Source organism: Lygodium microphyllum, chromosome 28 (genome assembly GCF_053477565.2).
Source record: "Lygodium microphyllum isolate KBCC chromosome 28, Lygodium_microphyllum_v1.1.10, whole genome shotgun sequence".
Lineage (NCBI taxonomy): Eukaryota > Viridiplantae > Streptophyta > Polypodiopsida > Schizaeales > Lygodiaceae > Lygodium > Lygodium microphyllum.
In genome coordinates, this window is record NC_141162.1 from 40,289,885 (window position 1) to 40,434,063 (window position 144,179).

Genomic DNA, 144,179 nt, shown 5'->3' on the forward strand with positions numbered 1-144,179 from the left:
GACACTTCTTTTTTTGTCTTTTGCATTTTAGGTTCCATAAGCTCTTTTGTATACTTTCATCCTCCCTTGGTCCTTTTCCTGAATTATTTGTCTAATTGCAACTTCATGATTCCTCAAAAAGATGGTAAACCTCTCATATTTGCAATCAATTTCTAATCTAGAACTTTCATCTTCATCTTCTAAAGTTGTGATCTCATATTCTTCCTTGTCATCTTTGATTGGTCTCATAATGGTTAAATCATGATAGACATGTCATATCTAGTTCCAATTGCTACATATATAATTGAGTGATTGCACTTACTTGGACCCCTCCATCAATGTAAGTTTCACATGTCTGCCGTCATCTCATGTCATGCTTCAAAAATCGGCCAAATATTTAGGAGATCTTCATTAACACACACATGCATGTTCCCCTTATTAGTTCTACCTTTGCAGTGCACGACAAGCTATTCCAAGAAGCCCAAAGTTTTCAATAGAATTCCATGAGTTGCCCATAGGTCACATCTACCCTTATATATGATAAACCCTTATTGAGATCATAAGATAGAGATAGAGAGACAAAAGAGAGAGAAGAGAGAAAAGAAGATAGAGAAGAAAGTAGGAAAGAAAAGGAAAAAGGAGAGTAGAGAGTAGGGGAGAGAAAAGGCGAGTAGGTGTTGCTTTCCTTCACTATAAGATAGACAATAATTGAGAATAAAAGAGGAGTGAACAAATAACATAGAAAGCATGCACTATACAAGATTGGGTACAATTTTTTCCCATGCATGGATGAGCACCTCCCCCTATGCATGTATTTATAATCTTAGAATAAGCTTTTGTGCCCAAAATATATTAAAAGCATTATTTTTGTGTTCTTTTTCTTTTCTTAACTTTCCACAACTTACTTTTGTGCAAATAAATCAAAGCATGCTCTATTATAATAGCTTTATAAAAATAGTATTTTTTCTTCTCTAATAAATACATAAAAATAAATCTATTGTGCATGTACTCATGCTTTTCCTTGCACTAATAGGTGGATACAAATGCTTTTGATAATATTTTTTCACGCTCTAGAGCACATAAATTCCATATATTAAATTACACACTCTAAAAATGATAATGCTGCTTAACTCCATCTAATTATCTACTCACCACAACATGACACACATTAGTAGCCTTCCATCTATGTACCAAGCATTATGTGACCAGTATCACACATGCACTTGCTACAATAAGTCACAAATCAACAGCAATTAAATAAAATTTACAATAATAAATTTTAATAAAATACTATGATAAACATAATTCCCTCACTTTGCAGAACTTACTTTTGTGCAAATAAATCAAAACACAATCTATTATAATAGCTTTACAAAAGTAGTATTTTATCTTCTCTAACAAATACATCAAAATAGATTTATTACACATATGTGTAGAGGCAAAGTCCTTGTGCTAATAGACATATACAAAATATAATATTTTTGATAATATTTTTTCATGTTATAGAGCGCATAAATTTCATGCATTAAATTACACACTTCAAAAATAATAGTTCTAGTTAACTCCATCTAATTATCTGCTCACCACAACACAAGAGACATTAATATTCTTCTATTTATCTCCATGCATAATGTGAATAGTATCACATGTGTGCCTTGTACGATAAGTCACAAATCATGCAGCAAATAAATAAAATCCACAATAATAGATTCTTGTAAAATATTGCGATAAACATAGTTCCATAACATTTTTTAGGGGTTAAAAAGCAATTATCCCCAACTAATAAATAACTGGAAAAAAATGCAAGGGTGACCAACCACCACAAGTAGGTGCTACCTATTGTAATGAATCTACTCCATATACTAGTGCTCCCTCTTGTGACAAATCTCCGATGTTAAATTCCATGGATTTTACATGAAACACTACCTACCACAGCGAATCTGTACCGGTGGGATATTGAATGTGATTGTGGTAGGCATTAAATTAGATTTTCATATTGCAAAGTTAGTGCTGATTTCTAAATCCATTGTGATTCTTTCATGCAATAATTTCTATACTTGACTAAATATCTATGGTATTGATTATCTATTCTCATAGTTGTGTGGGCATAGTCTATGATTATTTTAGAAACTAAAATTTCAATATGGGTCTCTAACGAATGTAGGTCCTCAACTATAGAAGTAACTCGAGGTATTCCCTTAAATGGTTTCAAAAAAGTGATATGAAAAGAAGTATATCGTTGCCAATGAGGAGGAATGCCCAATCTAAATGCGTTCTCATTAATCTTGTGAATAATTATGAAGGGGCCATAATATCTAGGTACTAACTTAATTTTTGGATGCTTTTCAATGGATTGAAGCCTCCTCTTTTCGGTTCTTAACCAAACTAGATCATTTTCTTGAAATTTAATAGCCTTGCATCCTTTGTTAGCTTGGGAGTGTGTACCTAAATTAAGCTTGTTTAATCTTTTCACTCATTTCCTCTTTAAAAAAATTCTATGGTTAGTAGCTAAAGAATCAGCAACAACTAGGATATCACTAGCAAATGGTTATCATAGGGATGTGGAATTTCTTCCCATAGACTACTCTAAAAGAAGCTCTATGAGTTGTACAATGTGGGATATTGTTGTAGACAAATTGAAGAAAAGGCAGATGTTGGACCCAATTACTAGGTCAAGTAATTTTGTAGGATCTAAGAAGGTCAATAATCAGTTCCTTTAGTCTATCCCTTACTCTCAAGATGAAAAGCTAAATCCATCTTAGAACTTAAATTCTTAAAAGAGCTACCTAAAAATGATTGTAGAATTGGCCATCATAGAGCAAACAAAATAACTTAAGAAAACACACGATGAGAAAATATGGTGTTAATAAATAACTTACAGCTTGTGGAGTGGGCAAAGTCTTTTTACAAGGAATGAAATAGGCATGTTTACTAAATCTATCAACAATGATCTAGATCATATCATGATTAGAAAATGTACTAGGAAGGCCAGTGATGAAGTTCATAGAAATTTGTTCCCATGGGCCATTAGGGATTGACAACTGCATAAGCAGACCATACATTTTCCCATGTTGACCTTAATTTATTGTTGGTAGACAATGCGTTTAGACAAACTTTGCTATGTCATGCTTCATAGCATGCTAATAAAAATACTATTTGCATGCAACTATTGTATATTGAATACCTTTATGTCCCATATATGTAAATTGATGCATTTTAGTCACAACAACTTATCTAAAAGGTACGATAACACATAATTTTTGTTGGTAATATAAAAATCCATTTACACATGAATAATTATGAAAGACAATGGTTTTAATATTCTGAAATTTTTGCCAAATAAAATAGAAATTTGAATCAGTAATACACATATGAATCATTATATCAAAGGTTTGAATTTCAATACTAGAAATATGATTGAGATATACACTTTTCATTTTATCAAATCCCAACAAATGATGTGATGCGATACTTTAATGTGGCCTATGACTAAATGCATTTGCAACAACATTAACATGAACTAGCTAATATTGGATTGTAGGGTGAAAATTTTAAATGAAGGTAGTTCATTTAATTTGACAATTAGAAATTAGGGATTGAGTAAGTAAATGTTTTATAGCCTATTGATCAATCTTTATAAGAACTTCAAATCCCATTAAATAATGTTTCCAAATATCCAAAGCATGAACTACATCTAATAACTCTTTATCGTATGTTCTTTAGTGTCATTCAAAAAGTTTTAGTTTTCATCTTTCATAGACAATGGGATGATCATTCTACATTAAAACAATGCCTCTATTGCATGAACCACTAGCATTAATAACAACTAGAAAGAAAGGCCATGAGAAATTAGACAACTAAACAATGGGTGCATGGGTCAAAATGTATTTTAAAGTATCAAAAGATTTTTACTGTGACTAGGACCCCAATGAAAAACAATATTTTTGTGCACAAACATGGTCAAAGGCAAAGCAATCAAGGAAATTTTTCTAACAAATTTTCCATAAAACCCAGCTAATCCTAGGAAAGATCTAACTACATGCACACTCTTGGAATTAGGGCAATCTTTAATGGTCTGAATTTTCTTAGGATCAACAGTGATACCCTTAGCATAAACTATTGACCCAAATATTCAATTTGATATGAAAGAACATGCTTTTATCAGGGTTAACATACAAATGATTTTTGTATAGTATATCAAATACATGCCAAGATGTTTGTTATGTTTCTCTTTTGATTTACTGAAGACAAGTATATCATTTAAAAAAAAAGGCCAAAAGAATTCTATTCATCCTATGAGAAAATGTGGTTTGTGCATTAGTAAGACCAAAAGCCATAACAATAAATTCATAGTATCTAAATTGTGTTCTAAATACAGTCTTAAATACGTCAACTGAATCCATGTGAATTTGATGATATCCTAATTCAAGATCTATTTTGCTAAAAATTTTAGCTTCTTTAACTTTATCAAGTAGTCACCAACTCTAGGAATCTGATATCGATATTTAACAATGACTTCATTTAAAGATTAATAATCAATGCACATTCTATATGTTTTATACTTCTTTTCAGCTATTAAAACACATGCACCAAAAGGAGAAGAACTAGGATAATTTAAAAATTATCAATAATTCAGTCATTTTTCTTTGAATTTCTTTTTTATACAAAGGATTTTATCTATGTGGAGCTTTGTGTGGTGGAGTAACAGCAAGTAACAATTCAATTTTGTGGTCTAATTCTCCTTATGGTAGTGGCAACTCAGGTGGATAATCATCTACAAAACAATGTTTATATAAATCTAAAAACTTTTTTGTGTAGGTGTCAATGCAGAAGTTTCAAAATTTTCAACTTCAGTCATAAAAAACATGAAAGCCTTGTGTTGTTTCCTAGGAGCTTGCTTAGCCTATGTATGACTAATCTATGAAAACCATTTAATCTCAAGATCATGTCAATTTTCCCTTGAAATTTAAATGTTATTGTGTAAGTATGATAATCAATATCAAGATTAAATTGGTGTCTAGAAGGCATACCAATCATGAGTGTAGTCGGATTCCCCTTTGATGTGGTGCAATTGAATAGTGTTTTGGTGGTTGTTGCAGAGTAATGAAACTCAATAGTTCACTTCATAGTATCCAAATTTTCCACAACAATGACAAATAAATTTGCCCTTTTTATTTTGGACATTAGGAGGCTTTACCTTCTTGTTCAAATTGTTGTTTGGGTATCTTTGCTTATTCCCAATTCATAGTTGGAATTTAGAAGACATGTTAGACAAAAAAGAGTTAAGGCAATAAGGAACCAAATGTCCTTTTGGAATGCAATTGTTGTTGAAGGAATGAGGTGCATTGGATTGTTGAGTGCAAAGCATGTGGGAAATAGATTGGAATTCTTTCTCTAGCATCATATGCGTAAGAGAGCTTCGTAAAGAAAAGTGGATTTAATAGAATTCAATTTAGCTTTGATACCAGATTGAATACCATCTTTGTATTTGTGTGGTAGTGCACTCTCAGAAACTTCCTTAAGCATGCACAATAGCAAAAGTCTTTGCCAAAATCTTTCAATGTAAAGTAGAAACATTATCACCTTCTTGACAAGATAATTTGGACCAATCGCATCTCGATTGAAGATGAAACTGGGGTGGAAGAAAAGATTCTTTAACTTTATCCTAAAAATTAGCCCATGTCCTCTGACGATGGATGCTATAGTATAGGATGTTCCACCAAAGAGAAGCTTTCTCAGTCAAATAACTGGTTGCATACTTTATTTTATCCTTCATAGGAAAAGCTTATTTGTCAAAGTAATCATCAAACTAGCTCAACCAAAACAAAACAAGTTTTCTATCTACTCATCACAATACAACACACATTAGTATCATTTTGTTTATCATCTGCTAGGCATAATGCGACTAGTATCACACATGCGGCTTGTGTGATAAGTCATGGATTATGCATCAAAATAAATAAAATCCACAATAATAAATTTTAATTTAAAAATATCATGATAAACATAATTCTGTAACAATAAGAGTAGAGAAAGGAGAGGGGAGAGAGGAGAGAGAAAAGAGAAAAGAGGAGAGGAGAGAAAAAAGAAGAGGTAGTGGGAGTAGAGAGAGGAGAGAGAAAATTAGGAAAATGAGAGAGAAGAGAGAGGAAAGAGGAGTGGAGAAAACAATAGAGAATAGGAGAGGGGAGAGAGAAAAGAGAAAAGAAGAGAGAGAGTGGAAGTAGAAAAAGAAGAGAGAAATAGAAGATAGAGAGAGAGTAGAAAATAAAAGGAGAGATAAAAGAGAACATAGAGAGAGATACTAGAGAGAGAAGAGAGGAGTAAAGAGATAACGATAGTAGATACTAGAAGGAGAGAGAAGAGAAGAGAGAAAAGAGAGAGAGAGAGAGGGGGGGAGAAGAGAGAGAAAACAAGAGAGTAGAAGGGGAGGGGAGAGAGAGAGAGAGAGAGAGAGAGAGAGAAGAGAAGAGAAGAGAGGAAGTAAAAAGAGTGGAGAGAGAAGAAAGAGGAGAGAGAGGAGAAAAGATAAGAGAGGAGAGAGGAAAGACAAGATAGAGAGGGAGAAAATGAGAGTAGAAAGAGAGAGAAGAGAGATTGTAGAGAGAGAGAGAGAGAGGAAAAGAATAGAGAGAAGATAGAAAAAGAGAATGGAGAAAAAGAGAGGATAGAAGAGAGAAGAGGAGAGTAGAAGGAGAGAGAAGAGAGGGTAGAAAGAAGAGAGAGGAAAGAGAAGAAAATACAATTATCCTTTTTTAATTTTATTTTACGTCTCTTTAAAGAAAGCATTATAATTTTACTTGTTGATTTTCTTATATTAGTAGGACACTTACATATATGGTTTTTGAAAGCTACGGTAGCATAAGATCGATTGTCTCAATACTGTAGCTCTATTTCAATATTGCATTACAAGTTAGATGCATGCAATTTTTTTAAAAGCTTTGTTGTGCACTTATACACAATTTGCTTTATGAAAGCATGATTGTGATGCATTCATAGCACGTATTCTTCTCTTCCTAGAATACAAAATAGAGTAGAGAGAATATGATAGTAATTCTTGCTATGAAGTGTCATAGATTTCTTCTCTTATAAGAGTTTTGCCACTTAGTTGAACTACATTAAGAAAGGGAGAGTTTGTCATATTGAGTTTGAGGAAGAGAGGGAGAGTAGTATAGAGATAGATAGATAGAGTACAGATCCAACTAACCTTAATTATATATCTCTTGCTTGTTTTAAGATTGCTATAATCAGCCATTGTTGCAAGAGAACAAGATCTTTGATTAGAGATCTCCTCATGTTGTATTTTTCTCTATGCATGGATATACACACTTTGTAGCATCCTCTCTTTTAAATACATTTAGTTGGGACTTAATATCTTGTTTTTGGAATTAATCAATTACTATCATTTTTATTTATGTGCATCTATTGGGTTTTATATAGGTATACATTAATGCTCTAGTTTATATTTGACCATCTAACAAACATAGATAGCAAGGCCATATCCCTACTATTTCTTTTCCCCCCTTTTAATCATCAATATATGCATCCGTAAGCTCTTTCTACAATTCTCGAAATAAGTGATGATATAATTTTCTATATTTCAATTGTTTTGTCTAACATTCTAACTGACACTTGTTTCATCACTCATTTTGACTAGTGTACTCGCACTAAAGCTTTTACCAACACTTATTCTGATGGCAATTCTTAACATTTGAAAATAATTTCACACATACTTTTGTTTTAAATTTCATTGATATACTCACTATTTGTCGTCGTCGGCAGTGGCGTTGTTGTTGTTGTTGGTGGTGCATGCACATGTGTGTGCATATATGTATATACATATGTATGTATGTATGTATGTATATATTCACTTTCTTCTGATACTCCCATAAAGATACATTGGCCTTTAAGTAGGAGGTTATTGTTGCCATAAAGACCATGATCACTTCAGTGGGCACTCCTTATATAAATACACACTATACAATCATATATAAGTGAAGATAACAAAGAATAAAGGTACCATTCAAGTTATGTATTTATCTCCACCACATTCCTCATTGCATCTACATTTGGCAAATTCGATTAAATATAAATTTAAAAAAAGATAAAGTGTTTCCATTTATGTATACTCACCATCTTATCCTTGCATTGAGCTTGCCTTTGATTTAAAAGACTCTAAAGGTAAGCTCAACATTTATGTATACTCACCGTCATATCCTTGCGTTGAGCTTGCCTTTGTCTCAAAAGAATCTAAAGGTAAGCTCAACATGCTTTGTTCACAAGTTGAACTTGTTCTTGAGGGGAGGGTAGGATAAAATAAAAAAAATATGATTCACGATAACCTTATTTTTTGTTATTTTCACTTATATATAATTGTACAATGTGTACCTATACAAGGGGTGCCCACTCATATTAGCAATTAGCATTTATCCCAATAACCTCCCACTTGAAGGACAATGTGTCTCTATGGCATTTTGCAATATTACTTATATTTAAACATCAAGAATCTTTATTTTTAAATGATTCTTTTCAATTTATCACAAATATATTTTAACATTTGCAAATATAAAATTAGAGGACACACACACACACACACACACACACACACACACACACACACACACACACACACACACACACACACACACACACACACACACACACACACACACGTGAACCCCTATTACTTATATTTAAACATCAAGCACATTTGTGTTAGATTCTTTCCAACCTATCATTACCATGTTTGAAAAATTGTGAATATAGAATTGAAAGAGAGAGACTAATAACAATCCCCTACTGTTATTCCTAATCAAGTGAAGCATATTTATATATACATTATTAACATTATTCTACCAATCAACAAACAATTCAAAATATAAAACTCAGTTTCTAACTTTACAATTATGTGATTACATGCAAATATAAAGATTCATTGGAATCGAGAGCATCCCTAGAGAAAAGGAGATACAAAAAATGATGAAGATCAAGATGGTTGAAGCCATAAAGCTCGAGAAGCTATATGAAACCGTGAAGATCAAGAATACCACATTTTCACTAGAGCAAATAAAGTATTTATCACAATCTCTCTCTCTCTCTCTCTCTCTCTCTCTCTCTCTCTCTCAAATTGAGAATATGTAGGGGGTTTTAAAACCCTTCGACACCCCCCTCCCCTCCACTCTAAAGAAAATATTAAAAGATATTTCTTTTTCCAATATTTGGGAAGGTGGAGGTGGGCCTTCAAATCTTCTCCCAAAAATGGCAAAGGGTTTTCTTTGGAGAAACTTTTGTGGGGGGTTTCTCAATGGGAAGAAGGCTTTTTCACATGACCTTGGAGGGTTTCTAGTGTTTTGGAAAAACTTTCAAATAACCCCCCTAGAAACCCACAAGAACTACATTGTTTATGTAGACATGTGGTTGTTTTATGTGTCACCTTGCATTCCAACCATGCTCTAGTTTTTAAAGACAATATATGATGATGACAAATAATATTAAAAGCATTTTTTTGTCTGATTGAATATGTAGTATTACTATTAAAACATTGTAATCGAAATCAAGCCTTGCAATCTATTGTACATGTAAGCCTAAGCAAATCAAATTTGGTGATGTTGTATGTGTTACCTAGCATTCTAACCATGCTCTATAATTTGAAGAAGCAAATACTTTGTTGTCAAATTGGTAAATAAAATAAGACAAGGAGGAATAGACAAGTCGAGCTTAATGCTCAATGAGAAAGTCACTATAAAAAAATTACCGCAACAATTATATACAAAGCTAAGCTTAAGGACTATATTAGTAGGTTGAAGTAAATCAATCTTGTTTTCAATGAACCATGTCATTACATTTAGCAACAAACCATTGAAACATGTCCCATGGACAAGTAAAGATATTTAAAATTCTTTTCTTCATATATCTTCATATCTTTTGATGTTTTCATACCAATTGCTTTCCACTATCACTTGCCAATATCTTACTTGGATCTTGTCAATAGAATTTAGTCAAGAATAACTTTGAAGTACATTTTCCTCTATATCCAATGGATGATGGGTAGCACGTTGGAGACCACTATGCTAAACAGACACTATTTATCATATGGATGACTGCATTAAACAAAGCATTCAAATTGCTGTTTACAAACATTCATCTTGTTTGAAGCATGCAATCTAAAGTAGCCTTTCATTAGCTCAAAATGATTGACTTTAACTAATTTACATTTTGTTTATGCTAGGTTACATACGTGATAAATACCTAATTAGGATGGAATCTTGTCTCTCTTGTTGTATTACACTCATTTGGAGTTTACATCATAATCTAATGCTCATATTCAATATCAATAGGCAAACATTGCTCATCTCCATGTGGTTTGTCATCAAATGTCCAAAGGAAGAATAACAAAAGAAGCAAGGTTTGTCTTACTATTCTCAAGACCAAGTCTTAAACTACATCCCATATCTCCCTTCAGCACGAGTCCTGATCACTATGCAAACCTACACATGTAGCTAACATACTCATGCCTCTCAAAAAACCCAAAGAGCAATCCTAATAGCCAAGTGAAATGGGGTCAAACTATCTAAGCAATGCTACACTTGTTTCATTAATATTTACCACCTTGCTAAGAATGTTTTTCTGATCCTTTGAGAACCCTACTCTTTCACAAGACTTACACTCATTTGATGTCGTGCACCCTATATACCAAAAAGAATACATTGGCATGTAACACAAATGACCCAAAGTAGTATGTGCATTCTTAGTGCCATAAACATATCCTTACATGTATTCACATTCATCCAAAAAGTTTAATACTCAATATTGTACATGAGCATCCCTACAAAACTATATAACAATATAATGACTTGTATACTGATCATAGTTGGTCCCAAAAGAGAAACTATCAAGAAACAATATATTTAATAGACATCAAGAAGCCTAAAGATAAAGCTACAACTTTTCAATAGCATAAGTTGTACTTGCATGTATGTCCTACTTTCCCGTGTTAACATGATCTTCTATTGAGCCTACACTATGCGATGTGTGTGACTTGTTAAGAACAAATGATTCCTCATCACTTGCATCCTATAGTGACATCTTGTTTAAATTTCCATATGCTCACAATTTTTCATTGATTACAAAACTTCAAAAAATGTGTGCTTACCACGAGACAACCATAAATTCACCTCCTTAAAGGATATGATAGTCATGAAATGTATGGAATGAAATAATCATGAAATTCTTTGTTGAAATCTAATTAGGGAACCTTATGTTTGCACCTAAGAAAATTGCATGTCACCTCCTTAAAGAAAATGTCTCAACAACAAAACTCATGAATTTGAAAACAATCTACAAGGTAATAAACAAAAAACTCATGCATGAAATAAATCAATAAATATACAAAGTACTGGATGAACAAGAGAGTTAAAATGCTCTTACAAAGTAGACTATGGATGATAGACTCCATAGGTTGCAACCTTTTACAATATTTATTTATCATTATTTAAAACTTATACAAAATCACAAACGAACTCCTATTACAAACCACCTCTCTCTCAATGCACTAGTCGCTCTCAGATCGACCTTGGCTCATTTCAACTAGCTAGTCCTTAGTTGCTTTCTTGCACTAACCTTAGCTAAATGCACAAAAAATATGTTATTTCTTACTACCTATAATGCATATGAACACATGTTGCCCTTAGTCCAATCAACTTGTAAAAGGCAACATAGGAGATGTAAACTTTATCCCTTACTACCATGCACTACAAACATATGCTCCATGGAAATTTCAATTCCAATTTAATTGATTTGCTACACAAAGCCTAAGCCATGTTCATGCATCAATACCAATGCTTTGCCCTAATATTTGCTTATCCAATTCATTATCAAATTAAGTAAACTCTTACATGCACTTAACACTTACACTATTGCCACAACAAATGAGCATTCCATTCATGCTTGAGATAGAGTAATTACTTTGCTCTAGGTTGCTATATGACTATCTTTTCCACATTGGTAAAAGTTTTCAATATTTTGCTAACATTCTAATATTTTATTGAAGCAGACTTATTGATTGTCGACTTTGAATAATAATAATATATCAATATTATGACTTGAATTATGTATCTCTTAGAGAGACCTAGGTCCTAAGTTGGCATTGTAATTTACATGTCCTTCAATTAATTTAAATGTTGAATTGCATTTATAATTAGGCTAAAAACCTCATTTGTGGAAGAATGAATAGTATCTTAAGGGCATAGTTTATTTTGTCATTGGAAAACTTGTGGCATTCAAATGTTGTTTCACATTCATGTTAGCAAAGATTAGGATATTTGTGTTCTGACTTCAAGTATGATTGACTAGTCGAAGAGCCATCATCACACTAGGCCTAATATAGTCTTGTGATGACCTTACCCTATTGCTTTTACATTAAGAAGTAGCATATAAAAGCTATCCATGTTCAATGCATTTTTCAAAACAAAACAACTTTAATCTCACTTTCATATACTCCAAATTATTTACAAATAATTGTATTTGCAATAGTTTCATACTACATGATTCACAAGTGCTCAATGTCCTAGTCACTTTCCATATTATCCTCCAACCAACTTTAATGTCTTAAAGAATACATGTATATTTTAACACATCAAATCCAACAAATGACAATGACACTCAAATCCGAATTTATGAGTATTTACTTTGACAATTATCTTGCATATCCCAAACAATCCTAGATTGTTCCTACCACAAAGAAAGGGATTTCTAGTAATGAAACTATTAGAAAATTCTCTTTCTTTGGAACCAAATTGTCTAGAAAGTATACAAGGTTTGAGATCTTGCAAAAGAGAGGTTCTCAGTCTATTATGTTGTAATAACTTATGTAAATCATGTTTTGATCAAAATCAACACTAATACCATGATGAATTTTCCATGCAAAGAAAGAATTGATTGCTATTCTAATTCCATGTATATCACATATCTACTTGTAATGGAGTGTACGAACAAAGACTATATGTTACTAAAGGTATTTGCAACCCATCATCCCCTACTCAAGAACTATCCCTCCCGTATTAATCTCAATAGCTTACGAATTTGATTCTTTACGTATTTGGACAATACACCTAGAAGTCTCAACGCATAGTGTCCTTTCTAATATGAGAAGGTAGCTTGAGTGTGGACAGAGAACTCAGTTCTCTTATTCTATAGGCATGTTAAGGTAACTCGCCACATAACTCCTGTGTCTTAAGAGTATACCCTTTGATAGTCATCCAGCAACCTTTAGATGCCCAATCACATTGTAAAGCCCTCCCCTTTTGCCAACACAACTACCTCATACAAAGAGTCTCTTGGCAAATCCTACTCCAATCTCCTAGGGTTTATGCCACCTCGGTAATCCCTCCATTATGTGTACAATATTTAGCCCAAGTTACCGAATCAGTTTGAATACATCCTCCTACTCATAGGTCATTCTATGATTCAAAATAAACACAAGTCAGGGTTGAGATGTGTGTGTCCAATGATAAAAGGGCTATGGCATGATCTGATAACATGGTCCCTAATAGGTGCCACATCTACCTCCTTGGTGTTGAGATTCAGCAATCACACTCATTGACAGCCTCTTTGTATGGAGCTTTAGGGCCAAGGACATGCAGGCTTACCTATCCCATATGCACAGTGGTGCCTGCTACAGGTTCCTACTTTCCTATAAAGCATTGTACTTACTTCCTTTTCTTAATGCAATGATAGTACTCTTTTCTTTTCAGTGAAGTGACAGTGTCATTGTCCACATACACAAGATTGTGTTTATGAGTCCAAGTCTCAATCTTGAAACCTAATTCACTTGTGTAACAAACAGTGTCTGTCTTCTCAATCACGAGTCCACACTTCTCCTTCCATCCACCATAACTCACTGCCATGTCCTAGATCCCGCATCTTTCACATGGTATCAGAGCACAGACGAGCATGGCACTACTCCTTCAGCTCCATTTCACTTTCATCTAGCTCAGCTTGAGCTTAGTCCAACTCAAGACTTCATCTTCTACTCTTTTTTCTCACTACCCTATTTGGCAGCCATAGCCAAACCTGCACCTACCTGCCTTTGAGCTCTTAGATCTCTTGAACCAGGCAATATCTCCTCAAGCTCTCTTCTGGAGGATTGTTCCTAAACTCCTTGAGCTTCCCTCTGTTGCATAACAATTCAACATTGGGCTCCTATAGCTCTAGCATTGTCATTCTTCTGTGTTTTTGTCCTGTGGCCACCATAGCCAGCCTTGACATACCTCTGATAGAGGGCTGAGATCTCCCTCTACAGGTCAAATCAGCCTATGACCTCTTCTTGGAAGATGTTCCCCAACACTATGCGCAACTCCCTATCACAATAACTGATGACATTGTTGCTCTCTGGCCCCGGCATTATAGAAATCGACTGCGCTTGTCCTGAACTGTGCTGATTCTGATCGAGTGCTTTGCGTGCGCCGTACAGCCCGCAATTTGGACGATCTCCATGGGGCTTTGATAGCCCATGACATAAGCTTCCTAGACATGTAAATTTTTTTGAAAATGATCAAGCATTGAGGTCACAACAGCTGAAAAACTAGGCCCTTGTCTCAGAAACCCTAATTTCACCATAGCCAAAATCTTCCAAGCTCATTTTTTCTCTCATTTTCTCACTCCTGCCACTAAACCAAGCTAAAGCCCACTCTGACCCACTGTCCCAGCACCAAATCAAGGAGGGGAAGGACCTGAGAAGATTGAAGAACGATCAAACGACCCCAAACAAGAAGATTCAAACTCAACATCAGCACAGACATAGTGTGTTTTCACACTGTCATTACCTGTGTCTCTTGACACATTGTATAATCTGCTCTTCCACTGATAAAATCTCAAAATTCTGGAGTTGATTTACTGCTGATCTTGCAATCTCAACATGGGAAAAGACTCTCCAAATGCTCGATTCAAAGGAGTCGGGTTTCACACTTGGCAAACCCGCATCAAGCTCATCTTGATGAAGAAGGGTCTTTGGGCCATCACGAATGGCAAAGAGAAGAAACCTTGAGATGCTGACCTTGCAGTTACTTGGCAGAAGAATGATGACAAGGCATAAGCCATCATTAAACTGGAATTGGACGACAGCTACATCCATCATGTGGATGCCTGTGACACGTTCCATGACACTTGGGATAAATTGGATACCTTATTTGGTGCACAATCAAAGTCGTCTAAGTATAGTCTATTAATTGAATTTTTCCGACTTCATATGAAGCCTCATACATCCCTGGCATCCCATCCGAACTACATGGAAAGCCTGCTTACTCAACTTGCAGGGATAAAGCTAAAAATGGATGAAGATGTTTGTATTGGTGTCTTGTTAAAAAGTTTGACTCCTGCTTATGATAATGTATCAACCACTCTAACCAATATGCCTGATCCTCAACTTGTTGACATTAAAGCCTCTCTGCTAGAGGAAGAAAAGAAACTTAAAAGCAAAGAAGAGCCTAGCACTTCAAAGGATGAACAAATGTTATATGTAAACAACATATACAAAGGTAAAAAGGAACGGCTCTTCTGTGACTTCTGCAAAAGTACCAGACACACTGAGAAGTTCTGTCATGCTAAAAAGAGGTCCCAAAAGGCCTATCTTGTAGCTGTGAAAGAAGAAGAAGACCATGGACCAAAAGATGAAGACCACCAGGATCGGAAGGACAAGACTCATCAGTCCTTCTACTCTCATTACTCTGATAGACCATTTTAAAAGCCTTGTATTTTCTTGCCCTAATGCTTCCTGCCATAAGCTTTGTAAACTCCTCATGCAACTTGGCATTACAATCCATGTACACTTTGTGAGGCCCCTGTTATAGCCTCTGGATGTCCATCATGTTTTGGTGCCCACACTTAGCCTTTTTTTGCGACAGCCTTTGGTGTCTACCATGTTTGTGATGTGCCCACACTTTGCAGGTGGTTCTCATTACAGCCTCTACACACTTTGTGCCTTTCTAGTTGTGATTGAGGAGGGGTGTTGAGATTCAGCAATCACACTCATTGACAGCCTCTTTGTATGGAGCTTTAGGGCCAAGGACATGCAGGCTTACCTATCCCATATGCACAGTGGTGCCTACTGCAGGTTCCTACTTTCCTATAAAGCATTGTACTTCCTTCCTTTTCTTAATGCAATGATAGTACTCTTTTCTTTTCAGTGAAGTGTCAGTGTCATTGTCCACATACACAAGATTGTGTTTATGAGTCCAAGTCTCAATCTTGGAACCTAATTCACTTGTGTAACAAACAATGTCTTTGTCTTCTCCATCATGAGTCCACACTTCTCCTTCCATCCACCATAACTCACTGCCATGTCCTAGATCTCGCATCTTTCACACTTGGGTCACTCCCCCAATCACCCATACAACTTGTTTAGCCACTCCAATAGGATACCTCCCATACCTCTCTAACCCTAGGAAAGTCCAATGCTCACTCACATACGTAAAAGATTGGGTCCCTCCAAATATCTCTAGCCCCACTACAAAGAAGAGACTTCTAAGCCTCCCACTCATCATCTGCAAAACCTAAAAGTCTGCATCTCTTACTCTACTAATCCTCTAGGGTCTTAGATTATTGAAGCCTCCTCCAATAATCCAAATCCACCATGAGTTGACTAGCCACCAACTTTTCAAAAAACTAGTCTATGCTTCACCTCTACTACATATATAGATTAAAAACACTAATGCATGAGCCAAAATATCTAACATGACACACACTGCTCACCTTGGGATAATGGTCCAATGGTCTTACACACTAGATTGTAGACACCAAGTCAACAAAAGTGCAAACCCCATTTTGACCATAGGTGCTACTAGAGTAGTCCTAGTCTTTTTGGCTTTGTTGCTTGCGAGCAAGAAAGCTTGTCCTCTTGAAGTAATAGAATGTCCATGCCTCCAACAAAGACTAACTACAACTCCTGCTAGACAATTAGCTTCTTGGGATACCATGCTCCACTAAAGTGAGGAATACTCAAGTTCCAAAACAATACATATATATTCATGAGGAAACTCCAAGATATCCCTAACACTTTCTTGTTCAACGTGGTCAAATAGAAGAAAGAGAGGGAATTGGGTGCCACATGGTGGAGCTTGGTGGCTAGTTTAGAAAGAAGCTCCATTTTCCCATGCTAGCTCGTGGGCAAAGCAAGGAATGTACCACTTTTAGCTCCCCAAAACATGGAATGTGCCTCCATCGACCAAATTGTTTAACAAGTCTTTGTGAACATGTAGTATAGAGCTACTTAGCCAAGTAGTCGCTCAATCAAGGGAGGCACATGTGGTGGACAAAAGAATGTCGAGGTAAGGAAACCCTGCACCTAACCTCTAGTTGATGTTCATTATGCACTTAGGCCATTGCTTTAAGAGCAGCTCCAATCATGCACCACCCAACCATTGGGATCCATGCTCTGTTACCTGGTCATGAATAACCCCCACTACCTTGGTCTCCAACCACTACCTAGAGCGAGCAATCCACAAGTTGTTTAATCCATCTCCATGAGCTACAATTTGCATTCCTTCAAAATTTGTGAATCACGAGGATTTTGCTTCCAATGAAAGTGAGCTTCCCATGACCTATAATTCAAGATTTGTGACTCATCTCAGGTCTTAACAAATATTTCTAACAAGCTGGCCAGTGTCTTGCTGTCTAGAACTTGATACATGAGCAAGGTCTTAATGCAACCGTTTCTATCAAACTTGTCAATGTCCACCACACTAGGACTTGGGGGTCTTAACATAGCTTTTCCTATCAAGTTGGTTAATGTCTGCCCATCTAGACTATTAGGGTGCCTTGGTTTATTCTGGCTACCATGCAAGTCCACCCTCAACTCAATTACATATGAGTGGAGGCATTACTGGCCTATGATGAGTTCCGTGGATGACTAAAGGGACATTTGAAGAATTGGTGGGATTCTCCTTGAGCCAGATGGCGAAGGCATCTTTGCCACATTCACACGCCTCCACTTCTGAAATCGAAGTGGCTTCCTTGAGAGGGCATCCTTTCCACTTGGTGAGGTACTCAAGATACCCTTTATTTTACCGACACCGAAGGAATACTTCTATTTCAAAGGGGTCATTGGAGTGAAGTAGTGGTACATGCCACCCCCATTGGTTGTCGGGATAGAACCTACGGACAAGTCGAGTACGAAGGTATTATGAACACATACTTTCTGGCATGTTGAGTTTGTATGTGACTTCATTCAACACTTGAGTGATACGGCAAGGTCCATATTAGTGGTGATTGAATTTGGGGCTCATATTCTTTGGGAGTGACATATGCTTGAAGCTTACTAGAACCATATCGCCCTTGGAAAAGAGTACTCCCTTTTGCTTCTTGTTGGCTTGTTCTGTCATGGTGATTTTGCTCTACTTTAGGCTCTGCTTAGCTGTGGCATTGCAGTCTCTCCATTTCTTCAAGACTTCTTCCAGCTCCTAATCTTCAGCTTTGGCCGCTCCTGATGCTAAGGCAAGGGATGTGATGACTTCTTTTCATGTAGCTAAATGAAAGGGCATGTAGCCTGTGGCAGATTGGATTGAGCTATTAGAGTGAAACTCGAGCATATCAAGGTACAAGGCCCAATCCTTTTGGTTGACCCGAGTGTAGCTTTTGAGATAGTCTTCAATGCCTTGGTTGACTCACTCTATTTGCCCATCTCTCTTTGGATGGAAGGAGGGATGAGAATCTCAACTGTGTTTCCAAGGTCTTGAAGAGGCGTGTAGCCTGTGGTAGAGTGGATTGAGCTTTTAGAGTGAAACTCGAGCATATCGAGGTACAAGGCCCAATCCTTTTGGTTGACCCGAGTGTAGCTTTTGAGATAGTCTTCAATGCCTTGGTTGACTCGCTCTATTTGCCCATTTGTCTTTGGAAGGAAGGAGGATGAGAATCTCAAGTGTGTTTCCAAGGTCTTGAAGAGTTCCTTCCACATGTCACTCATGAATCTCCCATCTCTATCTAATACTATGGCTAAGGGTAAACCATATAGCTTGAAAACATGCATGAAGAAGAAAAATAAAGATTGGAAAGGAAGTGTTATGATCTTAGACAGCAAGGCTCTATGATTAGGGAGTATTCCGTCCAATTCCTAAACCATTTCATGTATGTTAAGGGCATTTTTGATTCAGCAAAGTTGAATAAGTATATTTTTTTATTAGATCCAAATCTTTCAACAAAGGTAGAGGCAACAAAGCCTACAAATGTACATTTAGTCATATAGTTTACTAACACTACAGTCAAAATATAAAAGAGAAGTGAGCTCTTTTCAATCCAAGATAAGATCCACTTATCATTCAAATCATCCAACAAGGATTGAGAGTAGTTCAGCTAGTGAAAAGAGGCTTATAGACATGAGAACAGAGCTTCAAAACACTTTCAACAAGATTACTACATACCCTATAGCATATACTTCTAAATAAGGGCGAGCTACCTCCTTGGCGTTCAATGGTCCACCACTACAAAAATGATGGTGTAACCATGGGATTTGGGGAGCTCCATGATGAAATCCATGCTAATTACATCCCATGGTCGGCTAGGTACTGGTGTTGGTTGAAGTAAGCTTGCTAGCTTGGAGCGTTGTGCCTTCACAAGTTGGCCAGTAAGACACGTCTTGATATAGTCAATGACTTCTTCCTTGATGTTGGGCCAAAAGAATTGCTTTCTAAGGACTTCAAGTGTTTTACTTTGTCCCTTATGCCCACCTAATTTTCCATCATGCACTTCATGTAAAATGACTTTCTTCAGTTCCACGTCGTTGGGAATGTACAATCTTTTTCCTACAAACAAAATTCCCTCTAGGGTATACATGCCATGCGGTGCTTTGTCGGCTTTCACCTCTTCTATAATCTTGTGCATGTCTTGGTCATGTTCCAAAGCCTCCTTCATTAACTCGAGGAAGTTACTGCTGACCACACTGACGACTTTCAAATCAACTTTGCGACTTAGAGCATCTGCTATCTTGTTGGTGGAACTTGGCTTGTGTTTGATCTCCAAGTCCAATTCTACTAGGAAGTCAAGCCATCAAGCTTCCTTGGTAGACAACTTCGATTGGGACTGGAAATATTTGTGGAAGATGTTATCTGTGAAGACTACTGTGTGTTTGTCTTGGACATAATGCTTCCATTTTCTAAGACAGTGAATGCTTGCGAGCATCTCCTCATGTGTGCTCCATCTAGTTTCGCCATCTGTGAACTTCTTGGATTCATAAGCTATGGGGTGGCCATCTTGCAGTAACATGCCCCCAATGCCATAATCAGATGCATCTATTGAGATCTCGAAGGTCTTGGTGAAGTTTGGTACTTTAAGGACAAGGGTCTGACTCATACATTTCTTCATTAGCTCAAAAGCAATTTGCTACTCGCTTCCCCATGCAAATGTGTTATCTTCTTTGGTGAGGTGGGATAGTGGTGCGACAATGAGGCTATAATCCTTGATGAATCTTCTACAAAACACAATAAAGCCTAGGAACTATTGCACTTTCCTCACATTCTTCAACACAAGCCAATTCTTTATGGCTTCTACTTTCTTGGGGTCCACTTTGATACCAGTCTCTCCTACAATGAACCCTAAGAACTCTAACTCCTTTACTACAAACTCGCATTTTTTCAACTAGGCATATAGTTTGTGTTGTCTCAACTTCTCAAAAACTATGTGTATCTTTTGTGTTTCTCTAGTGTTTTACTATAGACTAGGAGATCATTGATGCAGATAATGATGAAGACATCTATTTCTGGCCAAAAGAATCCATCCATGAGGCCACAAAGGTGACCGGTCCATTACTCAATCCATAACCTGAGACTAGTCATTCAAAACTACCATATCGGGTATGAAAAGTTATTTTGGGGATTATTCTGCTAGGCAAATCTGATGGTACCCTAACCTAAGGTCTATACAGCTAAAGTATTTGGCTCTATGTAGCCATCTAAGAGGTCCTCAACTAGGGGTATGGGTTAGTTATTCTTTATAGTGATCTTATAAAGGCCCTATAGTCTACACATAGGTAGAGTTCCCTACCCTTCTTGACAAACAACATTGGGGCACCTAAGGGGGGTTTGCTGGGGCAGATGAAACCTTGCTTTTCCAATTCATATTACTACTTCAACTACATGAGTTCTGTGTGATTCATACGATAAGGGACTCTAGTTGATGGGGCAGCCCCTGGAATGAGCTCCATCTTATGATCCATATCTCTTTTGGGTGGTAGGCCCTTGGGTAGTTCTATTAGCATTACATCCTTAAACTCCTCAAGTATTTCTGTCACTTCTATATTACCAACTTGGAGTTTGGGTTTCTTGGTGACCTCATGCTCAATGGGTCGAATCATGCATAGATACACCATGTCTCCTTGCTTTACTGACTTCTCCACTTGCTTGGCACTGCAGGTCATGATGCGAGGCCAAATATGATTAATCTGGCAAGGCAATGCTTGGGTTGGTACTTCTGGTTGGCTTGTACTTGGTTTTTCCATTTGGCATGACACTCCATGCTTGTTCTCCTTCATTTGCACTTTGATGTTCTATCTGGTAATAACATTCTTTCACAGGGTAGTCTAACACCTTCTCCTTACATATCTAGCATCATCTCATTAACTCCTTTCCCAAACATTGCGATGGCATACTTGTAATAGAATTCCAGACCTAAGATGACTTCAAAATCGTCCATGGGAATGACTAAGAAGTTGAGTTTGGCTTTCCATTTCCCTTGCTTCTACTTGCACTCCAAATACTTGTTTCACCTCCTTGGCTTCTCCTTGTGCAAAAGTTACAGTTAATCCTTCTGGGATCTTAAACAGTTAAAGCCCATGTTTGGTTCCACAGTTTGGTGTGATGAGGTTGTGGGTGGCCCATGTGTCCACCATGATGGCTTGATCCCCTTCACTCACTCTTCCCTTGATGTATAAGTTTTGGATTGCTGCTACACGGGCTACCATGCATTGGGAACGAGCAATGACTGTCCCCACCCTTGGAGGTCAAGGCTTTCATCACTTTCGTTGGGGATTTCTTGGATACGCGGGGGTTGTGGCTCCTCTCCTCCATATGCACTAGTGACTGCCACTCTAGACCCGCTTGATGAGGCTGTGTCGTCCATGGGGCATCGATCTTGCTAGTGGGGTCCCTCGCACTTGAAACATCTAATCCCTCTGGTTGGGCCTTAGGGTCTCCACCATGATGTATTTGATCTTGTGGACCCATATGATGCAATCAGGGTTGGTCTATAGTGGTTAGTCCCCCATTGGCCAACTGCTCCTCTTGGTACTAAGGCAGATTGTGATGCAACTGGGGTTATGCATGAGGTCTAACTCTGCGTCTCCGAAAATGGGCCTCTAGGGGTATTGGGTCTTCGGGTCCAAGAGTTGTTGTTGAGGTTGGTGTTAAATTTGGTTTGATGTCCTTGGATTGTCCTCCTCCCTTCTAGGTCCACTAATCTTCCAACCATCCTCATGGCCTCAGCTAAACTAGTTGGCTCTTGTCTCTCTACATCTCGTCTGGCCCATTCTTGTGTGCCAAACATGAATCCATGTGGCTTAGTGTTAGTGTCCATGTTGGGCAGCTGCAACATGAGCTGCCTATATTTGCTGACATACTCCATCTTCCCTTGTGTTTGTTTGATGTTTCTCTATTCATCTCTAAGTTTGAATTTTTCCAACTTTAGAATGAAATAGTCTTTGAGTTCCTCTTGGAGTTCTTCCCACGAAAAGATGGTACGTCCTCACTCGTGTTCCAGCAAATACCAACTAGCAGCGTCTTTCTCTAAGTAGATGGTTGCCACTCCTTCCTTCCCGTCTTCTGTGATCCTAGCATACTTCAAGTATCTGTCTACCTTGGTGATCCATTTCTTCAAAACCAACCCCTCTCTCTCTCCTTTGTACTTGGTGGGTTGGGGCATTTTGAACTTGTAGTAATCTTCTGAACTATCGCTCTCCTCCTCTTCTTTATGGTTGCGCCTTTTGTCCTTACTTCTTGCTTCCACTGCCTTTTCCTTGTCTTTTCTTGTATCTTGCGCCCTCCTAGAAGTCTCCTCTCTCCCTAATCTATCCCTCTCCTCTTGCAATGTCTGCTCTCCTCGTCTTATTGCTGTAGCGTCCACTCTTTGTAACCCTGCTCCACTTCTAGTTTTCTTCTCCTTTCCTCTTCTCCCTCTTTCATCTGCATGTTTCTCCAAATTGAGTCCAATAGGCCTGACACGCCCTCCAACTGTCTCTCTAATCTCTAGCTACCTTCTCTTGAGCTATTCTCCATTCTTGCCCTCTACTTTTTTTTCTCTCTTCCATAGTTGGGATGGGTGCATTCTCTCTGTCGTCCTCCATGTGGTTGTGGAAAGCTGTGCCTCGGCTTTCAAGATAGTCGACACGAGGAAGCCCTGTTTTGCCTTCAGATGGTGATTGTGCCGCGGGAAAGCCGCATCACGTCTTCAGATGTTGGCTAGTGTCGAGGTCGTCGCAAAAGGGGTTGACGTGTTGGGGGGAGTGATGACGTGGGTCGTTTCGGCACAATTTCTCTGGGGCACCGGATCTCCTCTCCTGCTTCTGTGAGCACTCCTTCACTCCGAGCATGAGTTGCTTTATTCCAAGTGTGATGCACCTGCAGTCATTCACTTACTCAACACGGCACAGAAAGGTAACACGATATGTGAGAGCAAGGTATACTCTTGTATTAATCAATCAAAGAAACGATACAACATAGGCACATCCCAAGACTACAACCTCATGACGCCACACATATAAGAGTTCACCACTGGGTATAGGGAATCACAGGTAGAGTGGAAACCAAGCAAGGCTCAGAGTCACTACTAATCCCTATATAGGTGATACTGGTAGCAACGCCATGATATAGCTACAAAGCCCTTACAGGGGGAGGGGGGGGGGTTGGTTGTTTTGGCAAAGGGGTGGTGATAGAGAAAGGAGGATGGCAATGAGAATCTAGGGGATGAGAAGGTGATCCAACCTGTTCTGGAGTTGGTTCTGAGGAATAGAAGGTGGTGGGGTGGAGGTGGTGGTGAAGGGGTTGGGAGGGAGAGAAAGGGTGCAGGCTAAGGGTCAAGAGGAGCATGACAATGCTTTGCTAAAGAGAGAGGGAGGGTGAGCAGAATTGCCATTATGCGGGATCCACATTGGAGTACGTGGCCTCTAGAGGTATCCAACTATAGCTAGGATTATTGAGGGCTTACCTAGCAGATGAAACTCTACCACAAGGCCTGGGAAGAGGAGAGTGACACAATACCAAGGGAGAATGTGATGAGATCCAAAGGTGGACACTAAAGCTCTTGTACCATGGAACCATATTGGGCCCATCCATGGATACTACAAGAGCATTATCAACGAGCTCTTGAGCCACATACAAGAGCATTATCAACGAGCTCTTGAGCCACATACCTTGCCCATAAGCACCAACTCCACTATCCCCGTGAGATGTCGATTTCCAAAGTAGAATGAAACCAAACTTGGAGCTATATCCAAGAAAGGGAGTGGTCCACAACCTGTCCAAAGACCACAATCTCTTCCAACTTCTCCATGGTGCACACAGTTTAGACTCTAGAGCTGTCCCATGGAGAGACACACTCGCAAGAAGTATGATTGAGGTGCACTTGAAGGTTGCATTGGCATAGGACCAGAGGTTACCATTGTGTATGCTACTCCTTGGACCACCTGTACGAGGTGCTTGCCAACAAACAATTTGGGGGGAAGGCTGCTATAGAGGAAGGGAGCAGCTGGCCAAAAGCAGAGGAGGGCATGGGAGTGGTGGGGTGGGGTGGGGTTGGGGGGGGGGAGGGAATCAGGCATTGGCAATCTTGCAGGTTGGCAAGCAGGTAGAAATACATGCAAAACTATGACCCACCAGCTTTAGGCAAAGCCCTGGCTACAGGAGCAGGTGGCAGCAGATTGAAGGCACAGTAGATGCAAGGCAGCAAACAAGAGGTGCAACAAGCAGAAGTTAGGCAACAACAGGGGTGACAAAGAAGTGGGGCAGTAGGCAGGCAACAGGTAAGGCTGCAGATGGAGAGGTAAGGCTGCAGAAGGAGAGGCGAAGGATGGCACAGTAGGCCCTGGGCAACCAGGAGGGGCAGGGGGGAGGCTTGTCATGTCATATATAGCTGAGCATGTGTCTAGTAAGCAGCAAATTGCAGATATCTTCACACAGTCATTGCCCTGAGAGAAGTTAGAGTACTACCAATAGTTATAGGACCATACAACTGATGGCAAGCTCAAGCAGTTATCCTCCTTAGGGAGTGTTGACATGTATGTTGCACATGACACCAGACTTTATCTGAGAGCTCATACAGGATGGGTGGAGTCAATGCACAGTGAGAAGCAGGAAGCGTAGCACATCGCTACTCCCCACAATTAGTTGTACTGTATGTTTGTAGTGCTCACATATATGAGGCAGACTTGCTCGTTTTCAGATATGGTGCACTAACTAGTGATAGAAGAGCTTCTCACAAGGTAAGCACAAGACCATTAATAACAGCATCTCTACATCCTGGACAGTCAGCATCAGGCCTTTGGACCAAGCAAGCTTTACACTTGCCACGTTTTTTTGTAACCTCAGCAATTGCTTTAGTCCAATGCAGCTACCCCCTACCCTTCTACCCTTAGTCCAAGACACTCAATTCATCAACAAACTGCTGGTCTCTGAAGAAAGGCATTGAACCTAAAAGAAGGGGGGCCATCATGATGATTACCTCCCATAATCAGCCTAAAAGTGCAGGGAACTGGGTTACAATCAGCCTAAAAGTGTAGAGAAGACTTGCAAGAGCAGCCAAAACCTGCAATCAAGACTCTACCATCATCCTTCAGGATTAGCATATATTTTGTCAAGCTTGCTTCTCTCCAAAGGGTACCAGTTTGCTTTTTACGCCAAGTGAAGGGGGGAAGATTTGTCAACGTGAAGAATAGGCATAGATCTATTAGCCACTTGCCGCATACCAAAACAAAGCTCTCTCTCTCTTTTTTTATCAGATGTCTTTGAAGAGACAAGCTCTCTCTCTCTCTCTCTCGCTCCTTTTTTTTTTCCGTAAATCTCTCTCTCTCTCTCTCTCTCTCTCTCTCTCTCTCTCTCTCTCTCTCTCTCTCCAAGCAATCTATTGCCCTGCCAACACGATATTGCTATATCACCCAGAGTAATATTCCAATTGCCAAGGAGTAATGCATTGCCTTGGCTCAATCTGGACCTCAACGCAGGAAGCATGCCAGTTTTTGTAGCGAGATCTTGTGTTTACCCTCGTCGGGCCTTCAACCCAGAGCCCTCCTTTGCATATTCGGCATTCTCTTCTTCCCTTTGCTGACCTGCCAACTGCTTGCCTAGGTCTTAGACTTATTTCTATCAATCTCTTGCAATGGCTTCCCCTTCCTCTTCACTTTGGGTTTCTCCTTCTGATCAGCATTCTTGCCATCATTTGCAACTGTAGGAGACAAAGGTTCTCAACTTGCTCCTTTTGTTTTCTCCTCAATTGAAGGAGTACCCTCCCCTTTGCTGTAGGGTCTTTTTTCTGGGGCAATCTTTTGCAAAGTGTCTGCCCTCCTTGCAAAGGTAGCAGGAATCCACAAATGGGGCAAACTTGACACCAACAATGAGCTCCATGCCATTCCCATGATATACCTCAAGCACTTCCCAGGGCAGGGGCAGCAGAACACACGTGTTAGAGAACTCCTTTGGGCACAGAGCTTGAGAACCAGGGGAGGGCATAGACAAGGTTGCCTCAGAAACCAAGACCACAGCTGATAAGCCAATATAAGAGCCAAGAAACACCAAACAGAAGCCTTTCCCAACAAAATGAACTCCCTGTAATGTGACTTGTGAGCCACAGGTGTTCCAAAACCATTGGGTGAAATCCTCTTCATTTGGAGTGACGCCCCAAGAAATAACGAAGTAGACCAATGACAGAAATCTGCATATTGTTGTTTAATGTGAGGCAGAGATGGAGAAACAGGAGGTCCAAATACTTTCTTGCCCTTCACCAAAGATGCATGCTTCCATCCATTGTGCTTTGTCGATCTGTGTAGGTTTTTCTCAACTTCGACCATGTCTACATCAGTGGATCAGACTGCTGTGACAAAGTCAAGTCCATCTCTTCTCCATGTTTCTGCTGCTTGGGGCTAGCACTGCTGGTGTCTGCATGCCGATCAGAGGGTTCTTGAGAGACCATGACCCCTCTGTGCATGCAGCAGCAGGGGTTTGCTGGTGTTCAGGTAGCAAAGCACAGATCATAAATATATGCTTTCTAACATGGACACAAGAAGCTATTTGAAGAAAACCACTTCCAACTCTCGATAAATCCCTTTTCCAATTTAAGTAGTCCTATACATGATCCAGCAGTCTGTATCCATTAGTTGTGTAGATCATCTCTACTAAAAAGCTTGAGACCATGTCTCTCTGCGCCTCATTGTTTGTTGAAAGTCTTTGCCTTCAAATGCATGCAATTTCACATGCAAACATTAGCAATTTGTAACCTTCAACATAGATTATAACAATGACACATAGCTTTGTTCAAGATACTTTCCACAAAAAGACACTAATTTCAAATTAAAGGACCGACAGTTCAACAGGACTTGCTTTGGCCGATCAATCCTAGCAACACAGAACTCGCATTTCTCTGAGACGCACTGTACTTCAATTTAGCTCATTTCACTTATTGTCTTTGTTACTTCAAAATATTTTAAGGAAATATTTTAAGAAAAAGAAGTCTTTCCGAAGCCAAGGGTGACAATGTTTGCAGATTTTACAACTATGCTTTCCATGATTTAAAAATGTTTCACCCATCTAGCAAAGCACATACAAAACACCATTTGTAGCAAGATTGGCTTAGACAAAATACTGTTGAGTTAACCTGCTACCACTTGATGACAACCAAGGACCAGTCCTTGAATACTGAAATCAGAAAGAACAAGAAAAATAAACAAGACTTAAACTCTCTTCACTGAGATTTTGCTTGCACCTAGTTTAACCACTTGTCTAACCGTACAAGATTGGCTTCAAAACCAAGCACAAGGGTTATCTACCTTCTTGATGCATCCTTATGGCTGACTTTCTATGGCCATTTACCTTTCCAGTAAGGTAAACTAGTGAACATCAACTGGCCTTCACAACCGATTGTTGAAAAAGCTTATGCGTATGCACATGCTCCAAATTTCCAAGGCATGTGTTTGCCAATTGTGTGTTGGGACTGGGTAAGGATGTGCTGTCAGTAGATCTTGATAGAGTAACTTTTGACTAAACTGACTTCAACTTTGAATAACCGCCTGTGCTACAACACCAGCAACAAGGACAGAATAGGATCATATATAGATAAGGACATTCCATTCAAATAATTAGACCTTCAAATGGAATGACATGGGCAAATCAAAGACCCACCTCATCAAAACACAACTTAATGGCTTTTAGAACCATTTAGAAGTTCCTTGAAATAGTCCGTAGCTGCAATCAGCTCAGCTGTAATACCTGGCTCATTGGCTGAATGCCCTGCATCTAGTACAATCTGCATGGAATAAATAGAACCAGAGCGATATCATTGACATATCATGAGAACATTTCTAAAAATACAGTAGAAAGAAAATCACATTTAATAAGTAACATAAATCAAGCAATAGCATTTTAAAGTCCCTTGAAAACTCTATCCAACAGCAGAGAATTTACAAAATAAAGAGAGCTCAAATGTCATGGAACTGCTAGGTATAAACTACACACTTTTTCAGATGGTCAACCAAGTGCAGCTAAATAAATTCCTGTGTATTCTTAAAACCGGTGGATAGAGATCATCCACACTCTCCACAGGAGATGGGAGATGTTGCAGGGCAGCTCTAAGAGGATGAGGAAGAGAAGAGGCATTATTGCAGAGGGGGATGCAGGCACTTTCTTCCATACTGCCCCTCAGATGGTTTAGCATTATAGCCCACCACATTGGTTGTTCACACAACCATCTGTATTTGTGATGTACTTGGTTAGTCTTCACAAAGTTCCTTGTATTTTGTTCTTTGCATCAGATTTCTCTGTGCTATTAATAGAATTTTCTTTTCTTGGGGGAAAAAAAGCTTAAAACTGGTGGTTAAAGGAAATATACAAGTAAAATCCAATGCACTTTACTCTTCCCCAGCTACCTGTGCTCTTGGCATTAACGACACCACAATACCCACATTACCATGCACTTTGACTATAAAAGTATTACCTTGCTTAACATGACCAGCCTAGCCATAAAACCTTATCCACCCACCTGGCAACAACTCATCAGCTGTCTTTAGAGTTGTGTAAGAAGAAAGATGGTAAGCACAAGGTCACTCGTAGTCAGGATCACTCCAAGGGTCATGGCTTTGCGTCAGGCCACTTTGGCAACAATCGAGAGTGCCCTAGAATAAGAAGGTGAAATCTACTTCTAAGACTTCAGTAAATACTATTGAAGCTCCAAGTATTTCTTTTGAATATTATCGAAAGATTTGCTTTCTTAATGCGAGTAGTTGCAATGGTTGTTCCATCAATAAAATTGTACCCACATGATCTCTTAGAGGTCATTGAGCATATAGATGACCAAGAGGGTACAATTTTATTTGATAATGGCTCTACTCCCAATTTCCTTTTTCCTCGGTTGGTGCAAAAATTGCAGCTCCACACGGTACCTGTTGGCCGAGCTTATCGTGTCCGTTATATAGAGGGCCCTACCGTGGATCGTTGGAATCAAATGGTACCAAGTTTGGATCTTTTGATCCAGCACTATCATGAACTTATAGACTTCCAACTCATAAGCCTCGACCATGTCGATGTCATTCTTGGTATGCCATGGTTTTTTAATAAATATTTGTGTTTGTACATTGATGGTAAAACTCATGTACTTGCCAATCCCCAAAAGAAAACCAATGGGAAATTTGGTTTGAAGGCTTGCTAGTCAATTTGACAACAATAGGCACTTGGAATAGCTAAGGAAATCAGAGAATCTCCGTTGGTACTACATCCATTTGCAATAAAAGCTAAAGAAATACCATAAGGGGTGTTGGTTTTAGGGCCGACAAGGAGTATATTTTCCAAGATTAAAGTGGTAAAGTGTGCATTTTCAATTTATGTAAATTTTATGCTTGCTATTATTGTTGACTAATCAAGTCATTACCATCCTATCCAAGGAGGAAGGCTGGTTTCAACTAGCCATTGCCGGGACATCACCATCTCCCTTGAATTGGTGGGCCTGTGCCACTTGATTGGAGGTCAAAAGCTTTGCTCTAGTGCTGAAATTGTGTTCAGCTAAGCATTTACAGCAAGAATATCTTCTGATAGTGAGATGGAATCAAGCAAGGATGATGCCTCTGAATCTGAAAATTTTACAAAGAGTTTAGGGAAACTGCAATGCATGCAACATGTACAGCAAGCTAATAATATTGGTTTAGACCAAAATGTGGGTCTTTCTAGGTGTCTTGAAGCTGATGACAAGCAAGAGAAAGAGAAATTTGATGACCAATTTCAAGATCAGCTGAGGCATAACTTGAATTGTTTGTGCAATTGGCAAATGATCATCAGTTTGTGCACTTTTGAACCCCTTAAGGGAGCGCAGCAAAGGCAAAAAGAGGAAATCATCTTCAAGAGTATCGAAACAGCAAGATGCATCGAAGGAAGAGCCAATACAATAGCATGGTGTTCCAATGTGGGAAGTGAGCATAAGCAAATGATGTTGGCAGGGCAATTGATGCATATGCAAGGCCAACTTGAAAGTGTTAATCCAATGCTTTTTGGACAAAAGAGGATGCATGCAATGATGGGGCAGACATGGTACTTTCGTGGTGGTACTAGTTTCCATGCTATGATGGGTCAAGCACCACATACAAAGATGTATAGCACAACTCCTTATGGTATGCAGCAACCAATGCGTAGTGTGCAAAACCCAATATATCTGGGTATGGTTGGTGATATACATAACCTCATATAGAGCAATGTTGGCATGATGCCAACACTCAAAGTCACAAGTATGGCAATGCGTATACGCAGCCCACTCTATTTAGAACTCATGGTATTAATGTTGGTCATGCAAATGCTCCATATAGTGCTCGTCATGAGGAAAAATGTAGCTAGTAATGCATGCAATGCATGGGAAAATATATATTGGTATGGATGGTAGTATACAAATTCCCATGCACAATCACATTGCAATAGTCTTAAGTATGCAAACAAGAATGTTTCCTATGCATTTTGTGCTCCTAGCATGTCAAGTATACATGAGAGGCTAGTTAACTAGATGCGAGATTTCACGTTGGTTAACATAGAATTGCAACAATGTGAAAGTACAAAGCATTCTAATAATCGATTGTGTCACAAAGTAGTTGAGGCCTAGAGTCATCACTAAAAGTTCCTCGCTAACTAAGGGTCCTGCATAGGTTGGTACCAATGACGAGGTCTCAAAGACCCTAAGGTTCAAGCACTTATTGCATGAAGTTCGACCAAGTGGCGAAATTCGACCCGATAGTGCTAGCAAATGGAGATGTGTAATGGGGATAGGATGGATAGGGGGGATAGGGTGGGGGAGTAGAGTACAATAGAAAGTAATCCCAGAGTACACGCCATGCATGCTAGAATTGTGCAAAGTGGATCCATATGTGGGCATGAGTGGACTAGATATAGGCATGGTAGCCGCATGAGGGGCATAAGGTGAAGGGATACGGACACGAGAAGCAGAGGATGGAAATCCCTACATAGGAGTGACCCAAGGGATGTGTGACGGCAAGCAAAGAATGGATACCCCTACGTTTGAGAGATCATGTAGGGGTGTTGTGAGTATCCGGAGGTAGTGAGGGCAATGCCCATCACAACCATCCCAGAGTGCAAGGATGTGGTGAAGTCGGGCTATCTAGAAGGTATAGTATTAAAGGGTGGCATTCCCCCTAACAATGCACCAAGAGGTGTAGTAAATGGAGATAGGTAGACGGTGGGTTGGAGAATGAGAAAGTACTAGGAGCACAGATGGAAGATCCAACCCCTAGTGTGCTTTGAGCACAAGTGGAGTATAATCTAAGGTTTTGGAATGAAAATGTGAGTAGATCAAAATGTGAAGAAGATAGTGGTGGAATGGGAGGGAGTTGAGAAGTGTGATTTGCTTACTTAAATGAAACAGATAGTAGAGATATACTTGATGAAGGGTATCTACTTCGAGAGCCTCCTCTATTAAAGTTAGCATATTGAAAATCATCCGGATCCTGCACAACAAAAGAAGAAACAGGAGAGGGTTTTATTTAGCTCATACGACTCAAAAGGGTTATATGAACTTGACATAAGCCCTAGTTTTAATGAAGAAAATGGATCACTAGACATGCTGAATGTCAAGGTCCCTCCAAGATCAAAGAGATGGCCACTCTCACCAATCGGTCCAAACCAAGTAGTAGCACTCGTTGGAGAGGTATAAACTAAACTGTATATGATACGCAAGTACTCCTCAAACTCTTCATCTGTAAGATGACCAAAACGAGAAGAAGAAGATAGTGAAGGTGAAGGTGTATCTATCTCCTCCTCAATGCCTTCTCAAAGTCTCCAATGATGGAGAAGCCTGATAAGGCATCATAGAATCCCTAGAAGAAGGTACGTAAGATGTTATGAGTCAGAACCAAGTTGCGTGTGAGTCTCGCACAAAGACTAGCCTCCACAATCACTATAGGATACTATTAAAAGAGCAACGGTTTTGATACCATGTGAAGATATGCTAGGGGTTAAAACCAAGGAAACACAACATGTATGACCAAGACTAAAACACAAAGACTCAAACAGTGACAATCAAAACTCAAACCCTAAACGCAAAACTCAAAACTTAAACACAAAGACAAACACAAAGAGAAGAAACTCTGAAGTGAATGAATGTTGTAAACAAATATAAGAGTGTACAAAATGCAGCAATGAACCACCAAAGAAGGCTGAAAATTGGTCACCCAAGGTTAGAGGTAAAGTTTCCAAAAGATATTTGGTGAAGTTTCACAACTATTCACCAATGGATGCAAAATGGATGGAAGAGAATGACTTAGCAAACCATCCTCAATTGTTACAACTTTACCTAGATGCCTTTCAATTAGAGCCAACTCCGTTCGAGCTCAATCAAGTTCAGCAGAGCAAGGGTCCAAAGCATTGCCTAATGCTCAAGGGGGAGGTAGCACTTCCACTCCTCTAATTGTGGATAGCTCTCGTATGTAGTAGATCTCCAAGGTACTATACTGATAGTATGTCTGCCATGGGGTCACTACTCAATGTGCTAGTCATTATGAGATGTATGCAGATGAGTATGGTTGTTACCACGGCTCTGAGACTATACTTTTACATCAATTTGGGATCAATTCACGATCAATTGAGCATGAGCTTTTACCTCAATTTTGAATGTCAAATTCTGATCAATTTCAGCTCAGTTTCTGATCAGTTTGAGGACCATTTATGATCACTTTTCGGATTAGTTTTGCATCAATTAACTTATCAGTTTTTGCACCACTTTGTGATCAATTCTCAGATCAGCAAATGATCAATTTATACTCAGTTTTCAATGGTTTACAGCTGGTTCCATAGACAACAGCATGTTAGTAAATGCCATTGACAGTTCAGCCATGGTTTATGTTTAGAATATTCTTAACTATAGTTGGGGTCAGGACAATTGAGAAACATGAGTTACACATGCATCCAATGGGTTTCTAGCAATAGTTCTAGACTGTTTTTCAGATTTATGTAATGTATATGCTAGCTCGAACTTTTGAGCAGATTTGGGGCATATGGCATGGTTAACAACAATGGCCAATTTTGTAAATGTGATGCCTTATAGAAATTCCAGAGCAATATGCTTTTCCTTTAGCACAACACAGTGCAATCAAGGACGATTGCATGGTTTTCAAGGGGGAGGTCACGGGAACATGAAATTTTGAGATGCTTTAATCTTGCTTATAACATTTGATTAAGTTATTAATCAAATGTGCAAGCTTGTTTAGCACATGTGATGCACAAGGCAATTATTTCATGGTAGCAAGCCAAGGACCCCAAGGATGCAATGGGTGTCAAAGGCAAAAGTTGTGATAAGTTATATCAAATGGATTTTCATGGTTAGTTGGTGTCAGTTTTGACCCTAGGATAGTTGTTTGTCCAATAAGTGTCAGTGGTAACACGAGACCAGTATTAATTAATTAATTAACGCAAGTCTAAAGATCAACAAAGGTTGGTACCGCTCCGAGTTACAAATGGCCTAGCCAATTTAATTATGAATGGAAACATTTAATTTTGGGCAAGGTCAGAAAGGTTGAAATTAATTTTCAGAATTATTTGATTTTGAAAATTAATTTAATGGCTGGATAATGCTGAAAAAAAGGGTTTAGAATGCTACCAATTGGCAAAAATATCCAAGCAATCTCAGAAAACGTTTTTGGGGCCTAGGTCTTAGCCATTCGTGCAATTTTCAACTGCTCGGTGAGAGAGAGAAGACTACTCATCATTTTCTGAACAAAAAAACAGCAATTCATTAAAGGCGATAGCCATCTGAGACCTTCCACAGGTGACAGCAAGGAGACATCTTCCAAGGTCTGGTGACAATATTGTTGATCAGGTGATAGCATTTCGGAAGTGCGTGGTAGTAGGTGATTGCATTAAATGTAGACTGAAGCAAGCAACAAGTAGATTTTAGGTGTTTCTTACAAAGAAAATCAAATTTCTCTCTCATATTGGCTTCCTTTCACCTTCTCCAATCAATTCTGAAGAGATCTCTGCTTATCTCAACCATTTGGAGCAGATCTCAGTTGAATTTGATGGGACAACAGAGGAAATTCTATTGTGAGCCCTAATTTCTGTAGAAATTAGGGTTTGACGACCACCTCAGAACCCGCGCTATCAGTAGAATGTGTCATACACTGAAATCAGCACCTAGAATTTGTGGTATTGAGAAAGATTTCAGATGCTTGGCCATCCATTGTAAATTTGGGGCAACATTTGGCCAATTGGGATCCAATTAGAGCAAGCCCTCGGTGAAATTCAAGGGGCAAATTGCCCAATTTGTTTGCTGATAGTTGGACCAGCAAGGGGCTTTTGGATCAACCAAGGAGATTGTGGAATCTCCGCTTATAATAAATTCATTGGCAATTGAAGATAAAGAAATACCAAAAAGGGCGTCAATTTTGGGGCCAACAAGGTGTCCATTGTCCAAGAATTTTGAAGGTGAAGTGTGCATTTCAAATTATGTTTATTTGCTGATTACTATAATTAAGTGCTTAATCAGGGAATCACCACTCTCTCCGAGAAGGAAGGTTGGTTTCAGATACACTAATTATACAACATGGAAATACCTAGAGAGCTCACTTGGGATATTCTAGCATTATGTGAGCATGTGGTTGGTAAACTATGGACACCTAAGGATCTCTTAGCCCTATTTACTCCACCATTGGAGTGAAGTAGAGATATCCCTACCAGAAATCGCATGGTGGCGAAACTTGCTTGAGTTGTTGCGTCAAACATATAATACACACAACAGGAAGCTCACTCAAGAACACAAGAAGAGAGATGGAGGCCAAAACGTTTTCTTGTTGGTTTTTTCTTCTTCTTCCACACACAACACAATGTACACAAAGTATAGATAATATACAACATAAAGGAAAGTGGTCTACTAAGTCAAACAATGCATAGCTGACTATACTAATCGACTAGCACTATAACTATGTCAACTGTAGGTAAGTGCAACAACTAAATATAATAAGTGATAAGTCAGTGGCCATGTCAGGACCATAATGACCACCAACGTGCTAAGTGTAGACATGTGGATCCATCTAGCCAGGTAGTCCATCATCAATGTACGCACGTGTTAAGCTTGTCATCTCAACACACCCCCTCAAGCTCAACTATATCTTTGCAACTCCAAGTAAGCTTCAAAAATTTCGAAGCTTCTCTACATTTTTTTCAACCTGGCTACTCCCCTATCACTTGGCATCACTCATTTGTCACAGAGGCTGCTGGGACCTACGTTTTTGCAGCCCCACTCATCCTCCATCATCTGACGTCATCATTATCCACCTCGCATCAACGTCTAGGCTGCACTCCCTGCATTTGACAGCTCCGACACTCTGGGATTTGCATTTTTCTGCCCAAGTCACTCCCTGACATCAAAGGACTATGGTTCACTCCCTCAACAGCGGGTAATCATCTTCCACATCTCCGATGGTATCAAAGGACTGCGGTTCACTCCCTCAACAGCTATCCTTCACCTTCCAATGATTACTTCAATAGCCTATTGCCTGGAGGCTTCAATATCCTTCACTCCCTTCACTGTGCAAATTTCCCACGAGTGCTGCCATCTAAATCAGATTGGATAGTGCAATTATCTTCTGAGCTTCGGTTTCGCTATATCACCTTTTGCTTCTCATTTCATGATTCAATGCATCATCACTGTGTTCTTCTTGTGTTTCTGAGTTCCTCTTCTCTCTCAATGTTTGCAATACACACTCTGTGTTACTCCCCGCAAACCATACAACATTGCACTGTCACCTATTTTGGCATGGTATCAAAGCATACCTGTTATTTTTTAGAGAGTACAAAGCCTATGTCAAGCAGACATGAGAGCCTCATTACCCCCTTATAGTCTACCTCACAAAAGGGGCTTACAACACAAAGAGAATCTGACATCAGGGCCACAAAGAGATGGAGACTATCAAGATATAAACCACCATCATCATGTCAAATGCAAATTGCTAAAGTTTAAGCACTACATCACACAATTGTGGAGGAGGGAGCTAGGACTTTATGAGGGCATACCGCACATGAGAGCCATCCTCACCATCTTCTTGCCACCGGTAACCTCTTAGCACATCTATACTATTGCATATTCTCACACACTAGATGGACTTAACTAGTTCATCATTCATCATAGTAATACTCTTCTAGCATGCTACATATACCTTGATCATTGACTAATTAGTTTCTTATCACGTTTCCAATATACTCAAAACATCGACTTTTATATAGTAACTTGTTTCATATGTAATTTAACCTCTACTAGACATTAATATATCTATCTTTCATTCCCTATCTCATAGCAATTGTTGTATTATGTGAAATATGACACTCTCAAAAATATGGAAAATTAGTTATCCCAAGATGTAGCATTATACGGTCTCACTGTATTGCTCCTTGGCATAAGGTCGAAGTACTTACATTGAATTTTGCCTCCGGCCATGCTTTATGCAAGTCCCATGCAGACATCATGGGGCATACCACATCATATCTTCCCTAAAATTGTCATGAACTGTGAGAACAGATAAGACAAAGCATACAAAAAAGGAAACAATTGTTTGGTGATAACAAAACTCAAGCTAAACATGTGTTACTACTTTCAAAATAAGGCATGAAATAGAACCTGGATAATGATTGCAGGAATATGCCTTATTTTGTCCACATTATCAAGAAGGAAGGAATCAGTAGGAAAAAAGCCTTTATTGCTGAAATAGTGATTTTCTATGCGAGCAAATGCCTATTTTTTACAGCAGAAATTTGCCAATGTTAGAAGTCATTCCTAATAACTTCCTCACACATCTCTCTCTCTCTCTCTCTCTCTACACACACACACACACACATTGGCAATATTTTGATACACATAAGACCTGTCCATAATTGATCATTCACATGACATGCAAGCGATTTACTCTAACCTATCTTTGAAAACCAAATTTCTCCTTTTCCCCCCTTCTCTCTATCCCTTGTTGAACAAGGACAATTAAAGGCCTCAATTTAGAGAGAATTATCATGCACTTCAGCCTAATTTAACTCCACAAAAACAGCCCCAAAAAGAATATTTTATGAAAAATGTATTTTATTTCTGAAATAATAGGAAAAATGCCCAAAAATCTCCTATAAAAGAACATGTTGTGGGCATCCACTCTCCATCCGTCATCCCACACTGTGCCAGTTCTCCATCTTCATCATCATCCCTCTCCACTAGTCGATGTTTGCTGCCAGCCTCTTGGTTGTACCACCCAGCTGTCCAGATCCTCCATGCAGCTATGTTTTTCTGTGCAGGCAGCTGCCAAGCTTCTCCTACACCTTCTGCTGCTGTTGCCTGCTTCTCCCCCCCTTTGATGGCTGAGTTTTTGTCTCCAGCTCTCTTCCATGGCTGCATTTTGGTGAATAGCTGCTGCTCCAACTGTTAGAGGCTTGCAATAAACAGTAGGTTATTGTGTTTCGTCACTCTCAGACTTAAAACTGCTGCATTTCAACATCAAGTCTGCTCCCCTGCCATCTTCAGCCATCTGCATCAGTTTTCTTTGCCAACATTGGTGGTTTGCTACACTAAGGATCCATCTGCAGAGGTCCGTGGACAACATGCTTCCTTAGCCCACTCGCATGAGAGACAACAATTGTTTGGATAGTCTCTACTCCTTGAGCTCCCTCAATTGTATCTCATCCCTTCATCATTCATTTATTCTTCAGTTTCTTTTAGTTCTTTCACATTCTTAACTAAGTTTCATTGTGTGTTAGTGATGTTTGTACACTCTCAGTGTTTTCCTTGCAAACCCTAGTGTATCTTCACATGGTTCCAGCAACAATGCTCTTCTAAAGTGTATCCTACAGAGACCTTATGAAAAGTTTGGTTTGCATGAGCGACATGCAACTACCTCATAATGTGAATGTTTCCTACACCGTCTTGTGAGACCATCATGTCTACTCAAGCTGCTCCTACTTTAGAGGCTCTGAGGCAGCACTTCTCTTGATATCAACATCTCCTTCTCTTCCTCCAGTTAGAATGGATTTCGGTGAATCATGGACAAGGACTATATTGAAATCTTGCAAAGACGGTATCCTGAGTTCTATCCTCCACATATCCTCCATCTTCCTTCTATTTTCATGAAGACACGTTATCAAGAGGTGCACATCAATCGTAGCATTCAATAGGTGAGAATAGACACTTCTTGGCTGGGCATAGCAGCCAGAAACATCATAAACATTTAGAAACGAAACGTCAAATTCGTGTTTCGTAAGTTTCTTTCAAGAGGGGATAAAATAAGAAACGCAGGTTTTTTGATATAGGGATTTTTAATAGTTTTGACTAGAGAAAGAGATTCTAAACCTCTATGGAACTCTCTCTTAAACAAAGAATGGCCAATTGAGCTTGAGTGGTAATAGAGTCAATTGAGAATAATACATTATACGTTACATATCCATGATCCATTATTGACTTGTCACTCATGTCAAAGTTAGTCTTTGGACGAGCTATACTATGGTTTAGAACTCAAACATTATGATTCATATATATCATACAAAGAAAATTGAAATTAACATGTAAATAGCCTATCTATAATATGGATTGAGTCAAGTTGCAACATCATGATTCTCATTTCAAAACAAACTGACAAAATGTCAAAATCGAGAATGAATTGTAATATGTCATAAAGAACTCATAAATGAGACTAAAGTCTTATAATATTCAACTCTCAAGACAAGAATAGATACTAGATTGACAAAGTCCAATAACCAAACAAAATCACAAAAAAATCAGTCTCTTGTCCAAAATCTTGAGCCATCATAAGACATTACACATCATCATCGTCATGTTTAACATTGCCCAATAGTTTTTGTCAAAAAAACCGTGTTTTGGGTTCCAACTCACTAAAAAAAAAACGCCCATGTTTTTTACTCTCAGAAACGTTTCGTACTTTAAGAAACATTTCGTAAGTTTCAATTTCAACGAAACGCGTTTCTTGGCTGCTATGTGGCTAGGGGAGGACAAACCGCTTTCAAGATGACTGACGATCCATCATCTTCATCACACCCAAGCCCAATGTTAGGTTTGTATAATTCATTTGATTTGTATGAACTAAATCCCCTCTTTGTTGTGCAAGAATGAGCTGTCAATCATCCTAGAAACGTACACCAATATAGTATATGTGAAGAAATGCTCTAAACGCAAAAAGCATAAAACCAATCATATGACAAAGCACAGATTGATAAACTCAAAACACAGTTAGGATAATAAAGAGAGAGTGAACACAATGAATAATAAAGTGAATGAATAATGAATATACAGTGCTCATGCAACAAACACACTTTGCAGTGAATACTGAACCTCCAACTCTCATATATTTAGGATCAAGGCAAAGGTTATGAGACGTAGAGTGTGACACACTCTGAACAGATCCCAAATTGCAGCAAAGGCAGCCTCCAAGTATCAAACACCAGCAAATGCAGTCAACAAAAGATCGATCTGATGCACACAATAATGCGAGAGAGAGAAATACTAAAAATGCAAGTACCTAAGAAGAGAGAAAGATTGGGTGACAGCTATTAGGTGCAAACGTAGCAAACAAAGATAAGAGAATATCGAGGTGTGTTGGGTGTAAAGGCCCTTACACTACTCCTGTGTATATATAAATTTACATATATGAACATACCCTTGTGTAAGTGTACCGTACCCTAAGTATAAATACGTTCTTTTATTCTTTATGCATACCACACTGGTACACACCCATCTCTCGACTCTTCACTCTCTCACTACATTGAACAGTTGCACACATCTTGACTAACGCACACATTTCCTAAGTGCTTCCTCTTGTACTCTTAAAACTAGTATTAGAGCATTGGAAAATCTATCTGTGTTCTCGAGGACCGGAATAGACAATCATTGTCACTATGACCAACAGTCATGACCAACAGGCATAGGTAGCATGCAGGCGTGACAATTCGCATCCAGGCAACAACGTTTGCAACAGGCGCAATCGTGACCAAGCTTGCAACAACTGTCGACATCAAGTGCACGTGACAAACAGGCCTGCAAGCGAGAGACCATAGCAGGTGACCAGTTGGCGTGGCCAGCTGATGATGGTAAGAACATCAAGCGAAAGACACGTAGCAGGCGACCAGCTGGCGTGGTCAACCGACTGTAAGATTGTCAGACAGACACACAATCAACAAGTGACAGCTGTGCTAGTCAATGACAGCACATGTGTCAGTTTTTTTCTTCGTCCATTTTTTTATTTTATTATTTTCTGCAATATGTCTCCTGCTCATTGGCAAGAGTTTAAGCGTGCAAACACAGGGCTCAAATCTCTGCGAATTTACGTTTGAAAATTTCGGACTTTTCCCAAATTTGATTCTTGTCATGCAAAACAAAGACATTCGACCCAAAATTTGTAAACATTGTGCGCATTTGACTCCAAAATTTTGGGGCTTTTCATGTACCAAGTGACTTTTTTCTCAGGTGAGCCAAATTCACTATAATTTGTGCACATTTAGGCCCCAAAATTTGGGGCTTTTGCAGAATTTGTGAAATTTATGCAACATTTGCCCATATTTGACACTCGAGATGATCTATTGATGCAACTGGGGCAGATTTACTGCAAAAATTTTAGGCCTTTTTACATCAATGATGCATTTTGAGCCGATTTGTGCTTTGATAATGAAATTACAGCAAATTTATTGCTGAATGGGAGAAATTTGGACTTGGGATGTTTCAAACGTTATAAAAGGGCAGCTTCTCTTGGTACATGTATTGCTGAATGCTCATTATGCAGTGAAACAGTCGTATCTACAGCACTTGGTTTATTGCATTTGGGCATTACGGTGATGTATTTTTGAAGTGGGAGTTGTCATTTATGCAAATGTATCGAATTTGATTCATGTACATGCTGTAATCAATACTTGGGACTGAAATTGCAACAAAACTTCTGCTTCTTGGACACCTTTGGAAGTACAAGTGTGTGTACTTGCTGTTATATTCAGCAACCTTGCTACTGGCTGAAAGTATTCAGCATTTTATTGCAGTCTACATCTGACACAAAGAATCTCTTTGAGATTCGTAAATTAAATGGCAATGGCTTTGATCTTTGGAAAGATTGTATGCAAGGTATACTTTTTCTGAAGGGTGATGATGCTTTGCTATTGCTTTGTCAGATGAGGATTGGGCTAAAATGAACAAAAAAGCCATTACTTACATTAAAATGGCTAACACAGATGATAACTTGGTTGATATCAAGGGACTTACAACTGCTTATGCAATTTGGGAGAAACTCAAGCACCGTATGAGAATACAACTCCTATCAATCGGGTATATCTCATGCGAAAGTTGGTTAACTTGAAGCTTGATGAGTCTAAGCCTACCTCAGAGCATTTAAATGCTTTCACTCGTAATTTGAGTCAATTACAGGATGCAAGCTTGCCAGCTTTTGATCCTAAACTAAGGGCTATCTTCTTGCTCATGCCTTTGCCCGATTCATGGAAAGCATTGGTTGTGTCATTGGGCAACAACCCCAACTTGACATTTGATGGTATGCATGGTTCTATTCTCAATGAAGAGATTAGACACAAGGCAAGTGGGCAAAACACTGGATCGGCCTACAATGTAAGAGGACGAACTGGGAAAAGATCAAATGCTGCAAATAACAACAAAAATCGCAACAAAAGCAAGGAAAAACAACAAGATGTCACTTGTTATCAGCGTGGACGAAAAGAACATAAAAATCCCAATTGCAAGTACTATAAAAAGGAGCAAGGACGCAAGAAGCAAGCTAATGCAAAAGACAAAAAGATTGAGAGGGATGGCAGCTCTACCCCTAAAGAAACAAAAAAAGGTAAATGTGGTATCTAATGTTGTTATTGAGGAGATAGAAGAAGATAAAGATCTTGATTTACTGGTTGCATCTTCAGATCCACATGCTCTGACAGTGGAAGACATGCATATCATTGAAAGGGATATGATAGATGCCTTGCTGTCAACTCATGATGGTTTGTCACACTTGTGGATTGTTGACAATGGTGCCATCTTTGGAGTGTTTTTCTTCTTATACAGAAGGTAACCTTGGGAAAGTCTATGTAGCCAACAACTATGAATGTGATATTGAAAGAATGGGAACCATACACCTGGCTCTTGAAAATGGTTAGGAATTGATCATTCATGATGTTAGGTATGTACCTGGCATTAAGAAGAGCTTGCTATCTATTGGGAAGCTAGATAGAAGGGGTTACTTCACTACCTTTGGTGGTGGAATATGGAAGATACAGAAAGAGTCTATGCTAGTCACTAGAGGTGGTAAAAAGGAAACTCTATATTATCTTTATCGCAAAGCACTTCCTGGAAAGTTTGTTGCAGTTGCTGAAGTGCAATCACATAAGGACTTATCACACAAGCGTCTTGGATACATGAGCCAACAAAGTTTACAAGCACTTTCTTCACTTAGAAGAGTTGATGTGAAAAACTCAAAACTTGACTTTTGTGATGACTATGTTTTGGGAAAACATGTCAAGAGTTCATATACTCATGGAGCCTCTAGAAAGGCATGTATCTTGGATTTAGTCCATTTTGATGTATGTACCATGGCAATAAAAACTCATAGTGGTTTTCGTTATTTTGTGCCTTTTATTGATGACCATTCTAGAAAGCTATGGATTTACTTGCTTAAGTAGAAAAGCGAGGCATTGGACACCTTTTAAAAGTTTTATGCATTTGTTAGTATTCAAAAGGGTTCAAAATTAAAATGCATAAGAATAGACAACGGGGGAGAGTATCTATCTAAAGAATTCAATAAGTTTTGTGATATCAATGGGATTAAACAAGAGCTTACAACTCCTTATAATCCATCATCTGATGGTGTGGCTAAGCAAATAAATCGCACATTATGTGAGAAGATTTGGTGCATGCTGTCCACAGCTAATCTCCTGCAATCATTTTGGCGAGAGGCACTTAAAACCGTGGTGCATATTTGCAACCCATCTCCACATCATGCACTTGAAAGTGGCATCCCTAAAGAGGTTTGGTCTGCAAACTTGCTTCATATGACCACTTAAGGGTCTTTGGCTACGAATGCTATATAGATGTACATGTTGATAGCAGAACCAAACTTGACATGAAATTCCATAGAGGCATCGCATCTTCATGGGTTATGGAGTTTAGGGTGAAATGGGCTATAGAGTTTGGGTTCCAAGCATGAAAAAGGTGCTACACAACCAAGATGTGGTATTTAATGAGTCAAAGCTACTGAAAAATGCCACATCTAATGACTTGGACAAAAAGAGAGCGAAATTTCAGCATGATCAACCACTTGAATAGCCATCAGCCCCACTGAAAATTCAACTCCATTTGATGTTGGTTATGATAATCAACATATCATCATTGAGCCAGATGAACATGGGCAGCAAAGGGATGCTAAAAATCGGTTTAGGCAACAAAATCAGCATGTTGAAAATGAATTACAGTAGCCTTAAAATCTATTACAACAACCTAAACATGCAATTCAGCAGCCAAATAATGAGATCATCGACATTCCTTTGGATGTGGATCTATTGTTTGATAACACGGATCATTGGGTAAGAAGGTCTACACGTGTCATGAGACCTATACAAAGGTTTGATCCCTCTTTGGACTGCATTTTGCTGATAGACAAAGGTGAGCCTCTTACATATAAAGAGGCATTATCGTGTGAGTTAAAGAAAAAGTGGGAACTAGCTATGCAGGAAGAAACTAAGTCATTGTATTAGAATGATACTTGAGATTTGGTTCCATTGCCCAAAGATAGAAAACCTATCCCTAACAAATGGGGATTGACTTCCAAGAAGTCTTTTCACCTATTGTCAAAATGACCACTCTTCGGGTATTGTTTGAACTTTGCTATTGTAGCATTTATGGATCTTGAACTTCATTAGATGGATGTTAGAATTGCATTCTTGCATGGTGATTTGGAAGAAGAGTTGTACATGAAAAAGCCTGAATTATGCCAGGTAAGGAGCACTTGGTGTGTAAGCTTAAGAGAAGCTTATATGGTTTGAAACGGGCTCCTAGATAGTGGTATAAAAAGTTTGATGCCTTCATGCTCTCACACGGGTTTAAAAGAAGCAATACAGATCACTGCTTATATACAAAGAAGGTTGATGATGGAAGCCTTATTATACTTGTGCTTTATGTACATGATATGCTTATTGCTGGTAAGCATAAAAGCCAAGTTAATGCATTGAAAAGACAGCTGAATTCAGCCTTTTCCATGAAGAACTTGGGTGCAGCTAAACACATTTTGGGCATGCATGTGACAAGAGATAGAGAGCAATAGCTCTTATTTCTCTCGCAAGAAAAGTACATTAACAAAGTACTTGATCATTTTTCTATGGCAAATGCTAAGCCACTTGACGTTCCTTTACTACCATACCTTAAGCTTAGCAAAGCGGATTGCCCAAAAGATTATAAGGCAACCAGCTCTATGAAGGGTGTTCTTTATGCTTCTGTGGTTCACTCATGTATGCTACGGTTGCCACTAGACCTCATATTGCTCATGCAGTGGGAGTTGTGAGCACGTTTATGTCAAATCCTAGCAAAGCACATTGGGAAGCAATGAAATGCATCTTCTAGTACCTTAAGGGTACACAAAGAAAATGTATTTACTATGGAAAGGGTATGTTAGATCTACAAGGGTACTGTGATGCTGACTTGGACACTCCCAAGTCTACTAGTGGATACATATTTACATTGACTAGTGGTGCAGTTTATTGGTGCTTTAGATTGCAAAACATGGTAGCACTTTCTACCACTAGGGCTGAATATATTTCAGCCACTGAAGCTTCGAAAGAAGCTGTTTGGCTTGGTCATTTGGTAAAGGATTTTGGGCTACCCACCAAAACACCTATACTTGGATGTGATAGCAAGAGTGTTGTATGCCTAGCTAAGAATGCCATGTTTCATGCACGTACCAGACATATTAATGTGCGGTATCACTTTATCAAACAGGTTCCGGATGATGGCCTAGTCACATTGACTAAGATTAAAACACAAGAAAACCTTGTAGATGTTCTCATTAAAAGTCTTGCAAAAGCTCAACATGAGCATTGCATTCGACTAGTGGGAGTTGGTTAAAGATTCGGTTAGGACCTTTAAGTGGGAGGTTGTTAGGTGTAAAGGCCCTTACGCTACTTCCGTGTATATGTTAATTTACACATGTGAACACACCCTTGTGGATGTAAGTGTACCATACCCTAAGTATAAATACATTCTTTTATTCTTTCTGTGTACCACACTCGTACAACCATCTCTCGACTCTTCACTCTCTCACTGCACTGAACAGTTGCACATACCTCGATTCACGCGCACATTTTCAAAGTGCTTCCTCTCACGCTCTTAAAGGGCGGTAGCCAAAAACCAGAAACGCAACATTCAAAGGCGAGAGAAGATCACGGCGACAGCTCTTAGCTAATGACGATAGCAATAAACTGTAAGCGACAACACCAAACTCTAGACCGCAACTCCTCGGACCTAGCAACAGCTACAAACAAGTAAAGAAGACTCCAATCAGGCACGAAATGGTAACAGATGGTTGGTGGAAGCTTTGATCGCAATGTCCTCCACGAATGGGTTGTGAATAGCAAAGATACGGCTCCTGAAAAAACGAGATTAAGGAAGAGCCATGGGCTACATCCATATTTATAGAAAGTTTGGGATATCCAAATTAGGGTTTTGCATATGGACACACTAACTCTCTAGGATTGCGTTTCTTTTTAAAATAAGAGGTTTTTTTCATTGATTAAGTATCTTTTGGGGCTCTTTAAATCAAGCTAATGCATTTTTAGCTCAACACCCCCTCTCAGGCCCAAAACTGATCCATGAGAAATAAGCCCTTAATATATATATTCTTTTAACCCAAGGCATCTCATCCCAAAGCAGCCAAGGCATTGGATAAAGGGAGCACGTCGGCTGCCCAGTGACCTACCAAGACTACAGAGGTGATGGTTATCTTACCAAGGGAGCCCAAGTGATCATCCAAGAGAGGCCAAAGAATCCGACCAAGGGTACTTGTTGACTGCCTAGAGGCCTACTAAGTCCTGCAAAGACAGATGAAATCATCAATTGATTCTTCTTTAAAGAGTTGTTGGTGCGATTTCTTCAAAAGATTTAGTACTAAGCGATGGTTTCAAATTAGTTTTCGTCCCACCGTGCCCCAAAATACGGAAAAATAAGAATAGATAGCACCATGACCTTCATACAATAAGCAACACAATTCCATACATTGCTACGATAAGTGTAAAGAAATGCCCTAACACAGAAACATAAACAGAAACCATACGACAAAGCACAGACTAATAAAAGAACACAATTAGGGTTAGGGTAACTCATAGACAATGAACACAATAAATGAATGAAGTGATATGACTATTGAATATACGATGCTCATGCAACAAACACACTATGCACTGAATGAATAATGTACTTCGAACTCCTATATCTCAAGGATCAGGACAAGGGTAATGAGCCGAAGAGTGTGTCGTACTCTAAACGGATCCCAAATTGCAGCAAGGCAGCCTCCGAACATCGAACATCAACAAATGCAGTAGTGAGAAGCTGGATTTGATACAAACAGCAGTGAGAAGATAGAAAGACTAAAAACGCAGGCAACAGGTGAGAGAAAGGCTAAAAACGCAGGCAGGACAGCCTACAAGAGAGAGAAAGACTTAAAACACAAGCAAGACAGCCTGTAGGAGAAAGAAAGGCTAAAAACGCAAGCAGCAGGACTGTGACGACGTGGCAGGTTGTACGGTAGCAGGTCTACACAGGAACAGCAGTCGCCTGGCTGAAATCAGCTCCAAACTACGTGAAGAGGGCTGGAAATCAAGCGCCAACTAATGGAGACAGCAATGGACAACTTCGGCTGAGATATCCTCCATGAACGGGGTGTGGGCAGCAAGTTGAAACACCTGAAATCTGCAAAACCAAGATTGTACACTGAATGGAGAGCAGCATACGTATTGATAGAAAGTTTGGGCCCTCCCAAGAGGGTTTGTGCTTATGAGACACAAAAACTCTCTAGGATCACGTTTCTTTTAAATAAACGAGGTTTCTTCATTAACTAAGCATGTTTTGGGGCTATTTCAGAAAAGCTAATGTATTTTTAGCTCAACACCCTCTCTCAGGCCCAACAATAGTGCCATGAGAATAAAGGCCAACCAAGCTCTTTCTTTGTTTATCTTTTACTCCGAGTCGTCCCACCCCAAAGCAACCAGAGCATCAAACAAAGGATGCGCGTCGGCTGCCCAATGGCCTACTAAGACTACAGAGGCGATGGTTATCTTACCAAGGGAGACCAAGTGATCACCCCAAAGAGGACAGGGCATCGAACAAAGGGTACACGTCAGCTGCCCAGTGGCCTACCAAGCCCTACAAAGGAGGATGGAATCAACTATGGACTTTTTTTTTGCCTTTTTAGGTTTGATAGATTAAGCATTTAAGTAAGGGTTTCAAATGACTTTTCGTCCTAGAGTATTCGTGATCCAACAGGAGAGTGATAAGGGATAGTCAGACCCAAGACCTTCACAAGACAAGCATACTATCCCTACCATTACTAGGTGTCGATGAAGAAGAAAATGGCTAAGGTGTGTGTATAGCAAATATGTCAAGCAAGAAAGACAAGCAAAGCAAGCGAGCAAGCTAGGAAAGACTGCCTTGGAGACTGCCATGTGCAATGCCACAAATATGGTGGATCCTAAAGTCGTCCACTCCCAAAGACGGAAAAGTGATAAATACGCACAGATGCATATTTACATGAACAGAATGCCAATGCATGAGGTAATGCAAAGGGAGATGCAAGATATCATGCTCATGTAAAATGCTAAGCAAAGGCGCCACTGGGACAGTGTTCTCATAGGGAAATTGTTCACTTGTCCAAGTGCCCTTTTATAATCATGTCATCTTGACAATGCAGATGAAGTTACAAATATCCATATTACAATACAAAAGAATAAATCAATATAATGTCTAAAAAAACTGTAAGCATCATCATTGTCACTATCAAGAGTAGAAGCCGCCCTCTTTCAAACTCGAAGGGAAAGCAAGAGGGAAGCATCTTCTCCCAGTCAAGCTGAAAAAGTAGGAGAGGGTGTACCCAAGCCAATCCTAGGTAGCAGGTACTGAAGAATCGGATGGTTGACCGCTTTGGTCAAGATATCTGCAAAATTATCTGATGATGGCACAAACTCTACGCGAATAGTACGTAACTCAACCTGCTCTCTGGAAAAGTGAAAGTGGACTCCCACATGCCGTGTCCGTGGTGTGATGATCAGATTGCCCGCAAGGGCAATGGCACTCTCGTTGTCAAGGTAGACAACTGTGGGAGAGTCACATGGAAAGTGAAGTGCCACCAGTAAACTTCTCAAATAGATGGCCTCGATGGTGCCATCGAAGAGAGCCCGGTACTTAACCTCGGCCGTGGAAATCGCTACCGTCTATTGCTTACGGCTGGACCAAGAGATGGAAGCCGTGCCCAAGGTAAAGAGGTAGCCGCTATGGGAACGTCAGGTGTCAGGATCTCCTGCCCAATCAGAATAAGTGTACCCCTATAAACATAAACCAAAACCATACGTCAAGCCATAAGAATAAGTACACTACAAATAACGCAACACACGACGACATACAATCCAATGTGACATCCTAGGTGCTGTAAAATATTAACTGAGTAAGCTAAATCTCGCCTAGTGTGAACTAACTAAAGAAGTTTTCCTACAACTAAACGATAGGTATGTTCATCGAAGGGCTGTACTAGGGTATCCTTCGACAAGTGGACAGTACAATCTAGAGGCATAGCCACTAGCCGTGTCTGATCCGGAGTGTACTGTTCCACGAGCTGAAGTGTGTACTTCTACTATGACACAAAAATACTTCCCCCAAAATAAACTACCTCCATCCCTAAGAAATAGGACAACAAAACAAGGTCTGTCATCTCAAATGTAGCTTTAAGCTTAGCCTTGATTTCCGCTATCGCAGCAGAATTTGAGCATGTGATAAGTAAGTCATCAACGTATGGCAGGACATAGCTAACCCCCTATGCAGTATGTCAACTCAAATATAGCTTTAAGCTTAGCCTTGATTTTTACTATCGCAATAGAATTTGAGCCTGTGATAAGTAAGTCATCAACGTATAGTAAGACATAGCTAACCCCCTCTGCAGTAGATCGAACATATAAGTTCAAGTCATAAGGGGTAGAATGGTATCCGTGAGTCTGCAAAAACTTATTCATCCTATGAAAGCAAGACTACGGTGCTTGCTTCAGCCCATAAAGAGCTTTATACAAGCAGCATACCTTATCCCTAGGATTCCCTAAAGAAAAGCCCGATGGCTGCTCCACATAGACTTCCTCCTCCAAGAAACTGTTCAAGAAGGCACTCTTGACATCCATCTGATGTATCGGCCAACCGTGGTGAGCCACTAGTGCGAGTAGCAACTGAAAGGAAGTCAACCACGCAGTAGGGGCGAAGGTCTCTTCATAATCAATGCCATGCTTTTGTCGAAACCCTTGCACGACAAGGCAAGCCTTATACTTGTCTAAAGTCCCATCAGCTTTTAGCTTGGTCCAAAAAATCCACTTTGTCCCAATGACTTTCTTGTGACTCGAATGATCCACCAATGTTCAAGTCTCATTTCGGTCAATACTCTCTAGCTCCTTCTCCATGGCCTCTCACCATTGAGGGTGCTGAAGAGCCTCCTGCCATGTATCCGGCTCAAAAAGCACTATATGATCAGTTGTAAACAGCGACGCAAATGATGCCTAAGAAGCAAGCCAAGCAAATCTTCTAGGTTCCTCCGAAGTGGAATCTAGTGGTAGAATCCTTGAATCCCGCAAGGTCTACTGGTACCAGCGAGGTAACGGGTGTCGAGAAGGAAGCGTAGGAGCAAAAGAATCTGCAAAAATATCAGGAGAGCTGGAAGTAGACTAGTCTCAGTAAGCACAATCTCTGATGATATGGAAGAAGGAATCGAATCGGAGTCCTGTGCAAAGGACTGCATAATATCCCTTTTATCAAAGACGACATCCTGCCTAACGATCATCTTGTTTCAAACAAACGATAGGCTTTCGCTTCAAAGGAATATCCCACAAAAATAAGGAGATCAGCTCGGGGAGTGAGGTTGCCTATCTTGTCATCAGGCGCGCGCGCATGTGTGTGTGTGTGTACATACAACACCCAAAGACTCTGAAGTGAAAAATGACATACCGAGAGCCAAAAAATGTCTCATACGGGGTCTTCTGAGAAAGAGCCGCACTCAAGTACCGGTTGAGAATGTACATCGAAGTGTTAACAGCCTCAACCCAAAGGCGCTCAGGGAGCTTTGTGACGAACAGCATAGAGTGTGTCATTTCCATGACTATCTAATTTCTACGCTCTACGACTTCATTCTGAGAAGGAGAGTTAGTAGAGATGAGCTGGCGGAAGATGCCATGCTTCTGTAGAAACTCGAAAAACTCGTGGGAGATGAACTCACCACCGGTATAACTCCTCATGCAACCAACACGACGACCAGTCTGGTTATGAATCAAAAACACCCAAGCAAAAAAATATGTAAAAGCATCCAACTTATACTTTAGAAAATACACCCACATGTATTTGGAATGATCATCCACTATCAAAAAAAAGTACAGTGCACCGTTCACGGTGACAATGGATGTCGGCCCACAAAGATCAACATGAATCAACCTAAAAGGCGCCTCAACACGATGTGAGGCGTACTGAGGAAATGGGGTATAGTACTGCTTCCCGAGCTGACATACTTTACAGACATCTTAAGCTAGCTTCAGGCGGAAGGCTCTTAACCAGCTCACAAGGTGACAACTCATAAAGAGAGTCATAACCAAGATGCCCTAAGCGAAAATGCCAAAGGCGCTCATTGTTCGTAGGCTCTCGAGATGTAGCTAAAGCTTGAAAGCTATGGAACATGGAGCCCTTAGCTGTTGGCTCAGTCAAAAAATGTGTCATGTGGTATAGGCCATTAGGCTGTGCCTCACTGCGAGCAATCACTAAACCAGTCTGAGATTCAAGAACCTCGATTGTGATTGTTGTAAAGAAGATTGCTCGCCCCAGCTGGCAAAGCTACTGAACAGATAACAAGTTCACCCCAAGCTGAGGGGCATGATATACATTGTCCACCGAAGCCAAATCCAGACCCTTGTCAGTGGCAAAATTAACGCATCCTTGAGCTTGAATCTTCACCGAGGAGTTGTTTCCTACGCGGACCCATCCGGCTACAAGGGCTTGGGAACTGAAAATGTCTACTATAGGAGTCATATGATGTATAGCTCCACTATCCACAATCCAAACAGGAGCTGAAGTATTTGGTTGTGACAAGTGAGCCTCTGCGGTAACCTCATCAGGAGGCAACTTACAAATGTGGACAAGACTCGCATCTTATGTTTCTATGGAGATGATGTGGGCCTCTACAGACCAGTCAAACAAGCCCTCTAGAGTTGAGAACGTTGTCGACTGAGATGGCTTAGAGGTGGCATCTTTAAGCTGCCCCTTACCATCACCCTGTCTCCCCTGCTCGGGTTGCCCGATTGAGGAGCGAGAGTCTGTGACTTAGGTTTCGGTGTTGTGTCTCTGGCCTTTTATCGACACTCATTGTCAAAATGGCCAGTCTTTTAACAATGTTAACAATACCTATTCTTTTTAGGTACATTCTGCCACCCGGGTTTAAAAGATTGGGATGTTCCTTGTGATTCCCCGTATGGATTTTGCTTTGAATTTTGATTTTGATTTTAAGTGGAGAATTGGTTTTGTTTTCCCTTCCCTTGTTGCCCTTTCTGAGAATGAGCAACAAGAGGCCTCTCTGAAGAGAAATTCATATGAAACTAATCGAATAACCGTGCATAACGCAACAACTGACACTCAAATTCATAGAATGTAGACATGGTAGGCTTTGAAACTATACCTTCCAAAAAATTGAAATATTTCCTGGGGAGTTTATTTAGGAATAATGTGACCTGATCGTCAAAGGACTTGGGAGTCCCTGTAGTGGAACATTTAGCGAGAAAATGCCGATACTCGGTCAACTTGACTTTCAAGTCATCCCCGTCAGTGATTTTGAAAAGCTAGAGCTCATGGTCAAGATTGATACAACGGGTCCTATCCCGAGTCACATAACGGTCAAGTGTGCCCATCGCTCAAACGCTAAGTCAAAATGTTGAAGCTGAGAATGAAACTCAGGCAATAAGCCATGTATCAGCTTGATAATAGCAGAGGCATTCTTAGCCTTCCATGAGCGAACAACCTCGTACGGGACAAGTGCGGGATTGGGTTGGGATTTCAACCCCTACACAAGATCCCATAGGTTCTGGGAGTCAATGATATGTCTCATTAAGTTCAACCAGGTGGTAAAGTTTGGCCCATTAATATGGGGGATAAGATGGTGGAGATGGATATGTCCGATAGGTAGAAAGAGGAGGTAGAGGTAGGTAGGCAGAAGTAGGCTGTGAGTGTCCAATGAGTGTTGATTGAGACAGAGGCAATAGAACATGAATGTTTCCATAAGGTGTCGATGTAGGTGGAGGCACTGGGACACGGAAGCCCTGTCCAAAGTGAGGCTGGGACACAATAGTATGACCAGAAGGTCCACTAGGTAAACCCATGAAAGCAAATTGTGGAGTCAATTGATCCACACTCGAGAGAGACTGGGGAGGATACCCAAGCTGCAATGATCCCGAAAATGTATGTAAAGTAGGTGGAACACCACCCAACTAAGCGAAGGATGAGGTCCTAAAGGATGTGCCTATGTTTCCATAACCTCCCGGTGTGATGTGTGGTGCGACATGAGGTGTCTGAAATGGAAATGAAAATGTAAATGGTGAGAATAGAAGTGGAGAAGCAGCGGAAAAATGTGGTGGGATGGATGGGTTTTGAAAATGTGGTGTGTGAGGTACAGATACATTTTGTTCATTTTTATCATTTAATGATTGGAAATGAAAATGTGAAGGTGATGATACACCATGTAATTAAAAAAAAAATATCAAATTCATTTTGATTTTGTGAAGTAGATAGAAAAGAAGGAAGGTTACAAGAAGAGATACCTGGCTTTTTCTTATAATCCCCACAATGTGTGTTAACATACAAGAATTGGTCCTTAAGAGGACCTTTTCTATAGTCAACAAACTGGACTCTTTCTTCCACAGGATCTCTATCAGAATATTACAAAGCAGAAGAGGTAAAAGAAAAAGAAACAAAAGACGAATCTAAAGTACCTTGCACCGGAGTGGACAAAAGAGAATGAAAGAAAGAAACATACTCCGGATCTTGTTCTCCAAGAGGGGGACCCATCCCTGATGGAGGTCTTGACGGCCCTGCAACATCATTAGATTTATGCGCAACATCTAAAGAGAAAAATTCATGCATACCTTCATTTAGAAGCTTTCCTTGAAGGGCAATCTTTCGATCGAGCTCCTCAATCTTCTTTCATCTATAAGCTATGATCAATTTGTATTCTTCAAAGATCAACGTGCCTAGCTTTTCTTCCATGTAATCAAAAGTATCTTCCACCATATTGGAACTTTGTGGAGCAAGCTGACCGACCCACTCTTGATCGATTCTCGGCATAGTTGGTTTTGGAGACTAAATCGATATTGTTGTGTTTGAAGTCATTTGAAACTACTGTTGTTCTTGCTTCTTGTAAAGAGCTTTCAGATCAAAGGCTTAGGTTTCTCAAAGAGTACCAAACTTTGATACCATGTAAAGAAATGCCCTAACACAGAAACATAAATAGAAACCGTACGACAAAGCACAAACTAATAAAAGAACACAATTAGGGTTAGGATAACTCAAAGACAATGAATACAGTAAATGAATAAAGTGATATGACTACTCAATATACGATGCTCATGCACCAAACACACTATGCAGTGAATGTATACTCTACTTCGAACTCATGTATCTCAAGGATCAGGGCAAGGATAATGAGCCGAAGAGTGTATGGTACTCTAAACGGATCCCGAATCGCAACAAGACAGCCTCCGAATGTCGAACACCAACAAACGCAGCAGTGAGAAACTAAATCTTATGCAAACAGTAGTGAGAAGATAGAAAGACTAAAAACGCAGGCAGCAAGTGAGAGAAAGACTAAAAACGCAAGCAGGACAGTCTTGAAAGAAAGAAAGACTAAAAACGCAGAATATAGGAGAGAGAGAAAAACTAAAAACGTAGGCAACACAGCCTACAGGAGAGAGAAATACTAAAAACGCAGACTGCAAATGAGAAAGACATGTCCAAAATACATAATACATAATAAATAAATGGCTGAAAATAAAAAGTTCTAATCATCACTATTGCTGTCAAGAGAAGAAAACCACTCCCTCTCAAACTAGAAGCAGAAGTAAGAGGAAAGCACTCTCTTTCTGTCAATTGGAAGACTTAAAGGAGGGTGTATCCAAGCCAATCCGTGGTAGAAGATACTGGAAAACCGGCTGGTCAACTATCTTGGTCAAAATATCTACAAAATTGTCGTTTGACAATACAACTCTAGGCGAATGGTGCCTAGCTCAACCTCCTTTGCCGTGTCCAGGATGTAGAGGTAGCCGCCATGAAAATGCCGAGTATCAAGATCTCCCGCGCCCAATCAGAATTAATATACCCTTACAAGCACAAACCATAACCATAAGTTAGTCCAAAATTATAAATACACCTGAAATATCTTAACACACAAGGACAAGCAATCTAGTAAGATATTCTAGATGCATTAAAATATTGACTAAGCAAATCAACTAAGAATGCGAGATCTAGCCTAGTACGAATCAACTAAAGTAACTCCTATAACAAAATAATAAGCATGTGCATCAAAAGGCTAACCCAAGAAGATATCCTTGTACAAATGGACAATGGGATCTAGAGACATGGCCACTAGCCGTATTTGATCACTGCAATACTATTCCACGAGCTGTAGGGCGTACTTCTACTATGTCAAAAAGATACTTCCCTCAGATCTAACAATCTCCATCCCCAAGAAATAAGACGACAATCCTAAGTCTATCATCTCAAAGCTAGCACAAAGTTGTGTCTTAATTTCTGCTAGAGCTGCAAAATCTGAGCTAGTGAATTGTATATCATCAACTTATAGCAGGATATAGCTAATCCCCGTGCTACTAATATGCACATAGAGATTTGCATCATAGAAGATAGAATGATATCCATGAGTCCATATGAACTCGTCCATCTTGTGGTACCAAGACCTCGACCCTTGCTTTAACCCATTGTTGGGAATAAAGCGCCATCATGCCTTTTATATGTACACGGATGTGAACACACCCTTAGCACATTTGCACTTCCATATATATATATATATATATGTATGTATATGTATATATATATATGTATGTATGTATGTATGTATGTATGTATGTATGTATGTGTATATGTATATGTATATATATATGTATATATATATATATACATATATATATATATATAGATATATATATATATGTATATATATATATATACATATATATATATATAGATATATATATATATGTATGTATATATGTATGTATGTATATATATATATATATATATATATATATATATATATATATATATATATATATATATCTAAAAACTTAAAGAGGGACACTCGTCATTGTACCAAACATCAAGTGTCATGCTCACATTCTCCTTTCTACTCACTGCTCTCTCTACTCTGTGTAAGTATGTTATCCGTCACGTTCACTCTCAGCTCCGTGTCAAGCTCCATCAAACTAATATTAGAGCAAGCAAGGAGTGCACGCTTCTCGAGATAGCTTAGGAGTTCACATTTCTCAAGGCGTAGTTAGGCGTGAGTTGGGTGAGCAAGCGACTGCCAAGGTAACAGTTGTTGTTGGAGAGCAAGTGGGCAAGTATAGTGGTTGCAAGCAAGAGGCGCCAAGCAACAAGGCCGGGTTGCAAGCAAATGTGACCAGCAGTCGACGGGATCAGGTGTGACCAACAGAAGGTGACGGGCAGTCGTGACGGCTAGCAACAGACCAACGAGGCAACAATCGCGCGACAACACGCAGCATCCATAGGCAAGGTCACAATGGACAGGCGACTGGACGGCTAACGGACACGTGGAGACTTGCACAGCGGGTCAACAAACCCCTCCCTCTCCCCAATCACATTTTTTTTCAAAAAATCAAAAAAAAAATCCCTTTTGCCCCCTTTCCTTTGCGTGCGTTCATATGTGTAAGCACAATTCAAGTTTTTGGGCAAATTTGTACCAAAAATTTGGGGATTTGTCTAGATTTGATGCAAGCAAGACACAACAGTGATATCTCTCTCAAAAATTGTAGGGATTTGTGACATTTTGCCTCCGACATTTAGGCGGCTTTTCATGTACATGCAAGAATTGGGCTGAAATTTACCCAATTTCTCAACACTGATGTACATTGGACCCCGTGCAATTTGGGGCTTTTGCTTTTTGGGCGAAATTTCTGCGCCATTTGGTCATTTCATTTACATACGGGTTTAATTCCATGCAAATTGGACACCTAGTGAGGAAAGAGAAAGGAAAGGGCAAGAAGATAGATGATAGCAAGGAAGAGAAGAAAGAGAGTCAGCCTAAGAAGAGCAGTGTCAAAATTGAAGAGGTGAATGTAAATTGAAGAGGTGAATGTAGTCACTTATGACAATGACAGTGGGAATGACGTACTCTTTGTATCTTCACACTTTAGTACACGTGCTTTACTTGCAAATATGGATGATGACATGCATACTTGGATTCTAGATTCAAGTGCTTCCTTTCATGTCACCCCTCATCGTGAGTGGTTTTCTGACTACACAGGGGGTCGACATGGTGCTGTCCATCTTGGGGACAACTATGCATGTGACATTGCAGGTATTGGCAGTGTGCAATTGCAGTTTCAGCACGGTTCTGTCTTTACACTTCAACATGTACGCCATGTACCTCACCTCAAGAAAAGCTTGATTAGTACATGGCAGCTAAAGGACGACGGATTTCATACCACCTTTGATGATGGGAAATAGAAGATCTGTAAGGGATCTAGAGCCATTGCCAGGGGTTGTAAAAGTGATACCTTGTATCCTCTCCATGTATCTAGTGTGCGTGACCATGTCCTTGCCGTGACCGAGCAGCCAAGTGTTTCTTTGTGGCATGGCCGCTTGGGACACATGAGTCAAACTGGAATGAAAGTGCTTTCTCGTTTGGGTTACTTGCCTTGTCTTTGTAATACTGATTTTGACATTGTGATCATTGTGTTTATAGTAAACATGCATAGACGTCTCATAAGAAGTCTCTTTCGCTGAAATCTTCTCCTCTAGAGTTAGTACATTCCGATGTATGTCAGATGCCAAGGTTATCTTTAGGGGGAAAGAAATATTTCGTCACCTTTGTCGATGATGCTACACGGACTGTATGGGTTTACCCTATTCGTAGCAAGGACGAAGTGCTTGACAAGTTCAAAAATTCTTAGCATTGATTGAAAATCAAACTGATAAGACACTTAAGTATCTTCGCTCTGGCAATGGTGGGCAATATGTGTCCAAGATCTTTCAGGCATTTTGAGACAGCAAAGGGATAAAGAGGGAGCTCACTGCCCCTCATAATCCACCCCAAAATGGAGTTGCAAAGCGTATGAATCGGACCATACAGGATAAGGTCCGTACGATGCTGTCTCATGCTACTTTATCTCATGGTTTCTGGGCAGAGGCTGTCATGACAGCCGTACACTTGATTAATCAGTCACCAAACAGACCTCCAACTTTCTCAAGAATCATAAATTTGCTGAAGTATGTATGTGAGGGTGAAAATAGGTTGCTCAGTTGGTGCAGTTGCCTAAAGGACAGAAAACCCTTCCACGCAAATGGGTTTACAAGTTGAAGGTCACTTTTGGTTCCTCGCCAAAGTACAAAGCAAGATTGGTTACGTAGGGATACAAGCATAAACATGGAGTTGACTTTGATGAGATCTTCTCTCTTGTAGTCAAGATGACTACATTGAGAACCATTTTCGGCTTGGTTGCAGCTGAAGATATCGAGTTCATACAAATGAATGTAAAAACTGCATCCTTACATGGTGATCTACATGAAGACATATATATGCAGTAGCCTGAAGGGTTTGTGGCAAAAGGAAAGAGAAGATGGTATGTAAACTCAAAAGGAGTTCATATGGGCTGAAACAAGCACCAAGAGAATGGTATCATAAGTTTGATACATTTATGCAATCTCAAGGTTTTCATAGAAGTCAAGCGGATCACCACTTGTACACCAAGAAGGTTGCAAATGGCAGCTTGATTATCTTGGTTCTGTATGTTGATGACATGCTGATTGCTGGCAGGGATACTCATGCCTTGGACTCACTGAAGCAAAGTCTTCGTGGTAGCTTTGACATAAAGGATCTTGGTGATGCAAATCACATTCTTGGCGTGCGAATACTCAGAGATAGATAAAAAGAATTACTCTATCTATCTCAGCAAGATTATATCTCCAAGGTTTTGCAACGTTTCAATATGGAGGGTAGGAAAACAATTGGGGTTCCATTGCCTCCATATGTGAAACTCAATGCAAAGGACAGCCCTACATCTGATGATGAGAAGGCTGAAATGGCCAAGATACCATATGCTTCAGCTGTTGGCAGTTTGATGTATGCTATGGTTGCTACACGTCCTGACATTGCTTTTGCAGTGGGAGTGGTTAGCAGATACATGGCAACCCCTGGCAAGAAGCATTGGGATGCAGTGAAAGGTATTATGAGATACCTCAAAGGCACAAAGGAGTTGTGCATCTGCTTTGGAAAGCAGAAGGCATCTGTCATTGCCTTTACGAATGCAAACTATGCTGGTTATACGGATTGCAGAAAGTCCACTTCTGGGTATGTGTTTACCTTCACAGGAGGAGCAATCTCTTGGATCTCCAGGCTACAAAAGTGTGTTGCATTGTCTATTACAGAGGCAGAGTATGTGGCTGCCACTAAGGCATGCAAGGAGGCTTTATGGCTTTCACGTCTCGTGGGAGAGCTTGGCATTACAGAGTTACTTGTTCTCCATTGTAACAGTCAAAGTGCTATTATGCTAGCACGGAATCCCGTCTTTCATGCAAAGACGAATCACATACAAGTGAAGTATCATCATTGCTTGTTATCCTAGTGGCAGCATCTTCTTTGTTTTCTTGTAGGTATTTTATTGAATGACATCTATGGTTGGCATGTATGCTATGGGGGAATGTGTGGTTTGCGATTGTTCAGATTGACCACCATCTAGGGAAAATGCAACATCATGCAAGGGAATCATCGAGGGTTTTTTAAATCCCTTGTAAGTTTTCTAAAACCACATATAATGCATTAATAGAGATGTGAAAAGGTATGCAATTTCTAAAATTTGAATGCGCTTTATATTAACTTCAAAAAAGAGGTGTAAATTGAGCTTGTCAAAGTGCATACACATGATAACCCTGCAAACCTTCTCACGTATACATACATACATACATACACACACACACACATATATATATATATCTGTGTGTATGTATGTATGTATGTATGTATGTATGTATGTATATGTATACATATGTATATATATATATGTATGTATGTATGTATGTATGTATGTATGCATGTATACATATGTATGTATGTATATTATATATATATATATATATGTATGTATGTATGTATGTATACATATGTGTGTGTATATATATATATATATATATATATATATATATATATATATATACACACACATATGTATACATACATACATACATACATATATATATATATATAATATATACATACATACATACATATACATACATACATACATACATACATACATATATATATATATATATAAAACCTAGATAGGGACACTCGTCATTGTACCGAACATCAAGTGTCGTGCTCACACTCTCCTTTCTACTCATTGCTCTCTCTACTTTGTGTGAGTGTGTTATCCGTCACATTCACTCTCAACTCCGTGTCAAGCTCCATCACCGATAAAGAGCTTTCTGCAAGCAAAATACCTTGTTAGTCCAATCAACAGAAAAATATCCGGGAGGCTACTCCACATAGCCTTTCTCCTCCAAATAACCATTCAAAAATGTACTTTTGACATCCATCTGATAGATCGATCAATCATGGTGAGCGACGAGTGCAACCAACTGATGAAAGGATATCGACCGAGAGGTGTTGGGAATAAAGGGCCATCGTGCCTTTTATATGTGCACGGGTGTGAACACACCCTTAGCACATTGTACTTTCATACATATATCTATCTAAAAACCTAAAGTGATACACTCGTCATTGTACCAAAAAACGTGTTCACTCTCTACTCTGCTCTCTCGCACTCTCTGTCTCTCTCACTGCATGTAACGACTATCTGCCTCGATCTCCGTGCCTAACTTTTCCCTACAAACTGGTATCAGAGCTTCGGCCAAGGTGTTCGTGCTCCTCAGAGTCCGTGCTGGACATCTCTAGTGTTTCACTCGCGCGAAATCTTCAGGTCGCCCTGATTTCAAGCACGTGTGTGTGCTGCACTGTCAGTCGACAATCTAGGAACCCAAAGTCTGCACAGGCGACCAGGTCTAAGACCACGCTGCAGACCAGCGTCGACAGGGCAACTAGGCGATAGCTTCATCAGATGGCGGGCGCGACGGCTGCCTGACTGGTGACGGGCGTGGCAGCTGCGTGACAGGTGACGGGCGCGACGGCTGCGTGGCTGGTGACGGGTGACAGGTGCATGGCAAGCGAACGGGCAGCGTCAGTATTAAGGCACACGATTGACGGGTCAACGGACCCATCATCAATGTTTTTTTTCTCTTCAAAATCCTTTGAAAATTTCCCCTCTAACCAAGGTTTTGCGCGCACAAGCACAATATCTTAGATCTGTGCAAAATTGTCCTAGAAATTTGGGGCTTTTCCCGAATTTGGGGATCTCAACACAAAATTGGACAATCTGACTCAGAAATTCCAAAGTCGGTATATATTTGCCTGGGAATTTTGGGGCTTTTCACATTTCAGTGAAATTCTTTCAATTTCATTGAAATTAATGCACACAGGACTTGGAAAATTTGGGGATTTGTCCAGATTTGGTGTGAGCAAGATGCAACAGTGATATCTGTCTCAAAAATTGCAGGAATTTATGACATTGTGTCCCCGACATTTGGGGCTTTTCATGTACATGCACAAATTGGGCTGAAATTAAGCCAATTTCTTGACATTGAGGCACATTGGACCCCGTGCAAATTGGGGCTTTTGCAGTTTGGGCAAAATTTGTGCAGCATTTGGTCATTTTATGTACATGCAAATTGAATTCCGCGCAATTTGGACATCAACACTTCGTAAAATTTGGGGGTTTTGCTGAAATTGCTTTATTTTGGCAAAATTGGACAGTCCTATATGCATGACAGAGGAAATGCAGATGTATGTTTGACGGTTTGAGCACAAAATTTTGGGGCTTTTGACCGTTTGTGTCAAATTTTATGCCCGTGGCTACATGTACAACAGAAATTGCAACTGAAATTTTGGGATTTCTCATGTAATGTGATGCACATGCCCTTTGGAACAGCTGTAATTAGTTGGATAATGCTGTAGCACTTGGTTTGGTGCTTCTGAAAACTTAATTACAGATCTGAAATCTGTACTTCTGCGTGGTCATTTATTGCTGATTGGTACTTGTTTGTACCTTGGTCACTTGGGTGACAGTTTGGGCCTGCATTTACTAGTTTTTTGGTCACATTTGGGCTGAAAATCATGGCTGGCAGCAATGACAGCAGTAATTTGATGCACATAAAGAAGCTTGAAGGCGCACATAATTTTGCAGTTTGGCAAAAACAGTGCTACAATATCCTGTTACAAAAGAAGCAGGCAAAGCCAATCAAAACCAAAGGGGCAAAGCCCGCAGACATGGATCAGGATGATTGGGATGACTTGAATGAGCTTGCACGCTCAACCATAGAGCTATCAATTTCTGATGCCTTGCTCTTCAACATTGAAGGTTTGGATTCTGCATATGCTATATGGACTAGACTGGAAGAACTATATGCACAGAAGAGTGCTGCAAGCAAAGTGTATTGGCTAAAAAAGCTTATGGATTTGCATATGAAAGAAGGTACAACAATGTCTACTCACTTGAGTGAGTTTAACCCCATTTTCAGCCAGCTGGTTGCCTTGAAGTTCATGATTGATGAGGAATTTAAGGTTGCTTTCTTGCTTTGCACTCTACTAGAGAGTTGGGATACATTCAGGACTGCTAAGAGCAATTCTAATGCGATCCTTTGTATGCTGATGTAGAGAGTGCTCTACTTATGGAAGAGATGAATCGACAGAACAATGCATCCAGTAAGTCTTCCAGTGGTTTGCATACTAGGGGCAGATCACAGCAAAAGGGCAAATATGATGGCAAGGGATGCAGTAAATCAAGTGGCAAAGATGTTGAATGCCATCATTGTGGCAAGAAGGGTCACTTTAAACGTGACTGCTACATATGGAAGAAAGAGAAAGGAAAAGGTAAGAAGACAGATGATCGCAAGGAAGAGAAGAAGGACAGTCATCCTAAGAAAAGCAGTGTAAAAATTGAAGAGGTGAATGTAGTCACTCATGACAATGACTGTGGAAGTGATGTACTCTTTGTCTCTTCACATTTTGGTGCACATGCTTTACTTGCAGATACAGATGATGACATGCATACCTAGATTCTTGATTCAGGTGCTTCCTTTCATGTCACCCCTCATCGTGAGTGGTTTTCCGCCTATACAGGGGGTCGACATGGTGTTGTCCATCTTGGGGACAACTATGCATGTGACATTGTAGGGTATTGGCAGTGTGCAATTACAGTTTCAGCATGGCTCTATCTTTACACTTCAGCATGTACGGCATGTACCTCAGCTCAAAAAGAGCTTGATTAGCACAGGGCAGCCAGATGATGATGGTTTTCATACCACATTTGGTGATGGAAAATGGAAGATCTGTAAGGGATCTAGGGTTATTGCCAAAGGTTGTAAGAGTGATACTTTGTGTCTACTTCATGTATCTAGTGTGCGTGACCATGTTGCTGACGTGACCGCGCAGCCAAGCGTTTCTTTGTGGCATGGCCGGTTGGGACACATGAGTCAAACTGGAATGAAAGTGCTTTCTCGTTTGGGTTACTTGCCTTGTCTTCGTTATGCTGACTTTGAGCACTGTGATCATTGTATTTATGGCAAACATGCACAGACGTCTCACAAAAAGTCTCTTTCTTTGGAATCTTCTCCTCTAGAGTTAGTACATTCAGATGTATGTCAAATGCCAAGATTATCTTTAGGGGGAAAGAAATATTTTGTCACCTTTGTCGATGATGCTACACGGAAAGTATGGGTTTACCCTATTCGTAGCAAGGATGAAGTACTTGATAAGTTTAAAACATTCTTGGCATTGGCTGAAAATCAGACAGATAAGACATCTTCGCTCTGACAATGGTGGGGAATATGTGTCCAAAGCCTTTCAGGCATTTTGTGATAGCAAAGGGATAAAGAGGAAGCTCACTGTCCCTCATAATCCACCCCAAAATGGAGTTGCAGAGCATATGAATCGGACCATATAGGATAATGTTCGTACAATGCTATCTCGTGCTGCATTACCCCATGGTTTTTGGGCAAAGGCTGTTATGACAGCCGTTCATCTAATTAATCGGTCACCAAACAGGTCTTTTGGGGGGGGGGGGGAGTTCCCCAAGAAGCATGGTTGGGCAAGCCACCTTCATATGCTCATCTGAAAGTGTTTGCCTGCGAGACTTTTGTGCACATTCCTAAAGAAAAACGCAGCAAACTTGAGCCAAAGTCCTGTAAATGCATTTTCCTAGGATATGGTGACGAGGGTGAAATGGGGTATAAATTGTGGGATCTCAAGAAAAGGAAAGTAGTATGCGGCAATGACGTTATCTTCTAGGAAGATCGCATGCACAAACAGCCCGAAAAGACTGAGGAGGTCTGTAGGGTTGTATTCCAGGAAGAAATACATTTTGGACAGCAAAAAGTGCCCGCTGTACAGCAGCAAATACCTGCTGTAAATGAACCTGCGAATGCAGAAAATGATGCTGGAAATGATCAACTAGCTATTGCCCATGAAAATGAGCCATTACATGTGCAGGAACAGCCAAGACAGCAAGCTGTTAATGCTGATTTGCAGGCTGAAATGCCAGGACAGCATGCTGAAAATGGAAATTTGCAGGAACAGCCAGCAAACAATGACCATTGGGGGTTAGGAGATTGTCTAGGGCTACTAGACAACCTGACTGATTTGTTCCTGGTGCAATTAATGTGGCTGAGTATGTCATGTTAATAGACTGTGGTGAGCCGTCTTGCTTCAAGGAAGCAATGGACAGACAGGACAGCAAGAAATGGTATAAAGCCATGCTGTCAGAGATGGAATTGGCAAAAAAACCTTACATGCAAATGGGTTTACAAGATGGTCAATTCTGGTTCCTCACCCAAGTACAAAGCAATATTGGTTGCAAAGGGGTACAAGCAGAAGCATGGAATTGATTTTGATGAGATTTTCTCTTCTGTAGTCAAGATGACTACACTGAGAACCATTTTGGGCTTGGTTGCAGTTGAAGATATGGAACTCATACAAATGGATGAAAAGACTGCATTTTTACATGGTGATTTGCATGAAGACATATATATGCAGCAGCCTGAAGGGTTTGTTGAACAAGGGAAAGAAAAAATGGTATGTAAACTCAAAAGGAGTTTGTATGGGCTGAAACAAGCACCAAGAGAATGGTATCATAAGTTTGATACATTCATGCAGTCCCAAGGCTTTCATAGAAGTCAAGTGGATCACTGCTTGTACACCAAGAAGGCAGCAGATGGCAGCCTGATTATCTTGGTTTTGTATGTTGATGACATGCTGATTGCTTGCAAGGATACTCATGCCTTGGATTCATTGAAGCAAAGTCTTCATGGCAGCTTTGACATGAAGGATCTGGGTGATGCAAATCACATTCTTGGCATGCGAATACTCAGAGATAGATCAAAAGGCTTACTCCATCTATCTCAGCAGGAGTATATCTCCAAAGTTGTGCAACGTTTCAATATGGAGGGGGGGAAAACAATTGGGGTTCCATTGCCTCCATGTGTGAAACTCAATGCAAAGGACAGCCCTACATCTGATGATGAGAAGGCTGAAATGGCCAAGATACCATATGCTTCAGCTGTTGGCAGTTTGATGTATGCTATGGTTGCTACACGTTCTAACATTGCTTTTGCAGTGGGAGTGGTTAGCAGATACATGGCAACCCCTGGCAAGAAGCATTGGGATGTAGTGAAAGGCATTATGAGATACCTCAAAGGCACAAAGGAGTTGTGTATCTGCTTTGGAAAGCAGAAGGCATCTGTCATTGGCTTTATGGATGCAGACTATGCTGGTCATGCGGACTGCACGAAGTCCACTTCTGGGTATGTGTTTACTTTCACAGAAGGAGCAGTCTCTTGGATCTCCAAGCTACAAAAGTGTGTTGCATTGTCTACTACAGAGGCAGAGTATGTAGCTGCCACTAAGGCATGCAAGGAGGCTTTATGGCTTTCACGTCTGGTGGAAGAGCTTGGCATCACAAAGTTACCTGTTCTCCATTGTGATAGTCAGAGTGCTATCATGCTAGCATGGAATCTTGTCTTTCATACAAAGACAAAGCACATATAGGTGAAGTACCATTTCATTAGAGATGTACTTGATAGCAAGAGCATTGAGCTTGTCAAAGTGCATACAGATAATAATCATGCATACCTTCTCACGAAGGGTCTTCCAACAGAGCGGTTTGCTCATTGTCGACAAATGATGGAAGTTGGATAGATATATTTATTTCAGCTTTGTACATACCTAGACTTAGTTGATTATTTTCTCCTCTTAAGGCACGTTGCCTTTAGGTGGGAGGTTGTTGGGAATAAAGGGCCATCGTGCCTTTTATATGTGCACGAGTGTGAACACACCCTTAGCACATTGTACTTTCATACATATATCTATCTAAAAACCTAAAGTGGTACACTCGTCATTGTACCGAAAAACGTGTTCACTCTCTACTTTGCTCTCTCGCACTCTCTGTCTCTCTCACTGTGTGTAATGACTGTTTGCCTTGATCTTCGTGCCTAACCTTTCCCTACAAGCAGTAGGTGCAAAGGTTTCTTCATAGTCAATATTGTGCTTTCGCCAGAAACCTTGCACTACAAGGCAAGCCTTTTATTTGTCTAGAATACCATCAACCTTTAGCCTGGTCCTAAAAATCCACTTTATCCCGATAACCGGAGCACGATCCACTAATGTCCAATCATCATTGCAATCAATACTATCCAGTTCCTTCTCCATGGCCTCACGCCACAAAGGGTCCTAGAGAGCCTCTTGCCAACTATCCGGCTCAGAATGTGCAATGTAGTCAGTTGTAAACAACAATGCATATGAAGTGTGAGAGGCGAGCAGAGCAAACCTTCTAGAGCCCTCCAGAATGAGATCCAATTGAAGGATCCCCAAATCACACATGGTCTGCTCGTACCAGTGAGGTAACTTGTCACGCAAAGGAGACCTGAGAGCAAAAGTATCTGCAAGAAGGTTAAGAGCGGACAATAGACCCAACTCGGTAAGCACGATCTCAAATTATATGAGCAAAGGTGAGGACGAAGAGTCCAATACAAAGGACTGCACTATGTCCCTCTCATCAAAGACAACATCCCTTCACCTTGTTCATCCGAGGATTGAACAAACGATAGGCTTTCACTTCGGAAGAATAGCCCACAAAAATCAAGAGATCAGCTAGAGGGGTGAGCTTTCTTATCTTGTCATCAAGAGTGTGCATATAAGCACGACTACCAAAAACTCTAAAGTGAGAAATAACAAACCAAGAGCCAAAAATACCTCGTACGAAGTCTTTTTAGAAACTGCCGCAATCAGATATCAAGAAGTGCTAACAACCTCGACCCAAAGGCGCTCAGGGAGCACTCCTGCAAACAGATACAGCGTGTCATATTCAAGACTATCTGATTCCTACAATCTACGTTCCATTCTATGCAGGGGAGTCGATAGAGATGAGTTGGCGTGAGATACCGTGCTCTTGTAGCAACTCAGAAAACTTGTGGGAGCTAAACTCGCCACCAAAATCACTCTTCATAGTATCCACACGGCGACCAATCTGGTTATGAACTAGCAACACCCAAGCATTGAAATAAGTGAAAGCTCTGGTGCAAATAGGTAGAGCATGTCATATTCAGGACTATCCGATTCCTACAATCTACGACTCCATTCTATGCAGGAAAGTCGGTAGAGATGAGTTGGTGTGAGATACCGTGCTCTTGTAGCAACTCAAACAACTTGTGGGAGCTAAACTCACCACTAAAATCACTCTTCATAGTATCCACACGACGACCAATCTGGTTATGAACTAGCAGCACCCAAGCATTGAAATAAGTGAAAGCATTGGACTTGTGCTTGAGGAAGTACACCCACATGTATCTAGAAAAAGCATCCACTATCAAAAAGAAATACAATGTGTCACTTAAGGCCGCAGTGGATGTGGAACCACAAAGATCAACATGAATTCGCCTTAGGGATTCCGCAACACAAGTGATAGATAACTGAGAAAAGTAGGTACGATACTTCTCACCTAGCTGACATGCTTTATAGACCTCTTGAGATAATTTAAGGTATGGAAGACCCTCAACCATTCCCTAACGCGGCAACTCATAAAGAGATGCATAGTCCAGATATTCTAAGCGAAAATGCTAAAGATGCTCAAAGTCATCCACTATCAAAAAGAAGTACAGTATGCCATTCAAGGCCGCAGTCGATGTGGGGCCACAAAGATCGATATAAATGAGCCTTAGGGATTCTGCAACACGAGTGATAGACCGCTAAGAAAAGGATATACGATGCTGCTTACCTAGCTGACATACTTTACAGACCTCTCGAGATAATTTGAGACTTGAAAGGCCCTAAAGCATCCCTTGACGCGACAGCTCATAAAGAGTGTCGTAGCCCAGATGTCCTAAGTGAAAATGCCAAAGATGCTCAAAGTCTATAGACTCCTATGTAGTAACCAAAGCCTAGAAGCAATGGAACTCCGAACCATCGGTGATCGGCTTGGTAAGAAAGTGTGTCATGTGGTAAAGGCCATTAGGTTGTGCCTTGCTGTGAGCAATCACTAAACTAGTCATAATGGCCAGCCTTTTGACAACGTTGACAATACCTATTCTTTTTAGGTACATTCTGCCATCCAAGTTTAAGAGAAAATTGAGTGTTTCCTTGGGTTCACTAGCCCTACCTTTATTTTGATTTTGATTTGAGTTTTGTGTGCCCTTGCCCTGTTGCCCCCTCTGAGAAGATGCAACTAGAACCCCCTCTATCGAGAATGTGTTATGAAATCAATCGAACAACCGTACGTAACACAATAGCTAATACTCAAACTCATAAAATATGGGCATCTGAGACTGTGAAATCACCTACTGCACAAAATGAAAATATTTTCTTGGCAACTTGTTAAGAAACAAGGTAACTTGATCATCAAAGGACTTAGAACCCCTAGTGGTTGAGAACTCAGCGAGGAGACGCCGACACTCAACCAACTTGACTTTCAATTCTTTGTCTGTGATTTTGAAGTTTTGGAGCTCATGATCCAAATTGATACGACCGGTCCTATCCCAAGTCACATAGCGGTCAATCAAGTGTGCCCAACGCTCAGATGCTGAGTCCAAATGTTAAAGCTAAGAGTGAAACTTAGGCAACAAGACCTGCATAAGCTCGATAATAGCAGAGGCATTACAATCCTTTCATGAGCGGACAACCTCATATGGAAGAAGAGCAGAATCCCATTGGGATTTCAACCCCTTCACTAAATCCCATAGGTTTTGAGAGTCTAAGACATGCCCATTAAATTTAACCAGGCAGTATAGTTTGACCCGTTGAAACGAGTCTTGTCATTAAATGCATGCTTGGTGGGCGGATGAGGAACTAGAACCATGAGGTGTTTGTGAAGATGGATAGATGAAATAAGATAGAAGATAAGATAGTGGTGGTGGAGGTGGTGGTGGTGGTGGTGATGGTGGGTGGATAAGAAGTAGGAGGGGGTAAAGGTGGATAGGCAGAAATAGATCGTTGATGTCCAATGAGTACCGATTGTGTTGCGAAGATTCCGAAACGGACATAGGTCCATATAATATCGTAGATATACCTAGAGGCACGCGAACATGATAGCCTTGTCCAAATGTCAACTGGGGCACTAGAATGATCGGATGGTCCACTAGGCAATACCATAGAGGCAAACGGCGGTACCAAACGATCCAAACTAAATTATGTCTAGGATACACTCCCAAAGGAATGGCCCAAAAGTGTGTATATGAAAGGTCAAGTCTCCGTCACACGTACACCATCCGAGAATAGGTATGTAGAGATCCTAAAGGCTATGTCTAAATGTACAAAACCCCCCAGTGTGTGTATGGTGGTGGATAATGTGGCGCACTTAATGCAAGCGAAAAAGAAGGTGCAACGAGGGAGGGATACATGGGAGCCCAAATGGATTTGTAATGGATGTTATGGAAAACATCATTAAGTTCCTTTTGTCCATTAAATGCACTAGATGAAGATGCACCTACTCCATATTGACCATGAGAAATAAAATCATTTGAAGGAAAATAAAGAATAGGAATACTTACAAGTTCTTCATTTAGCTTCTTTCCTAGTTTTGAATTCATAAAGAAATACATATATTCCTCATTACTCACAAACCAAAGCTTGTTTTGAAAAGTACCTTCTTGATCAGCATCTTCCGATCCAACAGAAAATACAGAATCAATTGGCATAGAATCTGAAATAATAGGGTTCATACCTAACATTGGAGAAAAGAAGTATTATGGAAGTGATGTGTAATCCGAGCCAGGTTCCACTTGCGGATGGCCGGTTCGTGGTGGAGATTCTAAAGGTTTTACACCATCATTAGTCATGTGCACCAAATCTAAAGGAGAAAACTCACGCTTACCTTCAACCTCCTGCTGAGTCCTTTGCATAAAGATGAGATCATTCTCAACAACAGAAATTTGATATGGTCTGTGGACTCCATGGTAGTCCAATGGTTCTCCGCCCATGTCACATCAAACAGTAGCAAGCTGGGAGACCCACTCCTGATCGTCTTTGTCCATGTTTGGCTATGGAGATTGGAGCAGTGTTGTAAATGTGTTCGAAGTCATCCGACCTCTCTATTGTTCTTGCTTTCGTGAATGAGCTTTCCGATCAAAGGCCAACATTTCTCAGAGAGTACCTAGCTCTAATACTATGTGAAGAAATGCTCTAAACGCAAAAAACACAAAACCAATCTACGACAAAGCACAGACCGATAAACTCATAACATAATTACGATTAGGGTAAGGATAACATAGAGACAATGAACACAATGAATAATAAAGTGAATGAATAATGAATATACAATATAATGCTCATGCAGTAAACACATTATGCAATGAATATTGAACCTCGAACTCTCATCTCTCTAGGGTCAAGGCAGAGGTTATGAGCTGTAGAGTTTGTCGTACTCCAAACCGGTCGCAAATCGCAGGAAATGTAGCCTTGGAGTGTCAAACACCAGCAAACGCAACCAAGGAAGACTGAATCTGTTGCAGATGGCAATGCAGGAGAGAGAAATACTAAAAACATAGGTGTCTGAGGAGAGAAAAACTGGGCAACAACTGTTAGGTGCAAACATAGCAAACAGATGTGAGAGAATGTCAGGGCGGATGCCAGAAACTGCAAATGCAACACTCAGAGGAGAAAGAAGATCACGGCGACAATTCTTGATTGATAGCGGCAGCACCAAACTGTAGGTGACAGCTCTTGGGACTTGGTGACAACTACAAACAAGTAAGAAAGGCTGGAATCAAGCACCAGATGGTAGCAAATGGCTGATGGAAGCTCCGGCCACCATGTCCTCCACAAACGGGGTGTGGGCAACAGAGATACTGCTCCTGAAACGTGCAAAAACAAGATAAAGGGACAGTGGTGGGCTGTATGCATATTCATAGAAAGTTTGGGCACCCAAATTAGGGTTTTGCATGTGGGATACAATAACTCTCTAGGATCACATTTCTTTTTTAAATAATAGGTCTTCATTAATTAAGCGTATTTTGGGGTCTTCATTAAGCGTCTTCATTAATTAAGCATCTTCAAATTAATGCATTTTTAGCTCAAATATACATGGATATAAATAGAGGCAAAGAACCCATATAGTTGCATATAAAGCTCCCATTTTACTTGAGCATGTTCTTGGTGCTACTCATTTACAAATCCCTCTCATCCATCCCTCACCAATTCTACATTTAGGTTCTCTCTCTCATGCCTTTACTGGCTAAGGCTTCAATTTCACTTTAGTACCTTCAATATTGAGACCTATTTCCACCTTTTCTAGTACATTAGGTTTAGGATGTACAATCTCCAGGCTAGGCTTATTTAACTCTCCTAAAGTTACCTTAGCTTTCTCCACTCTAGGTGTTACGCCCTTCTTAGGTTATATTCTGTCTCCTTAGGTGAATGCCGCTTTACATCATTGTGCTCCATTGCTAAGAATGTCACCTATGCACCATATGCCCTCCAACCTACCCACAAGTACGCACGCCTATCTATCATGATGAAGGTATATTTTACTTTTAAACTAGCTACCACCTATCTACTTCCATTGTATGAGCAAGCTATTTCAAGACCCCAATTGCCAACCTTCTATGAGTTTGAGTACCAACTATTGTATTACCATCGGTTACATGATCAAGTCCACAAGCAAACCCCCATCTTTGTCATTGCTATCTCTAGAAGGGGCTTTGATTTCCATCGATACAAACGAGAAATCCGAAGGTGGCAAGAACTCTCAAGAATGAAAGGCAAGTCCTAATAAGGATCACTCACCTCCTTTAGATGGAACTAAAAGTATTGGACTACTTTGGCAAAATATGCTTTAAACAAGTAGATATTGCACTCATTGCCAACACTCGGATCATATCAACAGGAAGTGTCATTCCAAGGCTGACGGTAACCCTCCTAGACCTTCTCCCCATCCCCATTAGACAGCGAGTACATCCATAGCCCACATGGTCATCTAGCCATCCTTATAAGGACTCATAATGCATCCACAATCTATGTGGTTTCTTACCCTCATCACAATTTCCCTTGGTAGAGATCTATCAAAGGACACATGAGATGGTGGCCCTACACTTAAGCTAGGTCTTTTGGGGTACGTTAGGCTACTTCACCCATTAGTCTACTCTAGGGATTTGTGTTACTTAGCTCTTTAGACTTATCCAATCACGCCTATAGACTATTTCTCCTTTGGGAAACTCTCTTAACTTCGTTTTGTATTTCTTACATTACCACCAAAGCATCTTGATATGAAGTGCCAGTATGCAAGTCCTCATCAGTTTTTGTACTTATATACTCAACTTGTATTTTAATTGAGGACTAACACTGCAAACATCCACTAGTCTTGATTGAGCTAGAGACTGTCGGAAGTGGTGGAGCAATGGAAGCACAGACAAGTGCTCGAATAAACTGTTGAACACAAGACAAAAAAGAAAGAAAACAAAAGAACAAAAGAATACTGCAAAGAAAGAGAACTCAGAGATGTGCTCAGAAAATGGAATCCATAGGGTAAAGGGGCCAATAAAGTAGCACCCTCTAAAGGGAAAACACACCCCACCCCAATTGAGTGATAATTTTACAAGAAAGATCTGGCTTTTTTAACCACTTAACAATATAATATAATTTTTTAAAAATTACAGATGAGCTTAGCTTAAGTCAAACAATTAAGGCATGTAATTTTTTTTATATTTTATATTTTGTAAAACCCTAAAGCAATGCATCCTCGAGTGTCACTCTATTGGCCCCTCACTGTCCCTCTTTTATAAACCTTTCGTTTGTAACTATGGCTACTGATAAAATTATCAAAATATCCCAATATTTTGTCTTTGAGCTCTATATAATATAAATAGTTTTACCGTTTAAAAACATTTATGCAACTCACTTGGAAAAAAATATTATAATGGAGGATTGTTACATGACACTCTATTGGCCCCTATACCCTATACCAAACACGAGAGTGACGCGTACAACAGTGAGTCACTAGCTGCGTGGGCACCGGCACTAGCTCCTCTTTCCAATAGGAAGACCACCTAAAGAATGATGATAATTGAATGAGAGAAGGAGAAACCACTGAATAAATAGGCCCAAAATATGTCAAATATGACAGTTGCTCGACCAACATTTAATGCTGGTCAGCCAGCAATAAATGCCTAAATAATCACTAAAATGACCACTATAAAATGCCTAAATTACCCAATAATATCAAGCTTAGCCCAGACTCGCACATGAGCTAACTAGACTACTAGCACTCTCTCTCAAATCATGGGTGATCTGATACAATACAATGATACAATGAGAATCATATACAACAAAGAACCACTAGTGTAAAACCATGGATACCAAGTAGTGGGTGATCAAGCCACCACCAGCCTTGAAAAGAACCTAAGATTGATGTCGATCATATCAGCTTCTAAAAATAGAGAAGAGTCATAACAGATCTTTGTGTCTATCAACAATGTCCTGCAGTAGTATATAAGACCATCCTATCGAAAATGCCTCTGAACATATGTGGCCATGGATTCCTCGCCTTTGACCAAGACCACCAAAGCGTCCCCTCATGTGAGCTCAAGACAAGGAGCCAATCCTACTCGTTGTCAAAGAAACAGCTCTTCATGAACTTGGATGTCAATCCCAACCCCAAGATTTAAACTTGCCAGACTTCAGTCAATGCGTCAAAAATGTCCCTCTCTTAAACCTGTGCATAGATATACCGGAATAGAAGAGACTTGCTAACCCCATCTCACTACTCTCTCACACTCCCTCTCAAGTACTAGAGAGTTGTGAGGGATGATTGCATCACCTAGACTAGAAAGCAGCTAAGGAAGGGGCAATCAAGCCCTTAACATGATCTGAAGGAGTGAATCCCTTCTGGCCGTAGACTTCTCTATGGCCGGAGGATCAGAATCGGAGTTTGAGGAAGAGAATGATGCATCGAAGGAGTCTGCATCCCGCTTCTTCTCCTTCTTCTTCCTTGCACTCCTTCCGCAAGTGGCCCTTCTTACCACAGTGATACCACTAGGTCTTCCACTTCTTCTTCCTGTCACCCCTCTTTAAAGCTATAAAGACCTCACTGGAACTGCCATAATGAGATAAGAGCCTCCCCTGCAAACACAGATGTCTCATGCTCAAGCACTATCAAGGACATATGTGTAAAGCTCATAGGTGTAAAGGATGTCTGCGCCCTCAAAGCATTCGCTACCTCATCAAGCTCCAAGGGGAGCTAGTAGAGTACCGTAACCACTAGATGTGCCTCTAGAAGGGCACACTGCATGTATCAAAGCTGGTCTTGTATTTGTGTAACATGGAACAAAAATGACTGAATGGTGTCCTTGGACTCAAACTTCATCTGCCGAAGTTGTCCATAAAGAGTCACAGCATGCATGGGCAAAGGTGCCTCGTACAACGTTTGAAGCTTTGACCATATTTCTAGAGATGTCCTACAAGAGGTAACCGCCGGTAGAACTTCTTTAGAGATACACTGAAGCAATGCAGAATACGCACATGCAGTGTAACCAAAAATCTGATCAAAAACAAAGGCCAACTGCTGCAAAATGAAGAAAAACCCATCAAAAACTACCAAAAACAGTAAAAATGGCCTGTACAAGTAATCACCCACCCACAGTTAGGGGTAGCAAACCAAAAACGCAGGCTGGTGAAGCGTTTAATGCAGCAAACTGCTGATTGCAGGCTGAAATCCAGGCATATGTTGAAAACACAGGTTGTTGGTTTGAAAAACGCAAGCCTAATCAACAGGGGGAAGAAAGACATGTAATCAACACAATAGTCACAGCAGGAACCAAGATCCTGCAATCTGATACCATGTCAAAAGTGGTGCAGCAATGAAAGCATAGATAAGTGCAGAAATAAACTGTTGAACACAAGACAAAAGAGAAAGAAAACAAAAGAACAAAAGAATATTGCAAAGGAAGAGAACTTAGAGATGTGCTCGGGAAATGGAATCCATATACCAAACACGAGAATGACGTGTACAACAATAAGTCACTAGCTGCGTGGGCACCGGCACTGGCTCCTCTCTCCATCAAGAAGACCACCTAAAGAATGATGATAACTGAATGAGAGGAGGAGGAGCCATTGAATAAATAGACCCAAAATATGCCAAATATGGCAGCTGGTCGGCCAGCAATAAATGCCTAAACAATCACTAAAATTACCACTATAAAATACCTAAATTACCCAATAATATCAAGCATAGCCCAGACTCACACATGAGCTGACTAGACTACTAACAGAGACATGGTCTATCAACCGTTCATTGGTGGCTCTTGATTCTCTCGTTAGAACCGTGCTTCTTTTGACCGGCATACATTGATGTCTTCATTCAAGTTCTTGGCATTGTATCTGATATGAGCTCCTCCTCCTTCGACATTGACATCCATTTTGAGAAGGGGTTTCTTTTCTCACATGGTATGGTTCAAGTTTCAACATTTTCTTCTTTGCTTTCAACATTTGCATCCCTTCCCTTTTCATTGAATTACATGATTTCATCATTGCAAATGGGCACCTGAACAAGTGAACAATTATCCTATATGAGCATGTCCTTTATGTGTTACCCCCTTTGCATTTGCATCATGTCAATATTTAGTTCGATGAAAACCTATGATTGTAAGCATCCCTCCAAAAGATAACCATGCTTTGTGTAACATGATTCCCCTTTATCTCATTGAGCGGAGCATCTTGAGCACTCATTGCTCACCCAAGATCATGAGCAGCTACCACACTCAATGCAACAATTACCCTCATCTACTCTACCTCATTGTACTTCTACATCCGCTCCCATGCCATACAACTCCCTTATACAGGATCCTACTATCCATTTTTATTTTCAAATAATCATAAGATCTATTCACTAGGGCTACCCAAAAGAAGATATCCATCGCCTCTTTGATCCTAGTAGACCTTTAGGAAGTCCATTATGACCGATTGGTCCAATACCTTGGCCTCTTTGAGTAGAAGCTTTTGGATAAATAAGGGCGGAGTTATACTCTCTCTTTCCTTGGGCACCTTAGTTAAAGGCCTCAGTTAAGAGAAAATCATCATGCATTTCATTCAGCCTAGTTTGTCTCCACAAAAACAACCCAAAAAAGTATTGTTTATGAAAAAGGCATTTTAATCGTGATAATAGAACACATGCCCAAAAATCTCCTATGAAAGAACATGTTGTGGGCATCCACTTTCAACCCCATGTCTCACATTGTGCCAGTTCATCATCATCTTCACTATTTTTCCGCTCACCTGCTGCTGTCACTCACCCTGCACGCTGCTGCCAATCAACTGAAGCTGCTGCCCCACCTTAGGATCTGCCACTCAGCCCTCTGCTGCTGCCAGTCTCTGGTTGGCACCACTCAGCTGTCCAAGTCCTCCAGGCAACTGAGTTTCCTGTACAGGGGCTTCTCCAACACCTACTGCCGCTGTTGCCTGCTTCTCCTCTCCCCTTTCGATGGCGGCAGTACATCTCCTCATAGAACTGTGTTTTGGCAACCAGCTACTGCTCCACCTGTTAAGAGACTATTACCAAGCAGTACATTGCTGTGATTCAATGTTGAGCCTTCTGACCTACTGTCTTCTGCCGTTTGCATCAGTTTTCTCCTCCAACATTAGTCTCTAACACTCAATCTGAGCCCACTTCCACAAGAGATAGTGGTTGTTGGACAACCTTTGCTTCTTGAGCTCCCTCAATTGTATCTCATCCCTCCATCATTCATTCATTTAGCATTCAACCATTCTTCTATTTTTTCTTCTTCTTGGTGTTCTAGTCTGAGTTTCATTGTGTGTTGGTTGTGTTCATACACTCTGTTTTCTATGCAAACCCTAGCATATCTCACACCTCCCTAGTCAACAAAGTCCATGACTAAAGCTCTTATGCACCATTTAGATTCTAGTGCCTTCAGAAAAAGGGAACAAAGTCCTATGGATTTTGGGTTTGAGATAAGCAGTTGCCTAATTGGAAGCCTACTGAGAATGTCACTTGTGTTCTTCACAAAACCTCAATGAGCTATTCGGGTCATTATGTCGAGATAGACATTACTTTAGCCAACAATCAGGCCCCTTTTATTGAGCATCAGACATAAGCTCCTTTACCAGAGCACAACTAGATTATAACTCTCATGTACTATTGCCAAACATGTAGTGCATTACTTCATGTTGGTCTTTTCGAGATCCTGGGACATGTGAAGTGTCTCATTCACACCATCTAGTTAAGAGATGAGAGAAGCCTGGCAACAGAGAAGATTGCTTGGAATGTCAAAGAGGTGGGGAAAGCCCGGCTGCAGAGAAGACTGCTTGGAATGTCATCAATCAGTCGAGATTCAGAGGTGGACTTGGCATCATTGACCTAGATTGCCAAGCTTGTTGTAGTCCTCACAATCAGCCTCAAGAAGGCAACATCACTGAAAGTGTATATCTACCTCCCTACCCACATATCAGTGAGTCCATTGATCAATCAGCCAACCAACTCAACCATTCATGCATCTACCTACATATGCAATCAAGCAAGTAAACCATATTGAAATAGAAAAACATAAACTTAGAAATTGTTAGGTTACCTAGGTGAAATGTACTTTTTACTTGAAACATTAGTAACTTAACATTACCCAAACTATACCAGAGAAAAATTGTCATTTTCGCCCCTCTTCAAGGATTCTTCATTTGGAAGAAGATAAGAAGTAGCCATCTCCCAATTTGTCCAAGCTTTTGATGCAGCTAACTGTAAAGGAATAATCAACCCTTAATTGACCAGCTGCAGAATTTAAATCAAGTATTAAACTACAGTTGATGATATAAAGAGATCCGCTTGAAAAAAACTGTGACAGACTCACAGCTGTATCTCAAAAGGACAACCCAAAAGCATAACCACAAAGTAGAAAGTTGTACAAAACAAAGTACTTGTATATCATAAGCAAAAGCCACCTTTATAGCTGGATCAACACTGTTCAATCTTTTATTGTAAGCTGCAATAAAGCATCTTTGTTCATCTTCAGGAATGAGATCTCGATAAGCTTCCCATGCTAAGACGATGTGAAAAAATGAATGTCAGCTTTCTCTCCCTCTCTTTTCTTTTTCATAATGAGCTCTCTCTTTTTTTCTTTTCATAATGAATAGAATGAGCTCTCTCCCTCTCTCTCTCTCTCTCTCTCTCTCTCTCTATACACACACACGCAAACAGAGCAGGGTTTGGGAAGCCATTGACAGACTATGCCCAAGCAAGCCACAAGATCACAAAGGCTTGGTAGCTGAGCACCTAATACATGCTAGAGATATGGTGGCAAAACTCATTGCATACATGTTAAACAAAGCCACGTGCAAAGGCTTTCCCAAAGAGTTGGAGCACTAACACCATTGTGCCCATTCTCAACTTAGGTGATCCTACCACAAACAACAGTTATAGGACTATCATGATTGGCCACACACTAGCCCAGTTATATGCATCCTTCCTCAAGCAGGAGTTGAGTCCACAGTAGAGAAAGCGGGCCTGAGAGCAAAGGGACAGACTCAATTTAGAAAAGGCTTTTTATCACTGGATCATGTCTTCACACTCAGAGCCATTATCAAGGAGGGTTGAGCCCACGGGAGACAGATCTACTACTGCTTTGTGAAATTCCACAAAATTTTTGACTCAGTACCAATTGGCTCATTGATGCACAGGTTATGGGAGTGCCTAGAGAGCGCATCTAGAGCATTCTGGCATTGTGAGAGCAGGTGGTTGGCAGGACATGTACAGCTCAAGGTCTTTCAGCCCCCGTTTGCTCCACCATGAGTGAACCAAGGATGTCCTCTCTTGCCCTTTGGAGGTTGTTTCTAGAGATTTGGTTTATTCAATTAGCTGGCAATGTTACTCTTAATCAAACTTCAAGTCACGTTTTGTATGAATGAAGGAATGAGGATTGTGCAATATGGCTTACATATAGTTCTTTCTACCTTTGATCATGTAGATCAAGTCCAAGATTGATGTTTTAATCTCTATGGAAATGGAGTTATTTGGAACACTGAGAGACGTAAGAAAGTTGTCGGAATCCTGGCAATGAGAAAGATTTGCTCTCCAAAATTGCATGATGGATTTAATGATCTTAAACTTACTATCATGCTTTCACATGCAAATTAGGTTTATTGCAAAGATTTTGAAACATTTCCAAGGCTCCATAGTTGTGCGCCTTTTGCATCAAAATAGATCATTAGCTGAAAAGGACCACTTTCTTGCATCAAATAAGCATTTCAGAACTAATGCTAATTCACATGGAAAGTATACATTGGAGTGAAGTCCTTGATCCTTCTTGCAGAACCAAGAAAGTCTTATATTTTGATAAGCAAAAAGCATTTCTAGAGTGAATGATGATCTCAAACCTCTAAGGCAGAGTTACAACTTTTCCTTGAGCTCAAAAGATGTATGCCTGGAGTCATAATTGCAGGCCTCTTTGGAACTTGATTTAAATATGCTTGGGCCGTTTTTAGCTGATTCCTCCTTTAAAAATATTAGGATAGATTGCAGGATTGAAGTATCCCATACAATGTAACAAATTATTCTCTTTATGATACAACAGCCAAGAGAATGTACATCTTTGAGCAGACTAAGCCTTGGATGATACAACAAGCTTATTCCCTTTTGTAACATATTCATTCTCTTGAAAAATGGTGTCGAAGAATTTGAATCAATAAACTGCCCTCGAGGAGTGGAGATGTATGCTTTTGGTGGTGTTCCTTCGGGTTCTATGGTTGCTGTTAGAAGGATTACTCCTGCAACTTATCATAGGTGTGGTGCTTCAAATGAAAACACCATTATCTTTTAGCATTGTCATCATTTGCAAGAGCTTGTTCATCCCCTCTCTCTGACTCCATTTATCTTCTTTTGGATGCCTTATGCCACTTTCCCTGTCTAAGATGCACTTTTGGAGACTTCGGAAAATGGCTACCTTTGAGACCATTGTTTCTAATGGCTACACTTACTTTAAAAGGTCTTTGCAGCAATCACTTTTTAACAGGCTTGTCACTCCAGGATTGGATAAACCTCAGTATGATCTTTTTCATGAGTGCTTTTGAGAACTTTTGGCTGCACAGTTTTTGGCCATTTGGTGCATTGATAGTAAAGCAACATTTTCTGCCAAAAAACATGTGCAACTAAGTATGTGTGTGTGAATGAAATTTGCACACAACTCTGCATCTGTGTGTGCATGCCTGCAAAAAAGACTGATGTTTAAGATCTTTTACTTTCTGATTGTTTAACCCTCTTTATTTATTTTATCTTGGCATGTCTGAACTACTGTATACCCTTAAAAATCAAATAATAATGCAGCTAAAGTCAAACCATTCACCATCTGGAAATATGGCAGCTGCACCACCCTCATAAAACCAATCAATTTCTTTTTTCCTAACTAAAAATATTCCTCGCAGTATTATTCCAGTGACCTGCAAAAACAAAGATGACACGACTATTACTTTATGCTGACAACCAGACCAGCAGATTTTTGGTCATGCTGATAGAAAAGGGAATTTACATTGTTTGGATATGACTCTGCATATGCCAAAGCCAAGGTACTGCCCCAAGATCCTCCAAATATCTGCACAGTCACTTGGTATAAAAAGGGTATCTGAAACGCTTCTTCCTGCTGCTTCAAAGTATGTACTTACATGCCATTCTTCAATGTCTAAGTGCTTTCGAAGCTTCTCAATATCATCAACGAGATCCCAAGTTGTGTTCCCCTCTAGGCAAGCATGGGGAGTACTCTTCCCTGATCCCCTCTGCATTAAATCAATAAATAGTTGGACTACACTCTTAGGCACATGAAGAATGTATGCTGCATACACAAGACAATAATGTAGACCTGATCAAACAGCACAATGCGATAAAAACGTGGATCAAAGAACCTTCTATTACTGCTGCTTGTCCCAGCTCCAGGTCCACCATGGAGGAATACAATGGGCTGCCTTAAACCAACATAAAATATATTTAAAATAAACAAGTGGAATGATGCTGCACACCTCACTTCATACAATGCTATATGTTATACCAGAGTAGTAAAGGTTACCTCCACACTAATATGATACCATCTACATCAGAAAACTTGATGACTTACATAACCATCTGGATTCCCACTTTGCTCCCAATATAATGTGTGGATTTCAGACACTTTCAGGTTCCCACTACTATAAGGCTCAATTGATGCATAAAGTTCCTTTTTCAGCACTGTTTCTACTGCTTTGGCACAATTTGTAGTGCAGCTATTCTCAGTTTGCAATGTTGCATCCATCCTACAGAAAGAGAATCCTGGTTGTCCCCCTACACAAAATCCACATTAATCAGTTTATGCCTTGCAGACATTCAATGTTTACACAATGTCCTGATTTTATACTCTGATTGATCCTAGACCATACAATTAATTGGGGCTCACATGAATAAATTAATATCCTTCACTTCATGCCATGTTCCATCTACAGCTCATATTACACAGAAATCCTATTGCACTTATCCAGATGGAAACTGCATATGGTTGCAGCAGAGAGCCCTACACAAAGTCAAAAAGATGGGAAGTGAACCAAGAGTCACAAGCACGACCAAGAAAATTCAAAAGTTTTGAGAAGCAAAGATACTACAGATATCGGGAATCCAAGATGGAAGCTGCCGAAGCGCCAAAACTAACAAAATGCTGGAAATGTCAGATGCCCCCGAAATATGTAGAATAGTGAAATTAATTATTAGAACTTCCCAAACTTTTAATATTTCTTGAGCGCCGGGCTCACTCCCATGCACCTTGTAAATTTAATGCACATTCAAAAGCACAAAAAATGAGTGAGTCAAGGAAAAGTTATTTGAGACAATCCAAAAAGGCCACTATTGGCAGACGCGCAAGGAAGGAGTTCTTGGCCATGAGCACACTGAAGGAATTGGCCCTGCCCAAATGTAAGAGAGACCACCCATATTTAAGGCGGGAAAAAACCTTAATGAAACATTCCAGTGGTTGCAAGTTAACAAAGCTTATCCTTTTCTTCTCTTCATCTCATGTCTCTTCTTTGTGAGGACTTCTCTGTTCATGCAAGCTTGGAGATTGAAACAGGGAGTGTGTCTCTGATCAGGCTAGTCTTGTTTTGCTTCTCTAATCTCTATTGCTAGATTCTCCATCTCATCTCCTCACCTTCTTGGGCCACACCTAAAGTAAGAGTACTCTCAACCAACAATACCCCCAATTCCTTTTGAGTTGAGGACATCTCGATAAGGGGAAGGACGCCGTCGTAAGTTTCTCCCCCCCCCCCCTTTTTAACCAAATTAATACAAAAAAAAATTTACGTCACCCCCCTTTCAGTGCCGCCAGCTGGCGAAGGGAGGGGGAGTTGAACTATGTACTGACGTAGGTGAAGAGGACGACGACGGAGGAGATCATGACGGCGAATGGGAGTGACGTGGTGGGCAGTAGAGCTCGAGTCGATGACAACGAGGACTACTTTGAAGTCGAGACGACGATGATAACATGGAGGAGGGGCACACGTGTGCCAGCTCCAAACCCCCCCCCCTTACCCCTCTTTTGGGGAGGCCGCATGGCAACAGGCACACCGGCCATTAGAGAAGAGCTAAGGGCCGTTAGAGAAGAGCTAAGGGCCCCCGTCACAGCGCGCCCCCCAAAATTATTACCCACCTCACCCCTTATAAATCCCCCCCCCCCTCCTGAAGGAAGAATGATAATCCTCTTCTTTTTCCCCCCCAACTATTACCATCTTCCCCTTCCCCTTATAAATTCCCCCCCATTCCTTCCTTTCAGCATACACGCTATTCTTCTCCCCCCCCCTTGCTGCCAACTTACGAAGGAGGAGAGCATCTTACTCGACTTGGGAAAACAAGCGAGGAGACACGGTTTTGTGCGAGCTCAAAGGGGATCGAGATATGCAAAGCTTGGTGAACGGGATCATTAGAGCTTGGGAGCTCTCTAGCACACCTAGACTACAACAGTCCGTGAGTTTCTCGCTTTGTCTATTGGTTAGATTATTTCTACGTAGCTTCGCAAACTCGTGGATTCTATCTACAACAAGCCAAGCCAATAGATACTCATGATAGCAGAACTTGTAGGGGTGAGAGATTGCGAACGATCAATCGATTGAGGGTGCATGAGTCAATATGCACTCATCTATTTAGATCCAGCAAGGTAGTTGATGTGAACTACACTTGCAATTTGCTCTCCCAACCTATTGCCTAGTATGGGCGACCTGATTTCCTATCGGTTGACCTCAATTTTATGTTGGACAATCTGTTTTCCAATCTCAGCCTACAGTTATCCTATGTTTTCAACTATTCTCACTCTATTCGGCTGTTTGTGACTTCACCAAGGCTTCTTCAGCTATTGTCTACCTATATTGACACTTAAATGATCTTGTGTTTGGTGGCTAGACTACTTCTATATACAACAGACTGTGCAATTTGTGTTTTGTGTTTTCAACTATAGAGAGGGTCTATGTGTTGGTGGTTGTGATTACTCCCTACACTCCTTCATTGTTGCTCCCATCTCTAAGTAGTTCTACCACTTGTGTGTGTGAATTATGGAACTCTTGATTGTTCAGACTGGTTGACTAGGAGTACAATACATATCTCTTGCTCTCTCTATTCTCCTTTATCATCTTGCATATTGCCAATCCTCATTCTAACTTTTCCATCTGAGAGGCTTGAGATTACTTCATCATAGTCTAACCTTGATCTTCTGAGGCTTTCTTTTCGAGCTTGATGCTTGGTCTTTGGTTCACAACTGCAAGTTCTTCACCTATTGCTTTGATTGTGCTCTGAGTCTTGCAAATTCATTCCACATCTTTGGTGCTCCTAGAGGCATCTCCAATGGATTGTTGTTTCTAGCATGCTTCATCGAGTCCTCTTGCTGGCTTTGAGCTAAAATTGCATAAGCCTGACTTAAATAGCCCCAAAACATGCTTAATTAATGAAGAAACTTCTTATTTTAAAAAGAAACACAATCCGAGAGAGCTAATGTGTCCCACATGCAAAACCCTAATTTGGGTGCCCCAAACTTTCTATAAATAAGCATGCAGCCCACCATTCTACCTCAATCTCATTTTTACACGTTTCAAGAACCGTATCTCTATTGCCCACACCCCATTTGCAAAGGACATCGCATTCAGAGCATTCCATCACAATCTGCATCTATTTGGCACCTGATTCCAGCCTCTTCCACTTGTTGACTACCTCCTAAAGTATCGCCATCATCAAGAAACTTGCATTTGCTACTATTAGGGCTGTCACTCACTATCACCATCATTTCCTTCTACTCGCCATCAATAGGAGCTGTCCCCATCATCATCCTGCTTGCGTTTGTAGTCAATCTCTCTCCTCCAGCTATTGTCATCAGCATCTGCACTATCGCCTTTAGTTTCCACCTATCACCCATCAACGGTCAGCTTGCATTTGCATGTTCTGCACAGTCACCAAGTTTTCTCTCTCCTCTACAATTTGCATTTGCTACATATTCTCTCTCCTATTGCTTGTCTACATCAAATTCAAACTTTTGTGGCTATGTTTGTTGGTGTTCGACACATGGAGACTCCCTTGCTACATTTCGGGACCCATTCAAAGTATGACAGACTCTTCAATTCATAACCTCTACCTTGATCCCAGGGAAACGAGTTTGAGGTTCAGTATTCACTGTATAGTGTGTTTACGGAATGAGCATTGTATATTCAATAGTCATTTAAACCAGCCTTCCTTCTTGGAATGGGTGGTGACAACCTGATTTAAGAGTTAATTACAGCAATAAATAAATGCACATAAAATGAAATACACACTTTACCATAACATTCTTGGACAGTAGACTCCTTGTTGGCCCCAAAACTAGAGCCCCTTGCGGTATTTCTTTAGCTTCATTCAATTGGAAGAAGTACAACTTGAGATTCTTCAATCTCCTCCTACCAACCAATTGCTCTTGCTGTCATAAATGACCAGCAAGCCTTTTGGGTCATTTGCCCCTTGATTCACCCACGACTTCTTCTCCAATTTGACCCTTGGCTAGCCAAATGCTGCCCCTAATCGATTCGGGATGGGCTAGCTCCTAAAATCCCTTGATAATCTTCAATTATCAACTGCTGATTTCAGTCCCTTGAGCCTTCAATCTCTGGCACGGATCCCAAGGTGGCTGCTAAAACCCTAATTTCTGCTCTAAATTAGGGTTTACTGCAAAAATTACAGATCAGCCCACCAAAAATGGCTGAGATCTCCTCCGAATGGCTGAGAATTGCTGAGAATGGCTAAGCATAGGCTGAAGGAGATGAGAGAATGCTGTAGAGAGAGAAAATTCTGAGATTTGTCGCAAAAAACTGATCAAAATCAGCTGCTGCCTTGCTGTACCAGCCCCAAACGAATGCACCAACAACAATAGGAGCATCAGAGACTGTGATCTTCAAGAGAAAGTGCATCAGCAGCAATTGCCAGCTTCCCAAGGTCAAGAATATGCAATCTCCTTCACCAAAATGGTCTCCAATGGCTGGGAAATGGCCCCAAAAGCTGGCAACAACAGTCCAACAGCTCCAGAATGAAAAACCTAGATTTCCCTCTCCCTTCAGCCCTATTTAGCCTTTCCCCCACTTGCATGGGAAAGTTTTGCCAAGTGCCAGCTTTCTTAATCCATTTTCAGCAATTTCCAGCCATTTAATTAATTTTCAGAAAATTAATTCAGCCCTTAATCCATGTCCAAGAAATTAATTCAGCCCTTAATCCATGTCCAAAAAATTGACTTTGCCCATCCAAAAATTAATTGGCTAGGCCATTTGCAACCCAAAGTGGTCCCATGCATTAATTGACCCTTGGACAAGCATTAATCCATTAATTAATGCCTAGTCCCTAGTGTCACCACTGGCACTTAATGGCCAATTAATGGTCCTAGGGGCAAACTGACACCAAAATTCACCTAGAATCTAAGTAGTGTAACTTGTTACAACTTTTGTCTTTGACACCCATCTCTTTCACAGGGTCCTTCGACCTTCAACTGTGAAAAAGTAGCTTGCACCTCACGTGTGCAACACATGTGCATCTTTTAATTGCACATTTGAATAATCCTTTAATCAAATGTCAATTACATAAGCAAAGCATCAAATTTTAACGTCCTCGTGACAGTCATTCACTTCATTATTCATTGTGTTCTGTGTTATCAGTTTGTGCTTTGTCATACAATTGGTTTTGTGTTTTCTACATTTAGAGCATTTTTTGTTACACTTCAGTTGAATGATTATACATGTTGTGACACTAATAGTTTGGAGATACGTACTGTCGCCTTGTGTTGCGTCCGGAAACATGTATATAAAAAGGCTCCTAGTAATCATAGTTGAATACAAGATGTGATCCTCCACCTATGTGAGACTTGGAACTTGCAATGGCACAAATGGTAGTGGGAAATTCCTACCATCACCCCATGTCATCTGTTTGCAAGTGATACATGCGATGGCACTAATAACATGGAGAATTTTGTTATCGTCCTGTGTCATCCGTTAGCATGTGTGGCATGCAATCAAGGTCACTTGCTCCTTTCAAGAGGGGGGTATAATGTTCGCACTAGAGCTTCTTGCCTTTGGATTGAGGCTATTAACACTTCGGTGTACATCCTTAACCAATGTTAGATTATAGCGGTCCCTAAAGAGACTCCGTACGATGCATTTTTTGGCTCTCGACCTAGAGAAGATCTCTTGATCTTTGTGGGCTATTCTTCTAAAGCGAAAGCCTACCATTCGTTTGATCCTCAAACAAACAAGATGATCGTTAGGAGAGATATCGTCTTTGATGAGAGAGACATTGTCACGAGGACATGAAATTTTGAGATGCTTTAATCTTGCTAGTAACATTTGATTAAGTTATTAATCAAATGTACAAGGTTGTTTAGCACATGTGATGCACATGGCAGTTATTTCATGGGAACGGGCCAAGGACCCCGAGGATACAGTGGGTGTTAAAGGCAAAAGTTGTGTTAAGTTATGCCAACTGGGTTTTGGTGGTCAGTTGGTGCCAGGTTGGACCCTAGGACAATTGTTTGGCCATTAAGTGTCAGTGGTGACACTGGGGACTAGTCTAAGCGTCAACAGAGGTTGGGAATCACTCCAAATTGCAAATGGCCTAGCCAATTTCATTACAGATGGGCATGTTTAATTTTGGGTAGGGTCAAAAGAGCTGAAATTAATTTTCAAAATTAATTAATTCTGAAAATTTAATTTAATGGCTGAAAATGCATTAGAAAGGCTGCCACTTGGCAAAACTTTCCCATGCAACTAGGGAGAAGGCTGTTGGAGGGTGGTGAAAGCTGAATTGCAGCCATTCGGAGCTTGGTAGAGAGAGAGAAGGTGATCAGATTTGGCTCTGAGAGGCGACGACAACTGATCGCGCGCCGCGACAGGACAGGGGGCAGCAGGATTTCTCTTCCGCCTCAAGAGAGGCGGTGGCAGAAGAGGACGACTCGCAAGATTTGTTATCAAAGCTACGAATCAAAAGATACGTTTCAGCTGATTTTCTCTCTTTCTACAGCATTCTCTCATCTCCTCCAGTCTATGCTCAAGCATTCTCAACAATTCCCAGCCATTGGTAGCAGAGTACAGCCAAATTTGGTGGACAGCAGAGAGTTTACTGCTGTAAACCCAAAATTACAGCAGTAATTAGGGTTTAGCAGCCACCTTGGGACCCGTGCCATCAGTTAAAGGCATTGTACACTAAAATCAGCACCAGAAATTCGTGGAATTGTGAGGATTTCAGATGCCAGCCCATCTATTGTGAATTTGAGGCAGCATTTGACCAATTGGGGTTTCATTCGAGCAAGTCCTGGGTGAAAATCAAGGGGCAATTTGCCCGAATGATTTGCTAATTATTGAAACAGCAAGGAGCTTTTGAATCAGCCAAGGAGATCGTGAAATCTTGGCTTGTAATTTATCCATCAGCAATTGAAATTACAGAAATACCAAAAGGGGCGCTAGTTTTGGGGCTACAGGGTGTCCACTGTCCAAGTTTATGAAGGTAAAATGAGCATTTCAGTTTATGTTCATTTGCTGATTGCTGTAATTAAGTGCTTAATCAGGTTAAACCACCCTATCCGAGAAGGAAGGCTGGTTTCAGACATTGTGCAATCTTTTGCACTAGACTTTGCGTCCTCACCTCTGTCAGAGTGCAGCAGTGCGGAAGCGTAGGACTGAGAGAGAGAGAACGCAGAGAGAAAAGAGAGAGAAAGAGATAGTGGACGATGAAGATCTGCTGTATAAAGAGTGCTGAATACAAAGATATGCAGATATATACACGGCCGCAGTGTGCTGGACTGCGTGTCTCCACCTCGACAATGCAACCTGCTGTTCACCTCGAAGTCCGCTGCAGTCTGCACTGTCTCCTGTCTGAAATCTGCGAACAGAGACGGAATCTGCGCGTCACCGGTCTGTAATCTGCGAGCAGAGAAGTGTACCAGACTGCTGAAGAAGTCGGGTATAAATAGCCGAAAACGGGAATGCAGTCGACTGCCTGCTGCAGATCGGACTGCCACGCGACTGTGCAGTCCGACTGCCTGTCCGACTGCACCAGGCCACCTGTCCTGCTGCCCCTGATCAGGCTATGATCTGATCTCCCATGAAATAACACCTGCACCCAAGGTAAACCAGTAACCTGTAGTAGACCGCCTGTGGTCCACATCACCGGCCCAATCAGAGTCGCTCCAACCTGCAAGTACAAGATCTGAACCATCTGTGCCTGCGGGGTAAAAAATCCCTAAATCAGACGTCCCCCTCAAATACCGAAGTATCCTCTGAGCAGCCTGCCAATGCACCGTCTTAGGTTCACTCATGAACCCTTCCAAGAGCCCAACAGCAAAACATAGATCAACCCTAGTGTTGAGAAGCCAAATCAAGGACCCAATCAACTGACGATAGCGGGACGCATCCGCCAAAGGAGAAGCTGAATGGGAAGTGGCCTTCCAGTTCGGATCCATAGGAGTAGATAGGGCCCGACAATCCTCCATCTCAAAAGACACCAAGAGCTCCTGTACATATCTCTGTTGAGAGATAAAGATCCCCCTCTAAGACTGATAAATCTCATGGCCCAAAAAGAAATGGAGTAGACCCAAGTCCGTCATCTCCAACGTCCGATGTAAAGCTGACTTCGTCTCTTGGACCTGCTGTGCATCATCACCTGTGACAATCAAATCATCAACATATAAGACAAAAAGCACACAACCATCCTCGGAAGTGTGAACATACAGTTGCGGATCGGCCTTGGACCGCCGATATCCCAACTAAGATTGGAGGAACGAATCAATCTTCTTGTTCCATGCACGCGGAGCCTGCTTGAGGCCATACAAGGCCTTCTTCAACCTATAGACTTTCCCATCTGAAGATCCAAAGCCAGGAGGCTGCTCAACATAGATCTCCTCCTTCAAATCACCATTGAGGAAGGCCGACTTCACATCCAACTGATAAACAGGCCATCTCCTATGGCCAGCCAAAGCAAGAACAGCTCTAATGGTCGCCATACGAGCTGTGGGGGCAAAAGTATCATGACAGTCAATCCCGGAGCGCTGTGCAAAACCTTTAGCAACAAGGCGAGCCTTGTGCTTATCCAAAGAACCGTCACTAAGGTATTTGGTATTGAAGACCCACTTGACTCCAATCACCTTCTTCTTCGGGGGGCGGGGCACGAGTGACCAAGTGCCATTCCTCTCAATAGCCTCCAACTCGGCTTCCATAGCTTTCTTCCATGGTGCGGACTGTAAAGCCTCCTTCACGGAGGTGGGCTCTCGATCCTGCATAACACGGGTCATCAAACAATAGTTGGAGCAAACAAGCTCCGTAGAATGTGCCTGATGCCTCCCTGACCACCGCGGACCATCCTGCGGTCCCCACTCCTCAGGAACCCCCTCGATCCCTGAATCATGGAGTGTGTCACGGGCCCAGCGAGGAGGAGGCCGAACCTCCCCTCGTCTCTCTCCATCAGCAGAGGACTCTGGAATATCCACCGGTGGTAACTCCTCAGAGGTGTTCGATGGAACAGTAGACTCTGTGTCAGAAACAGAATCATAATCAAAAGGCACGGGCTCCAGTGGAACTGTAGAAGGAGCCCAACTCTCCCCTGGATCTCCAAGAACGGGATGCTCCTCACCCGTTGAAGTAGTCAGAACCTCCACAAACCGCACATCACGGCTAGTGTACACATCCCGCTTGACGGGATCATACAGTCGGTAGCCTTGGGACTGGGAGCTGTAGCCAACAAATACCTGTTTTCGAGAAGTTGCGTCAAATTTGTCACGGTGAGCCTTGGGAATGTGAACATAGGCATCACACCCAAAGACCCGAAAGTAAGAAACATCTGGCTTTGTCCCAAAATAAGCCTCAAATGGGGTCATCCCTTCCACGGCCGAAGTAGGGGATCGATTAAGGATGTGGACTACAGTAGCCACAACCTCGGCCCACAGAACCTGAGGGGTCTGTCGATGCTCCATCATGGTGCGCGCCATCTCGATCACACTGCGGTTTTTCCGTTCAAGAATACCATTTTCTTGAGGAGTGTTGGTATTGGCAAACTCCTGGTGAATTCCTCTATCTGCACAAAACCGAGCAAACTCATTAGAAACAAATTCACCTCCCTTGTCGGATCACAAGATCTTCAACTTTCGGCCCGATCGGTTCTCCTCAAAGAGAAGCCAATCCTTGAAGTGCAAGAAAGCTTCTGACTTTAATGCCAAAAAGTAGGCCCATGTCATCCTGCTGTAGTCATCCACGATCAGCATGAAGTACGAGCTCCCACGCAAGGACTCATTCCTCATAGGGCCACATAGATCCGTAGATACTAGCTCCATCGGTGAAGTAGACCGCCGCGAAGCTGTGTGGGGAATGGCATCCCTATGCTGCTTCCCCCGAATGCAGGAGACACATGGTTGCTGGCTCACCACTATATCCGGCAACCCTAGAACAAGCTGTCCACGTGACGCCCTCCGAAGATAGTCATAGTTCAGGTGACCAAACCGAGCATGCCATAACTTGGACTGTGACTGAGAGGTAAGAAGAAGAGTAGAGAGGGCGATGGAAGACTTCAGTTTGTAAATGCCGTTCTCCTCATATCCGAATGAGAGAACCTTTCTCGATCCACGATCAAGGACTCGCACCGTAGTACTGTCAAACTCCACCAGAAGACCAAGGGAGCAAATCTTATGAACTGAAAGGAGATGGTACCCTAAGCCTGGTACATGCAAAACCTCTGAGGTATGGGTACCACCTCGTCCATCGCGAATAAGCTGCATCTTACCCCGTCCTGCAATAGATACTGAAGAGCTGTCTCCAATGAGAATCTGCCCACGCGAGGGTCGCAACTAGGCAACACCATCTGATGAAGGAGTCATGTGCCGTGAGGCACCACTATCAACGATCCACTCGAGCCTGGGAAGCCGTCATCGCAGCATCAGAAGCATTCGGTGAAGCGTCCTCAATGACAGCTAGATGAAGAAATGCAGCTGATGAGGGTGCAGCCACCGCTCCAGAATCCTTGGTGTCCTTCTTCTTGGTGTCCTTCGTGTCTCTGTCAGGGCAATCCTTCTTCCAATGGCCAGTCTTTCCACAAATATGGCATGTGGAGTCTTTGTCCTTGTCCTTCTCCTTGTCCTTCTTGGACTTGTTATCCCCCTTCTTCTTCTTTTGGTCCTTCCCCTTCTTCTGAGAGGCTTGACCTGTCAGCGCCTCCGACTTGGAAGCATTCTGTCCCTTTAACTGTTCCTCTTGGTCCAAGACCATAGGAACCAACTCTTCCCAACGAAGAGTAGACTCTCACCCCGAGGCAATAAGGGCAGAGTAAAATGTACCGAATCGTGGCGGCAACTGAGACAATAGTGTGATCGCCATGTCTTCGGAGGAAATCGGCCTCCCCGCATTCTGAACCTGCATCTGAAGCTGCCTTAGCTTGTTAATGTGCTCCCGCAACGAAGAAGACTTATTTACGGACAAGGTCCGCATCTGTACCTCCAAAGAAACCCGCTTCATTAGGGTCATCCGATTGTACATCTGATCAAGCTCCAGCCATATCTCCCGAGCCACCGTCAAGTGCTCGATGTGAGCGATCACAGCTGTAGTGCATGATAGAAAGAGAAAGGATCAAATCCTGGCATTCAGTTTGTCCCAATGAGACTGGGCCTTGGCCAACTCCGCACGAGCATCGGAAGAGAGTTTGGACTCATCTCTTACCGAGGGCCGGTCAATCTCCTCCTGTACCAACTCCGCCAAATCATAGGACTCAAGGATGGCCAACATCATGACATGCCAAATGCGGTAATTATCGCCGTCGAGCTTCTGATCTGCAGGAAGAGCCGGTAAGACAGGCACCTTCCAGTCCATAATCGCCTGGAACTCCAAGTCAATCTCTGTAGACATCTTCACCTGCAATGCCGTCACAAACGCAAAAGCAGCCCCCTCTGACTGGGAAAACTCAGCCTGCTACGGCTCTTCCGCGTCCTGAACCTTCTTCGCCCGCCGGAGGCGATGAAAAAACAAAACCTGCACTTGTAGGCTGAAAACTCAAACTTCGCGTCAAACAGCAGCAAATCCACCACCTGTACTCCTTTCCTGTGCGCCCACACTCGTTTCAGCCTTGTTCCAAGCCGCAGCCCTCCTGTCTGCCCTTAAACGCAAAAAACGCAAATTTGTGTCGCGAGTGGAAACTCCTCTTCAGGTTGATTCTGCGCTCAATCAGCCCTCAAACACTGCTCTGATACCATGTCAGAGTGCAGCAGTGGGGAAGCATAGGACTGAGAGAGAGAGAACGCAGAGAGAAAAGAGAGAGAAAAAGACAGTGGACGATGAAGATCTGCTGTATAAAGAGTGCTGAATACAAAGATATGCAGATATATACACGGGCGCAATGCGCTGGACTGCGTGTCTCCACCTCGACGATGCAACCTGCTGTTCACCTCGAAGTCCGCTGCAGTCTGCACTATCTCCTGTCTGAAATCTGCGAACAGAGACGGAATCTGCGCGCGTCACCGGTCTGTAATCTGCGAGCAGAGAAGTGTACCAGACTGCTGAAGAAGTCGGGTATAAATAGCCGAAAACGGGACAAAAAACAGGGCGCCAGAAATGCCCAGTCGACTGCATTAAATGCAGCCGACTGCCTGCTGCAGGTCGGACTGCCACGTGGCAGTCCGACTGTGCAGTCCGACTACCTGTCCGACTGCACCAGGCCACCTGCCCTGCTGCCCCTGATCAGGCTATGATCTGATCTCTAACAACCTCCGCTCACATCCTATGAGATCGTGCCTTTTGAGCCAGATCTACTACTTGCTCCTGACCTTCTCTGCAAATACTTTAGCTCCCAAGCCCACTCTCCGAGACTCGTTACCTCAATCGTACCAACAGACCATGCAAGATTCAGGAATCCTTCCACCAAATTCCACTCCGGAGGGCCATAGAAGGTCTACTTACCTTGTCCCTTAGGCTTCATATGCATCGTTGTTTACAGGTGATTACATTGCACATTTTAAGTTAAACACTTGGCAAAAGGCTCTCCAAGATCCTCTATGGCATAAGGCCATCGAAAATGAACTAGATAGTATCGAAGTGGATTTTTAAGACGAAGCTAAAGCAAATACAAGGCTCACCTTGTAGTGCAAGGTTTCAAGCAAAAGTACGACATTGACTATGAGGAAACCTTCGCACCTACCACTTAGTTGACATCATTTCATCTATTGGTTACGCTCGTCACTCACCACAGTTGGCCAATCTATCAGATGGATGTCAAAAGTGTCTTTCTAAATGGTTATTTGGAGGAGGAACTCAATGTGGAATAGCCTCCTATCTTTACTTCTCTTGACCGGAACGAAAAGGTGTTTCGCTTGGTTACAGAAAGCTCTTTATGGGTTGAAGCAAGCGCGGAGGTCTTGGTACCATACGATGAATGAGTGCTTACAGACTCATGGATACCATTCTATCCCCTACGATTCAAATCTATATGCGCACACCACTAGCACAAGAGTCAGCTATCTCCTGTTGTACATTAATGATATACTCCTCACCATCTCAGATTCTGTGGCTATAGCAAAAATCAAGGCAAAGCTTTGTGCTACATTCGAGATGACAGAGTTAGATTTGTTGTCTTATTTCTTGAGGATGGAGATTGTTTGATCCAAGGGTAATATCTTTCTGTCTCAACAAAAGTATGCCCTATTGCTAGTGGAACAGTATTGTGCTAATCAGACACGGCTAGTTGCTTAGGATGCCTCATATCAGCCTTTTGATGCTCACACCTATCATTCTATCATAGGGAACTCCTTTGGTTGATTTATACTAGGCCAGATCTTACATACTCAATTAGTTTGCTTAGTCAATATTTTAATACACCCAGAATGTTCATTGAATTGCTTGACTTCGTATGTAAGATATTTCAGGTATACCTATAATTATGAACTAACTTACGATCAAGGTTTATGCTTGCAAGGATGCACTAATTCTAACTGGGTGGGAGATCCTGACACCCGACGTTCCCATGGCGGCTACCTCTAAACCTTGGGCACAGCACCCATCTCTTGGACCAACCATAAGCAAGAGATGATGATAGCTTCCACAACCAAGGTGGAGTATCGGGCTCTCTTCGATGGTACTACAAAGGCCATCTATCTGAGAAATTTGCTGGCCACACTTCAGTTTCCTTGTGAGACGCCTACAGTTGTCTGCTGCAACAACCAAAGTGCCATTACCCTTGCAAGCAATCCGATCATCACCCCTCAAGCATGGCATGTGGCGATTTATCTTCATTTCACTAGAGAGCAAGTTGAGCTAGGCACTATTTGCCTAGATTTTGTGTAATCCACTGACAATTTTGCAGATATTTTAATCAAAATGGTCAATAAGCCAGTTTTACAATACCTTCTACTATGGATCAACTTGGGTACACCCTTCTCTACTTCTTCAACTTGACAAGCAAAGAGTGCTTCCCTTACTTCTCCTTCCAATTTGAGAGGGGGTAGTTTTCTTCTCTTGATAGTGATAATGATGACACTTAAAGTTTTTTTTACTCTCAGACATTTATTTACTTTGTCCGGTACATTATGGACATTTGTAACTTCATTTGCACTATCAAGATGACATGATTGTAAAAGGATGCTTGGGCAAGTGAACAATTCCCTTCTAAGAACGCTGTCCAAGTGGCACCATTGCATCGCATTCTGCACGAGCATAAAAACTTGCATCTCCTTTTGCATTACCCCACGCATTGGCATTCTATTTATATAAACATGCGTTTGTACGCATTTATCCCTTTTCGGTCACCCTTAGAGTAGTCAACTCCGGATCCACCATACTTGTGACATTGCACATGGCAGTCTCCAAAGGCAGTTTTTCCCTATGCTTGCATGATGGCTTTGCTTGTCTCCATATTCTCCATATGATTGGCACACACACACACACATACCCTTAGATAATCCCTAGGTACTTATACTAGTAGTGTGATTATTTTGCCTATTTTATGAAGGTAGTGGGGCTATCCATCCTTATTTCCCATACTTCAAGGCACTTTGACTCAATAGGACGAACACTAATTTAAAGCCCTCACTTAATGCTAAATCTTGTGACCATCTAAAGTATAGCCCTTTTATTTTTTTATGTTTTTTTAAAGAGAAAGATGGTTCATTGTTGATCCCATCTACCTTTGCAAGACTTAGTAGGCCCCTAGACAGCCAACATGCGCCCTTGGTCCAATGCTCTCGCCTCTCTGGGATGATCACTTAGGCTCCCCTGGTAAAATAATCATCGTCTCTATAGTCTTGGTAGATCAATGGGCACTCGACATGCACCCTTTACCCGATACCCTTGCTACTTTGGGGTGGGATGCCTTGGAGTGACAGAAAATGGACAACAAGAGCTTATTTCTCATGGCTCTATTTTAGGCCTACAAGGAGGTGTTGAGCTAATATTGCAATAGCCTGACTTAAGCAGCCCCAAAAGACACTTAGTTAATGAAGAAACCTTCTTTTTTTTTTTAAATGCAGTCCTAGAGAGTTACTATGTCCAACATGTAAAACCCTAATTTGGGTGTTCCAAACTTTCTATAAATAGTCATTCGTCCCACCACACTCTCTCAATCTCGTTTTTGCAAGTTTCAAGAGCCATATCTTTGCTGCCCACACCCCGTTTGTGGAGGACATCGCAATCAAACCCTTCCATCACAGTTTCCATCTATCTAGCACCTAATTTCAACCTCTTCCATTTGTCGCCTACCTCTTGGAGCTGTCGCCATCATCAAAAAACTTGTGTTTGCTAATGTCAAGGCCTTCACTCACCATCGCCATCATCTACTTCTAGTCACCGTCAATAGAAACTATCACCATCATCATCCTACTTGTGTTTGCAATCAATCTCCCTCCCGCAACTGTCGCCATTACTTTCCACATGTACTGTCGTCTATCAACAGTCAACTTGATTTGCTTGTTTTGCAAAGCCGCCACGTTTTCTCTCTCCTCTACAATTTGTGTTTGCTGCATATTCTCTCTCCTACTATCTATTTGCATCAAATCCAATCTTCTATGGCTGTGTTTGTTGGTATTCGACACACACGAGCTGCCTTGCTATGTTTGGGGATCTGTTCGAAGTATGACACACTCTCCAACTCGTAAACTCTGCCTTCATCCAAGAGATATAAGAGTTCAAGGTTCAATATTCATTGCATAGTGTGTTTGTCATGAGAACATGTATTTTTGAAACCTCACTTAACATGTGGATTTCTAATCAGATGGTTCAGCAAATGTTGCACTTGTGAGGTGTGACTGGGATTAGAGTAAATTTACAATCCCGTGACCCAAGGAAATCACGAGATGTCAAAGGCAAAAGTTGCTACAAGTAGAAATTCTCCTTTGGTAAGTTATGAAGGATCAACAACTCCTCTTTTAGAAGGCTACTGTCCACTTTGAGATGTCTTTTTGTGCCATCTGCATCAATAAAAGTCAATTGTTTTTCACCTACTTCTCACATGAAGGTCCCACGGATTGCTTCTAGGTACAGATCTAGCTCCTTCAAAGGATTGGTGTTCTCGTTTGACGTTCCACTAAAACCAGCTTCAACCTAGTGGTGGAGGAAGTGATCAGCATGGGCCGAAGGCTTAGGGAGCGCGTGAGCACAAAAAAAGAAACACAACCAACACTGTGGGATGCAGAGGCACATGACTACTAGGAAGACAAGGTCATGGAGGTGCCCAGGACCATCAAAGGGTACGAATCACAGCCGAAATGGAGAAGAAGAATCTAGGATGGGAATATAGACGCATGGCTGACACACTCAATCCCTTGATTTGGTAGGCCCGAGGCACCTAATTGCAAGCCAAAGCTTTGAGCTAGTGCTGATTTTTGCTCTCAACTGAGAAATTACAGCAATATGTCTTCATACAATGAGTGGACTCAAGCACTGATAATGCCTCTCAATATAAACATCCACATGGGAATGAAGAAAATGCAATGCCTAACCTTGGACAAGGCTCATACCATGGATAGCAAGCTAAACATGTTGCTGTTGGATAAGATGCACAGTCTTCAAGGCATAAGGAGACTGATGACCAGCAAAGTGAAGAGGAATTTGATGACCGGTTCAAGAATTGGATAAGGATAGCAGCAAATCTCTTTGCTGAATTAGCAAAGAATCCTCAATTTACCTAATTTTTGAAAGCTCTAAAGAAGGACAACAAAGGCAAGAAGAAGAAGATGTATTTCACACCTTCGGGGCAGCAAGGTACACCAAAGATAATGCCAAACCTTTCATTTGAAGCTTCAAAAGATGCCAATGAAACCAAAATTCCTTCCGTGGATGGGTGGTAATCCCTTGATTACAACCTAGTTACAGTAGCAACGTTTATTACAAAACTAAGAAATGCAAATTAACTTACAATCTTGGACAATGGGCACCCTATTGACCCCAAAACCGGCGCCCCTTTCAGTATTCCTTTGACTTAATTGAAGAATAAGTTGATGTACAATGGCATTTTCCCAATTCCTTTCGATATTCCAACTCCCCTTGCTGTCAAAAATGACCAGCAAGTCTTCAACCTGATTTGCCCCTTGAATCGAGCAATCAATTGGCCTTCACCCACTTTGATGGAGATGAAAAGTGCCCCAAATTCATTGATTTGATGGTCCCTCCACTTGAATTTGACTGAAAACAACTTCAACCCTATCAAATCCAAGTCTTGGAGCTTCTAATTTCGGACACACTTCCCGAAGCTACTCCTAAACCCTAATTTCTGCTCTGGGATTTACAATAGAGAAATATGAAATTTCTCAGCTTCTAGCGATCTCAATGCTATAATCTTCGGAGCAAGGCTATAGAAAGGCTAGGAAATGAGAAAGAATACTGAGGAGAGAGAAGATTCGGACTTTCTTTAAGAAGAACTCAAGAAAATCAATCATTTATTGTTACTGCCCTGTCTCAATAGCTTGTAGATGTTGTCACCTGTTATTGATTGGTCTTCTCCTGCCCCTTGCTGCCTCAAAAGGTCCTCCAATGCCTGCAGATCAGACTAGCAACATCTTCTCCCTCTCTCTTGCAGGCTGAATGCACTAAAATGCCTCTCTCCAATCTCTAAAGACGTTTTTCAGTCTTGCATAGGTATTTTTGACAAGTGGCAACCTTCCCAAATGGTTTTTCCGACATTATCCATAATTAAATATTAATTTTCAGTCTTTAAATACTGAAAATTAATCTAATAATTAGTTCGATGCCCAGAAAAATAATCTGACTGGCCAATAATTAAATTGGCTAGGCAACTTCCATTCTCGAGTGTCTCTGTGCCATCTTTGACCATCAGATTGGTCTTAGGTACCATTAAACGCCACTTCTCTAGTGTCACCAACTGACACTTATGGCCAAATGAATGACCTAAGGCAACAACCAGCACCAGATACCACCAAGTACCTGTGCAGCATAACTTATAACAACTTTTTCCTTTGACATCCCATGATTTTCTTGGGTCTTGGGCTCGTTTGAGTATCTGTCATGAGGACATGTCTTTGGAGATCCAATTAGCAAGATTCTCCTGACAATTGTACTAGCAAGTTAGTAACAATAAAGAAATACCGCAAGGGACCCCAAGCTTTGAGACCAATCTTTCTCTGTGTCAAGGTGTAGGAGCATTCTAGCTCCATTATGCTATTTGTTTTTTGTTGCTGAATTTCAGTCTTAAAGATTAGATGCTTGTTGCAAGTTAAACACTATTCTCCTTTGGTTTACTGAAGGCCCATTTCATGGCACCAAGAGTCAAAGCCATACTTGCCTAAGAATAAATGTGAGGTGAAGACTGCACGTGCAACATCCATGGCAACAAAGAACCATAATGTAGAGCGAACTTGATACTCACCTAAAAATAGTAAAGAAAAAGTCCAGAAGCTATTAGAATCTTAATCTACCTAAGATAACAAAACTAAACCTGCATTAGGAAATTGATCTACATCTAAACTTAAAGTAGAAGACACAACAGATCAAACTTAACAATTAGAACTTGTTTCCTAAGATTGGAAACATATGAAACATCTTAAAAGCGTTTCTTTTGTATGAAACTCGTTTCTTATTCAAGCAGGGCAAATAGAAAGGCCTTAGACCCCAAAAATTATTCGAATTTGCAGATGAGAATGAGGATGAGGCTAATGAGGAGATTGAGGAGAACGAGGAGATCAAGGAGAATGAGTCCTGATTTATTTATTCAAAATGGCTTTTAGAAGTTATCATAGAGCTATCGTACATTTAGCAAGGTTCATGAATCTTGTTTGATAATTTTACTACATGGGATACTTCAATTACAAATATCCTTCTTTGAAATTTAATATTTAGTGAAATTTAATCATTAATCATCCGAATAATGGATTAAAAGGGTTATTTCTTTGAATGTTTCATGTATGAAAGTCCTACAACTCATACTTTTTGTTTTATACATAAGAAATGTAACGTTTCCTAAACATTAATATGTAGGAAATTTGTTAGAAGTTAATTTGCTACCTTTTTGTTTTTGAAACTTCTAGCTACTGAGTACTATGAAAGTGAAGAGAGGATGGGCTTTGAGATTGGGATGCAACAATAACAAATGCCTTTTTAAAGCAAAGCGTAAACGTTACGGTATAGGTTTACAGACACTTTCACTTATAGATCCTTCTCTATTGAAGTTCATATAGTGGTCTCCCACAATGACCTGCAAACCATATCTACATGTCAAAATGTGCAATAAAGAGAAGGCATATATAAAGCTACCATCAAGCTTTTCATAAGATGAAGACATAAAACCGTCACTCCTTCAAGTGTACATTCTCCCCCAACTAAGAGTTGGCCATCCTCACCAACCAATTGCCCCAACTAAAGAGATTAGGCTAATGAAGCTAAAATCATAAGGAGATTAGGAAGCACCCCAAGACAATGAAGGAATATGGAAAAGGATCCCTTGCTTTCCAAGGAGAACTTCGATGATGGATGTGTTAGAGATTGGCATTCCCTGGACAGGCAGGTTCAGATGTGAGTAGTTTTCAGCAGGTGTACCAGGCAGTCCACATCGGCAGTTGACCATGCAATGGACGTTTGCTTCTTCAGTAAGTCTGTCAAAGGTGCTGTAATCAAAGCATAGTTTTTTTTTATGAAGACCCTATACCATCTTGTCAATCCAGGAAAGCTGCGTATTTTTTTAACAGTTGTTGGTATTTGGCCATCCTAGAACATTTCTGACTTAGGTCGGCTCCACTAAGATTCCTTCTGTTGATATGATGAATCCCAGATAACCAATCTGATGTTTGAGGAATGCACATTTCGTCATCTTATCATACAGCTTGTGTGACCTTATTGTCTCAAGGAAAATCCGAAGTTGGGGTTCATGATTTCCTTCCTGTTTGGAATAGACTAGAGTGGCATCGAATCAGCAAGTGGCAGGCAGGACAGGTGACACGTGTCAGGTCGGACAGTTTCTGTCCAGTCGGCTGCATTTAATGCAGCCAACCTGCATTATTTCATGTATTATTTGTGGCCTATTCATTGGTCCCAATCTCCACACTTTTTTTTCAGTTGTGTTCTCTTTTCAGCCTGCTGACCGTGGAGACTGCCCTGGAGTTCATAGAGCGTGAGATCTTCGAGGTGGAGACATATGCAAACATACTCTCTACACCCGTGTCCATATTTGCATCCTTATACAGCATTCTTCACTGCAAATTTTCTGTGTTTCTCTCTTTCTCTCTCCCTCTCTTCTCTCTCTATGTTCACTCTTTGTCTTGGTCATACGCTTGCGCACTGCTTCGCTCTGACATGGTATCAAAGCATTGAAGGACTGACCAAGGGTGGACCTACCTGCATTTGGCACAACACAAGGCTGCATTTTCAGCATTCAAGGATGGGTAGGAGGGCTGCACATCAAAAGAAGGCTGAGGCGAGCATGGGCGTGCGAGAAAGGAGAAGATTTGCTGAAGCTGCTGCTAATTTTTGCAGTTAGAGAAGGAAGAATGCTGTGTTTTGGGCCTTCAAGTGCAGATTTTACCTTTCCATCGCCTCTGCTGGGTGAAGGAGGAACGGGACGAGTGGTGAAGAGCCCTAGCAAGCTGCATTCACACAGTCAGAGGGGGCTGCTTTTTGTGTTTTGTGCAAGCATTGTAGGCGAAGACGTCTTCTGAGGCCGAGACAAAGTTTCAAGCGATCATGGACAAGAAGGCGCCCATGTTACCAGCTCTTCCATCATATCAAAAGCTCAATGGCTAGAACTACCGCATTTGGCAAGTTATGATGCTAGCCATTTTGGAGTCCTATGATTTGGCGAAGCTTGTTACGGTGGCTATTCATCGTCCTTCTTCACGAGACGAGTCCACACTCTCTTCTAGTGATAAGTTGGAGTTGGCAAAGGCTCAACCACATTAGGACAAACTCAATGCTCGCATTCGCTCATTTTTATTTCTCCCATGCACTACAGCTCCTCTCTCATATCATGCATTTGACAATGGCCCGAGAGATAGGGCTAGAGCTTGGTTGATCAAATGTTGGGCTAGCAATGTGGACCACTGACGGTCTACTACAGGCTATTTTTTTACCTTGGGTACAGGTGTTATCTCTTGGAGTAGCAAGAAGCAACCCACGGTAGCCCTTTCTTCTACTGAGGCAGAGTATCGGGCCGCGTCTTCCACCACATGTGAGGTTGTGTGGCTTCGGAGATTGTTGGAGGTGCTTGGCTGCCCCCAGACTCGTCCTACTCTTCTGCGGTGCGACAATGAGAGTTGCATTGCCTTGGTATGAAATCCTCTATTCCATGCCTGAACGAAGCACATTGAGATCCAATATCATTTCATTCGGGAGAAGCTTTTGGATGGGACCATTGATGTGGAGTACTGCAAGACGGAGGATAATCTTGCAAATTTGTTCATGAAGGCGCTTCCCTAGGCTCTTCTTTGGCAACATGCCAGATCTCTCAGTCTCTTGACCTGTCCAGGATCTAAGAGGGGGTGTTAGAGAGTCATTCCTTGGACAGCAGAGTTACAGCAGGCAGTACGGACAGTGCAGTTGATGCCACATCAACAGTCACAACCACGTCAGCAGTCGGACAATTGCCACGTCATCGATCGATCAAGTACAACAGCACAATCGGTCAAGTACAACAGCAATCGGACAGTTTCAGGCAGCCGACCTGATTCTAGTCATTTTTTAGGTATTTTTCCTCAGCTATTAATAGCAGTTCAGTCCAGCACTTGGACACACACATCTGACATCTGATAGAGACAGCATGCTGAGACTGACAGCATACAGGCTGACGGAGATCGAGGTCCTCAAGGCGGAGACATACGCAAATATTTTCTCTGCATCTGTGTATATTCCTGCATTCCTGTACAGCATTCTACACTGCAGATTTTTTGCATTTCATTGTCTCCTCTCTCTCTCTCTCTCTCTCTCTCTCTCTCTCTCTCTCTCTCTCTCTGTGTTCACTCTCTCTCAGAGTTGGTCCCACACTTCCGCATCATTGCACTCTGACAAGTATCCACTAGGAGTTTGCCAATACAAACACCCCTCAAGAGAATGCCATATTGGAGTAGAAGAATCACAGTGTGATCGAGATAGTCCGTACCATGATGGAGCATCGTCAATGTCGAGAAGCGGAAGCACAGAGAGAGAGAGAGAGAGAGAGAGAGAGTAGGCACATTAATCAAGGTGCTCAATAGTACTAAACAGTGAGTCGACGGATAGGTGTGTACCAGTGTGGTACACACAAAGAATAAAAGAATGTATTTATACTTAGGACATGGTACACTTACACCCACTAGGGTGAGTTCACGTGTGTGAAGTAATATATACACGGGAGAGCATAAAGAGCCTTTACACCCAACAACCTCCCACTTAAAGGTCCGAAGCGAACCTTTAACCAACTCCCACAAGTCTAATGCAATGCTCATGTTGAGCCTTTGCAAGACTTTTAGTGAGAACATCTGCAGGGTTATCCTGTGATTTGATCTTAGTCAAGGTGACTAGACCATCATCTAGAACCTATCTAATAAAATGATACCGAACATCAATATGTTTGGTACGTCCATGGAACATGGCATTCTTAGCCAAGCATACACTGCTCTAGCTATCACATCCAAGTACAGGTGTTTTGGTGGGCAGCCCAAAATCCTTGACCAAACGACCAAGCCAAACTACTTCTTTTGAAGCTTCAATGGCTGAAATATATTCAGTCTCAATGGTAGAGAGTGCTACTATCTTTTGCAATCTAGAGCACTAAGAAACCTCCCCACCAATCGAGGCAAAGATATACCCGCTAGTAGACTTGCAAGTATCCAAGTCACCTACCATGTCTGCATCACAATATCCCTACAGATCTAACATACCCTTGCCATAGCTAATACATTTTCTTTGTGTGCCCTTAAGGTACCATAAGATACATTTCACAGCTTTCCAATGTGCTTTGCCAAGATTTGGCATAAACCTGCTTACAACTCCCACTGCATAAGCAATGTCAGGTCTAGTGGCAACCATAGCATATATGAGTAAACCACAAGCTGAAGCATAAGGAACGCCCTTCATAGAGCTAGCTGCCTTATCATCTTTTGGGCAATCTGCCTTGCTAAGCTTAAGAAAAGAATCAAGGTGGAAAAGGTACACCAAGAGGCTTAGCATCAGCCATAGAAAAACGATCAAGTACTTTGCTAATATACTTTTCTTGTGAGAGAAATAAGAGCTTCTACTCTCTATCTCATGTCACGTGCATGCCCAAAATATGTTCAGCTACACCCAAATCCTTCATGAAAAAGGCTGAATTCAGCTGTCTTTTCGATGCATTAATATGGCTTTTATGCTTACCAGCAATAAGCATATCATCCACAAAAAGTACAAGTATAATAAGGCTTCCATCATCTGTGAGAGTGCGCAAAGGAAGAAGAACACGAACACAGAGGAGGAGAGAGAGAAAGCAAGGAATGAAGGAAGAAAATCTGCACTGACTGAAATGAAATGCTAAATACACCAAAGTGGACTGATCAGTCCCTTCACGCAGCCCGGAGCATCAGTGAGGGCACCAAAACAGATTGAAAGCAATGGCAGCACCAATGCCGGAGTGGGAGAGGAGGGAGAGTGTGCTGAACCTGCAAAAGAATGTACTGAGAATGACTGGGGGGGCTGCTATAAATAGCCCAAGGCCAGAAAAACTGGCCGACCTACCAAAACTGGCCGACCTGCCCAAATATGGGCCGACTGCACACAAAAAGGCCCATTTTGGGTTGAGTGACACCCGAAAAGGGAATGCAAACAAAAACAGCACATACAAAACTGACAGAGCTCCTCTGTCTCCTGCCAGACTTTGACAAGAGCTCACAACCAGGAGATGACAGACTGAGAATGAAAATAGAGCAGGCTAACATCATCAGCCTTCTTAATATATAAGCAGTTATCTACACTACTTTTAAAACCATGTGAGAGCATGAAAGCATCAAACTTTTTATACCATTGTATAGGAGCCTCTTTCAAACCATACAAGCTTCTCTTAAGCTTACATACCAAATGCTCCTTTCCTTGTATAACAAAGCCTTCCAGCTATTTCATGTACAGCTCTTCTTCCACATCACCATGCAGAAATGCAGTTCTAACATCCATCTAATTAAGTTCAAGATCCATAGATGCTACAATGGCAAATAACACTCGAAGAGTGGTCATTTTGACAGTCTTGAAAATCAATGCCCTCCTTTTGTGTATGGCCCTTAGCCACAAGTCTAGCTTTGTATTTGGGTTTGCCATCCACACATTTGATTTTATAGACCCGTTTATTAGGAATGGCTTTCCTATCCTTGGGCAATGTAACCAAATCCCAAGTATCATTCTATTACAATGACTTCATTTCTTCCTACATAGCTAGCTTCCACTTTTTCTTTAATTCACATGATAAGGCCTCTTTATACGTAAGAGGCTCACCTTCATTTGTGGGCAAAATGCAGTCCAAAGAAGAATCAAATCTTTGTATAGGTCTTCTGACATGTGTAGACCTTCTTACCCAATGATTTGTGTTATCAGGTAATGGATCCACATCCAAGGGAATGTCAATGACCTCATTGTTTGGCTGTTGAACTACATGTTCAGGTGGCTATAATACAATTTCAAGCTGCTGTAATTCATTTTCAGTATGCTTTTCAGCATCCCCTTACTGCCCATTTTCATCTAGCTCAATAATGATACACTGATTGTCATAATTAGCATCAAAAGAAGCTGAAATTTCAATGGCTGATGGCTGCTCAAGTAACTGATCATGCTGAAATTTAACGTTCTTTTTGTTTAAGTCATTAGATGTGACATTTTTCAGTAGCTTTGACTCATTAAATACCACATCCCGGCTGTGTAGCACCTTTTTCATACTTGCAACCCAAACTCTATAGCCCATTTCACCTTCATCTCCATAACCCATAAAGATGCCTCTATGAGATTTCATGTCAAGTTTGGTTCTACTATCAACAAGTACATGTACATAGCATTCGCAGCCAAAGACCCTTAAGCGGTCATATGAAGCAGGTTTGCCAGACCAAACCTCTTCAAAGATACCACTTTCAAGTGCACGATGTGGAAATCGGTTGCGAATATGCACCGCGCTTTTAAGTGCCCCTCTCCAAAACGATTGCGAGAGATTAGTTGTGGACAGCATGCACCGAATCTTCTCACATAACGTGCGATTCATTCACTCAGTCACACCATTAGATGATGGATCATAAGGAGCTGTAAGCTCTCGCTTAATCCCATTGACATCACAAAACTTATTGAATTCTTTAGATACATACTCTCCCCTGTTATTTGTTCTTATGCATTTTAACTTTAAGCCCTTTTGAGTGAGTACTAACCAATGCACAAAACTTTTTAAAGCATCCAATGGCTCACTTTTCTGCTTAAGCAAGTAAACCCATAGCTTCCTAGAATGGTCATCAATAAAAAACACAAAATAACAGAAACCACTATGAGTTTTTATTGGCATGGTGCATGCATCAGAATGGATTAAATCCAAGATACATGCCTTCCTAGAGGCTCCATGAGAGTATGGACTCTTTACATGTTTACCAAGAACACAATCATCACGAAAGTCAAGCTTTGAGTTTTTCACATCAACTCTTCTAAGTTAAGAGAGTGCATGCAAACCCTTTTGGCTCATATGTCGAAGACGCTTCTGCCATAATTCCATGTGTGACTGTACTTCAGCAACCACAACAAACTTTCCAAAAAGTGTCTTGCAGTAGAGATAATACAAAGTCCCCTTTTAACCACCTCTAGTAACTAGTATAGATCCTTTATGTATTTTCCACATACCACCACTAGAAGTAGTAAAGTAACCTTTGTTGTCTAGCTGCCCAACAGAAAGCAAGCTCTTCTTGATGCCAGGAACATACCTAACATCATGTAGAATCAATTCCTGACCATTTTCTAGAGCCAGGTGTATGGTGCCCATTTCTTCAATATCACATGTATGATTGTTGCCAAGGTAGACTTTTCCAAGATTACCTTCTCCATAAGTAGAAAAAACGCCCCAAAGATGGAGTTACATGAAAAGAAACACCACTGTCAACAATCCACGATTGTGACAAACCATCATGAGCTAGCAACAAAGCATCTATCACATCTGTTTTAGTGTTATACATGTCCTCCACTGTCATAACAAGCAGATCTGAAAATGCAACCAGCAAATCAGCATCTTTATCATCTTCTATTTCCTCAATAACAACACTAGAAACCACATTTGCTTTTTTTGTCTCTTTAGGGGTGGAGCTGCCATCCTTGTCATTCTTTTTGCCTCTTCCATTAGCCTGTTTCTTACGCTCTTGTTCCTTTTTAAAGTACCTGCAATCAGGCTTTTTATGCCGTTTGTGACCACATTGATAACAAGTTACATCTTGCTGTTTTTCCTTGCTTTTGCTGCGATTATTGTTTTTTTTTGTAGCGTTAGATATTTTTTCAATTCTTCCTCTTACATTGTAGCCTGATCCACTGTTTTCCACACTTGCCTTGCGTCCAATCTCTTCATTGAGAATAGAACCACACACACCATCAAATGTCAAGTTGGGGTTTTTGCTCGATGACAACCAATGCTTCCCATGAGTCGGGTAAGGTCATGAGCAAGAAGATAGCCCTTAATTTAGGATCAAAAGCTGGCAAACCTGCATCCTGTAACAGACTCAAAATACCAGTGAAAGCATTCAAATGCTCTGAGGTAGGCTTGGACTCATCAAGCTTCAAGTTGACCAACTTCCGCATGAGATGTACCTAATTGACAGGAGTTGTATTCTCATAAGTAGCCTTGAGTTTCTCCCAAACTACATAAGCATTATCAAGCCCCTTTATATCAACCAAGATATCATCTATGACGGCCATTTTAATGTAAGTAATCATTAATGGTCTTTTTATTCATTTTAGCCCAATCCTCATCTAACAAAGCAACAGGCTTATGTTCTGCTAAAGCATCATCACAATCCTTTAGAAAGAGTATACCCCGCATACAATCTTTCCAAATATCAAAACCATTGCCATCGAATTTACGAATCTCAAAGAGATTCTTTGTGCCAAATGTAGATCCACTGCCAGCCATCTTCAGCAATACACAACTGCAATAAAGGGCTGAATGATTTCAGCCAATAGCAAGGTTGCTGAATTGTAATAGCAAGTACACTTGTACTTCCAAGGTGTCCAAGAAGCAAATGTTTAGCTGCAATTTCAGTCTCAAGTACTGATTTCAGCATATACATGAATCAAATCTGATACATTTGCATTAAAGACAGCTCCCACTTCAGTAATACATCACCATAATACCCAAATGTTGTATTTACCATTGTTTCACTGCATAGTGAGTATTCAGCAATACATATACCAAGAGAAGCTGCCCTTTTTCAACATTTGAAGCATCCAAAGCTCGAAAAACTCCCACTCAACAGTGAATTTGCTGCAAATTTCATTGTCCAGTCTCAAATCAACTCAAAATACATCACCAATGTGAAAAGCCTCAAAATTTTTGTAGTGAATCTGCTCCAATTGCATCAATACATCTTCCCCAGCATCAAGTACAGGCTAATGTTGCAAAAATTTCACGAATTCTGCAAAAGCCCCAAATTCCCGGGTCCAAGCGTGCACAATTTCCAAGAAATTGTGCTCAAACAAGCAAACATTTCACTTGCATCTAAAAATCCCCAAAATTTCCGAGACGCATGCACTCAATGTCTACAATTTGTGGATCAGGAATCACTAAAACTTGTATCTGGCACCAAATCTCGAAAAAACACCAAATTTTAAGGAGCAAATTTGTGCAGATTCATGTTCTGTGCTTGCTCGCACGAACACCGGAAGAGGGGAAATAAAATGAATTGAAATTTTCTGAATTTTTAAAAGAAAATGGGGCCATTGACCTACCCATCTGTTCGTGCAGCCCGCGTCGCGTGACCCTCATTGGCCAGTCATGCCTAACTGTCTCCTGGCCCCTATCGGCCCGTCACGCATGCGCGTCTGACACTTGGCCTTGTCACCACGTTCTGGTCAGGCCGTCAAGCCATCAATCTAACCTGCTCCCCGCAGCCCATGCTGGTTGCCATGCCTACAAGAGTATTGTTGCCTATACAACCTGGCGCCCGTCAGTCTATCAACACGCACCTTCGACAGTACTGTCGCCTCTGCAACCTAGCCTGACGACTGTTTCTGATCACAACTAGTGCCTGTGCATCGATTGTGATTGTTTGTGAACCAATGCTCTGATACCAATTTGTCCAGTAGAAGCAAAAGCACAGAGAGAGAGAGAGAGAGAGCAGGCACATTAATCAAGGTGCTCAATAGTACTGAACAGTGAGAGTGAGTTGACCGATAGGTGTGTACCACTATGGTACACACACAGAATAAAAGAAATTATTTATACTTAGGGTACGGTACACTTACATCCACTAGGGTGAGTTCACGTGTATGAAGTAATATATACACGGGAGAGCGTAAAGGGCCTTTACACCCGATAGTCAAAAACCTCAGTGTCTATGGACTGAGGGTGTGGCTACTACAGTTCACATTCTTAATCGATCCCCTACTTCCACTGCTGTTGGTATGACTCCTTATGAGGCGTACTTTGGGTCTAGGCCAAATGTTTCTTATTTCAAGGTATTTGGGTGTGATGCCTATGTTCACATCCCGAAAACACACTATGACAAATTTGAAGCGGCTTCCGAAGGACAAGTGTTTGTGGGATATAGCTCACAGTCTCAAGGTTACCGATTGTATAATCCCGTGAAGTGAGATGTCTACATGAGCCATGATGTTTGGTTCGTGGAAGTTCTAGCTTTAGAGAGGGGTGAGAAACACCCTGTTCTTGGAGATCCAAGTGATAGTTGAGCACCAACCACTATTCCTTTGGGGCTTGTGCCTCTTTAGGACTCTTCTTCAAATCAGGAGCTCAATTCTCAGCCACCGAGCTCACCGATTGTGCCCTAGCCGTTGGTGGACCTTCCAAAAACTTCAGCAGATGGTGAGCAACGAGGCGAGATCTAGCCTTTTTATTGGGCTTGTGATACTCTCCATGATCCAAGGATTGAGGGGATCCCTAAGGAGTGGCAGTTGCCGCAGGATGGCCCGTGGCATTCTCGAAGGAACCAAGCACACCACACCGAGCTTGTGTACACTAATTAATATTTGATGACTCGTGCCATGCAGGATTGGGAGCCCACCTCCGTGAAGGAGGCTTACAGCATGATCATTAGCGGAGAGCAATGGAGCAGGAGTTGGATTCAATTGAGAGAAATGGCACTTGGTACCTTGTACCGAAGCCTCCTCATAAGAAGATCATTGGAGTCAAATGGGTCTTCAAGACCAAGTACCACAGTGATGGCACATTGGACAAGTACAAGGCCCGCCTTGTTGCTAAAGGTTTTGCACAGCGTCCAGGCATTGATTTTCATGATACTTTTGCCACTACGGCTCGGATGGCTACTATTCGCGCAGTTCTTGCCTTGGCTTGCCATAGGAGATGGCCAATCTATCAATTAGGCATGAAGTCTACCTTCTTGAATGGGGAGTTGAAGGAGGAGATCTATGTTGAGCAGTCTCTAGGCTTCAGTTCTTCTGACGATAAGGTGTACAAGTTGAGGAAGACTCTTCATGGCCTTAAGTAGGCTCCCCATGCTTGGAATGAGAAGATTCTCCTCCAAGACAAATTGGAGTATCGGCGTTCCAAGGCCGACCCCCAGCTTTATATTCACACCTCAGGTGGAGGTCGTGTGTTGTTTGTCCTTTATGTGAACAACTTGATTAAGACACGTACTAAGATGGTCAAGCAGACAAATGCAACACTTCATGAGAAGTTTGAGATGACGGATATGGGGCTTTTTCATTTCTTTCTAGGTCATGAGATCTATCAAACTCCAAGGGGGATCTTTATTTCCCAACAGTAGTATGTAGAACAAAAACTCTTGACTACATGTGAGATGGGGGGATGCAAGTCTCTTATGACTCCTATGGACCCGAATAGGAAGGCTACAACTCATTCCGTTTTTCCTTTGGTAAATGCCACCCGTTCTAGACAATTGGTTGGCTCCTTGATCTGGCTTCTCAATACTCGTGTTGACTTATGTTATATTGTAGGTGTGTTGGCCAGGTTCATAAGGGAACCCAAGATGGTGCATTGGCAAGCTACTCATAGAGGATTTTGTGGTTCCTATAGGGGACCCCTGATCTTGGGATATATTATCCAGCAAGTACAAGTGCTACAGACTTAGTACTTATAGGATGGAGTGATTTAGATTGGGATGGCGATGTGGATCATTGGAGGTCCACAACAGGTTATTGCTTTACTTTGGGTGTTGGTACTATTTCATGGACTAGCAAAAAGCAACCCACGGTTGCCCTATCTTCGACTAAGGCGGAGTATCAGGTGGCGACTTCTACTACATGTGAGACACTGTGGCTTCACACGCTCTTGGAGAAGCTTGGTTGCCCACAGAGAGATCCTACTGTTCTTCAGTGCAACAATGAGAGTTGCATTGCTTTGGCCAGGAACCCTATGTTTCATGCTTAGACAAAGCATATCGAGATCCAGTACCATTTCATTCGAGAAAAGATTTTGGATGAGACTATTACCTTGGTCTACTGTAAGACAGAGGACAATCTTGTAGTCTTGTTTATGAAGGCACTTCCTCAGGCTTTACTTCAACAATACTCCAGATCCCTTAGCCTTCTACCGTGTCCAAGATCTAAGAGGGGGTGTTAGAGATTGGCATTCCCTAGACAAGCAAGTTCAAAACTAAGTAGTTTTCAGCAGGTGTACTAGGCAGTCCATGTGGCAAGCAACTGACATCAGCAGGCGACAACAAGTAAGGCACGTGACATGTGTCAGGTCAAACAGTCTGCAACAAGTCGGACTATGCAGGTCGGATAGTTTCTGTCCAATTGGCTGCATTTAATGCAGCCGACCCGCATTATTTCATGTATTATTTGTGCCCTATTTATTGGCCCCAATCTACACACTTTTTTTTCACTTGTATTCTCAGGTTTTCAAGCTGCTGACCGTGGAGACTACTCTCGAGTTCACGAAGTGTGAGATCTTCAAGATGGAGACATATGTAGACATACTCTCTGCACCCCTGTACGTATCTGCATCCTTATACAGCATTCTTCACTACAGATTTTCTACGTTTCATTGTCTCTTTCTCTCCCTCTTCTCTCTCTATGTTCACTCTTTGTCTTGGTCATACACTTCCACACTACTTCACTCTGACGGGGCGGAGGTTACCCTTGAAGCCTCTATAGATGTGGAAACAGGATGAGAGAATTTGGGCTTAAATTGTGAGTTTTTCAATGAAGAAGCTGAGATAACAAATGCTAGTGTGCTCTCTTGAAAGATATGCTCACAACAAGTCAAGTATTAAGAGCACCCACCTATAAAGAGACACTAGGGTTTGCTACGAAGACGAGACTATAACAGGAACACTAATTGTGAAGGAACTAAAAAACACAAAGAATGGAAGGATCATGAATCAAGTCTATTGATGATACAACAGGGACCCCTACAAACTACAGTAAAGATGACAGACCATGTGTCAAACACTAATTGTGAATGAACTCAAAAAATCCAAAGAATGGAAGAATGATGAATCCAAACTAATGATGATAAAATAGGGACCCTTGGCCTCCATGTCTCTAGGACCAAGGTTGAGGTGTAAACAATAGAGTTTAAATTTGACAGAGTGGCTTGTTATGATTGTCTTGATTGATCAAGTAGCAGAACGTAGTCCTTCGAAAAGGCTTTTTCCAAGGGAGGGATTTTTTTTTTGGGTTTTTTTTTTTTTGGGGGGGAGGGGGGGGGGGGGGGGGGAGGGGGTGTGTGGTGTGGGTGTGTAAGGGCTTTGTAGCTATACCATGCCGTTGCTACCGATTGCACTTATATAGGGAGTAGTAGTGACTCAAAGCCCTGCCTTGTTTCCACTCTACGTGTGATTCCCTAAGCCCAGTGATGAACCCTCTTATGTGCGGCGTCACGAGGGTGTAGTCCTGGGATGTGTCTATGTTATCCCGCTTTTGGATTGAATAATACAAGAGTATACCTTGAGCTCATATCGTGTTACCTTTCTGTGCCGTGTTGAGTGCGTAACGAGTGCAGGTTTATCACGGGGGGGGGGATGTTGGGTGAGACACCAGGTAAAGATGGACAGCAATGAAGGAAGTGAAATGCAATCTTGTGTAGTTGTGAGTGATGAGATTTTTATCTCCAAAGGAAACAGCAACAAAAACTAAATGGTCTGATGAAGAAAGAACCTCTAACAGCAAAAATGCAGATGTCTATCAGTTGGCAAAGTACTCCAGGAAGGTCTCTAGGGCAGGAGAAGCAAAAGCAAAGTTGTCTACTTATGGAAGAGCCTCCAAGATGGTGGATGACTGCTCCAGAAGGTAATTTAGAGGCAGAAGCAGGAGTCCTAGCACAGAATGCAGCAGGTGATGAGGATTGGAATCTTCAGATGCAGAACGCAGGTAGGCAGCAGGTCACCAACAATGAGAAGCTGCTGACTGGCAGCCAATCTGAGACAACAGCAGCTCTAGGTCGCACCGAATTGGCAGCAACAGCTCCATTGTGATAGCATCCACTAGTTGCATGCAACATGGGGCAGCATTGACTTAAGTTATTCCCATACAAGACCTTTAAGTTGCATTGACTTAAGTTGCAACATACGCATAGCATAATTTGGCCTTTAAGTCTGCTGCCCAGTACAAAAGAAGTCAATCAAAACAACTTGTAGAACACTACTAGGTCCTTCAAAAGAAGAATTTGGCTTTTCGCGTGCTTTCTAGTGATATAAAGGCACATTTGGTGAGTCGATTATGCATTGGGCAGCACGGCTCTTTTTCTTCTCCATATATATATAATTATGTTTGAAGCAGGTGACCTCCTCAGAAAATAAAGTTCTCTGTTTTGGAAATGCTTTGATGATCATTTGGGGAGCATACAATTGTAGTATTTGCTTATACATACAGTTATATAAGATGACAGCCTAAGCTTTGATGACCATTTGAGGAGTATATGATCATTTCACATGCACATACAGTGACATAAAATGGCAACTTTGATGATCATTTGAAGAGTACATGATCGTAGTAACTGGCATTCACCCATGGTTATACACGATGACAACCTAAGTATTTCTGCAAAAATAGTCATGGATTTTGCCTTATGAGATGTGCAACATCAATAAAGATTTCAAAGCTATCTTGGTCAAAACTGACAAGCTCTGAGGGAAGAAATACAATGATAGCAGTCCTCAGAATGGCCTACCATCTGCATCAGTTCTACAATATACATCAGAGTGAAAGAAGAAATACAACGATAGTAGTCCTCAGAATGGCCTGCCATTCTAACAATACACATCAGAGTGACCTCACACACGTTGATAGCAGTCCTCAGAACAGCCTGCCATCTTCTGACAATATGCATCGGAGTGACCTCACACACGTTGATAGCAGTCCTCAGAACAGCCTGCCATCTTCATCACTTCTAACAATATTACATCAGAGTGACCTCACACACATTGATGTAGATGTGTCCAGACATTTCAGACGGTGTACATCAGACATGGAAAAAAACCAGCATTAACCGCGCTCTGCGCTGTGACAGTGGTATCAGAGATGTGTTTCTCTTTATGTCTTTAATACAAGGAGGGATGCTGCATAGGGCGAGATTGGCAAAAGCTGGAACAAACCATCTGAGCAGATGAGGAGCTCACCGGATGGTCCACGAGAGGACGGGAGACGCAGCTGGGGATGGAGATGCAGCGACGCCTCAGAAAACGATCTGCGGGACAGCACAACAGCACTATCGAAGAAGACGACACCATGCACCATCGGTAGTACTAATAAATAGGCCCTGGTCATAACCTCTCCCACTTTTTTGGGCGCTTGTCTGATGTGGCCAGGACCAGTAAAAACCAAGCTACCGCAGAATTTTTACCCATTCCACCGATGAAAAACCAAGCTACCTCAAAAAATCTCACCACAGGGGAAAAATTTTATGCAAATCATCAAGGTTTAATAAACTATTGGAAAGTGACTTTAAATGTAAAACTACGTTCCCATGTGCCGCCCGGGTTAGGTAGCATGATTGTGTCTGGTTTTTTTATGTATGATATTGATCTTGCTGAATTGAATGTATTTTTAACCATAACTACGCATAATGAAACATCTATTTCAAGCTATACATTCGATATGCAACACTCGCACGTTTTTGAAATTGATCCAATTTGGTTAGGAACTTGTTGTGCAGCTTGGACGTCATGTTGATGAAAAGTACCTTGCAAAACATAAAACCGAAAACGAGAAAGTCAAAGTCTAAGATGTGGTGGCTTTCACATTTCACTAGTTTTTTTGGTTAAGGCTCAATGTATAACTTTGTAAAAACATAGGAGTAGTACAAAAGAAAAACACATAAACATGCTATACCACCAACATAACGTGCTATACAACCAGCATATCGAAGAGCTAGCATAGGTCTCTTCTCTAGCTTGGATAATTACACAGTAATTTATCTTCCACATATTACAAAAATGCAACTCCAAGGAAATCTGATCACACCAACCCAAACATGTGCAATGGAAACTCTATCAATCTTGGGGTATGCAGCTATCAAATGAAGTGTTGGTTGCACTTGGCTAGCAAAGGACTAGCAAGGTGATAATAGGTCCCTCTAGGCCAAGTTGTGCAATAATCAATATAGAATATGTGGTATGATGGAGTGCTTTGATTGTGTGAGCCACTTGTAGAGAAGGATTGTATAATCTCACCCCCTATTGCAATGAAGATGTATTGTATACATGTAATATTGGCCATTAACACTAAGCACAAAGCACAATGATGTTGATGATAATGTTGATGTTGCATGCACTACAAACATTGAAGCTGGCACAAATAGAGGTGTAGATGGAGGGAGGAAAATTACCAAGGCAAGGAGGAGGTGACATCCAACTACACAACAACACTCTATTGCTCAACAACAACATCGTCCATCACTTTAGCATGTCCTTCTACTCCTTGCCTTCATCCACCTACCCTACTTTAATAGCAACCATGATGCCAGGAGAAGCATCACCTACTCCACCCTCCTCCCTAACCTTCTCCACCCTGATGCTTCTCCTCCACCCTTCTCCCTAACCTTTGCACCCTCCTAGGCCTCATGCTTACTTGTTCTAGAGTCACCGTTGTCTCTCATATTTGGTGGATTAGCCTTAGCACATCTCATGCAATCAGTTTATAACTTATGATGAAACTTTGGAAGAACCGTGTTTGCCGACACCAATGATGAGGCTTTGAAGAGTGGTGTTTGCCTACAGTGGTGGTCATCAAGGTGACGCAAGCCATCACCATGTAGGCAGCTTTAGTTGATGTTGGTAGTTCGTGAGTCTCTCGTGTTCTCTAGCATGGCAACACACCTATGTTGATTAGCCTAAAACAAGCCAAGTGGCTTGTGGCTCGAAGGCCTCTCCAATAACCATGTGACACAACCCAATTAGTGCTCACTAGTAGCCTTGATTGCATGGTCGTTGCTCTCTCCTCGTCCTTTATCTTTGTCCTTTGTCCCTCTCTTTCATCATCGTCGTCTCATTTGTTATCGCTATCACCACTGCTAGCCCCTCCCTACTAATAGTAGTAGTAAAGCTACACTAAATAAAAGCGACAAACTTTATGTTTTAAAAAGAAGAAATGTATAATAAAGTTGTAAATTGGGTGATTAGTTTTAAAAACAAAAATAAAAAATATTTAAAAATGATAAAATTTCTCGCAAAAAAGTAATCATTAGCTACACACGTAATAAATATTATGTTTGATAAACTAGTACAACATTACTACTAATACATTGACCACTATAACACACATGTGCACATGCACTCACAAACACTACATAGGTGATATAGCACGATGGCACAATTTATTTATTTAATGCAACATGCATTACTCATGCTTACATGAATTATGAATTTTAGTAATCAATGGTATGTATGCTTTAGTTAGTGACTAATAATTGGATGTCAACTAGCCTATTAATGAAGACCATAATATTGCAAGAACTCTAACTAAACTCTACATGATGTGATAATATCACATGAGTGAAAACATCAAATTAACACACAACCACAATAGCATCAAACAACAATCAAATTAGCACATGATCACAATAGCATCAAACAACACTATGACTTGTATGACACCATTATCAAATCAATGTTCGAATTAGCACGATGATAAATCGACACCTTAACTACTACTAAAAACATACTGAGTTATTATTGTTTAAGAGAGATAAGTTGGGCTCCTCCACTAGCAAACATGACATCATCTTCTTAACCCTTGTTTTTGCTTCACCCTCACCATTTGTTTGAGGCTTTCACATGCTGCTCTCTTTCTTCCAATGCTTGCTTCTCATGCTGAGTAGTCATTTTAGCCTAGCTATTGTCAAATCTCTTTCTTTGCTAGGTCATTGGTGGAGGTATGGATCAAGGTGCATCATCACCTAGGAATGTAGATGGTGTTTAACTACTTGTTTATTTGTGCCACTTGCACAAGCTCTAGGCTTCTTTGCCATTACTACCTCAATCGGCCCCTCAGTCGTACTACTCTTTGTAGGCACCTACCCCACTAATGAGCCCCCCCCCCCCCCCCCCAAAAAAAAAAAACTTGCTTCCTTGTTGAGGTTGAGGCCTACCACTACGCCATAGACCCATGTTGAGAAGGATCTAGTGTTGAAACGGCAACTCTTTTGCTACTTGTATGTCATTAACAAAGGCACCTCCCCCTTGGCCCATTGGCCCATTGGCCCACTAACCTATTGCCATAAAATTGATGATCCTACTTTATGACTTGCCCTTAATGCAATAAGCAACCTCACATGCTTTTAGGATCCACTAATACTCCTCCTCTATCTAATGGGCATTCAACTATACCAATATAGTATGGTACAACTCCATATAGCATGATTGAAATGGAATGTGAGCTTTTTTCTAGCACATACTATACAAACACCAAGCAAGATGAAATGAAGCAAACTAAAGAACCTCTATTCTTGTTTTGTTCTTGGTGTAATTTTGTTTTCAAGAGAGAATTTGTAGAAAATACTTTTTTGCAAAAAAAGGAGAAAAAAGATAAGTAAAAAGTGATCTTTAGCTTCGCATGTAATGAATTGCCAATTTTTTATTTAGAAAACCTTTAAACCTTAATGAATATGTTATTGAATTTTACACATTTTTTACAAAAATAATAAATATAAAAAATTTGGTTCTCATGTTGAAGGTTTTTATATCTGATACCAAAAATATTTTTTGTGAACACGACACTCATGTAGAGAGAGAGAGAGAGAGAGAGAGAGAGAGAGAGAGAGAGAGGAGCAATCGTGCATTCTCTGCTATCTTCATGCACATACAATAGAATATAAAATATTGATTCAACCAATACGTTTAGCTAACTTCACTTAACATGAGGTAGATTTTTAAGGCTTGAACAAGCAAAGTAAAGAATTATTTAAGCATGCTCTAATAATGAGTAATGCTACCAATGTGGCAAGCACATTTGTCTGTGATTCTACTAGAAGTACAAGCCTAGTTGCATCGAGATGGAGGAAGGGGAGTGGTTTGACCCCATTGTCACATGATCATGATGGGGAATAATGGGATTAGTAGGGCATGCTACCCTCATCATAACCCCATAAATCCTTTTTGTGTTATCATAAGGGCAAAAGGTCAAACAAATAAAATTATTAGATTGGTAGCAAGATTCGTTCTCTCAATGCGAGGAACCAATCTACTGATTATCAAATATGCTCAATGCCCCACCCTTGTAAGGTGCCACCAATGATCCATGGTGCTCTAAGTTTGTAAGGTTCCTATTATGAGGAGAAGCCATGTGCGAGCCTTAGGTCCTGACTTGTATGTTAGATGAGATCTATGTGATCGAATGGCAAAAAGGTGACCCTTATGTATTTAGCCTTTGGGTTAGATAGAATAGTTATGTTGGTAGAAACTTGAGGCATAATGCATTGATTTGCAGGGTATTAGAGTTATCACGGACTCTTATTCTGGGTTTGGCCCTTGTTTGGGGGGTCTCAAGGGGCCACTAGTGTCGTGGTATTTTTGACATAGGGTGTGAAAGTAGGATATGCTTTGTCTTGTGGAGGAGCTCATGTTTGGTCTACAAAATGCTAAGTGATAGACTTCTTAGTTAGTGGACTTCTCTAACTTGCTCATTGTCATGATAATAGAAGTTAGTCAAGTGGAGTCTTGGGGGTTTATGACCATGTGGCTTTGAGTAGTGATTAGTAGTCACTTAAGTGGCATGTTTTGTGGGCTACATGGTGGAGAATGAAGCAAAGATCAAGAAGACCATTCAATGCAAAATTAGGGTGCCAACAAGACTAATTGGGTGGTTGTTGTCGAACAGGGCCACAAAGGTGAAGCTAATGGAATGCTAACTAGGAGAGGACACAAGGAAAGGCTGGGGCAAGAGCCAAAGAAAGTAAGTGGGCTGGAGGCTCATGCATTAGTGAAGAGAGAGAAGAGTATTGGGATTGTTTTGAATAGGGAAAAATAGGAAAAGAGAAGCTAGTAAGTTATTCTTAAAGATCTTCATCTCTTGCAAGGTCTTTGAGGTAATCTCTCACTTGATTCTTGGTTCAAAACATCAGGATAGACTTTCTTGATCATCAAAGAGGAGTTTTGATGGGTTTATGCTCTTTGTGTGGACTATTTTGGGCTATGAATAATAGTCAATAATAGGGCAGCAAGCTAGAAATGGAGATTTGATGCTCAAATAGGGCTTCTTTTAAGTTCTATCGCTTGATTCTTGATCTCTATATTTGGTAGACATAATATAGACAACAAAGATAAGAGTTTTTATTGGATTTGGAGCAATATTCATACCATGTTTTGCTAATGTAATAAAATTGTAATTTTAAGATTAAAGTGCTCTTGAAGATTTATAGAAGGTATTTACAAGGATTTATACATTCCTATTCATGTGTCTTGTCTATAATGGTGCCACCTATTGTATACTATCAATAGATTGACATATGCATGAGATTTTAAGGTTTTACCTACAACTTTTACATTATGTTCAATAGAGATAATTCATATGTTAGTGTGTATATTGAGCCACCTAGTTGATGGGCTATCATCCCAAGCATATGCATGTGCCTTTGTCATGGATATATCCATGAGATCTATCAAATATATTGCAGATTGATTGCTCTACTAAACTGTATGGAATGAAGTCACTCGGTTTCACCTCTATCTGTCTCTATCACATTCTTTTATCTTGTTCCATCTCTTAACCTCCCTGCACCCTTCTATCTCTTACCCTTGTGATAAACCTTCAACCTACATGCTTCGACATTAGTGAACCCAATGAGAAGGTGGGCAAAGTAGTGTAATCATGGGGGATCCATCAAGTATTAGTTTAGGAGATATTATGCAGCAAGTGGTCTTGTTATTGCAGTCATGGCAGCAACAAGCCCAACAACAACAAAGAAGATAGGATTCTGATAAACTTGATGCTTCAACTATGCATGCTTTGTAGGATGCGGGACATAAGATGAAGCAATTTAATGGGCAAAATGTATCAGCCTATCTATGGGTATATGTAGACAATATGATTTTTCATGGGATTCCTTAGTATGCATGGAGCTAGTATTTTTCTCATCTTGTCAAAGAGGAGTTTTTCTTTGAAGACAACTATCAAGGGTCTTACTACTACAACCTTGTTGCGTGAATTTGAAAGTTGTTATGCTTAGTTGGATATGGATGACCAATAGTTGTTAAAAAGTCAAAAAGTTGAGTTATTCTTGAAAGTTGCTGACCTTTGTTGCAAAAGGAAGTGATTGACTAGCTAGAAGATAAATCCTTAGAAATTGGGCTAAAATTTGGGGGCACACATGTCATCGATGCTGTAAATATAATTTTGAAGCAAGAAAGGTTGGATCTTAGGTTGGGAATCATTTCTACGAAAAGTCTTGAAATTGCAACAAGGCCATTTGTATCTATGGCTAAATAACCTATTATGCCTACTGGTCTTGACCCAAAAAGGAGATATTATGGATGAATTGAAAAGCTCGTGTGACCTACACTTGAATATGACATACCTTCACTCAAAGGTTATAAAATTGGATGAGAAAGTAGAAGAGAAGGGGCAATAAATAGTCTAAAGGCCTATTAGATGAAGCAATTTAATGGGCAAAATGTATGCACCTATCTACGGGTATATGTGGACAATACAATTTTTCATGGGGTTCCTTAATATGCATGGAGCCGATATTTTTATTGTCTTGTTATTCATGCATTGCAAAAATGTTTGGTTCAATTATATTGAAGAGATGCTGATTGGGTTGCCTTTAGGAAGGCTCTCAAAGAGGAGCTTTTTCTTGAAGACAATGGATTAGTTACATAGAATACATTTATAGATTGGGTGGAAAAACCTAACAGGGGTTTCATTACTACAACCTTGTTGTGTGAATTCGAAAGCTACTATTGGATGTGGAGGACTAGCAATCATTGCAAAGTAAAAAACTTTAGTTATTCTTGAAAGCTATTGACCATGTGTTGTGGAAGAAATAGATTGATTAGCTAGAAGATGAAACCTAAAAAATGGGGCTAAAGTCTAAGGGGGCACATGTCACCGATGATGTAAATATGATTGTGAAGTGAGAATGGATGAGATAGAGGTTGGGAACAAGTTCTATGCCTATAGTTTCTATGCAAAGTTTTGAAATTGCAACAAAGCCATTTGTATCTATGGTTGAACAACCCATTATGATTGCTAGTCTAACTTAAAAAGAAGATGTTATGGATGAATTTGTGAAAAGCTTACATGACCTACACTTGAATATGACAAATTTTCACTCAAAGGTTGTAAAATTGGATGAAAAAGTGGAAGAGAAGGGGCATGTAGCAGTCCAAAAGCCTATTAGAGAAGGGTTTAAGAGATTATGTATATGGTTTAATAGCTTGCAGCATGAAAAGTGAGAGTGTATGGCTTATCGTAATACAAAAGCAAAGAACTTGGTGTTTTGGAAAGATTGAAAATTTCATGCAGCTGAAATAGGTTTGGCATTGGTGAAAACAAAGTATAAAATGATTGACAAAAAAGTTAAGCACGTGGCTTTGCCTTTACCCCCTAACAATGATGGGTTGAATGAGGCAGTGTCAAAACTTATAAGTCTTTGTGATTCAAATGGTGCAAGGCATAAATTTACTACATAAACATTGAAAGAGTTAACAGTTGGATGTAATGGGTTTCTCTTGCCATCAAAAAGGAATTGTCTTATGTAGATGTTAGCAAAGCATGAAAAGGCTTTTGCATTTCCGCTTGCTCAAATTGGCTACATGGATTCGACTATTGTGGATCCAATGGTTATCTTTGTGGTGCCATATGTACCTTGGAATCTTAAACAAATTTCTATGCCTTGAGCATACTTGCCTAAGCTAATGGATCTCTTAGATGAGAAAATCAAGATGAAGATTTTGGAGCTATCTTTAGCTCCATACTCCTATCATTGGGTTATAGTCCCAAAGAAGAGTGGGACAGTGTGGTTTACATGGGATATGTAACCAATCGACAAGGTCACAATAATGAATGTAGGTGCAGGGCCCTTTCTTGATGATGCCCCTATTAAGGGTTGTAAAGTGAAAGAAAAGAATGAGGAGTTGAATGACAAGGGTTGTAGGATGTTTATTGTTGACCATATAACTAATTGTGATAAGATTTTGACTCAATTAGAGGAAGTGCATCTCACTCTGTCAATGCAAATTCTATCTTTGGTGTTGAGGAGGTGCTAATTGTAGGGCACATGTGTGGCCCCTATGGTTGAAAGCCTTCACTAGTTAAGATTGATATGATTAGTAGGATGCATGAGGTATGCTCCAATGTATCAGAAGTCAATAGGTTTTTGGGTGCACACGCCTTCTATTTAATATGGATCCCTCATTTCACACATGTGGCTAAAAGCCCTTATTAGTTATTAAGGAAGGGGCAAAATTTTCATTGTGGGGAAGGCGAAATACAAAGGCTATTTGAAAGCTAAAGAAGTTGTTGAATTTTGCATCAACCTTGAAGAAGGCAAATTATTTGGAGGGGGAAGGCCTATCATCCTCACCTACTGATACAAGCCCTATTGGTACTGGATGGGCAGTGGGATAGGATGATGTTGAAGAGAATAGATATGCTATTAGATTCAAAGCAATGATGCTAAACGAGAGGTAACGAAGGTATCCATAAGTAAAGAGGAAGCTTTGGGGAGTGGCTACAACTCTTAAATGTGGTAGAGAGTATTTTATAGGTGCTCATGTAGTGGTGGAGACAAATTGTCTATCATTAATGGGTATGGTAACCAGTTGTGCCACTCCCGACATTGCCATGTTGTGTTGGATAGCTGATATAAGTCACTCAATCCTGATTTACATCATATTGTAGGGAGAAATAACCAAGTGTGGCTGATATGTTATCATGAGCACACTATGAAGATGGAGATGGCATGATGGATAAGGATGAAGAGGAGGAGTTTCTTTCTAAAAATGATGAAATTATAACAGGGGCTAATTGTATAGCTATTGTATATGTAGGTACATGTGTCTTAAATGATGTTACATTTATCATAGATGCTAGAACAATAATCAATTCATCCAAGTACAACATGTAACTATCTAGAAATTTTGCTATTGTAGGGAATTCAATAGTAAAGGAGTTTTTGGCCATGGAAAAAGTAGGTACACAATAAGAAAACATCATAGATATTATGTTTCTGGAAGAGGAATATAAAAGGGAATGGGTGAGAATAGGCCAATATCGTTGCACCATTTCCAAGAGAGAAAAATGCCATAAATTTGTAGCCATAGTACGCATTTGCCATAATGCTGACTTGTATGTCAGATATGAGGTCTATGTGATTGGATGGCAAAAAGGTGACCTTTGTAGATCTAGTCTTTGGGTTAGATAGAGTAGTTACATTAATAGAAACTGAAGGCACAATGCATTTAGTTCCAAGGTATGGGAGTTATTAAGGATCCTTGTTTTGGGGTCCAAGGGCCACAGAAGTGGCCCTCGGTTATGGGATCTCAAGGGTGATGCCATGGGATTTTCAACATAGAGTGTGAAAGCGGGATATGCTTTGTCTTGTGGAAGAGTTCGCGCTTTGTCTACATGATGGTAAGTGATTGACTCCTTAGTCAGTGAACTTCTCTAGCTTGCTCTTTTTTCTAATAATAGGAGTTAAGTCAAGTGGAGTCTTGGGAGTTAATGTCCATGTGGCTTTGAGTAGTGATTAGTTGTTACTTAAGTGACTTATTTTGTGGGCTATGTGTGGGGGAGAATGAAGCATGAGATCAAGAAGACCATTTAGCATAGATTTAGGGGCGCCAATAGAACTAACTGAGTGGTTGTTGTCTTACATGGTCAACAAAGTGAAGGTGATGGAATGCTAACTAGGAGAGGACACAAGGAAAAGGTGGGGAAAAGAGCCAAATAAAGTAAGTGGGATGGAGGCTCATGCATTGGAGAAGAGAGAGAAGAGTATTGGGACTGTTTTGAATAGATTAAAACAATAGGGGAAGAGAATGTAGAAGGCTATCCTTGAAGATCTTCACCTCTTACAAGGTCTTTGAGGTGATCTCTCACTTGATTCTTGGTCCTAAACATCAAGGGAGCCTTCCTTGATTATCAAAGAGGAGTTTTGATGAGTTTATGGACTATATTAGGCTATGAATAATAGTCAAGAATAGGACAACAAGATGGAAATGGAGATTTGATGCTCAAATAGGGATTCTCTTGAGTTTTCCTTCTTGATTCTTGATCTCTACCCTTAGTAGATATAGTATAGATAGAGTTTTTCTTGGATTTGGTGCAACATCTATACCATGTTTTGCTATTGTAATAAAACTGTAATTATAGGGTTGAAGTGCTTCTAAAAACTTATAGAGAATATTTTCAAGGATTTATGCACTCATATTCACGTGTCTTGTCTACCATGGTACCACCTATCATGTTCCATCAACAAACTCATGTATGCATGCGATTTTGAGGTGCTACCTGTAGCTTTTGGATTATGTTCAATAGAGATTATTCATGTATTACTATATATATACTGAGCCATAGTCATAGTTTGTATTGGGCTATCATCCTAAGTGTGTGCATGTGTCCTTTTCCTAGGCATATATATAAGATCTATCAAATGTATTGCACATTGATTGCTCTATTGAGCTACATGAAATGAAGCCACTTGGTTTTACATCTATCTATCTCTATTAAATCTTTCGAATTCTCAATTCTCATTCTTTTATCTTATTCCATCTCTCAATCTCCCTACAACCTTCTATCTCTTACCCCTATGGTAGACCTTCAACCCTACATGCTTTGACAGTAGCCCCCTTAAACGGGGTTCGAGGACAACACCCCAACCCAATGATAATGTAATGTGTTTCATTTTGTATTATCCAATTCTTAAAGGAAGTTTTACTCAACATGCATACCTATGAAATTTACAAAAAATAGTGAATAACATGACATATCCCATAATACAAATGCAACTACAATTAACTCAAGAAGACCTCTTTTTACTAATGCTAATGAATATAGTTAATAATCTATTATCTTCTGCAATATATGTCTGATACAATCCACATGAGAAAAATATGTTAATTATAAACTTGAACATATTGACATCCACTTGACTACGAACACATGCTAATGGAATACTATACTAAAATATATAATGAATAGCTAATATTGATGAGATTGTTCGGGGTAAATGCACCTCTACCTAGCATTGACAGTATTCGCGCCTGTACACTATAGGTGGCGGGTTCCCATCATTGTCACTTCATTCTTTGTTCTTTTAGTGTCATTTGAATAAAGGAAGACCGGTCACACATTGTGACTGTTGGAGTTTCCACATTGTGTGTGTGTCTCTCTCTTGCTCTTGCTCCTTCCACCATAGCTCTTGCTCCCACTCATGCTTCCACTTTAGGGTTCACCTTCCTTCAATTGGTATCATAGCCTTCTTCTTCATGAGCTTGAGCTTGGTCTTAGCTTCCATTTGAATACCTACAATAGTCATCTCTTTGTTGGCAGCCACCAATAGCCACTTCGTTCGAGCTTCCTATCGATTGCATTTTTCTTGGGCACTCTTTGAGCCTTCTTGAGCAAGTTGGAGCAGCCCCCCATAGCCCTCACCTTGTTGGTGCAGCATCACGCTCTGTGAAATAGGCCCCTTTTTTTAGCAGTAGCTCATGTTTTTCATCTCCTACATCACATCTTCTTCATTGGGTAGTTCTTGTACACTTGATTTTGATGCTTGGCATTTATCCTTCCACTCTTGCATTTGATTTGAGTGCTAAGCTTCAGTTTTTGGACTATTATAATAGTCCATATACTATTATAATAGTCCATATACTATCATAAAATAGGGCAGCACTTATCTTGATGTCTACACTCATTGCCACTAGTTGGATGATGTCTGGTTATGCACGGTTGATGCTTATCTATTCGGGGATGCTATGTCATTGCTTGGAGTTGATTTTGGACTGATTTAACCACTTCATTTACATCGTTTTGGTTGAGGTTTGTTGGATGAAAATACATGGCATCACTCTATTTGATGCTTCTATGGTCAACTTTGTTGGTCTTATGATGCTTGATTATGCTAGGGTGATGTCTACATGTATGGGAATGTTATGCCCGTGTTATGGATTGGATTTGGAGCTGATTTTGGTACTGAAATAGCTTGGTTTGACAATGTATTCACTATTGTATACAGTAGGGTTGAACCTCTTTATGTATATGTTGTAATGTCTTTTCTTTTTTTCTTTTCATTCCTCATTGAGGCAGATTCTCGCCTTTAAGTGGGAGGTTGTTGGGGGTAAATGTGCCTTTGTCTAGCCACCTATGTGTATTACTACACTGATAGTACTCGCCGCCTACACACTAAAGGTGGTGGGTGTCCATCATTGTCACTTCATTCTTCATTATTTCAATGACATTTGAATAAAATGAAGGCCGGTCACACATTGTGACTATTGGAGTTCCCACATTGTGTGTGTCTCTCTCTCTTGCTCTTGCTCCTTCCATCATAGCTCTTGCTCCCACTTGTGCTTCCATATAAGGGCTCGCCTCCCTTCAAAGATAAGTAAAAAACCATAAATATCAAGCTAAACACGTGAAAAAGCAACCTACCATCTGCATAAGCAAAGTGTCATAAGAGATACTTGAATATATATGTGAGAATGTCAACATGCTCTAACAAAAAATTTATAGAATTGTGTACATGTATCACAACAATAACATAGAGCTTCCATCAAAAAGAGGAAAAAAATTAACATACATGATTGTTAACAAATTTCAAAAAGCTACCTTAAATAGTCACTTCTGAAGATAATAAAAAATAAAAACAACAATTAAGGCTTAAGATGTTAAACATAGGTAGAGAAGGCCAAGCTAGGAACAAAAAAGTATAGGAATAAATTTATGATTATGTTATATCTCATGCTATTAAAAACGTAATTTTGAGGTTAATTTCCATTCATAAACACTGGCTATGACTTAACGAATCCCACACCAACATAAAGAGAATATCCAATGTAAAATCAAAGTGTGTGCTCATTCCCATGCAAGCTATATGATTTTGTAGGTAAAACCCATCATGTTATGCACAAACTAAAAGTCTTGCATATCATATAAAAACCTACATGTAAGATTGTAAACCTTGAGATAGCTATGTATTCTAATCCTAAAGGCTATAGGAAAGCCTTCGAGTCATGTAATCATTGTAATGGGAAAGATAAGAGAGGAAAGCATTAAGAGCACATAACACACTGTCTTTAAATTTCAACAACAAATAAAGAGCTCATTCTTAGTTGTGCAAACCTTGTGAGATTCTAGTTTCTTATCTTCTTCTTCTTCTTAATCCTTGCTCCATAGCATGAGAGAGGGCTTGAGAGTGAGGCAATGAGCATGAGATATTGAGAGTGAGTGAGAGAGAGGAATCTACTTCTTTCAATCTCGCCTTCCCTCTTTTGTTCTTCTTCTTCTTTCACTCATGGGAGCATAAAATAATGGATTGAGGATGAGTAGAAACCAAGAAGAGCTTCTATTATTCATGTGCCTTCAATCGAGCATCAAGGCTTCACCATGGAATCCAAACTAGAACAAAGTAGAAGGGATATCTGATAGCATTATATCATTAAGTTTCTCTTGAAGACTAGAACCCTTGACAACTTGCTATAAACAACACACTATTGGGGTGACCTTGGCAAACATGAAAAATTATTACCAAGCAACATTATCACGATTTTGAGGAATACCTTGAGTCTGATTAGGCATTACCTTGAGCATCACTACCTTCATATCTTTTGAAACACCTAGGCCTTGAAGGACTACTCTCACATTCCAAACATAGTCCTTTGATAAGCATAGTGAGTTTTGGCTCGGGGACTTGGTTGTGTTGCAGTTAATCTCAAAATCTTGCCTCACGTTTAATACCTCCAACCTAGAAGTTAATTGGTTCTACTTACCCCTTAATTCTTAGCCATAGTATTGATCTCCCACCCCTTAAGAAAAGCCAATACCTTATCTTGAAGTTGCAAACAACTTGTTGCACCTAGATAGATTCCCCCACTTGCCAAAATCCACATCTAAGTGGTCTACCATGAGCATATTATGTACTCACTACCTTGAGCTAATAAGTCCATTGGAATCCATAAGATTTTTGTTTTTAAACTTTGAGCACGTGTCTATGTGAACTTGGTATACCATTGACTTTGTACTTGAAATTGTGGTATGTTGAGGTTGTGCTTAGAAGGACACTAATGCATATCTACCTCAAGGCTATATTATTACATTGAGGTAAGATCCTTAACTCCCCTCAATAGCTCTATAACACTTGAGATAGCTCCCCATAATTATTGACATATGGGAAGGGAACTCAGTATTAGAAGGGACTACTAGACTCACATTGTGTTATCCATGCAATCAAGATATCACCTTTTGTGTGCATTAATATGGTAGCACATGAAGTCTAAACCCTTATTCACCTTAAGATTGAAGCAACACTCTCTTAAAACCACCTTGAATCTCAAACCTTGTGCCTTACAACTTGTAAGTAAGAACAACTAGTCCTAAGGTAGGTATCCAACCTTGTGCAACCTAGAGCTTGTGTAGAGGTGAGCGCAAGCTCAACCGCCAAGACCCACAGACTGCTTATTGTTCAAGTGTTTCAAGTGAGAACTAATGGCTACCTCTCACATAGCTGACATGCCATTCTTCTTTACGAGTGTAGTGAGCTTAGCTTGATGCTCGATTGAGTTGCTTTCTCTCTCAAGCACTCTAATAGCTCCACGATTCTTGATGCAAGCTCAAGCATCCTAAAGCCTCCACCTCCATGCTCCATCCTCCAAAGCCGCATACAAGATAAGAGAAGAGAGGAGATGGTGGAGAGTTTCACTTCCTTGAGTCCTCACCCTCACACACTCACTCCCTCACACTATCACACTCCCTCACTCAAGCACACATAAGCAAGCAAAGAGAAGAGAAGAAGGTGAGTCTCTTGTTGCCACACACCAAAGAATGAGCTCTCATTCACTTTTTGAACATTATATACAAAGTCCTAAATCCCCTTTGGGCGCTCATCCCCTTTTTACATGGCCGGCCATAGCCTAGGCCCTTTTTTCCGTTGTTCTCCTATCTTCCTAGCTTCCTTCCTATTGCCCATTTACATTTACAATTTGCGCGGGTAAAAGCCGGCGCTCTTAAAATAAATCATAGTGCACCTTGTGCTCTTTTACAAAAGTATCGACTTACACTTTTTCTTGTGCACCTCTCCCTGATTTAGGACTTTTTCACACTTCTTATGTTTTTCGATTTTTCTTGGCGTGCCTTCATTCTCCATTTCAGTTTTGCCTTGGCCTTGTCTTCTGCTTTAGATTTTCTAGATTTTCCACTTTGTTTGTATGAGGGTTAACATTATTCCCCTCCTAGTTGAGTGCCAGTCCCATGGCACTTGCTGGGTGGTGAGTCAGACGGTGTTACTAGGGTAGCCAGGTGGCTTTTTGAGTTTGTATACAAGTCGTGTTGGGGGGTGGGTTGGAGGGATTCATGGAACTGGAAGGTGCTTGAGTTGGGAATGAACCCTAGTGTTGGAGGGATTTATGGAACTGAAAGGCTCTTGCGTTGGATATGATCCCGCAAGCTGGAGAGATTTATGGACCTATTGGAGGGATTTATGGAACTGAAAGATCCTTGAATTGGATATGATCCCTTGTGTTGGAGGGATTTATGGACTTGAAATTGACAATGGTGTTGGATGGATCCCAGTGGGGAGAGAGGTTGATGGGTGGATCCATATTTAAAATTGAATATGGTGTTAGATGGCTCCGTCTCTTGGCCCCCCATGATTGCCTTCTCTTGAAATGTTCCAAATGAGCTTCTTCATTCACTTTTTGACTGGGCTGTTGCGTCCGTTCCTTGCTTTGTTGTGTCTGCATAGTAACATGTCGCATAAGATGGGGAGCGCATTGCATGAATGATGGGGTCTCTGGAGTTGGTGGTTGGAGCCCTTATTTTTACCTAGAAGGAAAATAAGGTGCACTACTTGGGGGTGTGTTTGCCTTACCGTAAAGTGTGGTGCCAGTGCTTGTGGAATTGGGAGATGGGTCCAACCTTGGGCAACAAGCTTGGGCAAGCCCTCGATGTGTCCCACACTTGAGGACCTAGTTTGTGCATAGGGGAGGTATTGTGCATGTAACTTAGGGTGACAGGTCTAACCATAGGCAAGTGTTATGTCCCTAGGTGTGTCCTACCCTTGATGTGCCCTAAGCATGAAGTGGGGGATCAAAATGAGGCTATGGGATTAGGGACAGACCCGGCCGACTGGGGCCATTGAATGCACCTAACTTGAGAACCCTTAGGTGCATTGACTGTGATTGATGTGCAACTTGCAGTGTCTGTTTTTTCTTCTTTTTCTTATTTTTATTTTTATTTTCTTTTTGTTTCTTTTATTTTCCACTTAAAAAAATAAATAAATTATAACCCACGTTCATAGTCGTGATAGAACTTAGTCTTCGTCATCTGAGTGGGGTGGAAACGGGGGCTTAATAGATTTATTAAGGAATTGACGATTTTGGAGACACCCCTTAAGGTTTAGGCGGACTTGAAGGGTGGTGGTGGAGAGGAATGGATGATTGTAGAGGGTAAAGTGGCTATCATTCATGTCCTCTAAAAGAGCTAAGCAAAATGAAGGCAATAGAGAAGCTCGCATCATTAGTCGAGCCATCGTGCAGCTATCTATAGCATTAGGATCAAAATGGAGTACTGGGAGGCCACGCTCCTGCGGGGTGGGGTCTTGCCTAAGAAGTATCCTAAGCAGTCTAAGGTAATTACAAGTAGTAATAAAGGTAGTGTCAGGGCATGAAGAGAATTCGTTAGTGAATTGAATTAGGGTATCATACAAGTTCTCTGACGTGAAGACGAGGGCATCTTCATACATAGTACAATTAGGGTTATAGATTACAGGGAAGTCGTAGCGGTCATGGACACTGGAGTCAAAATCCACTCCTACCCTTTGAGGATAGGGCATAAAGGTTGGGTCATTCCGCTCGAAGGGTTGAGTATTGCAAAAGGCCATCCAAGTGTCTAGTTTGGTGTTGTAGACCCTTCTTCTGAAGGTGGGTTGGCATTTGTAGTCGAGCACAGACCTTGGTACTTTAAAAAGTTTATTTTGCCAAAATTCCACATCTCTAGTGGCCCATAATGTGGGGTTCTGCACTCTCTCCTCCAACCATTTCTTTCCGAGCTTGCTTCTGATGTTAGTCACTTCCTCCACCACCTTGATAGGCAAGATCCTACGCAAGGTGGTAGGGAACTAGATGTTAAAATCGAAGGGGCTCTTGGACATTTATTGCCTCTCCCAGATCACAAGGTCAGCGTGGAAGCTTGCTGGGGCATTGTCTTCACATGGTGGGATAGGTGCATGGGGTGCTCTCACTCCCTTGGTGTTTCATTTTCTCCTTGTCTCCTCCACCATGAGTTTTCTTTTCTCCCTCAATGCCACCTTTCTTTCTGCGGAGGTGTCTATGTGTTGATGCTCTTCAAGCTATGGGGAAGGAGGTGGTGGGACAAGCTCTTCTTCATGTGGTCCCATTTCAAAGTTCATATCCACCTCTCTTTCCTGGCTTGGCTCTTGTTGCTCTCCTTCGATGAACCCGAGTGCATCCACTTCCTGCGAGGTTAGGCCTGCCAATAGGAGATAATGGTGTTGCTTTTCTAGGCTTGGGCCAACCCCACTAGGTTGTGACGGCATTTGTAGTCCTACTTTCAGCGCTCTGTGAGCCATTCCCAAATTCCTTTTCATTGCCTCTATGGAATCTCCCTCTTTTGTTTGGGTGACGTCCAATAGGGTATGCAAGAAGGCATGTTGCTGGGTTTGAAAGCTCACTTAGGCGGCCCTTGCTCTACTTTTAGCAAGTACGTTTTCTTTTTCTACTTGAGGGAGTTGCGTGCCAAGGCTTTAACTCTTTTTTTATTTTGATTAGCCCATTATTCTGCCCTCCTGTTCATATCTTCGAGGTTATCTCCTTGTCTCCGGGCTAGCATTGTCAGTCTGTGTTCTTGGGCTTCCATCTCTATCCTTAGCTTGTGCTACTCTTCTTGTGCTGCGGTAGCCTCTTGTGTTAGTTTTTTCACCTCTCTTTCATACTTGCGAGCTCTTTCCTCCCTCAGCTCCTCCAGCTCTTCTGTGGCTTTAGTGATTTTCTCCATTTCAGCTTGTAGATACTCGTAGCATGCCACAATCTCTTCATTGTGCCTTCATAGGCATCGTGTGGCCTCGCTTTCTTTGTTCAAGCGCACTTGTCATTCCACTTATGTCTCTTCCTTAGCTTGTAGTTGCTCTTTTAGTTCATTGACTTCCCTTTGGGCCATGGCCATTTGGCATGTTCTCTCCAAATGGGATACAACCATGGCCTCTTTTTTAGCTTCGAGCTCTGCTATCACGATTCTCTTCTCCTCCTTTGCTTTCTCTAATCAAGAGAGGAGCTCCTTGACGTACTCGTCATAGTTTTCAGGCGGCCTCTCTATTGCAGGGGCGGAGGTTGTGGAGCCTGCCACCTTTTGCCTCTTAAGGTCTCTCCTTGACTCGGTGTTTGCCATAGCCGGTCTTTTGGTTCCTACCAAGGGGGTTCCTTCTCCTACTCCTTGGCCCATTTCTTTATTCACAAAGTATTGGACCCAAGCCATTAGGTTGCCGGCGTCGACCTGGGTCATAGAGCTAGGAGTGGAGATGGCGGTGGTAATGGTGGGCATCTAGAGAGTGGGAATGGGGGTGATTGGGGCTTTGACCTTGCCTTCTTGCACCATATATGGTACAAATTTTGGCACCTGGGTGCTTGAGCTCGGCCCTTCGTTTCTGATTGGGCTCACATGTTCCAGCTTTGTCGTGCCTAGACTACTGCTCAATGGACCTGCGCATGGTGAGGGCTATGTCTTCCTCCTCCTTTTTTCTCAACTCCTTCTCCTCCTCTTCCTGCTTTCACTTTCTTTCCTCCTCAACCTTTTTGGACTCTTTGCGAGCCTTTTGCAAATCTGCCTTTTCTTGTTTCCTCCTCTCCTCTTCCTATTGTCCTTGTGCAAATTTCTTCTTAATATTCCTAGTCTTTCCTTGGCTAGTTTGCTCTTGTTATTCCCTGTCTTCTTCTTCCTCACTTAGTGTCCTTTTGCTGGACTGCGCCTCTTGTTCTTGGTGTGAGGTGGTGACCTGCTTGGTGTTTCATCCACCCCTTCTCCTCCTTCTTCTTGCCCTTGTCCCAAGGCTTTCCTAATGATTGCAGTGAGAACCCCCCTGAATCCAATGGTTGCGGCCTTTGAAGATGAGGCATTCCTTTCAACTTTGGTGGTTGGAGATTCCCCTCCTGCAGTCTGTCCTCTCGTAGCCAAGGCTTTTGCCAAGGACTCAATGATCTTCCTCACAAAACCATTGAGGTTCACCTTATCCAACAACCTTGCGGCAACACTCTAACATTGATGCGGCTCATGATGGTGTTGTATCTTTGACTAGAAAACAAGGTGTGCATCATTTTGGCTTAGAGCTAGATTTTGAAAGTTGAGAAGGATCGAAGCTTGCACTCGAGAGCTATGGCGGGAGAGCAAGAGCAAGAAAGAGAGAGACAAGAAATGGGAACTCCAATAGTCAAATGTGTGACCGGGCCTTCCTTTGTTCAAACTGTCACTAAAAGAATAAAGAATAAAGTGACGGTGTGACGGGCGCCCGCCACCTGCAATGTGCAGTGGCGGTGACTGTTAGTGTAGTAATACATGGGCGGCTAGGCGGAGGCGCCTTTACCCCCAACAACCTCCCACTTAAAGGTGAATCAGCCCTAGTGAGGAGTGAAAAGAAAAAGAAAAAGATAGTACAACATGTACACATGTACAACAGGATGAGAAAAGACGTCATCTCATCCCACGCCCATCACCCTCCTGAGGAATGCAAAATGCTCTGTAGAGAGGCTTTTCATGAGTAGATTTGCAAGATTCTGGTCAGTTGAGATCTTGACAAGATCAATAGAATTTTCCTCAACAACCCCACGTATGAAGTGATACCTCACCTCAATGTGTTTCGTCTTCGCACGGAAGACCGGATTCTTGGCTAACTGAATAGCACTCATAGAATCCGAATGTAGTGTAGGGATATCATCAATACCAAGGTCAGCAACCAAACGACCCAACCAAATGGCCTCCTTGTAAACCTCAGCGGCTGCAACATACTCGGCCTCTGTAATAGAAAGGGCCATGCATTTCTGCACCCTGGACATCCAAGAAACAACACCTCAAGCATAGGTGAATATATAGCTGGAAGTGGACTTCCTACTATTTGCATGTCCTGCATAATCAGAGTCATTGTATCCCACAACTCCTGTATCCTGGCTGCCATAGCATATGCACATATCTGCAGTGCCCTTCAAGTACCTCATGATACCCTTCGCGGCATCCCAATGCTTCTTGCCAGGTATAGCCATAAAGCGTGCCACAACACCAACTATAAGGTAATATCTGGACGAGTGGCTATCATGGCATACATAAGACTACCCACTGCGGATGCATAGGGAATCTTGGCCATCTCGGCCCTCTGCTCATCTGTCTGTAGACAATTAGCCTGTGATACCTTCACATAAGAAGACAATGGACAGCCAATAGGCTTTACGTCCTGCATACGGAAGCGCTCAAGGACTTTATGAATGTACTCCCTCTGTGACAAGTAGAGGAGTCCCTGATGCCTGTCGCATCTAATGCGCATATCAAGTATGTGAGCGGCGTGTCCCAGATCTTTCATCTCAAAGCTCTTCTTGAGCTGAGCCTTAAGAGCATCTAGCTCATCATGAGCTTTCCTTGCTATCAGCATATCATCCACATAGAGTACTTAAATCAATAAAGAACCATCATAGGCTTTCTTCGTGTAAAGACACTGATTCATAGCACTCCTGCTATAGCCCCGTGACTGCATAAAGGCATCAAACTTATGATACCACTCCCTAGGTACCTGCTTCAAGCCATAAAGACTTTTCTTCAATTTGCACACTAGGTGCTCCCTGCCACGTTCTGCAAAGCCCTTAGGCTGCTCCATATTAAATCTCCTCATGCAAGTCCCCATGTAAGAAAGCCATCTTGACATCCATTTCGTATAAATCCAAGTCAAGCTGAGCAACCAAAGCCAAGACTAAGCATAGGGTGGTCATCTTAACCACATGAGAAAAGACCTCATCAAAGTCCACACCATGTTCCTGCTTAAAACCCTTTGCTACTAGTCTAGCCTTGTATGCCGACTTGGGGTGTCCAGGGGTACTTTTTAGCTTGTACACCCACTTGCATGGCAAAGCCTTCTTGCCCGTAGACAAGGAAACCAAATCCCAAGTGTCATTCTTATGCAAGGAGTCTATCTCAAATTGCATAGCCCTCCCCCAGGAGTGACTGTCACCCCTACACATAGCCTCATCATAAGTGGAAGGCTCTCATGTATCTATAACCAGGACATAATGCATCGAGGACTGAAATCTATCAGTTGGATGTCTATCTCTAGTAGACCGCGTTTCATGGCAGGCTCTGCTGTGTGTCCAACACCCTGACCATGAGCATCTGCTGCAGCTGTAGGCTGTCCAATTGGTTATGCGGGAGCTCTCGCTCCTCTTGAAATATGACCTTGTGGATCTCAACAACTCTCTTAGGCTGCCGATGCATCTTGTCTTCATCGAAGACTACATCACGATTGCGGATAACTTTCTGCACCTGTGGATCCCAGAGATGGTAACCCATCTCGTCTACATCCCCATAACCAAGGAAAATGCATTTGACACTCTTAGGATCCAGCTTACTTCTCTTGTCCCTGGGCACATGGCAAAATGCCTCACATCCAAAGATATTGAGATGAGCATAAGAGGGAGGCTTTCCAATCCATACCTCCTCTGCGACCTGGAAATCCAAACCACTAGAAGGTGATCTGTTTATGACATGCATAGCTGTACTAACTGCCTCAGCCCAAAAGCTATGTGGTAGGCATGGGTGGCTAAGCATACTACGTACACGCTCCTAGATGGTTCTATTCATCCGCTCAACCAAACCATTCTAGGGGGTATAGGGGGCGGTCAATTGACGCTTAATACCCCTCTCATCACATAACTGCTCAAAAGCACGTGAGACATACTCACCCCCATTATCTGTCCTTAGGCATTTTAGCCTATATCCAGACTGGTTCTCAACCAATGCAAGCCATCTCTGAAACACAGCCAAGACATCAGATTTCAACTTAATGGGATAAGCCCAAACTTTCCATGAAAAATCATCTATGAAAGTAACAAAATACTTAGCACTACCCATAGACTGACAAGGCATGGGCCCACAGATATTTGAATGTACCAATGCCAAGGGCTCACTCATGTGTGGCCTACCAAACTTCTTATGCGTAGACCTAGTCTGCCTGCCATAAAGACAATGCTCACATGAATCAAAACATGCATAATCAAGGGGCAGTAAGTATTGCAAACCAAAAAGCATATTCATTTCCTTCAAAGACATATGGCCCAAACGGGCATGCCAAAGAGATACATGTGGGATAGAACCCACAGACAAAATATGATCAAGGGAAGAAGCGAATACAATCAAGGGATAGAGTCTGCTAGCCTTGGCACCTCTCGCAATCACAAGTCTGCCACGAGTGATCTTCCATGCAGAGTCGCCAAAAGATACACGATAACCTATGTCATCAAGCTGTCTCAGCTGACATGAGACTGCGTGTCAAAGCAGGTACATGACGTACATCCTACATAACAAAACTGCTGCCAGAAGGAAATTGCAACCTAACACCACCAATGCCCACAATATCAAGAGAGCTATCATCACCCAAGCGCACAGAACTCGAAATAGTACGGTATGAATGAAACCACTCTCAGCAATGTGTCACATGAAAGGACGCATTTGAGTCCATGAGCCAACACTGTGCATACATAGAGTGTATCTTTGTCATTTGCGAAGCACTAGAAGAAGCTGCAAGGATATAATCATCATCAACATCATCAGGTTGCATAACATTGATCTCTTCAATTTTAATACTGGACTTTGCAGGCACTATGTTGCGATCAGAAGACTTATCTTGCACTTTGTCTTTCCCCTTATCTTTGCATCTTTCATTGCGTAGTCCATGGCATTGTGGCCTAATATGGCCCTTTTTCCCACAATGGTGACAAGTAACATCTACATTCCTGCCACGGGATTTGCTACGTGACTTCCCATGAGACTTGGACTGAGATTTCTGAGAATCCCGTCCATGACCACTACCATTGTCATGCTTTCCATATCCATCATTCCTGCCTCTAATTGTCATAGCATGCGACACATGAGAGGCATCCAAATTCTTATGGTTAATCTCTTCCTGCAGAAGAGCACTCTCAACATCAGATAATTTTAAGGTAGTAGTAGTAGAGGCACATAATGCAGTGCGAAATACATCCCATGACTTATTAAGAGTACCAAGCAAAAAAAGAGGAGTAACATCCTCTGCAAAAGTGATGTCCAGCGAAGTCAAGTTCTTTAGTATAGCATGAAACTGGCTCAAGTGAGTAGACATAGTCACATTCTCCTTCATGTGCAGATCCATAAGTTGCTTCAGCCAATACATCTGACTCGCTGGACTTTTCTTGTCATAGAGATTCTTGATTTTATACCACAACTGCCATCCACTCTGTTCTTCCTCAAATACATTGTAATGAATCCATTCTGTGAGAGATAATACAATAGTGGACTTGCATAACTCATCAAGCTCAAGCCATTCCTCATCTGGCATAGTTGCAGGCGGATGCCCGCTCAACCTCAAAGGTTTGATCTGCGATTTTTGCACCAACACCTACCAAATCTGGCTCTTCCAATAAGAGTAATTCGTACCATCAAGCTTAGTGATGTTGAAAATAGCATGATCAGTGGAGGAACTCGCCATAATGCAAGCTGGAAGACTGTAGACAATTTAAAACTGCTTGCTGTTTACTGTAGAAAATGACAAAAAAATCACCAAAATCGAGAGAAAAATGGCGAGAAAAGTGTAACCAAAGCTATTGCCCACCAAGTACTAGTGAAAGTACATCATTTCAAAATATTTCAGCATGAAAAATCCATGTCAGTCCGGAGTTATATGCTTGCTGTAATAAATGACAGCAGGGTACTGTGAGAGGCAATTGCTGACCAAATCATTACACCAAGTCAAGAAATGACCATTGGCTATAAACGGGCATAAATCAGTGCCAAAAAGTCATCAAGACCCTGAAAAAACATCCAAACATGTCACCAAAGCATCCGTCAGTGAGTAGACATACCCTTTGGACAATAGGGCAAAGTATACATAACACTGGCAAGACTTGACACCAGTAGGTGTATGCTCACAAGAGTGCAAAGCCCAAGCTCAAGTCAAAAGCAACTCCAAGATATTAGTGCATGAACCATGCAACATTTAAATGTAAGAGATCCCAAAGTCTCAAGTATCTACAAAATGCTCAAAATAGCATAAACCTCCTGCTCAATGTCGGTCAAGCATACAAGATGCTCCCACTGGCACAAAAGATGGATAAACGAGCTCAACAACTCAATCAAACCAAGTCAGAGCACCAAAGACAGGTAACCAAGACAATGCCTCAATAGCATCCAAGGTCATAATGGAAAAAGCCAAGTCGTAATGGAAAAATCCAAGTCAATGTCCAACTCCTCAAGGGAATACTCAAATGAATGTCGAGACAAGCTCAAACAACTGCCATCCACAGCCAAAGCATAAAGCATTCACCAAGACATCATAACCTGTACTGGGTAGCCTAGGCATAAACCATGTCATTGATGAAATGCCAACTGCAAAGAAGTGACAGTCAAACCCAAATCGAGCTCTAATCTCAGTTCAAAACTATTCCGAAGCATAAACAAGACATGTGGCATAGTCCAAATACATCATGACATCATACCGAGTAGCCAGGAGCACCCCGTGACCAATGGCATAACCCAACTGTAGCATAAATAGCTTCAGCCTTGAAGTTTCTAGCAGCATATAACCTCTGTAAACTGAGCAAATCAGTGCTCAATCCAAGCTCAAATCCATAGGCAAACCATAGGCATACATTCTCGTATGTATAGGCACCAACTGGGCATAATGGGGCATCAAATGCCAAGACCTATAAGCATAAAATTGAAGTAGCAGGTGGCTGTCCTATTTTGGACAGATCTGGGATTGTTCAAAATAGTCAATGAAAGAGCTAAATCAGCTCCAAATGCGTCTCACATAAGAGGCATAACATCCACAAGTGATCCGGTATTAATAAACATCAGTAGAAGCATCACATAAGCCATAGGCATACAAATGCACGTTGTCTCAAACCTGAAATTTGTTGCAAAATATTTTGTCATTAGAATTTGGCAAATTTGACATCACCATCGTGTCCAAAGCGTGCCGAAACTCCAACTTAGACTCTTACCTTGCTTGAATCGGGTTTCGAATGCCCGAGATATGACCAAAAGAGTGATTTTTTGGGCCAGATTTTGAAACAGGCGCAAAAAAAACGTGAGTTGACTGGGGGGTCTGCTGTCTCACATGTCAACAATGGGGCCCAAAGGGGGCACAAATGGGGGCCAAAGAAGGCCTACACCAAGCCTCAGCAAGCCTTGATAGGCTGGAAGCAAGATCCAGGTGAAGGAAGCTCCAAGAGGTGTGAGCTATGACTGCCCACAACCTATGAAAACCCTGTTTACCTAGACCTGTGGACCGAGATAAATCTCTAAAATAATGAAGCAATACCTCAATGTCAATGCCCTAATGGTGCCTTAGTAGACTGGGAAGAAGCTCGGGAAGCCAGGGAGTGATGGGAGCTCAAGAGAATGAGCTATGGCTGCCATGAAGGAGACCCAATGTGAGTGGGGAGTCAATGGGAAGCTGAGAATGCCACGAGCCAAGCTCAAGAGTTGGAAGCCAAGCTCTAATCCCAGTTAAAAGGTGAGAAGGATTGAAGCTTGCACTCGAGAGCTATGGCGGGAGAGCAAGAGCAAGAAAAAGAGAGACAAAAAATAGGAACTCCAACAGTCACAATGTGTGACCGGGCCTTCCTTTATTCAAACTATCACTAAAAGAATAAAGAATAAAGTGACAGTGATGGGCGCCCGCCACCTGCAGTGTGTGCAGTGGCAATGACTGTTAGTGTAGTAATATACGGGCGGTTAGGCAGAGGCGCCTTTACCCCCAATAGATTTCGGGGTTAGGGATATCTGCCAGGATGATGCCGTCATTGGTCTGGACTTTTACTTTGTCCATTCCTAGTAAGGCATATACATCCCTTTTCGGTTTCCTCTCTACTTTGTTTGCCAAGCCCAATGCCTTTTCCACCAGCTTTGGGGTCAATTCAATCTACACCTGACGAGTTTCCTCTCCCTCATGCACAGTTACAGTGTTGTGGTTCCTGCGGAAAGTCCTTAGACACTCTGCATAATGGAAGTAGTCCACCCCTTGGCTTACTGCTTCCAAGTATTTATGTAGATTGTATTGTTTGATGATCTGCCTCACGACCTGCTCTTCAATGACCACATCTTCTAGGTTGAAGATATGCTAGAACTTGAATTGGTTGAAGGCTCGTATTTCCACCAAAAGTTCATATTTTGCTTGTTTTTCCTCTAAAAAAGGCAATTTGCTAGCCTTTTCTTGGCATGCTATGATGGGTGATTTTCATGAAGCCATATTCACCATTAGTGGTTTTCAAAATAATTACAAGCAATAGGAAACGATACATACTTTGTTGAGCTGAAATGCTTGAGTGCAGAAGTAGACTTTTTCCTCCAAGTAGTCTATTGATTTTAACTTTTATTGACCTGTTTCTTAATCACAAGTTGTTGAATTCTACCCTTGCAATGTGTGCTTTTCCTTTATTGTTTTCCTTATGTGTTTGGTTTGATTCACCTTACCCCCTCCCCCTTTGTAATGAAAAGAATCCTTCCTAGGATGAAAGGGTTAGAGGATGAAGGGCCTTTAGCGCACAATCTTAGTGTTTTACTTTCACATGAGCTAGGCATAGAAATTTAGATTATATTCTATTTGAGCATAGGTATCCATATTGAAAGGGCGGATGCCCACATGTGTAATGTAAGTGAGGACATCAAGCAAGAAGTCACCAGAGGCCACTTTGCTAGCAACATGCAATTCCTCCTCAGTGAGGATGCGATCTAAATAAGGGTGTTCTTTAATGTGTTCTTCCATGGGTCGATTACGGAGAGTAGTCAACACCCTATATGAAGTTTGAGCGACATAGGTTAGGTCATGTTCAGATGTTTTGATTGTGCATTGTTGTTTAGTGTTGGCCATTATTTGGCATCCCTCTAGCTCCCATTGCAATCGTAGAGCATACCATTTTTGCAAGAAGGGGAAGTTGCTGTCAGCAAGCTGTTGCAACTTCTCGATTTCTTGGTTTGTGGCCATGATCGTGTTCTTGCTATATGACATGATGAGTCACTGTTTGGCTTCTTATTCCTTGGATATCTCGGTTACAATTAACTCCTCAGCTACTTCAGAAGCTTTAACAAATATGAATTTCAACTCAAGAGCAAGGGAGTGTTCACACTTTTGTCACTATAGGTTCTTCCAAGAGGCCTAAGTCTAGTCGATCATAGCTTTTAGCCAATGTCATGAAAGTAGCATCCAAGCATCATAGTTAAGCAACCAAGTCGTCCCCAATATTTTTAGCTAAATATGCAGCCAAGGTTAGAATTGATCTCTACTCATAAGAGGGCCTAAGCCCAATGGGTGATTGGGGCTTGATCGAACTAGAGAGTTTGCTCTGTAGGTTGTAGCTTGGTTTCATGTTCGATAGGTTGGGTTGGAGTTGCGATTGAGGTGCTACTAGATGCTGTGAGGTTTGAGGGGCACCACTAGGGCTAGATTCGGGTGGCTGGTCAATAGTGGGCTGCGTTTTTGGGCGATAGATTGGTTCAGGCCCTATTGAGCTAGGCTTTGGAGGTTTTATGGACTTAGCAGTTTGATTCTATTGTGGTTTGAGTGTCTCTAGCCTGTTGTTTCATGTGCTCAAGCATGAGGGTGGCATTTGAGTAGGATTTTGGGTTGATTTGGCTTTATGTAGCCAAATCCATGAATTATCCTCATAGTAGCCTTGCGCTTGCAACAATATTTTGGGGACCCATCGCGACTTGACTGCGCGTCTTCTTTTATAGGTTCTTCTTGGCCTCCTAGATTTCGAGCATGGGCCATTAGCCTTGCGAGGCCGTGGGTTTCTGTTGGTGGTGCTTCCTGCTTAGGTACCCATTTGAACTGAGATTCATGGGCTTCCGCATTGGGTTTAATGGGTTGCTGGCATTGAGTCTTGGTGGGTTGTGATGAGTTATGACTCCCCTCCTTAGTCTTAACAGTGGGTTTCTCTACTGGTCACTGTGCGGACTTGGAAGGAGTCATATCGCCCTTACTGAAAGCTGTAACTATGCAGACATTACCCATGGCTAGGTGGATACACTATGACTCTTAGTCAACATTACAATGAACTTACTTCTTAAAGGTTTGTCCTAACAGTAACTTTGTGCCTGCATCTTTAGTGTTGGGCAACACATAGAAGATTATTGGCATGCTTTCAGACTCAATAGAAACTGGAACCTTGCACTTTCCTAAAAGTGCATAGGGTTGGCCTCCATAAGGGCTGAGCTTAGCATTAGTGGGCTACAATTGCAGTTTTCCCATTTGGGTCCAATGGTAATGGGTCAAGTCATTAAATTCACCTCCCTCATCAATCAATGCGTGGATGGTGCATGTGTGCTTAGCAGTAACTATCATGCTTAGGTAAGCAGGTTCTATTACTTCCTCATCCTCACAGTCCATTTCAATGATAGTGGCTACTCGCACGTGGACAGGGGGTGCTGGAATTGGGGGCTC

At 41.2% G+C, this 144,179-nt stretch overlaps 1 protein-coding gene across 3 annotated transcripts; it reads right to left on the reverse strand.

The window, feature by feature from the left end:
- Window positions 1-27,835: 27,835 nt before the first annotated feature.
- On the reverse strand, window positions 27,836-115,616 carry PIP (proline iminopeptidase). Of its 3 annotated transcripts, none has more exons than XM_087670233.1 (12): window positions 115,459-115,616; window positions 81,874-82,076; window positions 81,622-81,720; window positions 81,428-81,538; window positions 81,295-81,357; window positions 81,112-81,205; window positions 78,716-78,813; window positions 78,411-78,512; window positions 37,312-37,425; window positions 37,110-37,184; window positions 28,341-28,464; window positions 27,989-28,228 (listed from the first exon to the last, which is right to left on the reverse strand). In XM_087670233.1, exons 1-11 carry the CDS (start codon window positions 115,604-115,606, stop codon window positions 28,357-28,359), a joined length of 1,215 nt encoding a protein of 404 aa, XP_087526359.1. In that variant the 5' UTR covers window positions 115,607-115,616; the 3' UTR covers window positions 27,989-28,228; window positions 28,341-28,356. The 3 variants fall into 3 exon arrangements, 2 of the variants coding, with proteins under 2 accessions (XP_087526359.1, XP_087526360.1); XM_087670234.1 differs by having other exon boundaries at window positions 27,989-28,233; XR_015689325.1 differs by lacking the exons at window positions 37,110-37,184; window positions 37,312-37,425 and adding an exon at window positions 27,836-27,857.
- Between the last annotated feature and the right edge of the window lie 28,563 nt (window positions 115,617-144,179).

Bases quoted from the DNA above. Each gene is read 5' to 3' on its own strand.
- PIP (XM_087670233.1), bottom strand. From the start codon at position 115,606: ATGACCAGGGCCTATTTATTAGTACTACCGATGGTGCATGGTGTCGTC. The intron at 81,358-81,427 runs GTAAGTACATAC...GTGACTGTGCAG, and splicing joins TAGACATTGAAGAATGGCAT to ATATTTGGAGGATCTTGGGG. The intron at 37,426-78,410 runs GTATAGTTTGGG...TGTAAAAAATAG, and splicing joins AAAATGACAATTTTTCTCTG to GCATTTGCTCGCATAGAAAA.